The 144179-nt window shown below is 46.6% G+C and overlaps 1 protein-coding gene across 1 annotated transcript; it reads left to right on the top strand.

Moving 5' to 3' along the window:
• Positions 1-38602: 38602 nt before the first annotated feature.
• On the top strand, positions 38603-133600 carry LOC146869423 (phosphoenolpyruvate carboxykinase [GTP], mitochondrial-like). The gene is made up of 10 exons (XM_085599822.1): positions 38603-38871; positions 85380-85634; positions 102796-102980; positions 106209-106412; positions 107005-107192; positions 107418-107580; positions 107742-107960; positions 111568-111705; positions 113696-113791; positions 132820-133600. The coding sequence occupies exons 1-10, from the start codon at positions 38843-38845 to the stop codon at positions 133272-133274; spliced, it is 1932 nt and encodes a 643-aa protein (XP_085455948.1). The 5' UTR covers positions 38603-38842; the 3' UTR covers positions 133275-133600.
• The last annotated feature ends 10579 nt before the right edge of the window (positions 133601-144179 follow it).

Raw genomic sequence — 144179 nt, 5'->3', positions numbered from 1 at the left:
TAGGATGACCTCCTTAATGGTCGTATAAGGTGAACTCCCCGTGGGGTTAGCCACCTGGTAGGCGAACTGTGCCTCCCCTGATAAGAGGGGGGCCAGGAAGAAAGGCCATTTATCCTCAGGCCAACCCAAGGCCCTGGCGGCCCTTTCAAAGTTCATGAGGAAGACGTCGGGATCCTCCCCGGACACATACTTTTGTAAAGCCATCCCTGATGGGTTTGGAAGGGTCAGGGGTCGGGCCTCCCCAGGGTGTGAGACCGTAGCCACTGGGCCCACCTTCTGAAGACTCTCAATCTGGGCCGTTATGGTGTTTTGAAACTGTTCTCTATCCGCTTGGGCCGATGTCATCTGCCTCTGTACAGCCCATTCCAGCTTTTCTTGCCCCTTGATGAGGTGTTGTATGAGCGCGTCCATCTCGGTACTACAGATAGACTGTGATGGTAATCCCACTTCTGACACCAGTTGTGGCGGGGTGGTGGGAACAGACTCTACAACCAAGCCAGTGCGGTGTAACGAAGGTTTTATTTTAGACAACAGTGTTCGTTGACGTGCTATTTGTCGTCTCGTGTTCGACGCCGAGGGGAGGCTTCTGCTCCTTCGATGGGGCTCCAGATTGAGTATCTGCTGTGTAGTCCGCCTTTCGTAGCTTCGTGGCTTGCTTCCTTCTGCTGGAGGGGCTCCGGGGCGTTCGTCCCAATGAAGCAATGCAAGACAAGAAGAGACCAGGTATTAGGACACCGATCCTTTCCTTTTATCAACCGGGGCCGGGAGTGAGGGAAACCAAGTGCTACAGTGCTCGTTTGTACCGCAACTAGGTGCCTTCGTGCTCAGTGAGGGAAGGGGGGGTGTTAAGATCACTAGTATGGTGGCAATTACTTTCAAGGCGGTGGCTGCGTCTTCCTGCCCACCCAGCCCGCTACTTTCCCCCGTACCTGCTCAAGCCACGCTCCTCCCGTGGGAACGTGGCGGGGCGCCTCGTAGGATCGTTGGCCTCCTGGCTTGTCGCGGTCGTCTCCACTCCGCTCGGATCTCTGGTCTTGGCTCTCTTCTCCACGTCGCTCCTCTTCCCAACTCCTCGTCTTTCTCCACTGCAACACTCCGTCCGCCTCCAGGGAATCGCCGTCCGCCGTCTTCCGGGTTTCCTCTGTTTTTATCCCGCCCTCTACCAAGACGTCATCAGGGGGCGTGGTTTCGTCCGTGAAGTAAGCCGTCTTAAAGGAGCCCGGTCCCGACTCCGATGTCCAGTCCTGTGATGGGTAAGGATACCACGCGTCCTCTGCTGATCGTTCCAGTGGCTGCTGTAGGGGAAGAGAGGGCGGTGAATCCCACCAATTCCAGTCTGTCGAGGGGGCGCTCTCGTCCCCGTCACACAAGCGCAACAAAGAATTTTCAATTCTATTAAGGACACGGAGGCGAGGATTATCCCACCCGAGCAGTTGGAATGATGGCATTATTGTGTATTTGCTATAATGTTGTACCCACCCGATAATCCTATACATTGCCTTCAACGTCTTTGTGTATGGACGTTACGATGTCAGTTTCCATTTCAGGAGAACAGTCCAAGCAACCTTGAGGTTCTGGAGTTTTGGCATCGGCGAGGATGACACGGCTCATCAGGGAGACAACTCATCTTGGCAGTGGACAGATGACAGCGTTTCCGGAGAGGAAGTTCGAAGTTCAAGTTTGGACGCACGTCGATGGGGAAATCGGTGGTCCAGTGTTCAACGGTCAAGTTGGTGGACTGTGTTAAGAGTTTTCATGCAAAGAAAGAGGAAGTGATGTTGTGATTCGGACTTTATATACTAAAGTACTGACAGTGATTGGGGCATACTACTGGAGGGGGTTGTACTTCCGGGGTATGCTGGAGTTTAAAGTTGTTTTTATTGGCTGCTGTGTTTTGCAGTAAAGCAAAGAGAAGCATAATCCTCGCCTCCGTGTCCTTAATAGAATTGAAAATTCTTTGTCGCGCTTGCTAGACAATTTTTCATCCGTTCTCTGCTCCGACTGTAACATGATCCCGGAAGTCCCAGCGCAGCCAGAGAGGGGCAGATGCACAGTCACACCCACTTCATAAAGAGAGAGAAACTGAAACGTACCTTTACTTCCTGCATTTTTAGGTCTCGCCTGACCCAGCGCATCCGCTGGTCTGGCGAGACTTTTTGAGAGGGCTCCAAAAAGTGCTACCAGGCCAGCCTAGACCTACAGTGCATGTGCACGGCTGGGCGCGCCGCGGGTACTTTCGCATTTGATGTTTGATGTTTGATCGCGATGCGATCACTTTCGCGGCTGCACGGCCGCTTGTTTGTTTTGCTTCAGCTCGCTCGCCGTCCCTACACCACCTACCACCCGTTGCTGCGTTTCATGCTTTTGACAGCACCCATGGGATTAACGAGACAAAGCACCTTCCACATTGCGATCCTGTACACATTTATTTTTTGCAGTTTTACATAGGCGTGAGCTCGACCGAAGGTATCGGAGCGCTTTACTCGAGCGCGAGTTGCATTACAGATAGACAGATTCGTTTTAGGCACGGGTAGATTAAGTGATTTGCTCAAAATCATATAATGTTCGAGCCTCCCTCCAGACTCGAACCTGATTCTCCAGCTTTAAAGTCAGCCGTCGTAGCCATTAAGCCACACCCTCTGCATTCATTGTTAATCGAACATTTGATCGGATTGATGCACAGATGAAGACCCCTTCTCTAGGTCCAGGTAAGAACGCAGATCGACTCTCTCGTGTGTTGGGTTTGCTGTAAATGCCGCCTGATGACAACCCCTTCTTCCTAAGCAGCGCGGGCCAGTAATCAAGGCCCTCTGTGTGGCTCACGAAGACATGATGCAGGTCTTTGTGAGCCACACAGAGGGCCTTGAATGTAATTCACTTGTGAACTTGGAGCCAGTGCAGCTCTCGAATACCTGAGGAGATCGAATGAGATTTTGGGAGATTAAGAATCATTCTAGGTGCTGCATTTTGGACTGATTGAAGTTCTCTCATCAGTTTTCCCTGTAAATCCATATACAATAAGTTGCAGTAGTCACATTTTGAGAGGACTAATGCTGAAAACACGATTTTCCTGGTCTTGCAGGGAATGAAAGGGAGGATTTTCCTTATCATTCTAATGGTATGAAAGGAAGACGAGACTACCATAGATACCTGTGCTCCAAATTTGAGGTTATCATCAATAATAAAGCCCAGGTTTTTGGCTTTCATCACAGGTAAAGGTGGTGGACCTAGACTGTCAGGCCACCAGGCTGGGGACCATGCAATCAGGAATCATGAATCAAGAGCATTGGTGGAGTCCGCTGCCGAGGTTTCTTTTGAGGTGCTCTGACTCCATGTAAGGCAAACCCTCAAAGGCTGGGACAACAGTGACGGTGTCCGGACATCTTCCTCTGAGGCCCGGAGCCTCCCAGTACCTGGTGGAGGAGCAGCTTTGACATATCTCTTGCGCTGGAATTCCATCGTGCAAAAAGGTCCTTAGGCCTTTTCTGCTGGGTTGTCACGGGACCGCGGGGGCATGTGGGGGCTGCCGCAGGGCCACCGACAGGGCTACGGCCGAGTCGCTCATACAAATACAAGGGTAGATGGTACAATGGTTGGACGTGCTTTCATCAGCAGGACTCAGGTGCATGTGGGGTCTAACAGATAGTCTCTGGATGATTGGTCTTCCACGATGCCAGGAGTGCCTTGTCAGTCTCCTGATGTTTAGCAGGCGTAAGGCTACATTCTGGTGGTGAGATGCTCCGTATGTGTCTGGGGTGATGCATGTGGTAATGATGACATATTTACCATTTGACCACCTGTGGTGATGACTTGCTTGGAGTGCGGATGACTGGAGGGACTTTGTGGCCATATAACTTGTTACATCATTGGCGGGGACTTCTACTTCTTTGGCATGTGTGTTTGCGAGCAGGGATACCATCTACCTCAAGCAGACAGTGCCAGGGAACGGACGTTCACACTGGGAAGCATGTGGGAGAGATGCAGTTCGCGTTTGCTGGTGACTCACATTTGGTCCTCCCGCGGATCTGTCTTCAGGAATGTCTCTCCACCTCTGTGACTGGCTTGTGTCTGCAGATGCACTCTCCAGTAGTGGCACAAGTCCTCGGTCTTGCCACATTTCTGCATTCCTCCTGCAGACCTGCAGTTGTTGTGATCTTCTGTGTGGCAGGTCTGTCACACACCTTTCACTCCTCTTCACTTCTCCTTCATGATGTGGCATTGTGCCATACTCTTCTCCTTTCCAGTTCCCTTTCACAATGAGGCATTGTCCAATACTCTTCTCTCATCTCCTTTCCAATTCTCTTTCACGATGTGGCATCATGCCACGCTCTTCTCTTTGTCTGACCAGGCCTCTCACTGTGATGTGGTGTCCTGCCACGTGTCGCATGTTCACTTCACATGGACCTCTTGCTGGTCGCGTCCTGTTTATAGGACAGTGTATCTTCTCACACCTTGGACCTCTTGCAAGGGTAAACAACGTTTACCACGAAACTTTTTCCCTGCAGGGAATCACAACGCGGTTGTTACAACGACCGCGTTCCAACACCTTTCCTAGTGTCTGCACAGACTGGAGTTGGAATAGTAAATTATACTATTCCAACATCCAGTGCCCCCCCTCCGCAAGTCGTTGTTCCATCTTGCAGAGCAATGGTATGCGGAATCACAACGCGGTCGTTGTAACGACCACGTTGTGATTCCCTGCGGGGAAAAAGACTGTGGGATGACGACATACATTCCTTGCAAGTCCTGTCCTTTCTGTAGGACTTGACTCTTCTCTCGTCATAGACCTCTCGCAGGTCCTATCTCTTCCTCAGAGATCTTCTTGGTGCTCTGCTCTCTGGATGAAGGATCATCTTTCTGCCTTTGCTTGGGGGTGCAGTGCTTGTGCCTTACGGCTGTGCCATTGCAGCCCTTGTTCCTGTCTCAGTTTTTTGCGTACTGGGCAGGGTTGGTCACTCCGTGTGAAATTCTCATTGATGGACCAACGGTGGTCATTCGGTGCTGGGGCGGCTAGCTGGTGTGGCCTCTTTCATGCATCATTACTTCTCACTCTTCAAGGGCTCTCTTTCCAGGGCTGCTGCTCGTGCTGTCAGATTCCCAGGTGTGGCCTTCTGTGCACCTCTGAATGGTCGCCTACCAATGGAAAACAGGAGTATTCTTCAACAAGAACTATAAGATGCTGTTGATTCTCCCGAGGACCAAAGAAATCAATAGCAATTTTCTCCTACGCATGATGTGGCAATTCAAAAGGATGCTGAATGACTTCAGATGAAAGACAGTTGCATATGTGAAAAGTCTTCAATTCTTTGTTGACCCTTTCTTTGGTATACGGTAACCAGACTCGATCACGGAGAGCTCTCTTAGTGGCAACAATTCCTTAATGCTCCTCATGGGCAACATCAGTTACTTGTTGTTGGAGACTCTCTGCAGTGACAATTCATGTACCCCACAGTGAGGCCCTTTTGAGTCACTGAAAGTTTATTCTTCCATTTTTGAACTTCAAGTACTCACTGCGAGAGGTCGAGAGTGCTGGTTCTATGATTGATGAGCAATAATGTCTTTCAACTTGTCACTATCTTGGCTCGTGGTGGTGGCAGTTTGTTCTAAAGACATGGCAGCTGGTCTGCTCGATTTCAAAATAAAATTGATGGAGGCCTTCGCTGTCTTAGATAGGGTACCTGGGCACTGTAACCACACTTAAAAAAGATTAGCAAGATTTCGATCTTTCCCTGGATGATGAAGATTTGTATAGCTGTATTCTTGTAACCTCAAACCCAGACGTTCAATTCTAAAACTCAGTGAACCTCCAGGATCTGCGGACCTTCTCCTCTCCCACCCCCTTTCTCTCAGCGCCTTGAGACCCGTACCGGGTGAGTAGCTTATGCTTTATAAACACTTGATTGATTGATTGATTGATTGATTGATTGATTGATATGGGGTAATTTGACTTTGGGATTGCCTCATATCATTAACAGTGCTTGATGATCAGTCACAACTGTGAAAGGCTTTCCGTACACAAGCACTTGGAAATATCTGCCAGCCCAGACCTCTGGCAAACTTTTTTTCTCAGGTTGTGAATAAACATGTTCCATTTGTAACAGGCTTTTACTGGCACTGCTGCAATAATTCTCTGGAAGTTTGGCTGTCCGTTGTGCTATTGCTGGGATTGCACCTAACCCTACATGGCTAGATTCAACAACAACCTGTGTGTGAAGCTCAGAATCAAAATAGGCCATTTCAGTGGCACCCTCAATAGCTTGCTTGATTTTTGGGATCTCTTCTCACATTCTCGTGACCAATGAAAAGACAAACTCTTTCTCGTTAATTTTCGTATGGTGCACTGACCATGGCAAAACCTTGTATCATGTATCTAGAACAGCAATTGGCCATTCCAAGAAATGATCGTAATACCTTATGGGGGATTTGCCATAGACTATGCTTGCACTTTTGCCGGATCAAATTTAATAGCCCCATCAGAAAATAGATAGAAAATAGAAAATAGATAGCCAAAGAATTTCAAACTTTTCTTGTGAAATTCACATTCGTCAGCATTCAGAGTTAAGCCTTCATTGTTCAGCAAACAACTTACTTGCCCATGAGCTTTGTCATGCTTTTTATGTGTGGTTCCAAAAACCAAAATGTCATCACTATAGTTAACTTTGTTTACTGTAGGCTGTATGACACATCCAATGACGTCTTGGAAAGTTCTGTAGCATAGGATATACCAAACTCATTTGCTTGAGTATGCGTAGAAAAGATTGTAATGTACCAGGATTTGTCTACAAGCTCCAGTTGGTGTTATCCTTTATGTAAGCCGGGAGAGGAACTTTGGGCCATTCAATTGAGTTATCATATCAGCAATGTGCAGACTGGGATGTCTCTCCTCACTCAATGGCCTTGTTGGGCTGACGCATGTCAGCGCATAGGCGTACAGCTCCTTGCTGTTTCTTTTAGGCACTATTACAATGGGAGAAACCCATCGTGTTACACCAGTTGAGCATTCAAAGATGTCCTGTTTAAGCAACAAATTAGGTTCTTTTTCAACAGATTTTTGTAATTGAAACTCGACTAGTCTGTGTCTTTGAGCAACAGGACGAACATTCTCATTTATGTGTACCTTTACTTTCATTGCTTTGAGTTTTCCTAACCCGAGAAATAAAGAAGGAAATTGACTTAAAAAATTTCATGATGAGCTACATATTGTAGTTCACTGATATCAGTCCCATATCAGCAGCAGTGTTAAAACTCAGCAAACAGACACTTGAAGCTGTTCCTTGAAGTATATAAATAGGCGCTTGTATCAGAGTTTCCTTATGTTTTATCGTAGCTACAAACGAACCTTGACTTTTTAGGGACGTTGAAGCAGCCGACATCTGACTTGTCCCACATGTGCATGCCTTTTTGAAGTAAACATTGCACAATTGTCATTGCCACTGGAAACGGATACTGAGAAAGTCTTTGTCGATGATTTGGACAACGATCAACTTTGTCTGGTGTCTGGTGTCTGAGGTAGCGTTTGGTTGGCCATTTTGTCTTCATGCTATGATGCACTTACTTTTCTCTTCACCTTCCATGTTGTCACGAAATGGTTTGTCTTACCACAGCCAATTCATATTTGTCCAATGGCAGGACATTTACCTTTGTGTGGAAACAACAGTCCACATTTATAACATGTTTTGTTTGGTGACATCGCCTTGTGTCCCCAGCCTTATAATTTGGCTTACTTTTCATGATCATGACTGATGCATTTTAGACGCCTCCATGTCAGTTGCTTAACAATCAGCACACTCTTCAGCACCGGATGCCATGAGAACTTGTTCTAAGCTCAGAATTTCCACCAACATTGATCATCGAAAGGAATCTGTCCGACATCCTTTGATTACTCTGAGGCGGGTAGCTTCCTCATCATTAAACTCACTGAATTTGCCGTGCCTCACCAGAACATCCACTCTCTCAACAAACTCAACAAATGGTTTTGCCTAGTCTTTGGTGTTCTTGGCTGATTATGTATCTTTCATAATCCACATTTGGCACTGGATTAAATTTGATATTCAAGGCGGTTTTGATTGGATCGTATGTCATGACACCTTCTTGTGGTATCTTTTTTGTAGCACCTTTCATTCCTTCACATGCCATGTTCTTCAGATACTTTAGAATATTTTTATCGTCTTTTTCATCTATTGCATCTATGAAATATTCAAAAGTCTTTATCCATGCAGTCCATCTATTGCCGAAATTGTGTTTCTTGGCTGTATTAATGCAGCAGCCATATATACATTGGTGGTAAGTAGTGGTCTTGCAGGAACTTCTTGGGGAACTAAAGCAGGCACAGTCTCTCTAGCCCCTTATGACGTGCTGGCTTCGGGGTCCCCCATGACAACTTTTGGAGCTTGGATCTCAGCCTTTCTCTCCTTTGGAGCATTTACTTGACGGCGGTCTGTGAAATTGTTCTGGGCCCCACTGCGGCAGTTTTAGTGAGGGGGTCGCTCTTTTGGGGGAACAGCTCTATATCGGCCTGCTCTCCTTCGGAGCTCCTTGTCTTAAGGAGTTGTTCTGGACCCCTATGCGGCAGTTTTGGTGGTGCTGTGGCTTCTTCGGGCATAGCAGCTCCACAAGTACCACCCTGACCCTCCCTCTGTGGCCACTTCACAGCACGTTGTTGTCCGACGATTCGTAAGTGGTTTTCGTAAGTAGATAAGCGTTGTACTCTACTAGTCCATGAAAGCAGATAACGTTATGATATTTGGTCTGCTTTGTGCTTAAAGTCTCTTCACAAACACTTGGTTAATCTCGGCTTCATAACACATGAATTTCAATTTGATTTGTACTGAAACATTGCTGTGCGCTGCTTTCATAACATGGTTGCATCCGCCTTTAGCGTTCTTACTCCATGTAGCGTATGACATTAATTCGCGTACTGGAGCAGTACCTTTTATTTGCGGTTGTTTCCTTCAGGTACAGGCCACCAACATGTAGACTTTCTAAGTCACTTTCTTTAGCTTCCAGCGTTTTATACAGGCTGGCGTTGCGCTGAGACTCCACCGGTGCCAGGGTTGATTCTGTACTTCAACTGCAGTACACATGGCATGCACTAGTAGTTGGCTAGACCGCGGCAATCTCTTTGAAACAGAGCTTTCAGCATGCGGGCTTCGTATTCCTTATCTCGTCACCAGTTGTAGCGTCCTGCCAGCCCAGGCTCTCGCCAATAACCACGCCACATGGAGAGTAATTTTACAAGTCTTTAGTATGCTGCGTGCAAGTCAGAACGCAACATTCTAAGCCTGCCTTCAACTCATCTCTTCAACGCTTACGTCACAGACATATGGTGTAAAGTGGGAATCAAAAGAGTTCCAGCATTCTTTTATTCACAAGACACTACACGGGGGGGCTGCTCAAAGAAAGAAACAGAAACGAAGATAAACACAGAGGCTTGCTGTAAATGGTGGGGCTTTAGGACGGCCAGTAATACTTTGAATGGTCCTGGATAACAGGCTGGCATTCTCAGCCCAGCCCATGGCACATGGCAGAGGGGGGTGTGGGGGAGGGGGGGCTGAAGCCCTTTCAGCCCAATGGTTTTTGTGCACCTGTGCCTGAATTGTGCGCTAGTCAGCACACAGTGTGCCAGGGCAAGGAGAGAGCACAAATGTTCCATATCTTTGTAAATATGGAGCATTTCTGCTCTCACTTTCACACAACTGAGTGCAACAACTTTGTTTGCTCCCCGTGTAGGAAGGTGGAATCTGACTGCATGGTTGCACCCACTTTTTTCCTGGTGTTTTGCTGGTTTTCGACTTAGTCTGGGTGGGATCCTGCTATTCAGGACCCCAGTCTATCTGCTTTCCCCTTTAAATTGATTACATGTACTTTAGGTAGACTCCAGATTGGATTCTGGGGTACCCTTTTGAGTCCCTAGTATATGGTATACTATGTACCCAGGGCATAGGTACCCCAGAGGCTTAACAGGGGCTGAAGCATGTATTATGCCACCCCTGGGAAAGCATCGAAAATGACACCACAGGTCTGCTACTGCAGCCTGGGTAAGGTGGTGCATGCACCCCTTACTGAGATGTAGGTTACCTATATCTCTCCAAATCACTGCACATGTAAACCTATCAGTCACCCCTATGGCAGGCCTTAACAATCCTGAAGGCAGGGTGCTTGGTTTCATGTGAGAGAGTGCCCATGCATGAGCAGAGACCCTTTGCAGCTTTTGGAATCTCTATTCCAGGGTTGTTTGTGATGCAGCCAAACCATATACTCTTAAGTGCATTATAATCAAACGGTAAATGCTAACTTTGGAATGGTTGCATGAAAACATGTCGTGTTTTGTGTCAAACACCTTGGAATCATACCCCCACTACAGTAACTGGTGTGGGAGTATGATCCCACTCTACTAGAGGGAGAAACATGATTGCACCGGTATACCCGGTACCAGCTTAACAGAGCCCTGGCATCACAAAATGGATGCTACAGCCACAAACACGAGTCTGACCTCCTGCTGCTGGATGAAACTCCAGCAGGGGTGGCCTGGACAATAGGTTTCTTGTCACAGGGAGGTGTGACCACCTCCCAGACAGGCTTTAGTGCATTGGGGCTGGGTGGGTGCACTGCAAGAGTGCTTTGAAGTCTGCACTGGGGGCACACTTGGTGTCCATTTGCATAGTCCAGCTCAAACTGGTTGCAGGGCTACCAGCCCCTGCTCTGGCGCGAAACTGGACAAAGGAAATGGGTGTAGCCACCCCTCTTTCCTGACCCTCCCATAGGTGGGTCCCTAGAGTTTGTCCCACCCCTTCCTTGGGTATAAGATAGGAACCCCTGGCTACAGGACTTTAGATTTTCCTGGATGAAAGTCTGACACATAATCCTGGAACTTCGATGATCTACAAGGCGCTGGATGACTGAAGAATCTCCCTTGGAGTAAAGGAGTTACTAAAAAGCATCTGATCGGTTTGCATCTCCGAAGCTCCTGCCGGACTCCGAAGAATTTGCAATACAGGAGGTGGGTTCCCAGACTTCTCAGAGGCTGATCCAAGCTCCCAGCAAAGCTGAGACCCATAGCCCTCGTGGGGACCGTGCAACTGGAACCCCTGGACACCATGCACATTTGCAAGTGCATAAGCTTCTCGTTGATCCTTGAGGCCGTGATTTGTGTTACTTGTAGTCCACGCCCCGCGTAACGTTTCCACTGAAGATTATTAGCCTACACTCACCGAGTGTCCCGTGGGCTGGTATTGTGTGATTCTTCTCAAGGTCCCTTCGCGATCTCTAGTCCATCAACTGGTGGGTCCCTGTGAAGGCAACTTTAACTTTAATTGGGCTTACCTGGTTGCCCCAGATGTGCCCTGACTCTCCATCACTTGGGGAGTCACCAGGACCTTGCTGGTCTGCACCGAAGCATCTTTTCTCTTCCTGCGTGGGTTGCTGTTGCCAAGGCTTGTTGTGTTCAATCCGAGCACCGACACTACAGCACTCCATATCCTTTGTGGGACAGCTCGAATCCAGCTCCTGGTTGTCATCGACGCCTCCTGGTCCTCATGGCTGCAGAGTCAAGCTTCACGTCTTCGCACCTGAAGCACCCAACATCAGTGGGCATTCGTCTATCATGCCCCTGGTCACTGTCAAGTGACCCAGACTCTGTCCCCTCTGCTTTAAGGTTCTTCTGATCTTCGATCCAGGATTGGATCCCTCCGGACACTTCTCTTCTTCCCGACAGCAGCACTTTGTAGCAGGTCACCATTGAAAACGATGACGCGACCCGACACCATTTGACACCTATGCACCCGGCTTCCCTGGGTGAGGTAACTCGAGTACTCCAGTGCTCCTTTGGCTGTTGTCCCTAGAACCCCCTAAGTCTAAAGGGTTTTGCTCAAAGTCCACTCCTAAGGGTCCTTAAACTTTAAAATTCCAACCGTGACTTTCCCATAGAATAGTACGGGGCTCGCAGCTGTGTTCTCACACTGCACACGTCCCCCGTGGGTCTCCTGTGTCACTACCTTGGGTGGTTTCTTGGGGTCCCAGTGATTCTTCGAGCTCTAGGCACTGTGTCTAGTCAAGTCGTGGTTCTTATGCCACTTTCTTAGTATATGGTTTGGTCCGCCCCTGGGGCCCATTGTATATTGTGCTATTTACTGTCGTTTTGGAACTGTATTATAGTGTATCTTGGACTCTAATCTCATAAAGAGATTAGTAGTGAGTGTTTAGAAATAAATACATATATTTTATATAAACCTTGTGTGGTTCTCCTTTCATCTAGTTATTCAGAAGGTTATAATCTGGTAAACCAAGCTACTTTACGCTCCTTCAAGCATTAGCCTGAAGGCTGCTCTCCATAGCTACCACTAGGATAGCTTTCAACAAAGGTTGTCTTTAAACCTATCATCAATAAGAGTTGTTTGGACTGGTTCAAGGTGCCCGATATAACTAGTGGACAGCATATACCAGGCCAACTTCTCACACCTTGTGGTGCGCCAAAGTTTAATAAATATGCTTGTGGGTTTAGAAGACGTAACCATGGTACATCAATCTTGCACTCACCATCTGACTACAGCACAGGCAGTCACGGTGCTAGCTTCTAACTCACACACAGAATACGGCACCAGCACTGACAGTGCAAGGTTCTTAGTCACACAGAGTACAGCACAGGCAATCACGGTGCTAGCTTCTAGCTCACACACAGAATGCGCTACCAGCACTGACAGTGCAAGGTTCTTAGTCACACAGAGTACAGCACAGGCAGTCACGGTGCTAGCTTCTAGCTCACACACAGAATGCACTACCAGCACTGACAGTGCAAGGTTCTTAGTCACACAGAGTACATCACAGGCAGTTACGGTGTTAGCTTCTCACTCACACAGAATACGGCACCAGCACCCATGGTGCAAGCTTCTTATTCACACAGAGTACAGCACAGGCAGTCACAGTCAAGCTTCTCACTCACATACAGAATACGGCACCAGCACCAACAGTGCAAGCTTCTTAGTCACACAGAGTACATCACAGGCAATCACGGTGTTAGCTTCTCACTCACACAGAATACGGCACCAGCACCCACGGTGCAAGCTTCTTATTCACACAGAGTACAGCACAGGCAGTCACAGTCAAGCTTCTCACTCACATACAGAATACGGCACTAACAGTGCAAGCTTCTTATTCACAGAGAGTACAGCACAAGCACCCACAGTGCAATCTTCTTGTATATACAATCTGAGCAGAGCACATGCCATCAGAGTGCATGATTCTCCCTCACATAAAAGTTAAGCGCAGTAGCAGCAGAAGTTCTCACACACTGAGCAGGCACAGTGCAGTATCAAACCAGTACAGGCAGAACAAGCTACCTTCACACACAGGATGGGTACAGCAGCAGCAGTGCTCACACATGGAACAGGCACAGTGCAAGATCATACAGGTAGAACAAGCTTCCTTCGCACACATGATGGGTACAGCAGCAATGCAGACTTCCCTTATATATGGAACAGTCACAATCAGGACACAGTCATACATGACACATCTGGGAATACTCAAGAGGCAGATTTTAAAACACAAGGCATATCAAATCAGCCCCTAGCTTGAATTTGAGAAAGTGATAGCCTTGATAGGAGAAAAAAGATCCAAGATATGAAAATGTCAACTCAGAACATCTTTACATTCATAAAAGGTACACAAGGCACACACAACGACGATTTGAGTTTCCCTCATACACAGAACAGGTTAATTACAGGCAATAGCAGTTCATGCTTCCTCTACACTATAGGCAAATGAGGTGCATCACAGACAATACAACAGCAGTGCAAGCTTCCCTCCCACAGAAGAGGGAACACAGACGCCAGCAGTACAAGTCTACCTCACACAAAAGACATGCAGCACAGGCGCCAGCAGTGCAAGCTTCCCTCATTCAGAAGAGGTGCATCACAGACAACAGCACTGCAAGCTTCCCTCACACACAGAAGAGGTGCAGCACAGACAACAGCAGTGCAAGCTTCCATCACACACAAAAGAGGTTCATCACAAGCAAAAACAGTGCAAGCTTCCCTCATACAGAAGAGGTGCAACACAGACACCAGCAGTGCAAGCTTCCCCCATACCGAAGAGGTGCATCACAGACAACAGTGTAAGCTTCCTTTACACAGAGGAGGTGCAGCACAGACACCAGCAGTGCAAGCTTCCCTCATACAGAAGAGGTGCATCACAGACAACAGCAGTGCAAGCTTCCTTCACACAGAAGAGGTGCAGCACAGACAACAGTGCAAGCTTCACTCACACAAAGAAAAGAGGCGCACCACAAGCAACAGCAGTGCAAGCTTCCTTCACACAGGCAAAAGGTGGAGGGCGGCAAAAAACTAAACATGCATGCATGCGCATAATGCAGTCCCAGGGTACAGAAGGCTCCAACCCTTCAGGACTCAGTGCCCCATTTTGTCGGGGTCAATGAATATCTGTGTTGTTCGGCAGAGTCAGGGGCCCCTCATCACAATCTGCAGGGAATAGGGGCTGGGCATCATTCTCTGTCACGCTACTGAAAGGAGGCCAGAAAGCGAGAACCATGCAGATTCCGGCGATGGAGAATCTTTTTCTGTTGAACCCGCCTGTGCCCCTGGGCAGTGTGCCGACTGCGGGACACGAGAAAAGTGCTGCATATGTTCTCACATGCGTTCAGTATGTGCTGTACCATGAGCTGCAGTCTGGGGGTCGGGAAAGTGATAATGGGATACACCGTTCCACCCCTCTACCCCCTCTTCCCACCATCACTCACATTCAAAAGGCCTTACTTGAAGCACACATGCATTTTTCCACCCTAGATGGAACGAGGGCCTAAAAACACCACTAGGCCACAGCCTTACCGCGACACAGGGACTGCTGGACCAGGCCTGGCTTAGAAGCCACGTCTCAAGTTTCATGGCACTATATTCCTGTTTCTATTCATGCCTTCCTTTACAGTCCACTGTTGATGTATCGTGACGGCAGGTGTACCGTGAGTGCTGCCTCCTCTGTGCACCTTTACAGATGTTACACTGCCCTCTGCTGGTAGTGCCTGCCACTGTGAGCCTGTATTACTGTCTTCTGGCCTCCGTACTCTGGTAATGTTCACTGCAGCTGTGCTTCCCCCGTTACTGTCACCTGTCCCTGTGTTAACATTACTGTTGCCATGGGGGCCCACCAGCATTCCGGGATATTTAATGCAGATTGAAAACCATGCAGCAGAAACGTGTACATAATATATTGGCACAAAACTCAAAAAGTGACGTCCCGGTCTGTTTAATTAAAAAAAACAGACATCACTTAAAACTACAGATCTCACATGTGGGGGCCTTGTGGTGGTCTCCTGCTTGGAACAAGCTTTTGGAGATGGTTACAGAGCAAGAAAAACTGACAAGGAGTTTTTGTCCCAGGCTAAGTAAAAATACATTGAGGAGGGTAAAAGGAAGCGCTTGTGTCGTTTGAATGGCACATTAGTATTCTGTCGCATTTTGAACAAGCATTTGCAATGCATGAGGTCTCATTTACGCGAGTTTGAGCTATTGGCATTGTAAGTGACAATGCCTTTTATTTATGCTTTGGTTTTTAAAACAGAAATAAAAGGCATCGTCATTTACAATGCCAATAGCTTAAACTTGCGTAAACGCGAGACCTATTGCATTGCAAATGCTTGAGATCACATGGGGTCTTCCACCCGTTAAGTACCAAGAGTCCTGTGTGCCTGTGTTGTTATTGTACAGCTGGTACGTGGCCCGCCCCAAAAAGATTATCCTGGCATTGCTTGATATCTTGTCTACGATAAAGCTTGCTCGGTCTCTAGAATCTCGCCCCATAAAGCAGCATACTATGGGTTGGTTTGATTCTGTGTGGGTCTGTGTATCTGCCCGTGTTGGGTGTGATTGGAGGTGGTAGAGGCCAGTAGCCCTACTGTTCTCCCAAATCAAGCCCATGATAGCATAACTGAGTTAATACCCCTCAGAACAGGGCAATAACTTACATAGCCGCAACAATTGACACAGATGACTTACTTTAATACGGATTTGACAGTCCAGACGAGATAGAGAGGCACCAAAGCAGGCCTCTATTCCCCGACACCTGGATGACAGGGGGAGAGAGTGATGGTAGTAACAGGGAGGGGGCAGCATTTTTCAATTCTCGCCTAGGGCAGCAAAACACCTAGAAACGGCCCTGGCTCCGATGCATGAAGGTGACACCCCACACAGCAAGAAATCCGAGAGAGCCGGAAGCTTCAAACCAGGCACCCACCACGTTGCAGTATCGAGGACATCGAGCCCCTTCTGCCTGCCCAGCCTAGTTGAGCCCCTCCACCCCCATGTTTCTGGGATTTGTGGGGTGAGAACAGCTCTGCCATTGATTGCAGTAATTTATAATGGTATGACTCGTTTGCCACAGATGCACAGCAGTATGTATTGTTCGTGGCCGGCTCAGGATTTCTGTGATTATGCTGTGTTGATGTAAACACAGAAAGCAGTTTGCTACTTCTCTTGCTAAATTTGCACTCAGTAGATGCCTATGGGCCAGCAAGAAACCCAAAGGGTAACAAATGCTATGGAGGCAATATACAGAATCTTACGACCGAATGCATTAGCTAAGCCAGCTTGCATACACCCAAAACTGCACAGATGTGCCATATAGTTGGCTACCATTACTACGCTCACACCAACAGTACTTTCTAGAAAGATGTCACTATTGACGTCTAACAGAACATGTTGGACAGATCTCCCAGCTTACATCAAACATGGCCACGATGGCTCTCATAGATGGCTATTGTGGTAGGCATGAGAACATGCCATCAAAATGCACCACTCATATAAACACACGTTATTAGCCAAAACACACACATCTCCATCCATCACAAACATGCACACATAGATCTCCGTCTTTCCCTTTAGACACGCACACCCATATATATGTGAATGTGTGTGTGTGTGTGTGTGTGTGTATATATATATATATAATCTCTGTAACCAATTGACAGTACTCTCTGACATTAACTCTTGAAGAATAACATCAATCATACCCCTTGAGCTCAATGTGTGAGTGCCATTGCCCAGTGATGGTGAGAATTCAACTCATCTATTCTTGAAAACAAAATACAATTTTGTATTCTGTGTCCTGAAATGGTCATGGAAGGCTTAAACAGGCTGGTTATATTTTGACCTTTTCTGAGTGATGCTGAGTGGTGCTCACTTGGGAACCCCAGATCACATTATTATGGGGGATCAGTGGTATGGTGGATAAAGGCCTGTATGTGTGTGTGATGTTGTGAAGTCTGATGGCTTTTGAATGTTCATAATTTTTTTAATTTGGTAAAGTTTGCAAGATGAAAAGTTTAAGAAGTCTATATCAAAATAAAATATCCGGCTACTTTAGCACCCCTTTGTTGAAATGGAAAATACGCCCTGCTTTCATGAAGGGCTAACGCCGCTCAGTGGCAGTCCTCAGTCCCTGGAAAGGTATCAAGGGGAATACCTGTTTGCTACTGGTAAGTGCTGGTACTTTCTCAGTAAAAGTACTGCATACTGCTGATAAATCCTGGTTGTCTCCATTTCAAATTCAGTGAGTGTAGGTACTCCGTGGCTGAAAGTGCCAGCCCATGTATAGCTGGGTGTGTGTTGATTGGCATTGGGGGGTTTGCTGGGCACCTGGCTTTGCTGGAAGGGAGGCTGTGGGATGTCAGGAGGCCCTGCTGAAGGTGGAGGGGGCAGGAAAGGGCGATGGCAGATTATTAAAAGTGCGCCTCATGGTATCGCTATGTCAGGAATGTCCTTATCGCTTCCACTGAACTATGGGGTCCGGCAGGGGAGGGGGGATGAGGCGGCCTCTGAGGGCATGAAACAAGGGGGCGAGGCCTGGCTGCAGGAGCCATGCTGCATGATGAATACATTGTATATAAAGAAGCCAATTGTGATTTCCCTTCATATAAATAAGCTGCGATTCATGGCCCCTGCGTTTCTTAACAAAACTTACCACACACCCCCTCCTGCTCAGAGGTGCAACAGAAACAAAAACACGTGCGACAGGATAAAAACATGCAGTGCGCAATTGCCAGCAGATTACCGCCTTAGAAAAGCATTGCAAAAACGAGAACCATGGAATCTCACTTTATTGTAAATCACGTGGAATTCTGCAGGCACTGTGTTGTATTCAAGTGTGGGAACTCGTGGTGGGTGTGACACAGACGAAACCAGATCGAGCTCTCAAGAATGGTCAAATATTAGATATTGACACCCAAAAAATCACAGACAGACAATACGACAAAATGTAATATCCTTAAGTACCAGCACATGCTCAGAGGCAAATGAGTAACAGTGTTTGGGGTATAGGATAAAACTAGAACATTAAACAACTAATAGAAAAGAAACTTTGAGCCTTAGATAAAACAAGCATTGGCCGCGCAACGCGGGAAGCTTATAGTAATGTTAAAAAAATACAAAACGACACACTGGTGATGCGCAGCAGCATGTGAAAGTGATTGTGCTGGAAGGGAGGCAGATGGCGGCTGCGTGCGTGCGCACTCGTGTGAACGCAAGCGCTAGGCCACCAAAAGCCTGTGGCAGCACTTTGGAAACCTGTACACTAAATGTCTCGCAGAGCAGCACATGCGCTGGCTCAGCGAGACCTAAAAATTACATTCACACCCCCTGCCCCCTCCCTCATCCAAAAAACTCTTCCCGAGACACCCCCTCCTAGAAGTCTAGAGACAGCCATCTCCAGCCGGGCAACGGGGCAAGAAGCCAGCGTGAAGAGAGGGACCGGACCAGAGCGATAGAGATGAACAGAGTTTGAGTGGAGAGGGGGGTGCCAGGGTGGAAGAGGCGACCCCCGCACCAGCAGAGCAGGCAGGAGGACCAGAACCAAATTCTCGAGGAGGGAGTACGGCCCCCACTCCGCGGTGAGAGACGACTCAGAGACGCAACAAGATCTGCGTATAAATGCGGATGAGCTTGACCAAAGTCACCGAGGCTAAGAGAAGGAAAGTAAAAGGGACGACTGCAGCTGCCACTGCCACTGTCTAGTAAGATCTGCACCAATAAATACCACCGCTACCGACATTTTCTCTCCGGTGCGAAGACATCTGCAAGTCTTTCTACATTTGATCGTGACCCAGCGCAAACTCCAGGGACACGGTGGGGAGCTCCGCACTGCGGGAAGCGAGCAGCTGATGCATCGCAGTGTAGTGGAGCCGGCCGGCGGGTACAGAACTCACTGCACCGGAGTGCAGGTGGTGAGGCTCGTGGGCCGTCCTGGCGGGACTGCGGAATGACTTTGAAATTTGATCAACTGCTGCCTGCGGCTGAGCTGGAGTGCGGAGGTGGCAACGATTGCCGGTGCCATCTCAGCGGTATAAGGCGACGACGAGGTGAGTGCGGCTGGCCTAATAGCTGACCTTGGACTGGATGTGCTCCCGTTGCGCGACCGGGGCCCGTCTAATTTCTCTTGTCTGGCGGCCCCGGGGTGCGCTAACGCGGGACTGCTGCACCTTGATTTTTATTTGTGCCCCTGCCTGCCCCCTCCATCTGACAGTCGCTCTGACTTGGGCCAGCTGGTGCGCTGTGGGTGTTGGCTGCGACTGGACACGGGCAGCCCCTGGCCTCCCCCCTTGTAAATTCTGCGGGGGTGGCTTGAGGACTGTGGTGGCTCGCCGGGTCACCCTTCTTGCGTTCCGCGACCTGGGCATGGTTTCCTCTTCACATACCCACCATCCGCTTCATGCACATTGGTTGGCGGAGTTGCCTTCTTTGTGTATTCTGGGAATCCACAGGCTAGCTACTGACCCTGCGGTTGTGCACCTAAACACTGCGAGCCTTCCGCATTGTATGTGACTCTGACTCTGCCTTTTCTGTGGCGGCCACTAACTCCGTTGTTGCCCACAGAACTGTATCCTATTAGTGGTGCCCCCCCTGCTTTCTGGTGGCGACGGTGCTGTGGTACACCTGCGCAATCTTACAACAGCTGATCTTTGCCTTCGGTAGCATTGTGCCATTGGTCCCCTGTCAACCGATGCGATTGTCGTGAAGTCAGTGGCTACTACACCGCGCTAGTGGCTACGCAGTCAGTTTAATAGAGGGAATTCGAGGGTTCCAGTCCACTGCACTGACCTTTGCGGGACTAGTTATTCACCCACAAAGCCAAGGTTAACATTAGAAGTTTGTTGTTTGCGACGCCATAAACAACTGCATGGTGAGACACGTCTGTGGGGGAGCCGAGCAGAAAGAAACCATTGTTTCGGGAACTTGGGCAAGTTAGACCCTAAATAACCCCATTTGAAAGCAAGCGCCAAACGCGCACAATGGAATCTTCCACAGAGCAAGGCGCTGCTCTAGGTCCAACGGAAACTGCGGATAGCTCAGAAAAGGAATCTTACTTGAAGTACCTTCTAGTTCCACCACGGGAGACAAACTAGCCCTCTATCCCTGGCCCTGCACTTCTGGTTGCCTCCTGTCCACAATCTTATTAGATTATCCTCACTCGACCTCCGGAATATGCGCCCTCCTATTCTTATTCTTCTTCTTTGCTCTATCGCTACCCTGGTGGCCCCTTCCCTCCCTATCATGGCTGCCATTCGAATTAAGTCCGTAGTTAACTGCTTCAAAGTCATTTATCCCCCTAATCTGTCCAAAGCAGCAGCAAAACGGTTCAAGCACAACACCCTTGAACAGTTCCCCGATTCCCTCTTTGTTGATCAATTCCACAATGGGTGCCTAGAGAAGCTCAAAAATTACCTAATTTTTTTCACTCATGATATCCCTTCCCGGTCCACCAGCTACTACAATTCCTTTAACGTCTCCTCCTCCTCATCTATCCCGCATGGACAGCAGCTAAATATTTCCCCTTCCGCCAGCTTTAGTGGCTCTCTCACCATTACACTTTACAATAATGGCACTGTCATGATTCAAGCTACAGTCTCATGTCTCTCTCTCTTTGACCATCTTTTCCACTCCCTTTGTCCAACCCATACAACTATGATCTCCCTAGATTATTCCTTGAGCTCCTCTCCTTTCTCCCCCCCTGACTCCCCGATGCGCCATCAGGCCACGTTCCCGGGAGTCACAGGCCCACCCTTTATTCCCCCCTACTTCTGCGCCCTCCTCTCCCACTCTTCCCACTTCCCAATATGTTCCTCCCCCTATCCCGTCTGCCTTGCCTCCGGCACCCACTCCCCTCCCCACCCTGCACCTGCCCGAGTCTCTAACGCTTTCGCCTCCCCCCTAATCCATCCAACCTTCCCCCTTCTTAGTCCACCTGTTTTACAACCAGTTCTACCGTTCAACTTTCCTTACCTTCCCCTTTCCCTCCCCCTTTCACCCTATCCCTTTCCTCTCTTCCCCATCCCCCTTACCCCAAATTCTTCTCTTCCACCTCCCCGCTCTCCTCTCTCTTCAACCTCCCCTCCCTCTTCCTTTGCTTCCCAACCATGTCTCCCTCCCCAAATTCTTCTCTTCCACCTCCCCTCTCTCTTCAACCTCCCCTCCCTCTTCCTTTGCTTCCCAACCATGTCTCCCTCCTTGACAACTCCTTCCTCGTCTCTCCCTCTGACCTTGCAGTCCCATTCTCCCTCAGTTTCCACCTAGCCCAATCCCCCCCACTCCACCTGGCACCTGTCCCCCTTCATCCACCGTTCATAACCTACAGTTCCTGTCCAGCACCATCCTCTCTTTTCTCCCCATACTAATGGCCTTCCTGGGACCCCCTCATTCTCCCCCTGTACAGCCACCTCTCCCCTCTTCTCCACGAACCTGTGGCATTCATCTAACCCCCTGGCCTCCCCTCCCTGCTCAGCCTCTTCTCCTCTCCTATCCCCTTTCCTTTGGCCTTCATTTGACCCCCCTCCTACTCCTCAACCTTCTCCTCCTATTGTTGATCTCCACTCCTCCTCTCTGTTCAACACCAGTAATATTTTTTCTCTTCCCACCACTGTGTTTCCATACACTCCTATCGCCCACCACCTTCCCACACCTTCTACCCTTGCTCCCCAAATCCCCACCCATTCCCCTACCCCTCCGACCCTCTGCACTTCATCCCTTATCCCGTTCCCCTACCCTGCCCTGTCCTCCCACACTCCCTGCTCTCCCTCCAGTTTCCCGATCCCCCATCCCGCCCGCCCTCAATCACCCTCTGCACTTCCTCCCTTATCCCGTTCCCCTACCCTGCCCTGTCCTCCCACACTCCCTCCGCACTCCCACCCTTTTCCTTTGTGCCTCCCAACACTCCGTGCTCTGCTCTCCTCTCCCTGGAAAATAAACTTGATTCTCTCATCTCTTCTATCTCCCAGCTTGTAGCTTCTATCTCACTTTTAAGCGCCAAGATGTCCCCCTTCCCTAATATCCTCCCGAGGAGTTCCGTGCTCCCGCACCCCAATAAAGCCAACAGTCTGTCCTCTACAGGCATCTCCAACTTACTAGCCAGCTACATGTCCACCAGCATCACCCCCCCCCTCCACCATCCTCTCCTAAGAATTCTACGCAGTTCACTATTCAGACTATCTCCTCTGTCAGAACCTACCAGCCTCCCTCTTACCGGCCAAAGCCAAAGAAGCGGAGATAAAAATATCGCGCTAGCAACAACAGGGTGCTAACATGCAAAATTGCATGTTAGCACCCTTTTTCACTACGCTTCCCTTTGCATCTCTAATGAGATGCAAAGTGGCGTTCCAGAGCAAAATAATAGGAGAAATGTCGCTAAGCAAAATTTCTCCTATTATCAACCCTGTTAGAGACAAAAAAAAGCAGCGCTAACCACGGTTAACGCTGCTTTTTTACGTCTGCTAATTTTCAGACTTAGCTATGTAATCCAATGGGAGGTGGATTACATGGCTAAGTCCACCATGGGCTATCAACAAGGATATCCCTATACTTGTAGTTTTATCGCTGCATTACCAGCAATAACCTCCCAAAATGCCGCTGTCGCTGGATTTTTTTATCGCCTAGGCGATTAGCGTTGTTAATAATGCGATAACCAGGCGATATTATCCAGCGATAGCGGGCGTTAAAAAAATTAACGCTAAGCGCCCTTAGCGTTAATTTTTCCTGTTCCTTGTTAATATGCCCCTTAAAAACCCCTATCCTGTCCGCTCTTCGATGGCTTCTGATTGAGGCAAGATCCATTTACAAAACTGCTTGCATCACACATAAAACCTTACACACGTCCTCCCCTCGTTACCTGGCAAACAAGCTCTCGACCCTCTCGCAATGCGGAAAAGCTTCCGCTTGAGGCCCCCCCCCCCCCACCCCCTCCCCGTCTTCAAAAGGGAAAGATCGATGGCGCAATCCTTCTCAGGCAATGCGGTGAGAATATGGAACTCACTTCCCCCATTGCTCCGTGCTACCTCCTCTACCCGGATCTTCAAAGCTGATCTCAAATCTCTCCTCTTCCAAAGACACTTTGAGAACTAATACTTTCATTCTCAGGCCCCTCTTGGAAGTTCGCTCCTCATTGTAAAATTTTGTATTTTTTTTCCTGTACATTCCTCTCTCCTGCGTGCTTTATCTGAATTTGTGTCTATGTAACCATCATTTTTAGTCTCCTGTTTTTCTTTGTAATGTTTTATTGTGTTCCACTGTTCTTTTGTAACGTAACTGGCTCTATTGTACAGCACTACTGTTTTTCTTTGCAATGTTTTATTGTGTTCCACGGTTCTTTTGTAATGTAACTGGCTCTATTGTACAGCGCTCTGACACCTTCGGGTAATGTCCGCGCTTTATAAAAATGCGCAAATAAATAAATAAAACCAATGAGAACGAGTGTGTATGGGTCTCCTCTCCGGTCCTCTTCATCGGTTTGTGGAACGTGGGATGGAAGGTATCGAGGGCAGACATTGGACGTTACCCTGGTCCAATGAGCAGAAGAGTTTGGCAGTTTACTTTCCGGCCATGAACGCACAAGCTTTCCGGTTCCTTCATTTTTGCAGTTTTATATAGCGTGAACTCGACCCGAAGGCATCAGAGCGCTTTACACGGGCACCTGTTACGTCACAGAAGGACACCGTCCTTTTTGGTAGGCAGGGAGTGTGGGGGGGGGACAAGTGGTTTACACAGAGTCACAGGAAGCTGAACTGACGCCAATGGTATTTTTGTCCAATGAGGGCGCATCTTTGGTCAACATCGCAGGCATTTCAGGAAGTACAGATGAAAGGAGTCATGCTATTGGACGTTTTGTTGATCCAATGAGTTCACACGGTGGGTAGTTTCCTCTCTGGTCCACCGCTCCTGCCCGTGGAGAATGTCTTGGATTCATGAATTTCCCAGTTATGCGGTCGGAGATAAACGTTTGTGATTGGCTGCAGCTCTTGGCCAATGAGTGGGTTTGCTTCTTACACCTTTGCGCTGAAAATAACGAGTTTTGACACATTCAGACTCCTTATTGGTGCCAGCTATTTCATGGCATTTTATATCCAAGGAGGGCGCCTACACCGTGCTGCCCTCTCTGGTCCAGAAGCAATATTTTATTTCCACTTGAAGGATGACACGGGGCTCCGGATTGGTGGTTTTACATTTTTTGCGTAACATGATTGGCCACATCGCCCTTTAAATATGTTGGTAGGGCATTTGGATTGGGCAAGAAGGCCTCATAAAAGTGATGTTGCGCTCTTCTATATGACCTTTGCAGGTTAGTGGGCCAGGAATCCAGAAGCACTGGAGTGTGTTGGAGAGTCGAGGAGCCGAGAAGTATGAGAGGGAGAGACCGAGCCTTGCTGTGTACTTCCAATGTGAAGGCGGTATCGTCGAGAGAGCCAGGAGGCCTCCGAGACGGTGCTGCGCGGAGCTACGCTCCAGGAGGAGCGTGGCGTCAACAGGTACGGGAGCGCGTTACCGGGTGGGTGGGGAGGAAGCCTGCTGCTTAATGTCCTTCCCGTCATCCCGCCTCAACCCCGGATTCCCTGCACTATCACCCGCCTAGATTGTGTGACAGTGCACCGGTGATCCCTCGCTCCTTTTCCCCTTCACTCATTACTATTCCCAGAACCTCAAAGACGCCATATTTTTTGTCTCTCTCTTTCTCCCTAACACCAAGTGCACCAAGAAGACCTGACCCACGGGAGAGAGGATGTGCTAGGGGGAAATGTCGCTGGCCTTACAAGGAAACGGCGATAAGAAACATTTTAACAATCCGCTTTCTGCAGACCGGAGACCACAAACCCTGTTCCTAACACGGAGGAGGATAAGAAGCATTATCCCCACCAATACAGACTGGAGTACTATACAAAAAAAGTCTATCGAAAAATAAAACCTGCATTAAAACGTCCTTCTGTCTCCGCTACTCATTACCCTTCCCTACACATAACATTATGCTTTAACTTAACCACTAGTGAGAAGTGAGCAGTGTGAGCAAATGCACATCGAAGTGCGGAAAACAACGGACCGCCTGTGCCAGGGTACACAACAGAGCCCGATAGAGACCTGTTTCGAGGCCCCCTTTAAAAAACTGCCAGTGCTCAGCACCGGTGAAACCCTGCCCAATTAAAGCCCTGCCCATCACAACAAAAGTTACCGGCTTCATGGTATTTTTTAAAGTTATTTTATTACCCACATGTGAGGGATTCTTTTATGCAAAAGGTCTCACTAATTACTCATATCTTGTGGTTAAACATCTTGTGTCAATACTGCTCTATAATGTATGTGCAGAATCTCCAGTTAAAATTGTATCTTTCTTAGGGAATCCCATTTGCCATGCTCAGAATAGCAATTTGAGTGGGAAACGTGCATTTTTAATTTATATAATGGTTAAAGTGCTAAAATTGTCAGTGTAGATAATAGTGGTATGTATGGTAGGTTAATAAATGTTATAGTTTTATTAGTCAGAATTGCAGCTTCTAGCATTTTTTATTCAATGCATGAACTGTGTTTAGTTCTTGTTCCAAAGATTTGTATCTCTGGCTTGTAGAACTTAAAGGCTTGTCTGCCTTAGTTAGTCAGACAGACACCAAACTTCATCCACATTTGAGCTGTTTATTCCTTCAAACAGGGAACTCAAGTCATAGGCTTAAGTACTCCTCCACTTTCATTTGTGAAATCTCATAATGCGCTCAAATGTTCTCATGATAGAGCTGCTAAACATGTGTGAGGACTTAAGATCCAATGCCACTTCTTGTGGTCACTTTCTGTGACTTTGTGAGGCCGCCACCTGAGACTTCACTTCCTGTGATGCAACACGCTGTGATGCCACTTGTCTACTGCATACCTTGGGTAGTCCACCCCACCTCATTTTGTTTTGTTTTAAAATCTAATGAAGTCTAAAAAATTCCCATAAAACTCTTTCTGCTGCCACACATTATTGAGAGGGACCACATTCCACCTCATATTAAAATAATCTGGATCCTGCTCTAAAAAGCTAGACCGTGGGCCTGCTTCTCTCAGTGCTACCAGTCCATACCCAGTGCAAGTCGTTTGATTTCTGACATCCTATCAGGGACAGAAAGGGGAGAGGCGCGGCCAGAGAACGCCGGTGGATGGGCGGGCTAGGGGCTTGCCATGGGCGAACAAATCACATCTCTGGCTCGTCCCGGCCCCTTTCCTTTCCCGCCCTGCAGGAGGGGGCATTAATTAGACCACGGGTCAGCGGCGCCAGGACGGCTGCCCATACTAGTTTTAAACCAGTTCTTCCCAGTACCTCATGGGTGCATATACGTGAAATTGTCTGTCGTGCCACTCGCCCATGGACATGTCAGTAAATTGTAGAACAAATGATAAAAATGCGCTGCTATTTTACCAGAAAAGCTTTAATGCCGTAGAGTTAGCGCTATAAAAAAACAAGCATTTGCAATGCAATAGGTCTCGCATTTAGGAGAGTTTGAGCTACTGGCATTGTTAATGACGATGCCCTTTATTTTTGTGTTGTTTTTAAAACCGATAAATTAAAGGCATTGCCATGTACAATGCCAATAGCTTAAGCTCTCACAATTGCGTTCTGTGCCCGTGCTGTAAAGATTTATTTTAAAGCGTTATGAGAGAGCGTGTCCAGCCTGCAACAGAAGGCAGGACAAAGCTATTTGAGAAAATAGTAGGAGGCTGTAATTAAAGCCTACCGAGTAACAACACACTTAACAGGTGGTGTCCTCAGGGGAGGGTACAAAATAAGACAAAGCGGTACTAAGGGAGGGACTACAAAGCTTAGACCAATTAAAAACACACAGTTTACAGTGGACAATAACACAAGCCAATGAAAAATATGGGCACAGAGTGGGCGGAGCTTCAAGTCCATACCTGAATACAGCATGCCTCGCAGAGCAGCACATGCGCTGCCCAGGCCTTACCTAAAAAGAGTATTTGATGCCCAAATGCCTCAACTAAGAAGCTTATAGGAGCAATTGGCTCTCCAATTGCTTACAATTGACAGTACCGATTATAAACTGTAAAGAGAGGTTTATCTTGCACAGAGGCACCACATAATAAATGACCCATCATTAGTCTCCTAAGCAAGCAACATCACTGGCATCCCACCAAAAACCAACTTGAAAAGGAGAAGTTAACAAGAGGAGATCACTTCACTTCCCATCATCCATCCGCACAGGAAGTGACATCCCATCCTGCCTTCTCCTTACTTCAGGTAACTCCCCAGGGCACCCCAGGAAAGCACGGACTCAGGCAAAAGCACTGACTGTTTGTGCCAGAAACACCCTGCATCACCCAGCCCTGCATACTATAAACCCCAACACCCACATCGAGATGAAGACAAGCCAGACACTTGCATAGCATTGGCACTACACATAGACACAACCTTGTACACCCCCCACTAACTACCGCGCACACCTCTTTAATTACAGAGCACACATGCTAACTCATGCTCATTAACGATCACTCAGCATACTCCATGCACCAGACGTCGCAGACCTCATCACCTATGACAAGCTTGATACCCTCCTCATCACAAAAACATGGCTCACACCCACATCCTAGGAACCATCTCCACATAGGCTACAGCAGCCATCGTGTGGACTGTGCACAAAAGAAGAGAGAAGTCTTCACTGTCATCCGTAAATCAGCCTGGTCCTGCACCTTATGTAAGTAATACTCGACGCCAAAGGCTTCTTGGGCATACAAGAACATAATTGATGAATTCTCGGGTGGTCTCACCACCTCATCTTTCAGACACACCCGCACCACCCTCTTGGGTAACTTCACCTTCCCAGAAAACCAGAGCTCAAAAAACACAAGAGACACCCTCACCTACCTCATTGACACAGTCAACATGATGCAACCCATTGTTCAACCAATACGCTTCAAATGCCACAACTATGACCGCGTCTTCTCAACAGCACCAGCAATCTAACGCAAGCCACACATGCTCCAGACCGAACACCTCACCATCTCTATCTCCCTTCTCAGCATCTAACAACAAAACAAAGTCAACCCAGAAGAGAAAAACTAAACCTGCAGATGCTTCAAAGACTTTTCCATCGGCAACTTAATTCATGAACTCAACTCCCACCCTGCCAGCTCCACGTCCAATGCAACCACCTTCTTAGGTGTCGTCAATGCTTTTTTTGGCTCCACTGAAAACAAGCAGGTGGAAGCCAAAACTTTCAGCACCCCGATACTCTAAACACATCACCGAAAATAAACACTCCATCCGCAGGCGGGAAAGAAAATGGCAGAAAAACAGAACTCCTGATGACGTCATGAAACTGAAGTCCCACCACGCAACACGTAGACAGTTCGTCACATCAGCCAAAGCAAAGTAGTGTCCAACACCATCAATGACGCGCCCAATAGATGCAGAACACTCTTCATGACAATCGAGCATGGCCTCCACCCCCTGCCGGACCCTCCTCTTCCTCACTCCACAGAAAGATGCAGTGCAATCAACCTCTTCTTCAGTTGAAAAATACAGGATGATCTGACAGTACATCAACGAACGCCCGATTCGCCTCTTATGGCCACACCTACTCGTAGAATCCCATCATGGTCGCCCTTCAAAGCCCTGCCTCTTACAGATCTCACCGAGATACTCAACTCCGTCAAAGCTAAGAGAAGCGAAGCTGGTAGCACCTGCTAAGAACCAGCAGCGCAGCCACACATCCAGCATTCCCAGCCAGTTTAGGGGAGGTAACAAGCCTTTACAAATGTAAGAGCATGGAAGATGGGATTAGCCCCTATGATGCAGCAACACAACCAGATCAAAGAAGATAACAAGCATTTACAAATCCATAATACATCAGGGTATTCCTTTTTCGGTACTTTGGCTTTGTTGACAGCTTTACACTTGTGATATTTCCTGAGCTGTATGAAGGCGAGGAGGTGAAGTAAAACATTTACTAGCATTTAATGCTATGAATGTTTCTAATAACAGTATTCGAGAACAGATGACGTCTGTGTTATAAGATGTCTATTTACTGTGGTCAACTGTCCATTATCACTGCGCAGGGAACACTGCGCATGTAGAGACATCGGACAGCGTTTGCAAGGGAGCGGCAGGACAGACGCAGAGTACCTTTTGGGGGTTTCATTCCATAATCCCTCCTTTAATCCAGGTCATCTTAAACAATATAACTCACTAAGATTAAACCAATGGAGTCTGATTACTATTCAAGCTGGATTTGAGCTCCAGCCCCTTTACCACCTCCAGGAGTAAGTCTTGACTGTTTGCGAGGAGACCAGTTTACAGCAACAATTCTGTAATCCAAACGGAATGAAATAGTCTTATGGCGGGAGACACCAGATGAGCTCCATCACAGATGCTGCCCACTGATCATCGACTGCCACAGGACGCAAAGAAAGGGCCCACTCTCCTCGCGCCATCCTCGACATATAGGAAAATATAATTTAGAGGGTGATTAAAAACCGCCCCATGTCCCAGCACAGCGCCCAGCCTGGTCTCGGATGTTAGACCTCTTTATTAGAGCGCACGATCACCCAAGGTTTCTTGGCGCACGGTCACTCGTTCAAACCTGCAAACAGCGGGTGGTTGTGACGGCACCTCTGCTCCTGAATCTGGTGCAGGACCCCCATGCTTCAACCCCCCCCCCGTGCTGCAATCCGCCCCCCAGCCACCGACAGGCACCCCTTTTACGGTTCATGCATAGCTGCAAGAGCTGGGCACCCTGCCAGGTGCCCTGCCTGCCCCCCCCCCCCCCTGCTTGTCCTATGATGGGGCCAGGGGTGGCAACTGGCATTCTGTGGTGCCTCTGTCTGGGCAGCAGGACAGGAGACACAACTGTGGGGCAAACCTGCCAAAAGTAGGACCATTGGTCGGCCGGCTCATTGGGCATTCGTTAGGTGGTTAATATAGCGCCTGATCCAATGACAACACCAAAGTGGCATCAGGTGACCTCTGACCTCTCAAGACAATATAGAAATTGACTTTTTATTGTGAGGAAAGCACTGGAAGTAACATCAACAAAATCAGTTTTCAGTTGTGGTTGGTGTTGGCACCCAGCATGCTCTCTCTGCGACACAAAGTGTTGGGGAGTCCACGCGGTGTCGCAACACCGACTACGCGCATCGGAGGGTGGCGACAGGGCGCATCCAGCATGGAGACAGGAATGAAATGAAATGTATTGATTTATATAGGCCTCATCCAGATCCACAATATATTAAAATAATATATACAGATTTCCAGTCCCATAGTATTACAATATATCATGAAATTCTTTATAAGCAAAAAAGATTATTATTCTTATCTTGTACATCTCTAAAATAGCGGGAATAACACTTTAAAAAAGATTTAAACTTTGTAACAGGACTTTTCAATGGCAGCTGCCAAAGAATGGAACCAGCTTCCCCTGGAGCTCCGTACGTAGGTATATATGTGAGATTTCTAGAGCGCCAACCTAGTCAAAAGGCAGCAAGGGATCAATCAAACAGGATTTATAAGCGCAGCTAATCACCCGCGAGGACACCCAGGCACTGTGAACCAAGCTGCACGGGTGGCATCAGTTGAACAGACAGGTCTTGAGCCCCCTTCTGAATTCCTGAAGAGAGGGTGAGGTCCGGACATGCAGGGGGGGAAGCAAAGCGCTGTACAAGGAACTTCTCCCACAACCTTCCGCAAGAGCTGAAAACTGCTCCTTCTAATGTTTAGCAACGGGGTTTCCATTAATAAAAGTCATTTGTTATGGACTAAAGTCCACTTCAGTTTAAAAATGTTGAATATGTTGCTGCTCTCTATAGTGCCAAGAAACTCCGGGATACCAGTGCTTTAAAAACCTACCATGACATTTATGGCATTATATCAAAAACCAACACAAATCTGTTCGGTACTGTTTAGAGCACAGGAAAATGTGGGTCTTGTATGTGTGCATCATACATGTGTGTGGCTGCAGGAGAGAGCAGCGGTGCGCATGCGCAGGACACACACGTGGCATGTAGGGCGACAACACACAATAACATGTAAATAAGCCACTTTGATACTGTGAAATGTGATTAAAGTCCTAGCCTGCATTCGTTTGTAACTTGTTCCAGCAGGAGGCGCTCTGCAGCCCCTGAGCTCTGCCTTCCACCCCTGACACTGGAGTCGATGCACCAGGTACTGTCACCAGTGCCGGGGTGCATGTTTGGCAAGGAGGGTGGTGCTCTATTGCCCACAGCCCCAGTTCTTGCCCTCATCACTTGTTAAAAGCCCTTATCCTGAACTGCAGTGGTTTTTAGGTCGAGGACTACCGGTCTGCCGGAGGCAGAACCGGAAGTCGGAAGATTTAATGTTTTCTAGAGTGGCTATTTAGCCCGCCTCTCTTTTTGCTTCTCCTCCATTGGCTGGCTTCCTAAACGGAGGCCAGCCATTGGAGGAGAGAGCCGTCCCTCCAAATAGGCTCCGTCTTTTTCAGATTCGGGGGCGTGTTTCTTGCTGTTCTTTCCACTTTTTAGCCACGCCCTTTTTCGAACAGCAGGAACACGCCCCCGAATCCGAAAAAGTTTGGAAGCTCCCATCCGCCATTTTTTATCTATCCTCTGGCCGTGAGGATCTTCTTGCTGTTGCTCTCGCGCGCTGTCCGCCTGCGTCCTCCTCGCTGCCCTGCACACCGGGTTTTCAGGCTGTGCTTGTTTTTCCTCCTTTGTGCGTTTTCCCGATTGTGCGAGCCATCCGATGGACCCTGACGGCTCGAATTACGAACTTCGTAAGGATCACGCACTTTCCCGGTTCGCAGCACCTTAAAGGCTGCTCTCTTTGCTTGTTTTTTATTGACTGGGCTCTTTTTAGCACCACGGTGCAGAGCAATGTATTGTGCACGGAGCTGCAGGGACTTCGCGTGACACCAGTAGATCCATGGATAACTAAAGCATTCGCCTATTATACAACGAGGCTGCATTTTGCGAACATTTCATTTTGGAAAAAAAAGTATGTTCTGTTCAGTAATTGACTGCGCAAACACATAAGAGTTTATAACTTGGCCAAATACTCCTTCGGATACGCAAGTGAGTAGTGCTTCACACAACCAGCGATCAAAGTGCATGAAAAAAAGTACGGGAATTGTGATCCTGGGTTAATTGTGGGGAGAGAGGGGGGGGGAGAAGGGGAGAGGGCGTGGGAACAAAGTGAAAGGCCTGGCTGAAGAGAACTAAATAATCTTAATTATGTTGGTATATCACCTTTAGGTAACAGCATACAACATAACGCACACCTTAAATGAAAAATAAACGCAAGGGAAACTAGTGAGGGGGACATATGCTATTTGACGTTATGACGACGACTCTATTGATTAATGCGATCACTGCGGAGATCTGTCGGTGTAACGAGATCTGAATCCGGGTTGGTGTGGTGGGGAACAATGACTTGTGTATTTTTAGTACTACGAGGTCTACCCTGTGGCAGAAAGCCCTGTGATTACATTATTTTAAACTAGCATTGCACAGTATGAGATTGGCTGCCACAAGTGTGCAGAAGATTTAGTTTCACGATTAGAAAAGCTCTTCTAAAATATACATTTTATTAATACACAAACTGCACCTAGTCCAAACATTTTTTTAACTGTCCATTAAAAGCACACGTTGGTAACAACCTCAGCATACCTCTGAAAAAGAATTAAGCTTTGTAACCAACAAGCTTCAAAGGGCTCCACCACCGGCCCCCGAGCAGCCTTTACATTCGCAGATCAATCAGTCGCACATATTTACATTTCTTTCAGCAGGCACCCTAGCAAAAAGTCTTGTTTCTTGTTCAGGGTCGTACCTCTCTCGCGCCTTCATAACACCGGAGACTCTTCCCTCCCCCCCCCCCCCCACCACCCATTTTCACTTCCAGCTGTTTAAGCTAACTGCCCCCGGGATCGTTGTCCTTTACAAAAAGAAGGGGAGCTGTTTTTGTTAAAGGAAAAAATAAATATGGGCAAGTCCTGCCCCACAGATCCTGTCCACTTTGACCTCTGCACACAGTAGAGTGACCACATGGCACCAAAAGCCATATTTATTGCTGGTCCTGGACTCTCTTTTCACAGTGTGTATGTATACTTTGCAAGCCTTCACTTCAGGTCCTACTGAATGAGTTGCGATAACACGCCCAGAGTCGCCTTACAGTGTCGCGGAAGCATTTGAACCAGAACCCCCAACCCCCGGCCATTTTCGTATGGCAGATTGGGATGTAGCCAGCGATGATGCACATTTTGGGCAGCACAATTTCAAAGGGTTCTTTCCTCATTTGCGGAGGTCAGATCCTCATGCGAGTGAGGAAACACCCCTACAGGTGGGGAGATTCCTTTGCTCCTATGCAGTTTTACTAACACACGTGCATGTTTAAACCAACATTGTGGGAGTGCAAGCATTGTTTGGCAGCTAGTGCGCTGTATGCACACCTCTGGCGTTGCCCTTCACCCAGGAGGTGCATTGTAGAGGGCGGCGGAAGTGTGGGCGTGTGTGGGGGTCTCTGTGGTCCCTGAAATGAATTCCTTGCCTGCCGCTGCTGTCACACACTTCACTTTGGATCTGCCGCTATAGTATGAAGTCACCCCTCCTCATGGTATTGCGTCACTGCCCTCAAGGCAGACGACTTGAGTGTGCTTCTGGAACACCCATATTTCCCCAAACAATCTCACGCACCGTCACGGTCTTTGCCAGGTACACACGCAAAACAGACCAGCAGTGTCAGGTCCCTAATTTGGCCCCTGGTAACAATGGCCGTTAAATGTACAATACTAGGGTTCGATTACAAAAACACTTTGCACTGGTGCAAACACTTATGCAGCGTTTCTGGTGCTTGAGTAATATGAAACGAAGAAAACAGTATATGGGCAATCATGGTACAAACTTAATATTTCTGCTGTGCTAACATAGTAAGATTTTTTTTCTCCTATTCCAGAAGTTTCACGCAGGCCCCAGACAGCAAGGCTAAATGTCACACATCGCCTTTAAGCGAATTCTGACTTTAGAGCCAGCAGTACTGCTAAGACTTGTAATGCTTGTTTTTTTTATTGTAAGCACGGATATGCTTTCAAAGTCCTGTTGATTAAAAAACATGGCCGGTTATATGTGTCCCTGCATGGGAGCAATCCGGCAGCTATGGCCAGAGAAAGGCACCCTTAGCTTTTTTCACCATGTATTTGTTCCAGTTGGCACGTTTTGCGCAGAAACGAAAAAGTAGTATTGCAAGTTTCTCCAATAAAATGTTGGCGTCCATCTTATATGTTCTGCCACATATGACCATACAGGATTTATGGACTCTTGCGTCAATCATAGATAGTAGTCAAAATACCCATGGCAGGTGTGATGCCTTTAGCTTTACTCTGATTTTGTTGTTACCTCACAACATCCCTCTCCCTCACTACCTCACTCTTTCACTACCTCACTCTCTATCTACCTCACTCTCTATCTCACTACCTCACTCTCTAACTCACTACCTCACTTTCTCTCTGCTAATGCAATAGGTATCACATATGCAAAAAAAAAGCTAATGCCAATAGAAATGACAATGCCATTTATTTAGGGATACAAAAATGATAAAAAAATAATGAGCAATACCAATAGCTCTACCTATAATATTGCCGAGACCATTGCATTGTAAATGCTTGTTACATCCTGGTGTAAGAGAGCGCCTTTTGGCAGCTGAGTTCAGATGCACAGTACAGTGAACGAGCCTGCACAGGCACATAGAGAGGATGTGACCTAACAACCAGAGCTGACGACTTCGGAGCAGAGGATCCGGGTTCATTGGACTCTCGGCATCGGCTTAACATCCTGTGATTCTGGGCAAATCACGTATTCTCCCCCTGCCTAGCAAAAATGAATGTGTCCTGTAACTTAACTAGTGCTCATATAAAGGGCTCCGATACCTTCGGGTCAAGTTCACACTCTATAAAACTGCAAATGTAGCGCCAAGAAGCAGAGGCAGAGAGCGCTTGTCCTGCCAGCATCATACAACGTGCGTTCTTTCCAGTGTAAAAGAGAGAGGCGGGTGCACACACAGCTCATGTGCCGCAACAGCTCTCACTCAGCTGTGCACCCTTAAAATCACATGGCGGGGCTTTCGTTGCTTCTCTTTTTCAAATGCAAGCACATGGCACAAAATAAAATGAAATCAAATGCAGGTGTCTGAACTTGGCTGCTATACGCTCGCAATAAAAATGTTTACATTATAAAACATTCACTGAGGCGGCTGCTTTACTAGTGGGCTTTTTTTAATAGCAAGACTTTCACTTTACGGTACATTGTATAATTATTTAGGAAGGAGACGAGAATAAATCAACACCAAACACTCTAATCAGAAGCACTCTAATCACAGGGACCTCTGGCGTGTCACGCACGTGCCTTATTACAGCAGCTTTAAAAAAAAGACAGAAAATAAATCAACACCAAACACTCCAATCACAAGCACTCTAATCACAGGGACCTCTGGCGTGTCACGCACGTGCCTTATTACAGCAGCTTTAAAAAAAAAGACAAAGTAAATCACCATCTCACTGGCCACCAAACACAGCTGAGAATGTAAAGTGGGTGAGAGGAAAGGCAAACTGCGTAAGGATGAAAGGCAGAGCTGATGGAAAGGGAATAATGTCTTTCTAAAGATGATGGGCGGAGAGGATGAGAAGATGCGGAGAAAGGGACAGAGTGGTGGGGTGAAGAGAGGAGAACTGTTGGGGGGTGGAGGAATGATAGCGGATGTTGGATGTCTGGTAACCAATCCCCACTGAAGCACAAAACCAAGCAACATAAGCACATCGGCAAGAGCTTCTAAGCGCTTCTGGACACCGAGGAAAAAACAAGGGTTTCAAACTGTGCCCAGCATGTGTGAGGATAACGAGGCCATCAGGTTAGCCAGCTACATCCATGCCGTCAGGATAACATTTTTCTGCTGCTGGGCTTTCATTTGACAATCCCATGCATTCTGGGAGTTGAAGACATGGGTTGTTTACAAAACAAGCATCGATCTCTTATCTTTATGGGGCCATGTGTTTCTAATTAGCGTGGAGGTGCACACTGCCCCCGACCTCTCAAAGGAAAAAAATCTTGACAAAGGCAAGATTTATTTCCTTTGAGAGGTCGGGGCAGTGTGCGCCTCCACGCTAATTAGAAACACATGGCCCCGTAAAGATAACAAAGTGCTTTGCGACAGCCGCAAAGCAGACGAGCCAGTCCGGATCGGCTGGATGAAAAAGCGAAAGGGCGTCACCAAAACAACCTCATTTCCAATGGCAGGCCACCGTTTAGAATAAACGGTGACGCCAGCCAATGAAAATGAGGGGCGGGGCTTCAAGTACCCTTCTCAAGTCTACTCTCCTACAAAATCTCTCGCCCAGAGAGTAGCGCAGCAACGGCAGGCGACACCTAATAATACTAGGGCCCTATTTCATCTAAGGAGGGGTGTGCCCCATAATACTGGAAACTTTATTAGTGGCACTTTATTCAGTATCGTATTCACTGGCGGCGCTTGCTTTGCTCCAGATGCAAAAAGAACTATTGATGGACAGAATGCAGAACAATGTCATACATTCACATTCCGTCCATCAATTGTGTGTCTTTTGCTTTCTCGTCCTAAGTGCGCCAGGTATGCTCAGACGTGAGTCCTGGGCTCACTGTGCCACTGAAATCAAGCTATCCTGGCTGAAGAGGGGTGAAACCCCGAAACCGGTCCTAGGATGCTTGTTTCCGGTCCAGGGAGGACCTGGCTTGGCAGTTCGGACTGGTCTGTTCCCATGAGGCACAAGGTCAAGACCGATTTGCATATAACCAGGTCTAAACTAGGGTGGCATGGTGAGCAAACGAATGATGGATTTAACCCAGATCTCTTGACTGGGGGTGAATGTTTTGATTTGTTCTGCATTCCGTCCATCAATTGTGTGTCTTTTGCTTTCTCGCCCTAAGTGCGCCAGGTATGCTCAGACGCGAGTCCTGGGCTCACTGTGCCACTGGAGTCAAGCTATCCTGGCTGAAGAGGGGTGAAACCCTGAAACCGGTCCTAGGATGCTTGTTTCCGGTCCAGGGAGGACCTGGCTTGGCAGTTCGGGCTGGACTGTTCCCATGAGGCACAGGGTCAAGAATGATTTGCATATGGCCAGGTCTAAACTGGGGTGGCATGGTGAGCTGAATGATGGATTTAACCCAGATCTCTTGACTGGGGGTGAATGTTTTGATTTGTTCTGCATTCCGTCCATCAATTGTGTGTCTTTTGCTTTCTCGCCCTAAGTGCGCCAGGTATGCTCAGACGCGAGTCCTGGGCTCACTGTGCCACTGGAATCAAGCTATCCTGGCTGAAGAGGGGTGAAACCCCGAAACCGGTCCTAGGATGCTTGTTTCCGGTCCAGGGAGGACCTGGCTTGGCAGTTCGGGCTGGACTGTTCCCATGAGGCACAGGGTCAAGAATGATTTGCATATGGCCAGGTCTAAACTGGGGTGGCATGGTGAGCTGAATGATGGATTTAACCCAGATCTCTTGACTGGGGGTGAATGTTTTGATTTGTTCTGCATTCCGTCCATCAATTGTGTGTCTTTTGCTTTCTCGCCCTAAGTGCGCCAGGTATGCTCAGACGCGAGTCCTGGGCTCACTGTGCCACTGGAATCAAGCTATCCTGGCTGAAGAGGGGTGAAACCCCGAAACCGGTCCTAGGATGCTTGTTTCCGGTCCAGGGAGGACCTGGCTTGGCAGTTCGGGCTGGACTGTTCCCATGAGGCACAGGGTCAAGACTAATTTGCATATAGCCAGGTCTAAACTGGGGTGGCATGGTGAGCTGAATGATGGATTTAACCCAGATCTCTTGACTGGGGGTGAATGTTTTGATTTGTTCTGCATTCCGTCCATCAATTGTGTGTCTTTCGCTTTGCTCCAGATGCCAACGGACCCAGGATTGATTGGTCGACCCTCACTGTAACTGCACTGTCTTGCTTAAGTGCACGTTTTTTGTGCGACCCTCCAAAATATTAATCGTCTCTAATATACTGGGAAGGAAAACGATGTGCAGTCAAAATAAATAGAGCAAACACATACAAATCGCAAATACTGCAAACATGGCCTTGTAATACTCTGCGTTGGAACCTTGTGTTTTGCGTGTGTGTTTTGTGAGTATATCATGCCCTCTCCGGCCATTGTTCGCAGGATTCTCCCATCAAGTGTCTGCAGGCCGCATGCCCGCCTTCTCCTCCTTACATCCTCTTATTACCCCTCCTCCTCTTCCTCCTCCTCCGTCCACGCCCTCTGGTCCATAGTCCGGCCCCTACCGGTAAATACTGGACTCTGCTTCCCTCTCGCCTGGTTCCAAAGGTCCCAAGTCACCTGGGCTTCACAAATAGTCCTGTCCCCTCTCCGGGTCCCCTGACTGTCCTTCTTGAGTCTCCTGTCCCGTGAGTCCTGCTCCCCTCAGCTGTCGTTCTTTCCCAAGTCTCCAACTTCTCTGCAGTGTCTCCTGTCTCCCCCTCACCGCTCTCTCCGGCTGCAGGGTGCAGACCGGTCTGCAGAGGGCGCAAAGGGACGGTGATCGGGGGCTCGCAACATGCCCCCCTTATACGGACGGATTTTGGGGTGAGTAGCGCCATCATTTCCTTTACCCTTCTACGGGAGAGTCTCGCGGAGCTCTCAAGTTTCCCTGACGCAGCTTCGAGTTTTTTTTCCTCCCAGAACAGTATTTTTCCTTTGCATTTTGGGTCTTGTAATCCTAATAGGGTCACATGAGAGCTCTGTGTCATCAGAAGCCAAGAAGGGTCCTGTGCGTGGTGTGGGGAGGTATTAGGGTTCACCGTTCATGTGAGCAGTATAAGATACGAGGCACCCGGAGGTTAGTTCACGGACACTGACTACAGTAAACTGACAAGATGTGCAAAAGTTCGACCAGCAGCGTCCATGCCACTCGCGATGCAAATACCCCTCGCTGCTTTACCTGTGCAAGCTTTTATATTCCGCTAATTCGATCCAGTTGGTTTCAGAGACGTGAACCAAGACTGCAACTACCAGAATACACTTGATTGTAACATAAATGCCCGGATGTGGAGCCTTGTGACTGTGGTGAGATGGAGTCCTATCGCACACCTGACATGGGCGGTGTAAAGCAGCTAAGGACTGTCACGGGTCATGCTGGGAGATAGGTTGTGTAGTATGCGTTGAGGGCCCCTATCGGTGGTATACAATGGTATGCGGTTTCTATAGGTGGTATACGATGATAGTACCTGTGTTGTATTTGAAAGTATTGGGTTTCATAAGTCTAGTTTAAGGCAGCCACAATCAGCAGTATAGAAAGGTACAGGGGTCATCCTTGGTGGTATAGGCAGGAATAAGGGTTAGTTCTGTTGCTGCAGGTAGTTTATGAACAACCTATGTTAATTTGAGGAAAGTTATTGGTTGTATAGGAAAGTATTAGTTCCCCTGTACTCAGATTTAGCAGGTGTAAGGGTCTGTCTGGGCATAATGGAAAGACATGCAGGTGCCTATGGGTGGTTCTGAAAGGTGTGGGGGTATAACTGGACTGCATCGAAAGTTCTAAGGCTTCTATGGATGTGTGAGGGAGATATGACGTACTGTTTAATGGTGTGAGCGCTCCTATAGGTGTATGGATGGGATATGGAGGTAGAAAGGTCCCTCAGGGCAGGACGACAGTACATACCATCATACGAGGAACCCTTTTGATGGTGAAGGTGAGTATGAAGTTCGTGTGAGTGGAAGGTGGAATAAGGTGTAAGGATTCTTAAGGGTGGTTTGGAAAGGTATGGAGGTCTCTATTGGTGTTGAGGCTGTATAGGAAAGTATAACCAAATGGTACTAGGGTCTCTGGGGTGGGCCCATTTACGTGTCTCCAGTCGTTTATTCGAGAGAGTGAGGCTCGTTGTCTGCAGTATCAGTAGGTGAGTTAGCAAGATGGGTTTTGAAGGTGTAAGAATGTCTGTGGGGCACATGTGGGGACTCCTTGGATGTGTGGAAGTACTTGTGTTTGGTGTCAGACCCCTAGATATGAAATCTACTAGTCCATGTATTTGTATCAAAAGTGTAAGGATTCCTTGAGGTGTACCAGAATATGCATGGATCCATTTGGATAAGTCAGGAGGTGTGTGGGTTGTTGCTGTCATGTCAGATGTGAGCGCACCGGTGGTGATACCAGAGGGTGTGTGGCCCTTATGGTAGTACCCAAGGTGAAAAGATTCCTAAGGTTGAATTAAAAAAAGTTGAGGGTCACGGTGGAGATGTCTGAGGGAGCACAGGGTCCTGGTGGTAATATCAGTAGTATGAGGGCTGCAAGAGTGCCTGCGATGTTGTCAGTGTCAGGTCCTTGGGTGTGATGGAGGTGGCATGAGAGTCCATGGGGTACGGGTGAAAAAGAAGGTGCAAACGATGATGCTAGATGTGTGGAATACTGGGGTCGATATGAGGTGTGAGAGGCCCCTCATTGTGATATCAGAGGATGTGATGGTTCACGTTGGTGTTTTTGTGGTTTGTGGCCTCTAGGGGTAAAGGAGGAAATGAGAAGGTCCATGTGGAGATGTGAGATGGAGTGCGAGCCCGTGGTGGTGATCTCAGAAGGTCTGATAGTCCACGGGTTTGATAACAGGCAGCACTGGGCTCTCTGGGTGATATTATAATGTGTTCTGGTCCGCTTATTTCAGTCACATCTATAGATGCTAGGGCCTATAGAAGTGGCTTACATCTATAAGGACCCTTGGCGTCAGAAGGTGTTGGGATACAGGTGGTGTATCAGGTGTGATACCACTTTGTGGGTGGTGTCGGTCCTGTATTTGGGAATTATAATGTGTGAGGGGCCCCTCTGGTGCAGTGGGGATAGTTGTTGGTGCATAGGTTCAACAATGTGTGGGTTCTAGTGGTGGTTTCAGAAGATGGAAGGGCCTAAGAAGAGACATAGGGCACAGGAGGTGTGATCATGAGATCACATGATAAGAAAAAAATGCCTGAGGAGGGATGCTAGTAATGAAAGATGAGAATACCCATCAAGTACTAGATGCGTGTCCTGGCGGACAGGGATAAAGCGCACTGTGACATTAGACACCCCACTCCTTTGGCCAATACTCGCTGTGACTGAACAAACACTCTGCATGCGTGCACCTTACTCGATTTGGAAGGCTGATGATGTCCCCTGAGCAAATGTTGCTCTGTTATAAATAGGGCTTACAGTTTTATGGTATTTATATTGTCAATACATTTCTGTCTGTATTTTTCCATGTTTATTTTTATCATTTTGTTTGTTTATCCATATTTATTTGGGGTAAGAAAACCTATCTACGACTAGTGCACTTCTGCACTTATTCAATCAATAAAGGGCATTCTTACTTGAAAGGATGTTAGCGCTTTCAGAAGCCCTGTTTAATGCAGCTCTCCTATGCAGGGCAATGAATCATTCGGATTGTAGCACAAGTGTACGCATATCTGCAGCTGTTTAAAGGTTCAAGACACAGACCCCTTTGTACCCTCTGCCTGTCGTTATGCACAGATGAGGCATTGTTGGCAACATTAAGAATCACACAAAGAAAGATGCACTTTCCAGTTTATACAACATTTAAATAAATACAGCCAGAGAACTAGATGGTTTTCTGTCTGTTTGACTTTAAAAATCTGTAAAAATAAATAAATATATAAAATCAGCAAAGTTGAAGCCTTCGCTATAAACCTCGGCTGCAGACCTTAAAATGCTTACAGTGGCAATGGTGAATCTCTGACAGCAGGAGCACTTCCAGGAGCATCTTTCAACTCTCATTTGGAGGATCGCAGGGGTTAAGAAGGCAGTGGGACACCTCCCATTGGCTTCATTCGCCTCTGAGGTTTCTCTTTTGTATTTTGTAGTTTCCATAAATAACAGCGCGTGCACGCTCATACACTCGCCAATCATTCAGATAAGTGTGCACTGACCTGGAGAAACATATTCACGAGTTGAAGTTTTCTTAATAGCTTCCTCGGGGGTAGTAAGCGCTATATAAAATACGGGTACAAATGCAATTTTGTTTACTTAGGGCTAATAGCCCTTAAATTATTATTTAATTGAATGCAGGTATAACAGTCACTGCCTGCAGCGAAGATCTGTACGAAACCTGCAGGTCACTGTGAGTCACGGGAACCATGCAAAAAGGGCCTATTTTAGAGTGTATTATAACGAAATCCTTCGACTTTATTTGGGGGGATGGTAATGCCGCGTGTTGCAAGGTACTGAAGCAACAAGACTGTAGTATCCTTAAATGAGACTCAACCCAAATAAAGATGAAATTGCTGAGTTCTTTATTTCAGCCCCCCGCATACAGGAAAAGCACCTCCAGCGCTGACAGTCTCCGTAGCAGAACTGTCTTAAGAAAGAATCTAAGAATACAATACATTCTACAATCTAGAATAGTGTGACTCGTCTTCAAGCAACATACTACACAATCCCCCTTCTTAAAGGAAACAAAACAACCACAACAACAAAAAAAAAAAATATCTAAATAAAATCAACTACAATCAAAGATTTCTTAAGATTTTGGTTTTTTAACAATTCTACCACTAGATGTTTTTACGATGTTCTCATTACAAGATAACTATGGTGTAACAGAATCCTGAACATCATGTGAATTGTGTCACCCAGGGGAGAATTGACATCTGATGAAACCTCCGGCAAGGAAACACTTTTTGGAGAGACAATACAATCATGTGAATCCTCAAGATTAACATCAGAAGATATTCTTGGAATAGTAGAACAATCAGAAGTTACACTTTCATCATTTGAATTAGAATTATCAATATGTTGTGAGAAATCACATGTATCTAACCACCAAAAATTCTTGCATTTATTACATTCTTCTGTTTCAGAATTATATGAAACTGGTGCAAGACGACTACAATGCCAAACTTCACCATTTTGAAGTAAAGCAGTGTTGTTCATAACCTTGACTTCTAGTTTAGTTTCACTAAACTTGCTTTCGGTTTTTGAAACTCTCTTAGCATTTTTAACTCTAACCCATTGACCTCTATGTAAGTTAACCTGTTTGGTGCCATGTTTCAAATCATAATAGGTTTTGTTTTTCATCTGAGATTCTTTAATATTCTCTCTCACAATAGGTATGTCGCAAGAAACGATTCCACTTTTATTTAACCAACCAGGATTGATTTTTGAATGTGGAATTCTGCCTCTCATTAAAGAAAAAGGACTTTTACTAGTAGTACCATGGATAGTACTTCTATATGCCCAAAGGAGTTTTTTAAATTCTTCTTCTTCCCAAGATAGGTTACTTTTGTTAGCAAGTTGGATAACTCCTTTAATACTACGGTTGGCTCTCTCAACAATACCATTACCGCTTGGGTGATACAATGCTGTGAATCTCTGTTGAATCCCAGAAGCATTTAAATAGTTTTTCATTTCAAGGGATTTAAATTGTACTCCATTGTCAGATAGAATGAACTTAGGGAAACCTTCCCTTAAGAAAATATCATCTAAAAATGTTATTACCGTTTTAGTATTGATGATATCTACAACACACATTTCTAACCATCTTGAAAAAGTATCAATGAGTACCAAAATGTATTTCTGTGAACTATCTTGCCAACAAATTGGTCCCATACAGTCAATGGCAACAACTTCCCAGGGAAAATTAGGGCAACCAGGAGAAGCTAAAGGTGGATTGGATGTTTTAAGCGTTTTATCAGAAATCTCACACTTCACACATGATCTCACACATCTTTCTACATCTAAATCAATCCTAGGCCACCAATATAATTCTTTCAGACGTAGTTTGGTGCGTGTAATTCCTGAATGTCCTTCATGACATAGATCAACTATTTTATTCCTTGAGTTTTTTGGTGGGACAAATTTATCACCACGTAAAACCAATGTATCAGAAAGACTTAGTTCATTCCGAACTTCCCAAAAACCTCTCAATTCATCGTTGACAAATTTTTTATCAATTCCATTCCATCCGTGCATAATTAATTGTTTGAGGACAAGTAATATTTGATCAGAGTTCTCTGCTTCAAGTCATTCTTCTTTGCTAAAACTACTTTGAGTCCTATTTGATGATATGTGAGCTACTGAAAAATCATTCCAAGAATTCATGTCGAGCTCAACCAATGGTAAAGACATACGACTTAGAAAATCTGCAGTAAAGTTTTTGACACCAGGCATATATTGAACTTCATACATGAAGTCCTGTAGTCTCATGGATAATCTAGCAATTCTGGCTGTGGCATTGGTCAAACCATCAGTGGTCAGTAATTTAGTCAATGGTTTATGGTCGCATCGTAAGATAAATTTCCTTCCCCCAAAGAAATTTCCTAAAATGTTCTAGAGCCCATACACAAGCTAGGGTCTACAATAGAGTAACGTTCCTCAGTAGGAGTGAGAGAACGTGATGCGAAAGCAATAATTACTTCTTTGTTGTTCTCATCTAATTGTGTCAGTACGCTACCTAACCACCTGCTACTAGCATCAGTGGTGACAATGGTTTGTGCGCAAGGATCAAAACCTTGAAGACTAGGTGCTTGCGCAATGGCTGTTTTTATTTCCTCAAATGATGTTTGTCAAGAAGCACACCAAATAAACGGTGCCTTGTTTTTAAGTAGGGATCACATTACACAAGTTTTCTCTGAGAACTTGTCCACAAATTTTGAGTAAAATTCTGCAAGTCCTAAGAAAGATCTAAGATCCTTTTTCGATTTGGGTGGAGGAGCATCTTTAATGGCACTTACCAGGCTGGTTTTGGGTCTAATACCTAAGGCACTGACTTCATGACCCAGATATGTCACGTTATTTTCTGCAAATTTACATTTTGAAAGTTCAGCTGTAACTTCTTTGTCTTGTAAGATGCCCATAACTTTCCTTTTGTTCATCATTAATTTTTTTGTTAGGACCCATTATAAGAATATCATCTTGGAAGAATATTATACCTTGCATATCACCAAAAAATTCATGCATGAGCCTTTGAAATACCGCAGCTGCGGACGCTAACCCGAATGGCATGCGGCGAAACTGGTAACAACCAAAAGGAGTACAGAAAGGTGTGAGATGTTTACTCAAAGGATGTAAAGAAATTTGGTGATATGCACACGATAAATCAATCGTTGAGAACCATTTTGCACCTTTGGTTAATGAAAGCATTTCATTGATTCTCGGGAGAGGAAATTGATCAATGATTATATTTTCATTCAAATACCTTAAGTCTATGCACATGCGAATTTTCCCATTAGCGCGTCTGGCAATAACAATCGGAGAAATCCAATCAGGTGCTTCAATTGGTTCAATAACTTCTGCATCTAGTAATTTTTTTAAGTTCTGCTTTTACCTCATCTCGAACAATTAGTAGAATGTGACGTACTTTATGAATTTTGGAAATTGCATTGGGTCTGACTAAAATTTTATGTGTAAAACCCTCAAGATTCCCAATGCTGCCACTAAAAACTTTTGGAAATTCTTTTTTCTTTTTTTTTTTGACCTTTGTAAACCAACTTTATTAGTTGTTCACATAGAAATAAGAACAATTGATTAAATTAAACTGTATAGAGCAAAATAAAAATGTAAAAAGTCCAATTTTATCATAGGGTCTGTTGACCTACTAAATCAAATACATAAGACGGGTGACCAGATGCTGGAGGAATAAACCGAATACCAATTACTGAATCCAGTGTTAGGTTATAAACGTACATTTACAGGGGTGATTGCAAGCTGGTTTACCTTGGATAGCTATCAAATTTTTAACTTTTTTTTTTTTTTTTTAATTATTATTATCAAATGGTGATGCAACCATAATACATACAATACACAGACAAATCAGCATATACAAAATGCACGACCAGTCCATTTGGTGCCGGAGAGAGTGAGGACGAAAGGTGCACTGGAATGGGGTGGGGCAGGTAACCGCCCTCCGGGGGTTCCCTGGTTGGCAGATTTGGGGGGGGGGGGTGGGGAGAGTCCATGACGGGCATACTCACCCTTCCGGGGAGGGGGATACTGGTGCAAGGTGGGGGTGCGTCATACTGGATTACGATGGATGGAGGAGGTTGGAGGAGGTTGGAAGAGAAGTGAGGAAGCGAATGGGATAAGTGAGGAGGTTGCTGTGTGATGCGGGACTGAGTATTTGGAGTATGGGAGAGGATGGAAAGATGAGAGATATGTCGTTGGGGGGGTTTGTTTAATGTTTGGTTATGGTTGTTCAACCCTGTCCTAATAAATGGCCTTTTACGCTAAGAACTTGCGTGGAGTGGTTATTGCGCGACGTGCCACCGCAGCCCCAGGTTTGTACGCCTGTAGCACTCCCTCTTCTAAGGCTAGAGTGTAAACTATAGAGGGTTGGTTTCTGGAAACGCAAGCCTTAAGATGCTGACTGAGAAGTGCCATGCTATAACGATGGCCTCATTTTGGGCCTCAAATGAGCGTTTCGGTGCGACTGCTGAGTTTTTAACTGGTCACGAAGGCTGTGGGCGAGGCCCTGGGCTTCATGCCTTAAGTTCTGGGTCCACCAATGCTCATTAGGACACACCAGCACTTATGTATTGTTACAGTCAATCATATGTAGCCAATGCAGTTCTGTTGCATTCTTCGAGCGATATCCGGAAGAACCGGTCCCTGAAGTGGTACTCGCCTTTTTATGGCATCGATTCTTGGAAAACATGATCATCCTCTGCTTAGGTGAAACCTGGTAGTGTGCAACTTAGTCAGTTGTGCCAAGGACAAACTTACAAGTAACAGGGCCGAGCTTAAGGCAGAACCACAAGTTATAAGGGCAGTTCACCCCATAGATCAAGGGTGCAATGAAACTAACCAGTCACACAACACGTAATTCCCCTCGTCAGCAACGGTTTTTTAAAACGTGTTACTATTTGACAACAACCTTTTGTGTTTTTTTTTTTATAGGAGACAAACCTAATAAAACAGGTCTTATATCAGAGCGACAACACTTGCTGTTACAGCACAGGGCGGTGCATGTTTACAGATCTGCTGACAGCACCGTGGTGGGCCATGTGAACAGAATAATAACCGAGCCCGCTGTCTACAGCTTGCTCAAGCGCACAGGGAGGGTAGGACTGTCACTTAATGTAGTAGTAGTAATGCGCTGTATAAATGCTAAACAAAATACAATGTATGGGGAACCACACGCACTTATCTTTGAAAAAAGTATGCTTTTTTCCATGACTGTCTCATTTGTCTCTTGTCTTTCTGGTATTGTACACAATAAACTTACCTCTCATGGAATGACACAATTATGTGTCAAGTTACCAGAGAGCGCTTTGACATCGCCACTGAATTTCTTGGGAAAGTAAATAAATCCGATTTTTTAAATACAATTTTGGAACTTCTTTGGGGCTGAATTTCTCAATATAACATCTCGTTGGGCTATTAAAGGACGCCAATTGCATACTTCTAATTAGAAGGGTTGTGTTCCTTAAAAAAGAATTGGCTCCGCACCCTCCACTATATTACTCGCCTCAATAAGATGATCAATGTGTTGGTTGTTTATATTTAAATCGTTTTTAAACATAAATGAAAGTAAGGCTACAAATAGAACTTTGAAGACAGACTAAACGTCCTCATTTAATCACAGAGTGATTACATCAGCACACTTTATTCCAGGTCGGACCAAATATATACTTTTTTCCATCACCATATGCCCCCTCACGGGCAGCATATGGCGCCCTCCCATCCCAGTCCGGGGTGTATGGGAAGAGAAGGAAGTGGCAGCAACCAAACAGACTTGTGTGTAATCCAGTAAAAACCTAATCTGCAGAAACCTGTAACTCCAACTGCAGCCTTCGAAGACGGCGATGGCATATTAAATGTAAGGAGAGATGCTGTCGGACAACTAGGAACCCCTGCCATCCCACTGCACCCAGCAATATTAACAGGCAGACCCCACTGCTTTCATATGTGGAAAAAATGCCACTTGCCCTCAGAAACCACCTGCAGTCTCGCAGGATGCCATAGCGATTACTCCGCGCCTGTGGCAATCAAGCCTTTCTTAATTCTCTGTAGTTGATGGCGCCATCTCACGGAGGCCCTGCTGTAGTCTGAGCACTTAAGCATCCTCTCACGGGGGAAGTATATCTTCCCACCCTGTTGAAGCGCTCCCAGGATCATCTCCTTCTCTGCCGCAGTTCTCTACTCGAAAATGAGTCTTTCTTAGCACCTCCCCTTTCACTGTCTTGGTTGATGGTCCTAGGCTGTGCTGATGGTCACTTGGGAGGATACAACAGGCAAGAGAACCTGTCCGTGTCTTTTTAGGGAGGTATAGCTATGGTCTGTGCCCCTTGCAACTCTAGGAGGACTCCCTAGGTTGCTTCGAAGTTCAACTTGTTGTGCCCTGGTTCCAGGCAGCCATCTGGGGGCTGTGAGAAGTTGGCCTGGCATATGCCGTCCTCTAGTTATAGGGGACACCTTGCACCAGTCCAATTCGACTCTTATTGATGATAGGTTAAAGACAACCTTTAAAGAAAGCTATCCTAGTGGTAGCTGTGGAGAGCAGCCTTCAGGCTAAGTCTTGAAGGAGTGTTAAGCTTATTGTTTTACCATAGATAGCCTCTTGAATAACCAAATGAAAGAGTAGTCCACACAGGTGTATATATATAAAATATATGTATTTATTCTAAGCAGAATCCCACTAGTCTCTTTATGACTCTGGAGGTAAAGTTACAATTCAAACAAGCATTGATAGTTACAATAAATAGCACTGGAATCATTGGGCCCCAGGGGGGGACCAAACCATAAATTAAAAAAGTGGTATAAGAACCACGACAATTCTACAGATAATGCCTAGAGCATTGAGGGTCGCTGGCCCCTTAAGAAACCACCCAAGGTAGTGAGGATGGGGGCCCACGGGAGACGCGTGCAGTGGTATAAGCTGCTGTCGGGATCTCTATTAAACCCTATGGAGATTGTCGTGGTTGAACTTTACAAGATTAAAAACACTTCTAGCAGGAGTTCAAGTTCAGGAGCTTAGAGTTAAGCTTTTGAAGTGCCCACACCCATGAGAGTACCGAGGTACCACTGTTACCTGCACCAGGGAAGCCGGGTGCATAGGTCGTTTTCGATGTCAGGTCACGGGCTGGTTTTCAATGGGAAAACGTGTAGAACTACTGCTAGCCAAAAGCATCGTCGATGTCGTGAAGATTGAAGATGTAGATCTTGAAGAGAAGGACCTGAAAGCAGAGGGGACAGAGTCTGGGTCACGGCACAGTGACCAGGGAGCTCAGGAGAAAGATCCCTTCAATGTCGGGTGCTTCCAGGTGGAAGATGAGTATCCTGGATCAGCAGCCACGGGCTCCGGGAGGCTTCAAGGAAGGCCAGCTTCTGGAGGGCAACTGTCCCTCAAAGGATGAGGGTCGCTACGATGTTAGTGTCCGGATTGGATCCACAAAGCCTTGGCAACCGCAACCCACGCAAGAATCACAACACAGCTACTGGTGCAGACCCACGAGGTCTGAGCGAGGTCTCCAGCGAGGAGACGGAAGAGCAGGCCTGGAGCAACCAGGGGAACTCTTGGAAGTGAAGATTGACCTCCGCCAGGGTCCACCAGTCGAGAGACAAGGGACCGGGGGAGGCAGCAATTTGGCGTGCGTAAAGATGCGCCCACGGGTCGCCGGAGCGGGCTAGGGCGTCGATCTTTGGCACAGATGATGCTCTCTCTGTGTGTCCCAATCATCTCTATTCCACACATTCTAAACTCATAGTTTGATTTCAGTCCAGATTCGCCACTTTTGCTCAATTCATGACGGGCTGCTGCTTCCTGTACAGAAAAGTAATTATTGTCTCCAGCATAGTGGTTGACATAAATACATTTTTTATAAAGTTGAGTGCACACTGTTTGGGTTCGGCCACAAAAGCATTGTTTAATCGTGACTTCAAAGTCTGTTTCATTCTTAGACGACACAAACCAAATACAAGGCAGCTCCGAGGAGACACAGTACAATAGGACCTGTTGGTATTTATTATAAGGTATCAGGGCCTCGAAGTAATTCAAATAAGAAACAGTCTGTGTCCGCCCCACAAAACCATCTTGCCTCCCCCATCGCACATAGAACCACGCAGCCACTGCCATGACAGCTAGTCTCAACTCCGCAATGCCATATTATACTCTCGTTGGTGACACAGCTGGTCTCCTTTCCACCACACACCCTCAGGACTGACTTACAAAAAGATACTACTGGGGAACCCTGTCTCAGTACCACAACCTTTGATGGGCAATGCAAGCATGCACACACTCCATATTTTAGGACAACTTTGACACAACACACTTAGGAGTGGGCCTTCTGACCATACACGTGCACATACTCAGAGGTTTGACTGTAAAGACATATTAGTCTTGGCAAAAATATTCAAACCATCCCCGCACTGCAGAAGGCCGTGAACAGCACCGGGTCAAAAGGGCATAGTTGGGTCTTGCAGACCCCAAACCGAAGCCCCCTGTAAAAAGCCGGTCTGGCTGTGTGCATTTTAACACTGTGGATATCTTCGTCCTCCAGCATATTCTGGCACAGACCCACTCACCAACCCACACAGATCTGCCTCGTGCTCCTCACACTCGCAGGGAGCAGACACGCAGAACTGGGCCAGGGTGGTAACACCAAGGACCCCATTGCCGATCTCTGAAACTGTCTAATGGTGATTGGGGATGGAAGCTCTGCAGTGATGACCCGAGAAGACTGATGTTCACATGGCATATTCAACGTGCCATGCTTTTGCAGTTGGAGAGTATTTCACTGCACGGATTTATCATGCACATAGGTGTTGCTCCTAAAAACGCTTATGCAGCACTTCACTGTGCAGTGAAAATGGCTTAATAAGAGGGGTACAATTTTTATTAATGTAGCATGTACAGTGGTGCCAGGGCACACAGGCTTGGCAGGACCACCTCACCCCAACAATGGCTCTTTTTAGGTCTCTCCTCCAGAAGCTTTAGCTGTTGTCAAAGACCTGACAATAACAACACATAGTCTGCTTTGGGTCAGCCTGTTGCCTACCATTGGTTGGCTTTCTTGTCGGTATCATTTTTCTTGCTTCTCATTCAATGGCTTTCCTTCTTCATATGCTTGTTTTTTTTTTAAACCATAGCTTCTTTACCATCCTCTTAATTGGGTGGCTTGTGTTGGGGTGAGAATATGTGGGTGTGTTTCCTTGTCTGGGTGCCTGACTGCAGGTATATCGGTTAACCTGACTTCTATTTTGGTCCTAGTGTCACTCTAACCTAAGCATGGACACGGTGGCCTTGTCCTGTCACCGACAATGTGCGGTCCTGAACCTGTCCTGTGTCCAGCGTGCCCTCACAGTGAACCGTGTACTACTGTCTCTGTCCTCGGTAAAGCGCACCAAGTGGTGGTGGCAGTAAACTCGGTTTTGGAGATAAAAAATGTGACCAGACCTTTTTATCTCTGTCACTGAGAGTGAAGCTTATAGGGCCCCCTCGTTTGAAGTTACACTGTTATTGCAGTGCCCAGAATGATGCAGGGGCAGCCTCCATACAGTGAGTGAGTAGCACAAGTATAGTAGCAGGGGTCCGTGAGTGAGTAAGCCTGAGTACTGAGATCAGTGGAATCTATTTTGGATAACCGTGACTTGGTATGGCATAGGATGGACAATGAGGCAAGCTTCTCCAGACAGTGGAAATGTATTACTTGCATTCCTATAGCTGGAGGGTGAGATCCGTTGAGGAGGAATGAGACAGGAATACCTTTAGAAATTCCACGAGGACTTTTGTTGGTAAGGGACTGCTGATTAGTTCTTTCTGGGCATTGCAATGTGGTTGTTGGTAAGGATGGGACTGCAGTTTCTGTTGTGCAAGGTGAGGATGTTTCTAATTCAGGCCTGTCCCTTTTTCTATCCCTGACTACTGCTTCAATGAGCCGATGGCAGCCAGGTGCAGAAACCTCACACTTCATTGTAACTGTGTTGTGGGTGCTCCAAGTAAGAGAAGCACCATTGCTACCGGCTGTGAGACGCATCACTCCGCATAAATACTGCGTTTGGAGATTAGCCTGAGAAAGACACTTGAAAAGAGAACCACCACAGACCAACTCTGACATTGAGACGATCGGTAACATCCTCTATCTAGAAAATTTGTATAAAAGTGGGGCACAAACCACCCTATGTGGTGCCAGTTCCAAGTCTTTCAAGACCAGGAAAGGGAGTGCTCCGCAGAGTACCTGAAGGACTGCTGTGTACCATGGCTGATGTATGCTAAACAGCCAATTTCCCCCAGGTGAGGTGACATAACCTGAAGTCTTCACTTTGCTGGAGAAGCTGAGGGTCTGCCTAAGTGTCTAGAAGCCTTCCTGCCTGCTAAGAAACGGAAGGAGTTTGCCTGGTCTTGCAGAACAGTGTCCAAGAGGAGAATCCCATTGTGTCCCCAGGACTGAGCAACATCCAGAGGAAGCGGACTACCTCATAGTTAGCTAGGAGTGACCCGGTCTGTGGAGGGTCCTCCTGGTGTCTCATAACTGATTTCTGGTAGGATCTGCTTCACATATTGTACCCATATCCGCGCAGTTGTGTCTGCACCTGCTGTGTGACAATAGGCCGATCGAGACTGGAACTGCCTGTACTGGCCTGGTCGGGCTGCATCTGCTGTTGTGATTAGAATTGCCCTGTCGAGGCCTGGAGATGCGTCAGCCGACTGACTGGCCCAGTTTGGGCTAACACCATCCAATGCCATCCGGAAGCGACAACCGCCGGGCCCAAACCTGCACTCTAGCATCAGGGCCACTGCACCATGGAGATAAGCTGGACAGTCAGGCCTACAGAGGAGTGGATGCACCTGGCTACTCGACTGCCCCTGCGATTGTCTTTGCTAACCACGGGTCCTCACCTAGGGGAAAGGCTACGACATTGAGGTGAGCATAAAGAACTATTGCATTAACCACTACACCACCAGTGATAAGTCTTTCGAAAACATGACCTGTGTGCATATTTGACTTGTTGGGGTATTTGAGACTGAATCCTGAACCTGATTCATGCTACTTGTGGAGATCAGCCATCAAGGGGTCACCCAGGTTGGGATTAATATCAGGCACCACAGTTGGTGTAACACCACAAGGAAGCGTTGCAACCAGGGTCTCTGCTTGTGTACTAGGTTGGACTGGGTAGTATTTGGTTCTGCTGTGTGATACTTTAGTTATTGCTACTTCAAGTTATCAGGTTGATTTTTGAGTTCTGAGCTCATGCCCCCCACATTTCCTCCTGGAGAAACCTGTTACTCCTCGCTCTTGGGTCCCTGAGAGGTTTATACTGCACTGTGAGTCAAGTGAAGAAAGTGTTGTGCATATTCCAGTTTCCAGAGCCTTAGTAGGCCAGACCCAAGACATCCACGGCAAACTACCTCCGCCACCACAGTCGGGGCCCAGTTGCCCTTTTGCCCTGTTGCACCCTTGAACGTGGACTGACAAATTGAGTTATATTTTTGGAATGCCCATATTCAGGGAACAACTTTTACCAGCACTCCGTGTGATTACGTGTGTTCTCGCGCTCGTCTTCCTGTGCTGCTTTCCCAATGAATTACCGCTGCGCTGCTCCTTTTGCACTGATGGGCGTTTGCATATGTATGTATATTTTTTAATTTACCCCTCCAAGACTGGTGCCTACCATCTGGGAACGGTAAATTAAAAAAGTTAAAAAATATATATATATATATATATATCCCGTCATGACGCATACCTGCAGCAGCCTTTTAATTTTTTGAGGATGTGAAACTGCTTCGATAAAAATACATTGATCTGCATTGCAAAGGCGCGGCCTGTTATCTTTGTTAATGCTCGTTTAATCCTCGAACAGAATAAGAGGACTTTTTCCTTGCATTCGAGTTCGTGACAGCCTTTCTACGTCACAGCACAGGGTAGAACAAGAGGGTGGCAGTAACGGCCGAGCTTTCGAGGCTACGTTCGGGTGCCCACCTCATAACTGCACTGAAAAGCGTTGCTGCTGGCGGACATAAATTGCACTCCATAATTCATGGTCGGGAGGCGGGGCCAAGGAGGGGACAGGGGGCGGGGAGGACTCTGCCTCCAGGGGAGGGGTGGGACGGGGCGGGCTACGGGAGGGAACTCCTCGGATTAAATTCCTCGAGGAGGCGCTTCGGACCTCCACGTTTCAGCAGCCTGCGTACGTGCTGCCTTGCCTGGTTCCACATCTGGGTGAAAGTTCATGAAACAAATGTATTACACGAAGTCGAGCGATGTCTGGGGAACAGGTGGGGTTCACGCAGGGGGTGCATCAACGTGCGTGGGTGTGTGACTACTGTAATAATGTTTAGTTTAGAGGTTAGCATTGATGAGAGGCACTGACCCTGCCCATATAGAAATGCCCTTGATGAGAAATTCTCGTACCGCCCAATTAAATGTAACGTACCGGGAACCTGTGTAAAGAACAAATGTCAACGGAACATCTGGCAAGTGCTAGTATCGCCCTTTGTTGCTCGTCTCAAACGTCCTCTAATATTTGATTCTTGTTTACTAGAGCTTGCCATCGATACCTCTTGCACTTCTTGCTTGTGACCCGGCACTTTCACCCTCCACGTCCATTCTCCGGCACCCTCCCTCTCAAGTCGATCCGGCTCTTCAGGTTACTATAAATGAGAGCTGGGTTAACAGCGCCTAGGGGCTAGGAGGAGCAGGAATCGGACAATCGGAGCCCCTCCCTCTCCTGATTAACCTACAGAGGGTACAGACACCTCTGTAGGTTATAGATGTGGTATTTACTACTGTTCCTTTGAGTTACTAGAAGAGTTACTAGAATCTTATGTTTAGAATACTGTTATGTCATTTTTGATTCCATGCCTGGTCAGTTTCTGTTTGGTTCTTGCTCCCGCAACTGCGTATGCCGTGGGCTCCGTCTTGCATACTACTACTTCCTGTAATCTACAAATAAAAGAAGATTCTGGACATTATCAGCGTTTCCTGGAATTTTGGCGTTCCCCTCCTCTACATATTGGTACCAGGAGTGGGGTAATTTTTTCCACCTAATCTGTGCTGTCCTGCATCTAATTTGGAGCCCACCGGACTACCTTCTCTGAGTGCCTGGCACCCTGACGACCTCTCAGGACATAATTTTGAGGTGGGTCGAAACTTTGTCAATTTTATCATTCACGCAAGCTTTCTTATATTGGGCCGTGCACTCCTATTTCAAAAGTCGCTTGCCTGGCTCATTCTTACCGCTCCCACCTCATCGTTCCAAATTCTATGTCAGGACCGGAGGCTCCGATTATGCTTCTCATTCTTTGCTTCATTACCAACAGCAGCCAATAAAAAAACATCTTTTTTATTCCAAAACTACAAATCCCATGAATGCAATGCATCAGAATACCATACAGACTCTCAGTACATAAGGCCCAGCTGAGGCAACAACTCCTCTTTCTTTGCTGCTCCGCAGCCAGTTAAGTGCCTCTCCCTTACTGCTTTTCTTATGATTGTGGTGTATGGGTTGGATGCGCACTGTATATGATAATTAGCTTTCATATGTAGAACGCGCGCTGTTATAATTGTATTTGCTGTATTGCTGTGAGTTTCGCTCTGCTAAAGCGTTTGGCTACTTATTTATTGACGCGACGTTAACCTTCGTTGTCCCCTCCTTACCGTCACGCTGCTCGTGCAGCGGAGCGCTCGCGTCTGTGCTGATCAGCTTGGAGCGCTTCGGCCTCCCCGGCCGGGCGCTCTGTGCCCGCGGCCTGGTTCTGAGTGGAGCGGGAGTAACTGGGGGCCTGAGGACGGCGCGTCTCTACTCGCGTGCGTCCTCTTTCTCTTTTCACGGGCGGCCGTCTCCGCGCATGCGCGGCGGCCATTTTCCGATCTCTGTCTGATCGGAGTTGTTGTCAGAGCGGGAAACGCTCGTTTTTTTCAAATTCAAAGCCCGTATTTGTGCCCCGACTGACGCCCAAGGAGAAATTAAACCTCGGGCTGTACAATATATGCATAGGCTCTGCCGAGAGAGGTAGCAGGCCGTCCCTCCACTGTTTTAATCAAGTATTGTGGCATTTTTGTACCTGGCCTGCTTGGGGTTGTTCCTCTCCCCCTGATTTACTCCTCCCTTCGCACCATTGTTGTGCTATAAAGGTATACGTGTTACTAGCACCATGGCTGAATACTCTTATGAGGAGGAGTATTATGAGTCAGAACCTGCGGGTTCCTTTCAGCAAGAGCTCGTTGAAGCCTTAGATGCTGTGGTTCAGCATTCTGTCAGCTCAGCGCTGGTAAGGGCGATTGCGCCCCTGAAACGGCATTTGAATGATTATGCACGACAGCAAGGATGGCTTCCGGCTAAAAGTACCCACCCCAAGCCAACTAGTAAGAAGGCTTCTAACCCCCACTCTGAGGACTTCGCTCGGCTTTCCAGGGCCCTTGCGAATGATCACTCTTATTTGGCGCGCACTGACCAGGTTGAGTCTTCTCATGAAGACAAGGGGGATTCCTCAGCGGACGGGGAGTCTGATCTAGAGGAAAGCGCGCAGCCTGCTAAAAAGACTAGAAAGGAGCATCATACGGAGCCCACGCCACCGCCTAGACACCTGACTTTCGACCCGTCCGATATCATCCACCCCAATTCTACGGCATGGACCCCCTTGCAGGAAGTGGCGGATTACCTCCAGTCAAACCTCCGTCGCCCTTTTGAAAAGGACGTAAGGGCCCGCCTTAAGTCTGAGTGCCCCAGGCCTGACCTGGCAGCCCATGTGGCAGAAACTCCTGAGGTAGACCCGACCATGATGACCTACCTTAGGAAATACTCTAAGGACCCGAAAAAGGGCATTGACCGCGCCTGGCGGTCATGCCAGGATAAACTTCTAGATTTGTCGGGGCTGTTGGCAAAACTTCTGGAGTTGGGTCTCCAAGCGAAGGAGTCCGGGTCCCCGGTGGATCCCGATTACCTCATTGGTTGGGCGCAGCGTGCGGTGTGCTTGTTGGGCAATGCCAACTGCGCCATGTCTAGCGAAAGGCGGAGATCGATCCTCCTCAAGCTCGACCCGAAATTGGCAGAATTGTCTTCCTCGGAGGCAGTTCCAGTAGCCCAAGATCTCCTTTTCGGACAACCCTTTTTGAAAGAGCTCACCAAATTCGTGGCTACTTTCAGTGGCCTGGATAAAGCGCAGGAGTCGCTACGACGAGCCTTCCGACCGGTTTTCGCCAGGGCCGGACGAAATCGAGGGCGGTCGTCCGGCCGAGGTCATCCCCAAGGCGCCCAGCGCAGTCAACAACACAACAGAGGAGGTTACCAGGATAACTACTCCGGGAACTCCAACTTCTACCCCTCCAGACGAGCGCGGAACCGGTTCCGCAGAGGCAGGTTCGGTGGTAACCAGGGAAACCACCAGGATTCTGGATCAGCAGGTGAGACTTATCCTTTGTTCGGAGGTACAGTTGGGGGGTCGCATTCAATGTTTCCTGCATGCTTGGCAAACGCTCTCGTAGGATCCCTGGATCCTGGAAACGGTACAGGGTTACAAATTGGAAATGTCCAACACCCCCGTCCAGCGTTCCCCTCCCCCCCCCCCCCCCCCCCCATCCATTTTTCCCAACTCGATCAGAGTTTTATCACAGGCGAAATACATTCCCTTTTACAGAAGGGGGCGGTTGTCGAGTCTCAACCGCATCCTCGCGGTTTTCTAAGCAACGTGTTCCTGGTCGAGAAGAAAGGGGGCGGGTACAGGTTGGTTCTGAACCTCAAGGAATTCAATGGCTGGATCATTTACCGCCATTTCAAAATGGAGGGCGTCCATTTGCTGCGCGATATGCTGCAGGAAGGCGATTGGATGGTTCGGCTGGACCTGAAGGACACTTACCTGGCCGTGCCCATATACGCTCCTCATCGGCGCTTTCTTCAATTTCTGTGACAAGGCGTCTGTTACGAGTACGCGGTTCTTCCCTTCGGACTTTCGTCAGCACCATGGTGCTTCACGAAACTCCTTCGTCCGGTAATGGAATCACTTTGCTCGCGCGGGGTGAGGCTGATAGTCTATCTGGACGGCGTCATTATCATGGCACAGTGTCTGCATCTAGTGACAACACATCTAGAGTGGTCCATTCACCTTCTTCAGGATCTGGGCTTCATTGTGAATTCTCAGAAGTCCGTTCTGGTGCCCACGCAGTCTATAGAGTTTCTGGGCTTTCAGGTGGATTCTCGCACCTGCCAGCTTCTCCTACCCGCACCCAAGATCAGAACGATAAAGAAAGAATTGAGGTCGATTGTGAACAAGCGGACTGTGTCCTTGAGATCCATAGCCCGGGTAGTAGGCTTGTTGGCCTCCTCGATTCAGGCCATATTTCCGGGCCCCCTTCACTACCGTGCTCTCCAACGATTAAAGATTCAACATCTCCGCAAAGGCCTCAGCTATGCCGATCAGATCCCTCTTTCAGAGGAAGCGAGGTGGGAAATGTTGTGGTGGCTCGACCACATGGAATTGTGGAATGGCAGAGCCATTTTTGGGTCCAATCCGGAGGTAGTGATCGAATCGGACGCCAGTCGTTGGGGCTGGGGAGCCCGCTGCGGTCCCATCTCGACGGGGGGTCTGTGGAAATATGGATTTTTCTGATCAGTTATGTCCCCTATCTTGGACCCCAACGGTTCCATGTATGAATCACAAGTACATGTATGTTCCCTCCAGTTCCAGTTATGAAGACGCAAACACATGTGCGTCCACCGTCAACATGTCCTCTGTCAGATCCGCCATGAATAGGTCGGATATTTCATTCCTGAGTATGAAAGGCCACCGGCTTTATATGGTTCACTTATGCCATTTTTCAGTCCAGGCAAGTAGGCCCTGATTATCAAACTCTTCTTGCCTTCTGCCTCTGAAAACTCCAGTCTGAGCCTGCATCTGTGACCATGAACTTTGTCTCATTCTCTGCGCGGCTCACGAAGCCTGACATCAGCCTATTCTCTGCCAAGAACTGTATTTCACCATCGAGTTATCTGCTTCGTCCCTGCCCAATGCATTCCTGTCTAGTAGTTTAAGTAAACATTCTTCCAGCTACCGAGCAAAAGGCTCGGCTTCTCTGTCTCTATGCAAGTAATTCATAGCCCTGTTTCCATGGAAGGTTTCTGCCCCTTGCATCTCATATAGACACTTAGACGCTTGTACACGCACGCACAGGCAGTATAGAATAGATTCTGTCCGAGAGTCCTTCTTTTGTGGATAACATAGTTCTTTAAACATAGGATGTTAGATATGATTTGGGATTAGGTTGACTTGACACCCCAGACTTTTCGTCTCCACATGTAGAGCTAAATGTCAAGTCCCCTTCACCCCCTAGTTGCACGTCAATCACACGTCATGCTGCTGCGCGCGCATCTATGCCAAGTATTATCTTATAGATCCACCTATATATGACATCATAACCAATTATGTTCCTTTTTACTCCTTATTACACCCATTTTCGGTTACGCATGTGAATCGTCATTTTCCTTATCAATTGTTACGCCTACTGCATTCGCTTCATTGTAATGTATGTTCTATAAAAATCATTTCTTGTCAATAAAGTATGTACTTCACTTCCTGAACCTTCGTGGTGACGGAACTTGGAGCAACCGATTATAATCGATCATTGGAATAAAGCCCATTCCGAACCTCTAATACCACGGATTCTGCCTCTTATTTACTGAGCTATTTTATTATGTTTCTGTATCAAATTAAGTCCCGGTAATATTTTATTTACCACATGAATGGCGCCCAAACAGGGACACTTTCTCATCTCACGCGCCGGCGGTGAGTTGCAGGCCCGGTCTCCTGCCACAGCTGGACGGACAATAACGCGTACCAGCAGGATTTCCTGTATCTCCCTCCGGTCAAGCGGGGGCGACTGAGGCTGCGATCAACACCCAGACGAGGCGGTGAGAAGTGCGAAGTATCCCGACCAGAGCCTAGCTGAGAGAGCAAGATCCGAGGTATACAGAGGCCCACCAGTTTCCCGAAGTCCGAAGTCGAGTCCAGTTTCCGACGAGTCGAGTCCAGTCCAGTCCGGTTCAAGTTCAGTTCAGTTTCCGAGGCCTTCCGTTTCCGAAGCTACCCGGTGAGTACCATTACTGGGGAGGCATTTCTGACGTGCACATAGGTTGTGCCGGTCAAGACGGGTTTGGGTACACAAATCCGGTCTGCACTGTTTCAGCAGTGTATCTGTACTGTTTAGCAGTATATCTAGTATATCAAGTATATAAATTCAGAATGATTCAGTTAATGCCGAGCATTATGTTTAAGTGATTAAGTTTTCCTTAGATCGTCATCATCATCGTTGCTCAGTTAAATGTTAAATGTTAAAAGTTTTAAATACGTCCTGCATATTGTGGTATGAATGAATGTTCATTATCGTGTTTACTGTATTAAGTTTGTTCAAAATTAAGTATCAGACCAGTTCTCAATATGCCGCTCTTTTCGAAACTAAGACAGATCACTACAAGAAAAGGGGTACTCGAAGAAGCCGTTCCCATTCCTCCTAGGGACACTCCAGGGTACTTCATGTATCATAAACATGGCTTAGACGCTATATTATTTCTTGATTTATGGGTAGACTACACCAAGGAATTACCAGAAAGTCAGAGGTGGCCCGCAGCGGGGACCTGGGATGCAGAGTGCATCATGAAAGTAGAGGAAGAGTTATGGAAAAGGAAAGTCAGACAGTCACAGAAAGACGCCGTTGAGTTATGGCGTAAAGAATCTCATAGACGCACAGAAAAAGCACTCCGACAGGAAGAAAAGAATAAAGAGAGTTCAAATAAAGTTCGAGAAAATCTATTAATTGAGGAAGGTATCCGAGTGAAAACAGAACAAGTAGACAGACAAAGAAATGCCCTTATGAATGGTATGTATCCCCTTCTGGCCGAAGGATTACCTAAGGCTACTCCAGGGATACCGAAAGACTTGCCACCCCCATTATTCCCAATAAAGGTACATCCTAAGGGGCATCCTAGAACCGCAGAAGATGTTTTTCTTTCCTCATATTTAGATGACGCAGCCCCCGAATATGCTAATTCCGCCCCACATAGACCGCATACCAGGGAGGTTCAACGCCAAGACCCAGTACCAGTATCCCTACAGCAACAGATCGTGTCACAAGTTCCGGCAAGCACATCTGTTTCTGCATCGGTTCCTACAGCTACTTCTATAGCTGTGTCCACACCTATAGTTGCTGTGTCACGTTCAACGAATCCTTTCACACCCGACACCCCAGATGGGGCTACGGGAGGTGCTACCAACATTTTTTTCTACGCCACCCAGAATAAATAAACTTACCTTTCAAGAGTCAGCACATTCACGTACACCCAAACTCATAAATGCCCGTACGCTTAAGGAACTTCTTGTAGATTGTAGATATGATCCTGTGCCCGGCAAAGAGGACGAAATGACCCTGGCATCATTGCGTATCAGACGAGCCGCAGTGTATTTAGGGAAGTTACCAGGAATGACTGCGCATCTAGATAAAATATATCATTTTGTCCAAACAGGGCAAGATTCAGAATGTATTAACAGAGCTATGGAATACCAGAAAGTGGAGATACAGGGGGAACTGTTACGTTTCCTCATAAATTGTGTGATCAGAAATCAAGACCGACCGGGGGTAGACCCGGAAGCAATGCAAATTCTTACCAGATGGAGCCAGAATATATCAGAAGGTAGACATGATAAGCAAAATTGTATAATAGCCATGTGCCGAAAGATCCGTAAAGAAATAGAACGCCTGCACGAAGAAAGATTAGCGGTAGACCAGTTCGAACAAAGCGAGGACGAAGGGTCAGGACTGCCCGCAGGACAGTCAGACACCATAGCCTATGTAGGTAGAGGAAGATCTTGTAATAGTAATAGAGGCCTTATTGACCGGATACGTCCGATATGTCCAGAGAATAACAGGAATTTCCAAATACCTATAATCAATATAAGGTCTAACGAGCATTCGTTCCAAACCGCCGACAAATTACTCCGAGAACGAAGGGGTTATCATTTTCTCGATTCTATGGATGAACAAGATTTAGCTAGGTCAGCTGTCCATTGGGTGGACAGTCCCGGAAAATATAGTGATGATACAGTAGCACGCACATTTTTGAATCTCACCCCAGATGAACAGCGGTTAGCTGGGATTTATATGATTCAACAACTCCTCATACTATATCAGAGTCAGCATTCGGACCCTGGTCCCTTGCCTGACATATTGACTGAATTGCTCATGAATAGATGGAGAGGTTCAGGTACTAAATTAATTAAAGAAATTCTAGAATCAAGAAAGCAGTATATTCTTTTTGTATGTTCAGAACGTGTCTCATTGCCCATCAAGGAAAGAACCACGTATTACATGGATAGACAGAATCCTTTACGAGAAGTGCACCCAATAAAAGGCGAGGACAATGAGTTTAAACGCGTATTTGTATATACGCCCATATCGAAAATAGAATTGTTAGAAATGAAGAAAGTGGTACCCAGTCATGACAAGGATCCAGCGGGTTTTCACCGAGAAATTAAAGACATGTTACTCATGGGAGAGTATACCTATCCCGACATTATGACAATATTAAAGGTATTGATGCCTGCTGGCATTTATGAGAAACTCAGGGAAAAAGAGTGGGAGGTAGGAGACCAAAAGATAGAATGGTCAGTATTAGAAGCGGAAGAAAAGGCCCGAACTGCAGGAGCAGGACTTGGGGATAAAACTAAAGCACTACCAGGTTTATTAGTACAGGTACTGCCACGTTTATTAACTACGAAAAAGGAAGATTGGGGTACAATCTCAGCCTGTAAGCAGAAGCAAGATGAAGACACTAGTGATTACTATGCCCGATTTGAAAAATGTTTTGGTATAAATAGTGGCATAAAAGCAAGTAGCGAATCATACCCGCATCTGTTTGTAACAAAATTAGTAGAAAATGCCCTGCCCCAAGTAAAGAATAGAGTATTAAAATTCGAGAGTACCTGGCAAGGTAACACTCCATCACAAATGTTACAAATGTTACAATACCATCACAATAGAATTAGAGAGGAACAAGAACATGAACACAGGCGCATGAAAGACACGAAAATGAAAATGCTAGTTTCTCAGACAGTTCCAGCTGAAGGACATAAAAAGGGTATGACACATTCCGGTGATTCAGCAGGACCTGTAAAAGGGACATGCAATTATTGTAAAAAGCCAGGTCATTACGTACACGATTGTCCAGTTTTTAAACATAATATCGCCATAGGTAAAACACAAGAAAGACCACGGCCACCTAGACAGGATCAGAATGAACAAGGAGCTCCGCAGCATGCACAGTCCATGCCAGCTCCACCACAGTCTGTACAGTTTGTGCCAGCTGCACCAGCGCTGCCTGTCGCCGCCACACAAACCACGACACGACAACTGTACCAGACCGCACAGTACGACTATCCTGATTACCAACGATACGCATGAACCAGCCTAGAGAGGGAAGTTGACTTACCCCTTATCGAGATCCCTGTAGATCAAGAAGGACCTTATGTACATAGTGAATTATTAGGCCAAGACAGAAAATTTCTACTCGATACAGGGGCAAGTCGAACAACCATAAAACGTAGTGAAGTTCCAGGGGCACCCCTCTCAGGCTCACAGAATATTTCCCTTGGTTTTTCAGGAAAACCTATTGTTAATGAAGTATCACAGCCTCTTCCACTTACGATAGGACCTCTGACCCGAACTACAGATTTATTGCTTACTAAATCATGTCCAGAAAATCTGTTAGGAATAAAAACACTGAAAGCTCTAGGAGCCATAATATGTTGTTCTCCGGAATGAGTAAGATTGTTTTTACGTGATTTTAAAGGTCACTATGAATCTAGAGACATGGATCCCCGACTGCAGACTTTACCCACACATCTATGGGCACAAGGCCCTACTGATGTTGGTTGCATGAATATTACACCATATCGAGTCACATTAAAGGCAGGAGTGGTACTACCACGAATGCGACAATACAAGTTACCACCAGATGCTGTAGTGGCTTTGCTGCAAATCATTGACGAGCTCATTGCCCAAGGAGTAGTTGTGGAAACAGACTCCAATGTATGTAATTCACCGATAATTCCGATTCTTAAACGAACAGATCCAAAGGCCCCGCCAGTATATCGATTGGTTATTGATCTGCGCGAATTAAACAAATGCATTATGCCGCAATTTCCTGTGGTCCCTGATATCTCGTCATTATTGACAGCTATTGATTCCGAAGCAACATTCTTTACTGTAATTGATCTCAAGAATGCCTTTTTCAGCGTCCCAATAGATCCGGAAAGCCAATATTTGTTCGGATTTAGTTTAAATGGACGTAGCTTTAAATTCTCACCTGCACCTCAAGGATTTACAGAAAGTCCCAGCATTTATAGCCAAGCACTGAAACGAGAACTTGACAGTATCCACATGCCAGTTAACACTGCTCTGCTTCAATATGTCGATGATCTGCTGATCACCGCGAGAAGCGAACCGGAATGTGAAAAAGCATCACTAACAGTTTTACAATTTCTAGCCGAAAAGGGGCACAAGGTGTCCCCTTCTAAGCTGCAATTCTGTGTCCAGCGAGTTGTTTATCTTGGACACTCGCTGTCCAAGGAGGGAAGGCAGCTTACACCCGACCGCATTCAGTTAATAGCTAACATGCCAATACCCAAGACACAAAAGGAGGTACGAGCTTTCATAGGCCTCACTTCATATTGTAGGCAGTGGATCCCTCAGTATGCATTTCTAGCAAAACCACTCATTCAGTTGACAACACAGGAGGCAGCCACATCGACTGTTCTCCCTTGGACTCAGGAACATACACAAGCTTTTTGAAAGCCTAAAGAAAGCTTTATGTCAAGCACCTGTTTTAGCAACGCCATGTTACAGAAAACAGTTTACACTTTTTGTTACAGAACGCGAAGGTACTGCCTTGTCAGTACTCACACAGGAACAAGCAGGAGCACACAAACCATGTGCTTATTTTTCTAGTACATTAGATCCCGTAGCTCAGGCTTTGCCTACATGCCTAAAATCAGTGGCAGCAACAGCTTTAGCAATCAGACAAAGCGATGCCATAGTGTTAGGACATCCATTGACAGTTCAAGTACCACATGCAGTAGAGGTTCTTGTAAATAGAACGCAAACACAACACTTGACTATAGCGCGACTTACAGGGTACGAACTTACATTGTTTCAGCCACATATAGAAATCAGACGCTGTAACACATTGAATCCTGCCACACTTTTGCCAGTAACCGGAACAGACCCACTATCCCATGACTGTATTGAAGTTATTACTATAACGACGAAACCCAGACAAGACTTAACCGATGTCCCATTGTCAGATTCAGACCTGACATTGTACGTAGATGGTTCATGTATGAGAACAAATACAGGAGAGTTAGTGGCTGCTTACGCAGTCACAACAGATACTGAAGTCATTGAAACAAATCGTATAAATACTTTGTCAGCTCAAGCCGCAGAGCTCATCGCTCTGACACAAGCCTGTATCCAAGCCACGAATAAAAAAGTCAACATATACACTGATTCACGTTATGCATTCGGAGTTGTACATGACTTCGGCGTGCTGTGGCGAGAGAGAGGTTATTTAACTTCCCACGGTGCCCACATTCAGCACGGACCCCTCATTCATGCCTTATTAGATGCAATACATCTACCCACTGCAATATCAATTATGAAATGTAAGGCTCATACGAAGATTACTGATATCATTTCTCAAGGCAATGATCTAGCCGACAGAACAGCTAAACAAACTGCTCAAACTCAAACCTCCGACATGACAAAGACAATAGTCCCGATGCCGACACATTGTATGACAGTTAAAGATCCTACTCTTGACGTAATCGACATCCAGACACATGCCACACCAGATGAAATAAAGAAATGGACTGAATTAGGAGGGATCCAAACGGACCAAGGATGGATGATGAAGGAAAAGTCTGTGTGGTTCCTTCCTGATTCAATGGTCCAAGTTATAATTAACACTATACATAGTCCAGCACATCTAGGAGAAAAAGCTATGCTAGATAGCATTCAACACATTTGGTTCAATAAACATTTACGAGCAGCAGCCAAACAAAAGGTCCGTACCTGTATGATCTGTTGCCAGTTCAACCCAGGAAAAAGCGTTCCCGTAGAACAGGGTGGATTTCATCCTCCTGATCACCCTTTTGAAGTCCTCCAGATGGATTATATCCAGATGGAACGATGTCGAGGATTCAAATATGTTCTCGTAGTTGTCTGCGCTCTTTCCCGTTGGACAGAGGCATACCCGGTTTCAGATTACACTGCCCCGACTACTGCCAAACAGTTGGTTCGAGAATTCTTCCCACGATACGGTTTACCACGTGTTGTTCATTCAGATAACGGCCAGCCGTTCTCATCCGAATTAATGAAACATGTTTCACTTCTGTTAGGATATCAGTGGAAATTCCACTGTGTCCGACACCCCGAGGCAGCAGGTCTCGTAGAAAGACATAATCAGACCCTGAAAATTAGATTGTCCAAAATATGCAGGGAGAAAGGTGTCGACTGGGTAGTAGCACTACCAGTTGCACTCTTTTTCACGAGAATGGTAGCACACTCTCGAACAGGGCTATCCCCATATGAAGTGATCTTCGGCAGACCACCAAATATGTGGGGGACGCCTATGCCACGCAAAATAACTGATATTGACTGTAATATGCTGACAGATTACTTGGCTTCCTTGATGTCTGCACTACAATCTTGTCGTTCACAGGTAGCTGCAGCCTTTCCCGACAACACTGAGGTGAAACCCCTTGACGTAGTTCCGGGGGACCTCGTTCTTGTGAGGAATTTCGACCGAAAGACTCAGCTGGAGCCCAGGTGGAAGTCACCCAAGTTGGTCCTGCTGACCACAAGAACAGCCGTGAAGATTGAAGGCAGAAAAGGATGGATTCATTCGAGTCATATCAAGAAATTTCATGGACTTCCTGCAGATGTAAATAGCCCACCTCGTGTGTCTTCACCCATTGACTCAAAACTACCTTTGGCTGAGACCAACAGCCAGGAACTCTATAAACTAAAACTCAGGCCTAGACCGTCGGACGATTTGATTGTTTAAGTCCTCTCCAAGGTGAAGCGGTTGAATCTGTCTCCGACATGTATCCCTTAGACCTGAATCATGGAGAATCGCGAAAAATGTTGAAACGACAGGCGTATTGTAAATCACTGCGTAGTCACTGCATAGTGACATTATTAACATTGTTTTTCTTAAGTCTTTTAATCATTACTGCAAGTATATTGTTGCACATATATTACCCTATTGCCAGAAACGTTTACAATGTTACTGCTGAACATTCTTTTAGTGACCTACCCCCGCACGAATTGTCCTATAGACTTGCGCTGCGCAATAACACTTTCATTAGTATGTTACATCATTCCCATCAGACTAGTAATGCTACTAATTGTTGGGTGTGTGGCCGGCTCCCTCCCTATCAGAATTATGAAGGAGTCCTGCCTTTCTTCCCACATCCGTTTACACATAATGGCTCCTGTGGAGCATGGTTTAGTTTAATCAATTCCATAGACTCAGACACAGCAGTTTATCAAGACCATTGGGTATGGGGAAATCTGAACCTCGTTTTATTTAAAGTCTGTTACCCTGACAAGGAGGGTCGCCCCAAAAGAACAGGAACTGATCTAGAAAATGAAGTATATGGATTAGGTAATTTTACACCTAATCTCATGATTCTAAATGTCGAATCCGAAGTTGAACTAGTTTTACCCACCATGTCAGTATTCCCAGCGAAAGGTGAATTGTGTGTAAGAAAAGTTGGTTCGATACATATGGGCCATAGTAAATGCACTACTATAGTAGAATTCAGTGATCAAGGCAAATCTTCATTTAGAGCTTATCGCCACTCCTACTTTATATGTGGTCAGACTGCATATATGCGTCTACCTCTAGATTGGGATGGTACCTGCTACATTGCATTTCTTTTGCCACCTGTTTTCCTAGCACCTCCTGATTATTATAGAAATATTCATTTAGTACACAACAGAGAGCGGAGAGATCTCCCAATTGTCGATTATACTGAGACGGCATGGGACAAGTATGTAGATTTTAATAAAGGCATCTTTCCCTATATAGGTACTGTTACTAATAGTAAGCTGATACGTAGATTAACTAGAACCCTTGAAGCAGTAGTGAATGAAACTATTTCCGCTTTAGGCAATTTAACAGAAGAGCAGTCTGCTATGCGGATTGTTGTGCTTCAAAATCGTCTTGTCCTTGACGTCATCCTGGCTGATAGGGGCGGAGCTTGTAGGGTCATCGGATCAAGCTGCTGCGTATTCATACCAGAAAATTCGCCATCTGTATATAAAGCTATAACTCGCCTTCATAAGATTGTAAGCCAGATACACCAGAACCCAGGCACTTGGACCTGGTCCAGTTGGTTTTGGAGTACGATATCAGCCTGGGGATGGAGAGTTCTATCCTTCCTAGGTATTGGCCTTCTCATACTATTCAGTTGCTGTCTATGTCTACAATGTGGACCGGCGATCTGTGGTCTGTGTGCCACATCGTGCATTCCACCACCAAGATTTCATTCGTCACGGAAGAAGAAAGAAGAACAAATGATGTTATATGAACAGATCAATGGATTGATGAAGATTGATATCTCTTAACGGGCAAGTAGGGGACAAGGAGGGAATGTGGAAATATGGATTTTTCTGATCAGTTATGTCCCCTATCTTGGACCCCAACGGTTCCATGTATGAATCACAAGTACATGTATGTTCCCTCCAGTTCCAGTTATGAAGACGCAAACACATGTGCGTCCACCGTCAACATGTCCTCTGTCAGATCCGCCATGAATAGGTCGGATATTTCATTCCTGAGTATGAAAGGCCACCGGCTTTATATGGTTCACTTATGCCATTTTTCAGTCCAGGCAAGTAGGCCCTGATTCTGTCATCAAACTCTTCTTGCCTTCTGCCTCTGAAAACTCCAGTCTGAGCCTGCATCTGTGACCATGAACTTTGTCTCATTCTCTGCGCGGCTCACGAAGCCTGACATCAGCCTATTCTCTGCCAAGAACTGTATTTCACCTTCGAGTTATCTGCTTCGTCCCTGCCCAATGCATTCCTGTCTAGTAGTTTAAGTAAACATTCTTCCAGCTACCGAGCAAAAGGCTCGGCTTCTCTGTCTCTATGCAAGTAATTCATAGCCCTGTTTCCATGGAAGGTTTCTGCCCCTTGCATCTCATATAGACACTTAGACGCTTGTACACGCACGCACAGGCAGTATAGAATAGATTCTGTCCGAGAGTCCTTCTTTTGTGGATAACATAGTTCTTTAAACATAGGATGTTAGATATGATTTGGGATTAGGTTGACTTGACCCCCCAGACTTTTCGTCTCCACATGTAGAGCTAAATGTCAAGTCCCCTTCACCCCCTAGTTGCACGTCAATCACACGTCATGCTGCTGCGCGCGCATCTATGCCAAGTATTATCTTATAGATCCACCTATATATGACATCATAACCAATTATGTTCCTTTTTACTCCTTATTACACCCATTTTCGGTTACGCATGTGAATCGTCATTTTCCTTATCAATTGTTACGCCTACTGCATTCGCTTCATTGTAATGTATGTTCTATAAAAATCATTTCTTGTCAATAAAGTATGTACTTCACTTCCTGAACCTTCGTGGTGACGGAACTTGGAGCAACCGATTATAATCGATCATTGGAATAAAGCCCATTCCGAACCTCTAATACCACGGATTCTGCCTCTTATTTACTGAGCTATTTTATTATGTTTCTGTATCAAATTAAGTCCCGGTAATATTTTATTTACCACAGGTCGGTGGTCTCCGGAGGAACTCTCCCTTCACATCAATTGCCTGGAGTTGTTAGCGGGATCGTTCGCAATTCGCAGTCTCTCCCCGCAGAAGATGATCTGCTGCATTCTACTAAGAATGGACAACATATCAGCAGTCCGTTACGTGAACAAACTTGGGGGTACACGATCCCGCATCCTGGCGGAGATTGCCAAAGACTTTTGGCATTATTGCCTTCAGTACAATCTGACAATAGTGGCGGAATACCTCCCGGGCCGGAAGAACGAGGTGGCCGATTGGCACTCCCGGTACCTACGGGATTACAGCGATTGGAGGTTACACCCTCGAGTATTCCGGATGTTGAATCTCCTATGGGGTCCGTGTCAGTTGGACCTGTTTGCGTCACGGCTGAACAAGCAACTTCCGGATTTCTACAGCTGGCGCCCGGATCCGGAGGCGCTGGCCTCGGATGCGTTTCTTCAGACCTGGCCACCAGTCCTTTGTTTTGCCTTCCCACCGTTTGTCATGATTTCCAGGGTCCTGGCTCAGGCCAGACGCCAGCGCACAGAGATGGTGTTGGTTACACCTTTGTGGAGATACCAAGCTTGGTTTCCGATAGTTCTGGAAATGTCTTGTGCGGCACCGATTCTCCTCCCTCAGAGATGGAACCTGTTGCTGGATCCTCTCAGGGCCCCTCATCCGTTAGTGGTCTCGGGGCAGCTATCACTGGTAGCGTGGCGAGTTTCAGGGACAGATGGCAGGTCCCGGGACTTTCGACAGACGCCTCCGCTGGTGTGTTCAACGGGACGTCGATCCCACTGCAACTAATGTCACCATGGTCATGAATTTCCTGGCTTCTTTGGCGTCCTCTGGTTTTGCTTATAGGACAGTCAACAATTTTAGATCCGCTATTTCCGCTGGGCATGCTCCGTTGGAGGGCAAGCCAGTGGGAGAACACCCTCTGGTGTGCAAACTACTTAGGGGTATCCGGATGGTCAGGCCTCTGTGTCCAAAGTACTCTCTTTTGTGGGACGTTACGGTGGTACTTCGCTTTTTGGATTCTTGGCCACCTAACGAGCACCTGTCACGGAAACAGCTTTCCGCCAAACTGGCGATGTTATTATGTTTGGTCTCTTGCAAGAGAGTTTCTGATATTCGAGCTTTGGATCTCGCGGGCCGTCGGTTTTCCCCGGAAGGGGTGACTTTCACTATTTCCAGACGGACCAAAAGCAATTCCACTTCAGTGTCTTATCCGGCCTTTCCGGATAATCCCAACTTATGTGTGGTGCAATGTGTCAAAGCGTACGAGGTGAGTACATCTAGTTTCCGTTCTGACTTGCAGGGTCAACTGCTGATTGCTTTGCAGAAACCCTTTCGCCCAGTGTCCTCAGCTACTTTAGTGAGATGGGTGCGTTGGCTCATGAATGAAGCAGGCATTGATGTGTCTCAGTTTGGTGCGCATTCTGTGCGTGGCGCAATGGCATCTAAATCCTTAGGTGTAACCTTAGCTGACATCATGAATACTGCGGATTGGTCGAATGAGTCCACCTTTAAGTCATTTTATTACAAACCTATAATGGATATTGCATCAGTGGTTGGCTCGGCTTTAAACAAGCATAATCGGAGCCTCCGGTCCTGACATAGAATTAAAAATTTGCGAACATTCGTGACAAGAATTTTCAATTCTATTAAGGACAACGGAGGCGACGATTATCGCACCCAGAGTTTATATGTTATTTGAATATAGATGTAAATCAAGTTATGATGATTTTAGGTTGCATTATACTGACTGCCTTATTGCTCTCTCTTGTTCCCACCCTGTTGTTGTAGTTCTTATACCATTGTGATTGGAACATTGTCTGGGAGATTACCGTTATTATGGAATTTTTATCTTTGTTTCAGATTCCAGTGGCAAGTGAAACTTGTTTCTGTTCAGGATATCGTTGGGAATGGCTTTCCCCTTCGCGATGTGAGGCTCGCTCGCCTGTTTTGATCTTCAGAGTTTCGTTCCTCGGAGCCGAAGTTCGCCTATTGGTTTTCTAAAGTTAGTTCACATGGACAATGGTTCAAGATCTCAGTTCAAGAAGGAGTGATTTGTTCAAGTTCTGGACTTAACAGTTATCGGTCACGCAAAGAAAGAGGAGGTGTCTGCCTCAGCTGGGCTTTATGTACTGATAGTCTCTATGGTATTCTGATGCATTGCATTCATGGGATGTGTAGTTTTGGAATAAAAAAGATGTTTTTTTATTGGCTGCTGTTGGTAATAAAGCAAAGAATGAGAAGCATAATCCTCGCCTCCGTTGTCCTTAATAGAATTGAAAATTCTTGTCACGAATGTTCGCAAATTTTTAATTCCTCTGGAATTTCGTCCTCCATTTCGTTCTCCCTGTTGCTTCCTCTGACGTCGCCGAAAGGAAGTTGCCGCGGTGCATCCTGGGAGACTCCTTGATGACACACTCACAGCGGCGGCCATTTTAGGTGAGTCAGAAACTGGATTACTGCGTTGTACTTACAGCGATTGTTTGCCTCTCATTTGTGTGACGATACGAACGGTGATTTGCACACCATATGCTATTTACAACAAGTGTCTGCTTCTACCAGGTGCGATACCGCCACCGGTGATTCGCACACCACAGTCTAACAATTAAATTTTTTTCCTGCCTTCACCTTTCCATTTGGATCTTTTGTGGTGTGACACACTGTGATTCGCACACCTTTCTGTGCCTGTTTTATCAACTAATAAGTCCATATTGCATATATTATACTTCTCTTCTCGGTGGCTCACACGTTATTTTATTTATATATTTTTCTATTTCTAATTTGTGCAGTTGTAGTTTTTTCAGTGCAATTTTTTCAATTTTATTACATCCTTTGTTCATTCAGTATGGCGTCCAGCCAGGGAGTTATTCAGCCCGCACCTTTTTTGTCAAAACCAGGCAAGTCTGATTTAAAGTGGAGCGAATGGCTAAGAGATTTCGAAAATTACCTTACGGACATTGATGCTGATGGTTACTCTCCTTCGAGGAAATTAGCTTTGCTAATAAATCATCTGGGCACAGCTGGTCGCAGGGTCTTTGACAATCTATCATGCTATCCTTCTCCTACATCTGAAGATACTGTATGGAATGTTTTCATCGAAGCTAAATTACGCATGGCCAAACAGTATTCCGACTCAACAAGTGTTCTATTAGAGAGATTTACTTTCGCCATGTGCAAGCAATCTTCAGAGGAGTCTGTGGAAGATTACGTAGCAACTTTGAGGGTTCTGGCTGAGAAGTGTGAGTTTGGCCCCAATGTTGACATTCACATAAGGGACCAGTTTGTCTTCTATTGTTATTCCAAGAAGATCCAAGAGCGCCTTCTTACCTCACGTAATCCCACCTTGGCTGAAACAATTGATATTGCTAAAAGCATTGAAAGATCAATTGTTACATCTAAGGTTTTATCTGGTCATTCTAACCAAACTACACTTCTTCCTACTCAGTCCGCAATTTCTTCTAATATAAGTCTGGTTTCTGGTGACAATACTGTGTGTGCTATGAATGCTAAACAGACTTTCAACAAAAGGCCTTACAAAAATCAACCTTCAAGAGGCCAATTGGTTTGTTTTCGGTGTGGTTCTAGAAACCACATAGCAAACAATCGCAGTTGTCCAGCCTTAGGGAAAACATTTACTAAATGTCAGAAATTTGGACACTTTCAGGGTGTATGTAGGAGTGGTATGAATACTACACCATCAAGTACGGTTAAAGTTTCAAGCATTTCTTTGGACACTCCTGATTGTAGGAAGGTGGATATCTGACTATGGTTACCCCCAACTTTTTGCCTAGTGTCTAGCTGGTTTTTCAACTTAGTTGGCCTGAGATCCTGCCATTCAGGGTCTCAGGGTGTATGCTCTCTCTGTAAAATGGACTCCATGTACCCTAGGTACATACCCAATTGGTAAGGATCACCTTATTGGACCCTGTATAGTGTACCCTAGGTACCCAGGGCATAGGTGTACCCTAGGCCTCCCAGGGGCTGCAGCATGTATTATGCCACCCCTGGTCTGGCCTTCCAATCAGACACAACTGGCTGATCACTCAGCTGGGGCAAGGTCGTGTAATCACCCCTTGCTTAGATATAGTATGCCTATATCTGCCCTTATATATAGACACATGTGTACCTATCAGTCACTCCTATGGCAGGCCTTAACAATCCTGGAGGCAGAGTGCTTGGTAACATGTGAGGTGGTGCTCTAGCATGAGCTGAGCCTGTCTGCAGCTTTCGGAACCATGTCCTTATAGCTGTTCTATGATATAGCCTACCATATACTCTTAAAGTGCCTTATAATCTTAAACGGTTATGGTAACTATGGTTTGGCTTTATCAAAACATGTCGTGTAAGGTGTCTAACACTTTGGAATAATACCCCCATACCATTTCTGGTGATGAGGATATTATTCCTCCCTTCTAGAGGGAGAGACATGTTAAAATCCTACTTTGCTGTTTATCTCTAACCAAAGCCTCAGCATCACAAAATGGATGCTGCTGCCACGACACAAGTCTGACCTCCTGCTGCTGGGAGTGATCCCAGCCAGGGAGGCCTGGACAATAGGTTTCCTGCTTGGGGAGGTGCTAGCACCTCCCCAGACAGCCTTTAGTGTATTGGGGCAGGGTGGGCTGAAAGGAATGAGACATGCCTGGGGCACACAAGGTGTTCCTTGCATAGTCCAGTTCAAACCGGCGCTGGGGCACTCCAGCCCCAGCTCTGGCGCGAAACTGGACAAAGGGAAGTGGGTGTAACCACCCCCTCCCAGGTCCCACCCATAAGGCGTGACCTAGCAGGTATCCCAGCCCCCCAGATTAGTATAAGAGTGGGAGTTGGGCCTCAAGACTTTAGATTATCCTGAACCTGCAAACTTGAACAGAAACTCTGGACCTTCGACATTCGACGAAAGAAGAAGACTGAAGAATCTCCCTTGTAGCCAAGGAGTGGCTACCCTGTGCAAACAGGCACCATCAAGAGACTACCCTTTGCTTTGCGACCGTTCTACGAGGAATCGACTGCAGAGCCCGACCAGAGCCTTGACTTCCAGACTTCTCCGACCCTCATCCACATCTGCAGCAGAGCTGAGATCCGTGGAGGCGACGAGCGACGTGGGACCGGCTACCTGGGAAAAGTGGCTAGTAACTTACAGCGCAGCTTCTGAGGTACCCTCGAAGTTGTGCACCGGGGATTGAGAAGCCCCAAGCACCATCTGCATCGAAGATCAGCCCCCCACACTCCACGAGTCCTGCGTGGGGCCCTTCAGCATTTTCCTGCTTGCCGCGTCTGTCCGGTTGCTTGCCCGCTGGCTAGTGGCCTTTGTGACGACGCTCCCTGAAATCTTCTGCGCTGGTTTGGCTCCTCCAGACTGGCTCCCGCTTCTCTGCAAAGAAGAAGCACCCCAGACCTTCCTGGTCTGCACCAGAAGCAAGTCCTTTGTTCTTCGTGGGTTCCGCTTGCCAAGGCTTGGTGAGTCCTAGTCCAACTTCGACGCCGCCGACAGCAAGAGCCTTCGTGGGACAGCTCGCCTCCTGGTCCTGGTCGTCCTCGACGCTTCCGGGTCCTCCTGGCTGCAGCGACAAGCGTCACCTTCACCTGCAATCTTCACGACATCGCCTGGTTCCTTCCTGGTTCCACGTGGTCACTGGCTAGTGACCTTGACTCTGTCCCTTCTGCTTGCAGGTTCCTTCTCTTCTTGATCCCAGCCTTGGGATCCACCGGACACTCTCCCCTGACTGCCTGTCAGCATCTTTCTTCAGGCATCCATAGGAGTCGACGACGAAAACGACGCATCTTCACCCCTATGCACCCGCAGCCTGTGGGCTAGGTAACTTGGGTACTCCGGTGCTCATCAGGATAGTGACTGTCCTAGTGTCTAGTTTTCAAGTCTCAACTTCCTAGCTACTCCGGAAGTGTCCTAAATCTATCTATTTCTAAACTGTAACATTGCTATTGACTTTTACGCATTACGCGTGAGTGTTTCCACTCTGCACACGAATCCCGTGGGCCTCCCACTTCCTAACTAACGCTAGTGTAGTGTAGCCCCAGCGATTCCCTAGGCCTAGGCCTATTCTATTTCCGTGACAGTGGTTCTTATACCACTTACTTAGTATATGGTTTGCGTGGCCCCTAGGGCCTAACTGTATTACTTACCTGTGTGACTTACTGTATGCATTAATAAGACTGTGTTGTACTTACCTCTAAACTCATAAAGAGTGCTGAGGGTTGGCTTAGAATAAATACACTTTATTTTATATATATATCTGTTGTGGTGTCCTTTCATTTGGTATTCAAGGGATTATATATGGTATCACAGCTGGCTTCACATGCCATTCAGAGTTTAGCCTAAGACTGCTCTTGTCCATGCTACCACTAGGATAGCTGGTCTATAAGGTTGACTTTACAACCAATCACCATAAGGGTATTTGGACTGATATAAGGTGTACACTATAACTAGTGACATCATACATCAGGCCAACTTCTCACACTGATGTCCAAGATTGTACTTCTCAATTTGCTAATATTTTAGTTACTGTCGAAGTCTTTGAATCTTCGGACAAACCTATTAAAGGGCCATTAGTTGACATTTCCATTGATGGTAGAATTATTCTAGCCATGGCTGATTCAGGAGCTCCTGTTACTATTCTAGCAGATTGTACATTTTACAAATTTTGGCCTAATGACATGCCACATCTTATCTCTGATATCAACCCCAAAGTTTTCAGGGAACAAGACATTGATCTGCTGGGTTATTTTTTGGACAGTCTGGAGTGTCTGGGCAGATCTGTTAGGACAAAAATGTTAGTAGCCATCAAAGGAAGAGACATCATTGGTTGGAAGGACCTTGCCCTTCTAGGTATCGTCCTGGACAAGATCCTCCAATTATCTTAGGTGATTTTCCCTCAAATATTTTATCTGTCAGTCAACCAGACTCAATTGTTGAAGATTTTTAAAAATCTTTTCCAAATGTATTTAAAAATTCTGTTAGCACTATCAAAGGCTACGAACACACTATTATGTTAAAAACAATGCTGTTCCCATAGTGCATAAGGTCAGACATGTACCTCTTAGTATCAGAGATGATTTAAAGTCTCTGCTTAATGACCTCCAAACTGAAGGTATCATTTCTCCTATAGATTCATCAGAATGGATTTCTCCGGTCGTTTTACGGAAAAAAAAGACTGTGGACCTGAGACTATGTGTGGATTTAAGATCTCTCAATCAAAACATTCTTGTAGATTGCCACACCCTACCTCTCATACACGAAAGGTTAGCAAATATTGGGAAGTAAAAGTTGTTCTCCACTATTGACTTACACTCCTCCTACCTCCAAATTCAACTTTCTCCTAACTGTCTAGCACTTACTGCCTTTGTAAACCCTTTTGGGGCTTTTAAGTATCTTAGGTTACCTTTTGGCCTCGCTTCAGCCGCGAGTGTTTTTCAAAAACTCATGGACAGTTTGTTTGGTGGTTTTTCGCAAGTGCAAGCATTCCAAGATGATATATTAATTCACACAGAAACCAAGGAGAAACACCTACAAATTCTTAACAAAGTACTAACTATTTTACAAGACAGAGGCATGACTGTAAAAGCTAATAAATGTAAATTACTTGTTAATACAGTTGAATATCTGGGTCACACTATATCAAGTGAAGGCATCAAACCAACTTTTTGTAATGTAGAAGCTATACGTAATGCACCTCCTGCTTCTGACAGACGCCTTACCTTTGTTTCCTGGCCTGTGCGAATACTATGCCAGGTTCATACCTGATTACGCACAATTAGTGCAACCACTAAGGTGTCTCCTCAAGAAAGGTACTGAATTTGAATGGAATGACACTCTATGTGAGACATTTGAAAAAATAAAACTTTTAGTTATCAATGCACCTGCCATACACCCATTCGTTTCTAACGCCAGTCCTTTTGTGTCTGTGGATGCCAGTCAGAAAGGTCTTGGGGCAGTTTTTGGACAATGGTATGATGGCAAAGAAAACACCATTGCTTTTGCCTCCCGTGCCCTAACACCTACTGAATGCAACTACAGCACGATTGAACGGGAGGCTCTTGGGCAGTTCAGAAATTCTAAACATACATTTGGGGAACTCAGTGTGAGATTTTCACTGTTCACAAACCTTTGGTTTCCTTATTATCTGGCAATGGTCTGGGAAAATCCTCTGCCAGGCTGGTTAGGTTACTTTCCAAATTACAAGAATATAATCTTATTATAAAATATATTCAAAGGGGGGTAAAAACATCCGGGCTGATTGCCTTTCTCGTATTCCTCTCCCTGATTGCAGTGAAGGTGAAAATAATGTCCACAAAGATTGTGTGGTTGGTCTTATAGATGCTGTTTCCATGTGCAATGGCAACATCTCACAGGATGAATGGGCTTCTGCCATGGCACTTGATGAGACTCTCAAAAAAGTGGTGGTGTTCATTAAGAGTAAATAGCCTGCTAATAAAAATTTGAGCAACGGTGTAAAGTGCTTTGCACAAATCAGTGAATTATTGTCTTTTGAAAATGGAGTTTGCGTGAGGAATGTTTGTTTCTACCTCCCACTACCCTCAGAGAGAAGATCATCAAGATTGGCCATGAAGGCCATTTAGGTATTTCCGCTACCTATAAAAGATTAGAAGACATCTACTGGTGGCCAGGTTTAGACAGATAAGTGGCCCTTTTCATAGATAATTGCCCTAATTGTGTTGTTTCCGACAAACATTGAAAAACCAACAAGAAGCCTTTACTTCCAGTTCCATTCCCTGATTCCCCTTGAGAAAAAATTGCCTTGGACTTTTAAGGACCTTTTAATTTGTTACCCTCAGACAAAAGGTACTGTCTGGTTGCCATTGGCTACCATTCCAAAAGTAATTAAAGCTAGAGTTGCTGCAAAGCAATCACTGCAAAAGCAATCCTATGATGGGTTTTCTACATCTCTTGGCCCTGATCTCAAAACTAATGATTGGGTTTTTATCAAAAAAACCTACAAGGTTTGCAAGGGCCAATCTAAGTTCACACTACCAGTTCGGGTTATCAGGGTCACCAAACCTTCTGTCCTTTTAGAAAACAAAGGTTGGTGGAATAAGAACAATATTGTGAAACTTACTGACAATCAAGTTAGCATACTTAACAACGTTCATGGCAACAGGTCTAATGAAGATGATACTGATTTTACTTTTGGACCTGGTTTTGACATCATAAACTTTCATAATGCATCTGTTAACTCTGATTCTACTGCATTTTCTTCCCCAAGTTGCTCTAATGTTGTTTCACCTAGTACTCGTTCTTATAATTCACTAGCTATGACATCTGCACGTAATCAACGAGTTTGTAAAATGCCTGTCAAATTTCATGATTATGTATTGTATTAAAGTTTTGTATTGTATGGGGGGAGGGTATGTGGTATTTACTACTGTTCCTTTAATTTACTAAAATGTTATGTTTAGAATACTGTTATGTCATTTTTGATTCCATGCCTGGTCAGTTGCTGTTTGGTTCTTGCTCCCGCAACTGCTTATGCCGTGGGCTCCGTCCTGCATACTACTACTTCCTGTAATCTACAAATAAAAGAAGATTCTGGACATTATCAGTGTTTCCTGGAATTACTGGCGTTCTCCTTCTCTACAATAAAATAGAATATTTTAGAAGAGGAAAGTTGGAGATTTAAAAAATAGAACCGAGAGAATGTATTTCTCCTATTGACTTCTATTAAGGGCGAGGCCTCAGTCGGGGCTATGGTCATGCGTGGGACTTGTAAGTGTGCTGCTGCAACTTAGGTCGGATATCAGAAATGCACATATATATTTTGTTCTCACCTGTCAGCAGCACATAGAAAGCTCTACAGCAAGCAGAGAAAGTGTGATAAAAACATTGTGCACTGGCCTGCAGGAGCAGGTTAATGGCGGTTCATATGCTGAATCACACTAGACCAGTCCTGGTCGGCAGATGCCTGTCGAGGAATCAGGTTCTTGCATGTAGGAATCGGGAGACGGGAGAGAAGCCTTGAAATCGGTAGTCTCTTGCCTGAACCAGGAGGGTTCGCACGTATGCTGATACTAAATAAGCGTTACTCGTCAGTTAACCCCTTCTGTGCCCATGACGAGCTGGACTCGTCATGGGCCGCGGTTGCGCTGTGCCCATGACGAGTCCAGCTCGTCATGAACCCCGCCCGCTAATGCAACGCCCGGCACAGGGCGGGGAAAGGGCGTGGCACACAAGGGGTTAAAAGAAAAAGGAACCTTACAAGAAAAGCAAATTGTCGGAATGCATAGAGCCCTCAACCCCCAGCGCCTTGATGTCAACTTTCTTGGGCCCCTCATAGGCCGTTGCCGACTGCAAGTGAGAGACATTCAAGCACAAGAGGCAGCCTTGGTTGGGGACCCTTAAGTGAGTTTTACAGGGGAAGGGGTTGCAATGAGTTTACATTATGCTGCTGATTTAGGCACCACTGGTGTTGTAATGTAACGCACAGTACATAAATAAGCAAAATCACTTAAAGCCAGTATTTTTAGTCCTAATCGGTGTATACTTCATACATCATGTACAAATAGAAAGCACTTTTAAATGTGTTCTAGAGCTACATTAATGATTAATAATTAAGATAAACGAAGGCCTAAAAGCTGTTACAAATAAATGCGTACAATTTTGTTTCATGTCCTATTCAGTATCATTCAAAAAATAGAAACCCAGCTATATCATGCGAAATAACTCTCCACTGAAAAAAACATGTGAAAAAAAAGGTTTTCTTGTAAAAACCCTCACCCACCAGGTTTACCCCTTGGTAGCATGCTTCATCATCGGGTCAATCCCATTCTGCTGCAGATCGGGCCATGATGCGGCCTACGGACTACGTGGGAGCACTTTTTGATTCTACACAATGACAAAGAAGATGTTAAAAAAGGAGTGGGGGTTACTTTGTTCTTGTCCACATCTTGTTGGTTAGCGCATGCACTTCCTCTTCGTGTGTTCGTCCCTTTGGTGGAGTGTGGACCAAGTACAGAGTAATGTTCTTCCACTGCTCGCACTCAGATGGAGATACTTTTTAGTTGGTCGGCTGTTTTGTGAAAGAGCACACTGCCTTGTTGTGCGAATTCTGGGCTGGCTGTTGGTTTGTGGCCATTTTCTCTTGGGATTAACCTTTCTAGTATAAATCGCTCCAAGAGAGCTCTTATGGAACACCTTCACACACACAGATGGGGGCACTGTGTATTGGTTGGCTCTGCACAGTCACGATGCACCATAAGGATGTTTTCTAAACCAGGTAGCAGACAGTACTGCCCACGGTAACACGTCCAGTCGCTGTTTGCGCCTCCAAGCACCGGTTATTGGTATTCTAGAAGTAATCTAAACATTACAGCATTTCGCAGGTATAAGGAGTACTGCATGCCGGCCTGTGCTGGAGTGACGAATAAGCTTCCAGAGTTAAAAAAATAAAGAATTAAAACTATTACACAGTCACTGCTGCAAACAGAAGCAACACAACCATGTTCACACAAAGCGGGAGTTGATATGGTCCTTGACTAGCTATTCGTTATTGGCATTGTTTGATATGGTCTGTTATACAGAAACTGTGCAATCTGAGTACACTAAGCAACAAATGAAATGAGCCTGATGTACTCAATGAAAATTTAGTTATAATAAAGCGTGCATTCTTTAGTATTGTATTCTACAAGTCCACTTTGATTGCCAACAACCACACATTGGACTAAAGGAAATGTTTCTGCATTAAACCTTGTGTTCCACATACTATAATGTACTTTAAACAAAACCACAAAAATTATGTACTCATGTGTTGTCAACATAATTAAGGTATGGGCATAGCCACAGAGGAAAATAGGAAAACATGCCCCATTTGAGGCTATAAAAGTCTCAGACCATGAGAAGAAATTCTTAAGACTTTTTGGGAACTAGGAGAAACTTGTCTCGTGAAGAGTCTGACAGTGCAGAAAAACCATCCGCTAACTCCTCTACTAAAACAAACAACCAGTAAAGATCAGATGTGATGCAAAATGTAAATAAAATGCACGGTTTGCATGCTTGGAGGACAAACTGAGATAAGCGTGGCAAAGCAGTCCCACTTGTTAATGGCAGAAAAATCCCCAATAACCTTAATAGGGGTAAATGGAGACAATAACCAGTATTGGTAAGGCCATTAGGTCTTGCCTATGCAAACGTTAGTGGCTTTGCCTGTGTCGTATAGCCATGTTGTACAGCATCATGGCAAAAAGTAAAGTTAGAAAAACGTGCTGGCTGAGCATAGCGCTTTATTTTTAGCCATGCTGCGCAGTCACGCTGCACTACAACATGGCTACAGCAAACCCATTAGCTTTCACATAGGCGAGACCTATTGGCCTGCCAAAGCTTGTTACAAAAACCATGACAAATCCAGCATTCTAGAAGCCAAAAGGATGCAAGCCAATGTCACACCTATTGGCAATGTGTGTGTTTTTTCTTGTTGTTTAGCTTGCGTTAATAGTTGTTTAAGGCGGTGCTTGAAATGGAAAAATAGAAATGCAGGTACTCTATACAAGAGTACCTGCGTGTTTCTGAGAAGTGCCGGTACTTTCCAATTAAAAGTATTGCATTTCTTTTGAGAAGTGCCGGTACACTCTCTCTCAAAATAAAAAAAAGTGCTGGTACTCCGTACCGGACAGTACCGGCCCATTTAAAGCACTGGTTTAAGGCATACCATAGATTTAGTATGTTGTATGCTTTTTTCCCCTATTCCAGTCTCCTGTCTCGTCTTGGTTGCCCGGTGAGGTAAACAGCTTTTCAAAAGTACCTAAAAGCAGGCAAATCTGTGTGCACTGTTCTTGTTCTTTACATATCCGTCCATCAGAGTTTGGAAGACAACGTTTTTGTCTGTTGTTCGCTACTTGGGTAGGAAGTCTATCTGGTCCCTATGTAGAATATTCCTTTCCATTATGAGGTATTCTCCTGCTAGTGATGATTCAAGCATGGTCAGATATTTGTTTGGAGTAAGAGCAAGCACATCTCTAAAGGCAGAAGGAATGGGCCAGGCCACGTGTTTGGAAAGTTCCAAGTTTATACTATGGTGATGAAATGATTATTCAGTTTGTCTTTTGCGGTCATTTTGAAAACATGCGTCTAGTTAGTAATTTGTATTTAGTGGCGCCGTGGAGAATATTCTGTACATCAATAAAAGATAGATTCACATTAGAGTCTGATTTAAAATTGTATTAATTCCTTGACTGCACAGGTGCTTGCGTGGTCCTATGCCTCGCACTTTCGTACTAATATTTGTACAAACACTTGAGGGACCTTATCCTTAACCGCTGTGGCACGTGCACATCACATTTATGAATACATCATTAGAGTGTACAGCAGCCCTTTTATGCCTTTTTAATACATAGAAGCCTGCAATTACTTTATAAAAGCCAGTCTCTAATTTCCTTATTGCAGTCGAGTTGTGATGTGTCTAGAGGCCTGTAATAAATAAATGATGGACCTGATCAACTGTAATAACTTTTTCAGTGGAGTTCTGACATCATAATTGGGGCTCCCTGTTTTCCGTTTTTACTGATTTTTACAGATAAATACAGACAGAAAACTATGTATATTCCTGTGTGTATTCATTTTTAAATACAGAAAAATATGGAAAATAGGCCTGCTTGGGTGATTTTTTTTTTTTTCTACTGTCAATCATGAGTGCCAGGTCAGTAGTGTACCGATTGAGAAGTAGGGCAGATTATAAAAAAAAAGAAAATAGATTTCTTAATTAAGCTTAACTAAGGGCAGTTCTACAGTTATTTATGCTATTCTACAAGGCAAGTGTTTTCAGACCACGCTATTGCACTGTATACCGTTGAAACCATTAGGACATTGAAATGCGAGTATACATTTACAATTTAAATAAATGTGGAAAAATACTTATTGCTGCTTCATTTATACAGTGAACACAAAATAAAAATGGATAAATATAGAACAAATTAGCAAAAAATAAATGTGGATAAATACAGACGGAAATGTTGAAAAAATAAATACCATAAAACCGGGAGACCTAATCATAATGTATCCTGCCAGCAGCCAAGGTGAAAAGCAGTTAACAGCTTCATTTAAGTAACTAAAAGGAGAAATGGCTTTTCGTTCCTCTGATTTTCTTTTTCTAAAATAAAGAGTGATCAGCAAAAATTAGATTTTTGTGGCAACATGTTTATTTTTTCCACCTAGGTAACTACAGGAACAGCATAGTATATATTGCTATACGTTCTGAGCCACAGCAGATTTTCTTAATGTTAAACTGATTCTACCTTTATTTTTGCAACACACTTGTAACTACTTTTTATTGTATGTATTTTGCACTACAGAGTATACTTTTGTTCTTCATGGGTGTAAACATAATAGCTCTTTCAGATGCCAGAGCCAGTAACAAGGGTGAAGGGCGGGTCATGGAGTATGATTACAGCTGCAGTTTAAACAAGGAAACCAGGAACGCGTGTATACTTCCTCTGCTAGGTTTTTGTGAATAGAAAAAGTGATCAGCAGAAATGAGATATTTATAGCAATATGTTTATTTTTTCACACTATAGGTTATTATAGGAAAGCTACAATCTCTGGATGTTTTATGTCACTTGAGCCACAACACTTTTTAACTTGAGTTGCCTTAAACTGATTCTAATAAATAAATAAAAATATGAACTGCTTTTGTTGCATTTAATTGCAATCCAAAGATTCTGCTTTTATTCTTCTAGTCTTCAATGAACATGAAAACGCAAGTATGGCGTAACCATGTATTTTAAAGTTTAAAATATAATCTGCTGTACATTATAAGGCTATTACAAGTCACCTTGGAGTTTTATGACCCCCATAAAGAATTTTTGTTCTTTTGGTCTCGTTCCTCTAGATGGTGATGGAACTGTTGGTGACTTGCAATATCCTTATACTGTACGTCAGAGGGTACTTTATCTGATATATTATACGTTAATGGGGTAGTCAGTTGGGTAAGAAAGACATTGGCCATGCTGCTTCACTCATTTGTGTGGATGATATGCACACCTTGGTTTTCCCCCTGGCTTATCAAGAAAACCCCAAGAGGAAAAGAGAGGGAGGGGGAGGTGGGGGGGGGGTGAAGGGGTTATTCGTATTTTACTGTTGTAAGCTTTGTCTATATGTACAGAAATTAGGGGATATGGTCTGTTATTGCTTTTTGACAAAGCTTTAGAGCGGGCTGCCCTGAGTCGAACTGAAATAGTGAAAAGGCGGAATAGAATGTTTTGCCATTCTAAAAAGAAACCACGCCCTAGTCTTTGCACTGTCTGACGCGTGTTCTCTTTTCTTATAATCTCGTGTCCTCCCCCTTGCAGGATCTGTTCCCATTCGCTGAAACAATGTGCAGCGGCACAGAAGAGTCCAGGTCGCTCAGTGCATGCTCTGCGGGTCCTGAATGGGGATCTGGACCTGCTATCTGGCAGGGTGAGGGAGTTTGTGGTGAGCAGTGCCAAGCTATGCCAACCAGACAGCATCCACATATGTGATGGCACGCCAGAAGAGGAGCGCAGTGTGCTTGCACTGCTGCAGAAGGATGGCATGATCAAGAGACTGAGCAAATATGAGAACTGGTAAGAGCAGGCAGCGGGGTGGCAGGGCGTGGGTGGGCGTTTTTGTTACCTGGCACTTATATAGTGCACACTGAGCAGTTATTATTTATTTATTGTCTTTATGAGATTGAATTGCATTTGGTAGTCCAAGGACTACTTCCAAGGCATTTTAACAATTGCAAGGAGGTACTAGAAGGGAAGTGCTTTAAGGTTAGCTACTTGGCTGACACAAGAATTGAGACACTGAAAGATTCAGGAAATGCTCACTGTGAGACCCTCCACTGCAACACCATCAACTGCACAGGCACTGTGAGAATGTACTTTTTTTCATCCTGGACACTGTTAAAAAAAAAGAAACTCTTCTCTCTCCTCCAGGGTACTTGAAGATCATTTTATTTTGATGTGGAACTTATTCTAGAGTCCCATGCTGTGCATCATTTCACCATCTAAACCTGGCATCCCGAAACATTCGCTATTTATTTATTTTATTTGTTTTTGAGTGTTGAACAGGCGACACAGTAGCCTTCTTTTAGAATTTTTATCACTGTTGGGTTTTGACACATCGCTGAGAACTCTAGGTAGACGGCCACCAAAAATCAGGGGAAAGAAAAGTGGCTAGGTTTAAACCGGTTATTCAAATTAAGAATTGGCGGCAAAGCACAGAGACGTTGAGAAAAAGTACACAGATGCTGAAAACAATCGCTGAAAAACAAAGGAAAAAGGTTCTTCAAAGCCTTTAAGAAAATGCTCCCTTTCGTTTTTGCCTGAAGTGACAACATAAACTAGCACGTCTTCCAAAAGATCAGAAACCTGAAGGCCATAAGACTGGTGAGAAATGTAATTCTAAAACCTTGAAGATGCAGGAGATACCATCTTTAAAGGCTGCAGGACTATTAGTTTAAGAAGATTTGCATGTCCCAGAAGAAGCAGATGCAGGAGGATCCATGGGGGAGCAGAAAGTGTCTGCAAGAGTCTGCATCAGTAGTATGAGAAAATCTCAGAAAAAGGAATTTCCACATCAGAAACAAAATGTGCACCTACAATTCCTTAAAGTGAAAGCCACAAGAGTTGTATTTGAAGAAAGGAAACAGCCTTAGATGCTGAAATATTTGGCAGTCGAACAACCTCAAAGACCAAGGAGCCGACTGGGCCGAAGACGAGACCTCAGTGCAGATAAACCTTGGCGCTTGGCTTCAAGAGACTGAAAGAAAGGACAAGGACATCCCAAGGGAGAAAGATATACCAGAAGAAGAGGGGATCAATCGTCAACATCGAGGCGGCTTTGAGAAGAAAAATGAATGCCTGAAGCCGAAATGGCAGCGCTGCTACTGGAGAAGGCGATTGATCACAGATTATGTGCTTCAAAAATCCCCCACGCCAGGCACAGAGACAGTGGAAGAACTCCTAAAAGCAACCCCAAAACCTCTATGGGAGCTCTAGGACGGTGAGCATTCAATTGGTGAGGAAGAAAAATGTCCCCTTAAATGAGGACACACGCTGGGATGAAAAATTAATGGCAGGATGTAATAGCATATTCACCACAGGGGGAAGTAGATTCCTACCCATGAAGGCCGCCCCCCAGTGTTGATGGAACAATTTTCAGAGTGGGGGTGCTGTCATCAATGTAATATCACTGAAGGGATTTTAATGCGTCACAGAAAGATCAAGTGTAGCAAATGAGCCTAGCAAATGAGCCACGCCCATTCAGCAGCAGGTGAGGATGTGATTTGCAGCCTTGGGTGCATTTTGGAGCACACTGTCGCAAATCCATTATTAAAGCATGGGAGGTAGGACAATGCCATTTGGAGGCAGCGTATATTCCATTGAAATGGTCACTAACTTTGCACAGATATACTGATAAAACTATACAGAGCACACATGATAGATAACGTGTCGGTTTTCAGCGAGTATTTATCATTTGTGCATCACTGAGTAACATGTCTTGATTTGTTTCGATCATATGAAAACACTTTGTTTCCATCACACTTCAGAATTACAAAAAAACGTGCTTCATTTGTGCTCTTGTAACTGGTGATATATTCTGAAATATTGTACAGTTCATTGACCGGTATTTAAATTGTGTTGTGTGTTAGATAGAAATAGGCACCCAGCCTTTCCTTTCTCATTCACTGTATTCCAGGTAAGTCTATCACATAGTTCATAGATCACTTTACAAAATCCTACAAAGTTGCAGTCAGAGAAAGAAACGTAAACACCAATCTCCATATCGCTGAATTCCAGTTTGGTTATACTGGAGTTGTTGCAGCGCTCCTTGCATCCTTACTTCCAGCACCCAGCCATCACCCCCAGATGAGCGTTGCCTGTACCCTACTCTTAGGAAGAGAAAACCGGCCCTTAAGGAGTACAGCTAGCGGAAGAACAGACCGTTGGGTTTCCTACAAGAATCGCTACACCCAAAACGGAGATGAAACCAACCAATTCCTTCAAAGCATAATTCACGATGGTAAGGAAGCCATCAGTGAACCAGCCTCACTAAAGGCGGTAACTTCGAGAGGGGAAGGAATATATGGCCTTACCTCAAGACCTGTGGATACATTAGAACCCATATATATGTGTGGATTTCTTAATGGAGACAACAGCCCATAAGAGAGCCAATGTGCTCACCTTCACAACCCACCACCAGACAAACACAGCAGAAGGCTGTATGTAGTTAGGAGAACACAGACAGGGCAGCACAACTAAACAGAGAACAGTGAGCTCCACTAATCAGCTCAGCAGATGCTTTCATCAACAATGGAGAGTGAGACCTCATGCTGTATCCACCAGAAAACTATAAAAATAGGTTAAAATGGGCCACTCGAGGGAAAGACCCGATCAAATACATTCGCAAAATCATCCTTAGACATAGCAGACATTGCCAATAGATAATTGTGTATTGGAACAGTAGTGACAAAACACACAGTACTCATGATTCCAACCTTCAAACCAAAGATATAGGCCTAATTGGCCAATAGACCACATACATTGGTGGAGCAGTAGATGACTTGCTGGAGCAAACGAAGGTCACTGACTAAGCAAGAACGATGGGAGCCGCTCGATACAAGGCGTCCTTCAGAAGGGCTGCACAGTGCAATAGACAGGGACGTCTCTGTTTTTCAACCTTAACAGTTCCAGATATGCCAAGGGTCAGGAGAACAACTGGAAAATGCATGCACTCTCATGAAGAGCTCTAGGCCAAAGAAAAAACTGTTCCCTAAAAGTGAAGAGTGGAAAGACACAAGTAAATTGGCAATGCTCCAGGGGTTGGACAGACACAAAATGGACTAGGCAAGCCATCGAATACGAAGTAGACAAATAAGAGTGACAGTAAAGCCAACCAATGTTAAACAGTGGGTCGGTTTCAAGCCTCTCTGTTCTTGGGAAGCATACAATCTGTCTTTAGCAGCCAGACAGCTGTATGTTCTGGTAGGCCGACCTAGAAATTGCTGTCGTCTAAAGGTGATGTTCATATGTTGGTAGAAATGAATGAAAAAAGAATGAAATAAAAGTAGAAATATAAACAATATGTCACCATCCCTTGCGCTGAAGTGGAATGCTTTTTGGGTGGATGATCATACGTAAAAATGACATCGACTGCAGTGAAGAAAGCCAATAACAGGAGTGAGCTGATAACCACCCTATGCTCCATGTTGTGGTGGATGGAACCAAAATGCAAATACTAATTGAACAGACCAGTGGATGGAGAGGATTGACCAAAGCCCCTGTGTAAAAATTGACTTTTGGTTCTGGCTCAAAGGTACAAAAACGCACAAATCTGCTAGCTATGGTATACAATGCCCACAAAGAACGCTATATCTCAGGTTGTCCACTATACACAAAACATCCATTTTGTAATGTGCACTAGTAAAAAGGTAATCCGGCTTGAAAAAACATGGCATCTACTCCTGTGCACCAATTCCCCTGCTGTTCTGGGCACAGTGAAAAGGCCTCCTGCCCGGGTCACTGTGATGAGGCCCCTTTCTCTCCCCTGTGTGAATATATCCTACTGCTGAGCACTGTGAGAAAGACTTCTCCCAGTTACTGTGAGAAAGACTTCCAGGCACTTTAAAAGGCATCCCTCATCTTCCTTAGCATTGTATGTGCCACTCCAGGGCTCCATGGCACTTTTGAGATGATCTTATTCTCTTTTAGGCACTATGAAGATCACTCATCTCTCCATGGGCCCTATGAGAAGGTCCGCGTCCTTCAGGATACTGTGGGAATGTGTACTCTTCATACCTGGGCACTGTGAGAAGTTCCCTTTCTCCCAGATATCATGAAAAGGCTCCTTTTTATTCTCACGGGCACCGCGAGAAGGCCCACTTAATATCCTGGAAATTCACCAGTTACCGTTTACTGAGCTAACTATAAATTGCGCCCTGCTTATGACCTTACATATTACGTCGCTGATGATTTGTCAAATGACATCACTGGTGACAGCAGGGATAAGACCATAGTCACATAAAGTTAATATACATTAGGGACCTGTTAAGTAACTGAGAAGATCAGGAGGCTGAGTAGACACACGGATATTGGATGCTCTATTTATGCAGATATCTCTTATTACCGACATTTAGCCCTTTAAAAATACATCGTGGATTAAATTACTATGGCGCAGACCTCTTCTCACATTTTTAACTCTCAGGTTCCATGCCTGCATTAACAGTTCAATGCTGATTTACTTCAGACTGCTCTTTATGATTTGCTGTAAATCCAGCAGCTCATAGTTCAACAGAATGGTGTTCAGGCGTACCTCTCTTTTGCCTTGAATGCAAATTGCTAGCACTCTAGTTGTTCATTAGACCCCTGTAGTGATGCTGCAGTTGATTACTTGGGAGTTCACCAGTGGCGGTTTCTAAACCATGGCGTCGGGGCTCCGCCCCTTTACTTTAATCCCCCAGGGTCGGCCATTGTCAAAGGTAAAATACACACTTTATTTATTTATGCATTTTTATAAAGCGCGGACTTTACCCGAAGGCGTCAGAGCGCTGTACAATAGAACCAGTTACGTAACATGAGAGAAATGTTACAAAATAGAATGTACAAAAATAGCAGGACACAGAATCAAACACAGCAGGCAAGAGGAACACAATATCAAACACCGCAAGCAAGGAATGTACAAAAAAGAAATAAAAATAACAAATTTGCAATGACTAACTTTACATCTGTTTTTTGGGGGGGGGTTTAACGAAAAACTTGTACAAACGCAAATTTCTTGAGTCCGATTCGGAGGAGACTTTTGTTGCTGTGATTAGATTCTGGCACTGTGTTGTCACTGTCATGTTACACCGATGCATTCCCTTAATCTGCTGTCTGTGGGTGGGCCCAGAGTCTATAGTTTTTGCCGGGCTGAGGAGCTCACAGCCCTGAGGCTTGTGAGGTCATCAGCTCGGCAAAGAAAGTGCCTAAAGGACCAGTCTCCACCCCCTGATAACATGGGGGTAAAAATAGGCCCGGGCGTTTTAGACTAAAGCCCTGTAACACTGGGGCTACACGTCCGTCAAGGAGTGGAGAGGATGGTCACCCCACCCTTTTCCAACTCGTCATTGGGGGTGGGTCTCACCCTGTGATGAGTTGGGTATAGGGTGGGGTAGAGGCTGCAGGGAGGCGGGTTGCTCAAAAATCGAGTCTGCGCAGTTTGTCATCACTCACCGCGCAGACTCGAGTTGTATGCTTCCCGTGCGGCTGTGAACAGCAGGATTATGCAGACCAGGCCCGGCTCCAGAAATTTTTATGTGGGTGGGACAAGGGTGTATTCGGGTTTGCCACTGCGGGCCTAATTTGTCTCTTATATGTCTAGCCAGGCCTGCTTACAAGCCCTCCTTTATCTCTTCTTAGTCTTACAAGGCCTAGTAAAACGTACTCTTTTCCAAATCTTTCTCAATGTTATCACTCTCAAAAACAGTTTTTTTCCCCATTTAATGTCCCTTTGATGGGAAGAGGAGGTTTCTGAGGTGGAAGTATCAGGCAAGTGACACTTCTCGGGCCCCCTCTGTGCGATCCTTCAGGGAGAAACCCTCTTCATTACTACCTCCACCTGACCCCGGACTCTGCAGCGCACTCCCTTGCAGGCTCCCTCTGTGCAAGCCTTCAGGGAGAATCCCTCTTCATTACTACCTCCACCTGACCCCGGACTCCGCAGCGCACTCCCTTACAGGCTCCCACTGTGCAAGCCTTCAGGGAGAATCCCTCTTCATTACTACCTCCACCTGACCCCGGACTCTGCAACGCACTCCCTTGCAGGCTCCCTCTGTGCGAGCCTTCAGGGAGAATCCCTCTTCATTACTACCTCCACCTGACCCCGGACTCTGCACGCACTCCCTTACAGGCTTGATTATCCACTACTCCTCTCCAGTGCACCTTATCTCACAGCTGTCCTTGGGCCCCAGCCCCATATCAGCCACCATCCGGTTCCAATTTCATTCTTCCTGGGAAAAAACACTAGTAAAATCACCTTCAAACTTGAAACTTTGAATATAGCAGTAAATGTAATTAACATGTACTTTAAAGTATGTTCCACAATAGCCCTAATGACCCTACTGTTAATTAATTAACCAAAAACAGAAAGGCCATGACCGGGCCGGCTTTAGTGCTGATGCGAAAAAAAAATTTGGCGCCGCACCAATAACCTCTTTCTCGGTAGATACCTTTACTACCACCTTCCAACAGTGCCCCTCATCCCTCCATGGCCCCCCCTATTGACCTCCTCCTCGGATTCCCTCACTGCGACCCTCCAACAGTGTCCCTCATCTCTCTGTAGCCCCTCCCCCTCATGACCTCCTCCTCAGACTCCCTCACTACCACCCTCTACCGGTGCCTCTCATCTCTCCATAGCCCCTCCCCCACCCTCCCCATGACCTCCTCCTCGGATTCCCTCACTACCACCCTCCACCAGTGCCCCTCATCTCTCCGTTGCCCCTTTCTCATATGCATTTCATTTGTTGTGTAGTGCTACTCATATCAGTGTAGGGTGTCACAGTACTTTACATCACGCACACGTTCTGCAGAGAAAATAAGTAATTCTACTGGGAATGTCACATAAGGCAATGAGGATTACAAGTGTAGGAATCGCGTCATCCATGCTGGTGGGCAATACATTTTACGAGGATTTGGTCTGGAGAAGAACAAACTCAGGATTTAAAGAGTCCTCCAGTGGTTGGGGGTTGACCTTACTGATAAAAATGTATAACTGCCCAAACTCTTTTTAGCAGCATTAGAATAATGAAAGACGGTGGACGTTCTAACTATATCACAACACAAAAAAGCCAAAGTTTGTATGCAGCTCTTTGATGACAGTTCATAGGTCACTTTCCTATGTTAGGATTGCAACTTCTGAACTGCGAGTAACACAGGGATCTCTGTGACAAAGGCACTAACCCACTGAGCTATCCACATAAAATACAGTTTATCTGCATTTAAAAACTACCAACAGACAAATGATTGCTCTCCAGCAGGATCATAAATCACCATTTATCTAAACATTTGTTATTGTTGTACATGGGTGGCAGATTCACTGTGAAGGCCAGGGCTCATGTTTGGTGGGCCAGGCTCATGTTTGGGTGCCCACCCTCTAGAATCGGGCCTGATGCAGGCACCATGTTGTGAGCTCCAGCTTCAGTGTCTCTATGTTACTGGGCCTGCACTGGTAGCCAGGAGCTGAGGAGCAGACAAGGTGGTGCGCACTGCAGGTTCGTGTCAGCCTCGCCTAGACGCTTGAGCTTCCCCGACAATTGAAGGCCCCGATGGTTCCCTAGTGCACCCCCAACTTTGCTTGTGGGCCATGGCACAAAGAGGGGTAAGCTAAAAAAAAAGCTTCGCGAGTATTTTCTTAATTTGAACAGCACGCAAGTTGCTCTTTTTGGGTTAATGTCAACTTGAATTAATCCAGTTTTCCGTTTTGTGCTACGAACAATAAAAATACCCAATCTCTCATCCAGGTCTATCTAAACAGGGCCTCAAATCTTTGGAAAAAAGGTGTTAAGGTTACAATAATTAATCGTACTCTTTTTGTTGACACTGGGTGGATGAAAGGTTGAGTCAGCCATGCTGCATTTGAAGAAACTCACAGGCCTGCCGTAAGAGCATTAACCTACTGAGCTAGCACGCCACCTCTCTAGGTCACGGAAAAACACTGCGCCCTTTCAGAGGCAATGGCCTTTCAAGAAACAGCCCTGTTTGCACATTGAGCAGAGCACGCCAGCACCTGTCAGAAAACACCCCAAATCAATTCACCACCCTGCACCTCTGAAAACGAGTGAAGAGGAAAAGTCATGAAGGATTATGTAAAGCAAAGTTGCAATAGGGGCAAAGGATCTTAACTCATTCTATGTGGAGCGCTTTATGCTACACAACTGGGAACGTATTGGTCCAAGCACTGGGGCGCTAGATTCACTGTAATTCAGTACAGCAATAGTACAAACCATGTTGCTCTGAATGTGTTACTCTAGAGTCTTTATTGCGCGAATTACTTGCTAGACGAACTCTCCCAGTATTTGTTTTCAGCTGTAATGAAATGAGCTCATGGACTGCGAGGTGCAAACCCTCTGCCCTCTCCGTAAAAGACGAGGCAGTGGAGGTGGGAGGTCAGGGGGGCCTCTGCCTCGCACCGAGATGACACTGGCTGCAAATCAGCTCCTATTCAAGAGCAGTTGTTGGGCAATGCGGCAGGGCATTGTATGCGGTAAAGGTGTTCACGCGAGCCATATGCTTAATGACACACAATACGGCGGCTCTGTCGTCTACCGTGCCCGCTGGACTCATGAGTGTCCGTTTTTGGCTATGAGGAAAACTACCCGCATCATCTCCTGTGCTACAGAAAATTCATGTGGCTTCTGCTCTGAGGGTGCGCGGTCTATCCTCGCCCGGCTGCCCCCACAAATAGACTCCGTCCAGACACCGAGATCATGCAGAGCCCAGGGATACCAGCAGACCCTGCAGCTCCCAGATGACCCTCATTTTATTTTTGATGCTCGGACTCTGTTAAATTTGATTCTAACTTTAAGTCTAATAATGATCAATTCGTCCCTGCAAGTACGACTCGCCTAATATTAATCCAGTGCAGTGGTCTAAGATTTCATTGCCAATCGCTGTATCAGTATGCCAGAGAAATTCAATGTATGATGTAGGCTCCTCCACGTAGGGGCACACTGTTTATGAAGTCTGCGCCAGTCTGCAGCCCCGCCACAGCATCTCTCAATAAATGAATGTGTTGCAGGACAGAAGTTGCACATGATTTCCATCACACACCACACAGTTTCTATAAATGCGATTTAAGAGAAGCAGCCATGTGTTTTCGGTGTTCCTGCTGGCAAGGAAACAGAACTATTAATTCTCTACATGTACCGATATTATACCATATTGCATTCAAGTTTTCTTAATCACTTAATGCATTTTAACCTTTATTTTTCTGTGTGGCTTACAGTTTTAAATCGCACAAAATGAACTCCACAATGCAAATTTAAGAAATATGGTGCCCCATAATTGATCGGTTAGCCACATTCTTTGCTGGCTATGCAGATGAAACAGTGAGAAATGCAATTCATTGAAAAGATTTGCATGGGAAATGGCGCCCGGCCTCCCAAAAAATGCTGACCCCCCTAAAGTGAACCCCAAAGCTGCCTCCCCCTCATCCCTTCCCCTCCCGTGTGCAGTCCAGCCTCTCCACTCTCAAACTTCACCAGCCGCCACTGGAGTTAACTGACACACTGCTGCTGGTGTTGGAAGTGCATGTTTCACTCTGCATGTCAGAATGTTTTACTAAAATGGACGAGGAAGATATTTAAGACCACACAGAGATTGTGATCTAATTTTAGCTGTCTAGAGCACAGACCATAATTACTATAACAAAAATAAACTTTTTTTTTAAATTTACTGCTGTATTCTCTAGTTTTGATTCCATCAAGATGGAGCTCAGGTGTGCCACACTTTTCTCCTAAATACAGAATGTTAGCACTCTTGTTGCTCATTTAAACTTTGTGGTAAAGCTGCAGTTGACCACAACAGAGTTTACTGACAGACTGGTGTTGAAATAGCATGCTCCAGTCTGCGCGTCCGAATATTTTACTGAAATAGATACGGAACCTTTGAGAACGCCTAGAAAATCTGTCCTTTCCTCATTTTAGCTTTCTAGCACTGTAGCCACCATTTCTATGACAAAAAAGAACACCCCATAATTTTGTTAATTTTTAAAGGAAATTCTTTAGGTTTTCCAGCTTGAATTCCTTGAAGATGGCTTAAAGTGTGCTATGGTTTTGTCATACATAGAAATGTTACTGCTCTAGTTGTTCAATAGAACCCCTTGGAAAGATTCGCAGAACGCAGGGGAAAGAACTGACAGGCGGCTGCTGAAAGTATATGTTTTACTCCGAACATCAAACTTTGTACTCAGATGGCTAAGGAAGATAGTGTGTGAATATAGAAAATGTGTTGCCTCCTGGAGCACCTTCCATAATCTCTATGAGAAAATCATAAGAGAAAACACTTTTTTTTCAAACATGGTTCATCAAATCTCAGCAGGTCAGCGTTTTTCTCATGATAAAATCACTGTAGAACACACCACAAATCTTAAAATGAGTATGGTACACTCAACAGATTTATATTCGAACTAAAAGCCGTTATCGCCCTTTATATGTGCTCCTTTTTATGACCCTCAAAACCTGGCATTTACTACAGTGCATTTCAAAAGGGAACATGCCCACATCACCCATAATGACCGCCACAGCATCTTGTCCATGTTGTGGCTAGCCAGTCATAGGGAAGGGGCCTCTCTGGAGAGTCCCTCCCCCACATGCCTATTGGTGTCCGGTTGAACTCACCCTGCCTGCCTCTTATATGTTTTTAGGTCTCGGCTGATCCAGCGCTTGCGCTGATCTGGCCGAGACATTTTGTATACAGGCTTTTCAAAGTGCTGCCGTGGCCTAAAGCTCCAGTGCACGTGAATGTGCACGCGCGCAGCGCCATGTGTCTTCATGTGTCTTTCCTCCGTAGCACGCGATCGTAATCTCGATCACTTTCACTTGTGTATGTTAATGCTTTTGTTATCGCGGCTGCGTCTGCTTCACTTTCGCGGCGCCGCCCATACTTGTTGTTGTACTACTTGATATCAGGCTAGTCATGCTGGAAATGAGCAGTGAAAGGTTTTCTATGTCGCCAATAGTTTCCCTATGATGTCGCATCTCCTGTACCCTACTGATCTTAGACACGGGTGCAAAGAGGTGGAACAATGGCGTTTCAGCTAGCAACAGTCTACGGAGCTGGTCTGTGCTGCGGCATCACAGCGGCACAGAGCTGGCCTTTGTTAATGCTGCTGAGATAGCATCAGAGCCTGCACTGAGAAACAGTAAGCGCAGGAGCCCAAGGATGTTCTCGTGAACTCGTAGCCAGAGCTTCCTAACACCAGGAACACCAAATACTGGGGCCACGTGGTCTTCATTCCGCCATAAGCACTTTATTCCAGCACCCTACTCTTTCTGCCTCTTCACGCCACTTTTGAGGGTTCTTTTTCCTCTTTCGCCCTTGTCGTTGTTTTCCTATTTTTCTGTTCCTCCGTTTTTCGTCTTTCTTAATTGACTGGCTCATTTTCTTTTTTTTGTATAAAAAGACAGCCCGTGCCTGCCACGGCGCAAATTATGCTCTGTCCTTGCATCCAAGACCTAGAATGGATCGAGTGGACAGTGTGTTCTTAACGAATGCTTCACTTGCTTTTTATGTTACCTTGAACAAAGAGGTAAACCGAATTAAAGAGAAAAGTTTCATTTCCACAAAGTGCCGTCCTTTTGGCACAGACCTGGCAATGAAATAACACGTGTCTGTAAAGCAAAAAAGACCCTCCTGCTGGTGTCCGTTTTTCTAATATCAGTTGCTATGACAGCATATTGGGGCTGCTTAAACACTCTGCTAATGCGACGATTGTGTGTTCTAAACCCACAACTACGACATCTCCATATTGTATTATCCCTTAGATTGCATTTAATCTACTCCCCAAAATCTCCCAAACCGAATCCATTCACTTTCGGCTTTTGATTGAAAAAAACAGAAAGGATTCCTTGAATTACGCATACTTTTTTTTTCTTTTGTAAAGGCTGCCTCTTCTTTTCTCATTGTTATTTTCTAATACATAAAAAAGCGGCAAACATCACCCTATTCACCAAAACATTCACTCTGTTGTCCTGTTCACACCACAGTGTGTTTTTTAAATATTTGTTGTCAAATCTCAACTTTATAAAAATATTTTTGCCTGTAAATTTAATTTGGTAATGGTGGCACTCTTGACCCACAAGTCTCCTTTTTTCGTGGGCACCATTCACATAGTAAACCACAAAGCAATTCTCCACATATTAAAAAAAAAATGAATTTAACTCATGCTGCAGCTGGAACTCAAGAGAAGCCCTACACTGAGATAATTAGTATGGATAATAAAAGTAAACAAAATAATACAGTTGTCTGTACAGAACTATTTGAACAAGCAAGAATCAAATTTCAAGACTAAAAATTAATTTTGAAAAAGATTCCTTTAAAAAACGCAGGAATAGAAATTGTACACAATTATAACAAATAATAAATGTATGATTTGACTGTGGGATTCTAAAATGGGGCTTGTCAATAAAAGCGTAGTGCATAGGAATAGGACTCTAAGAAAAAAGATAAGTTGTAGAAAAATTACTGAAATGTTCGTATAGAGCATGGACGTCATTTAAGGGTCACTAGCGTTGACATCTGTGATCTGGCTTACGCTTGCTACCCCTGACAATGCTCTTGCAACCCATGGCCTCAGAGTTTGAAAAGGCAGCACCAGTCACTGAGGAGTTGGACACTTTGGCAGCAGAAATACATTCAAAAATAAACTTGGGATGAATTCATTTCTTTCCCGTTTATGTAAAAAAATATAATAAAATGCAAAATAAAAAAAACGAAAGCCCTCGAGGGTGCTGCTGGCTGGGGACAGGGTACAGTTGAAACCTGTTACTATTTCATCTTGTCAATCAGCAATGTGCCACCTAGCAACATGCACGCCAAGGCTTTGCAGGACCCGTGCTCCCCTAAGCACTGTGAATGTTTGTGCTGCAGGCTAGGGATTTTTATGATTTTCTACACTGGTCTCTAGTGGAAAAGGTATGGATTAGAAGGACTTGTAGCTTCATCAGTTTTCCTGGGTTTCCAGTTTTGCTGGACCCTAGAAGTGATTGTGGGCCTGTGAGCTGTCCTTCCAAAAGTTCAAGAATGCAGCATTTTTCAACCTACTAACTGTCCAGCCCTGAAAACACTCAGCATTTTCTTTTTCCTTTTTTCATTTGCAATAGTGTTCCTTTATATTGCCTCCTTTGGTACTTTATGGGTGCCATACATTCCCTATGCTTATTTGTGATATTTTCCGTTTGCTTACGTGAGGTTTTAATGCCCTCTATGCAGCCCATTGACATTATGAGGCAATGGAGTCCCAAATTATCTTGTGTGCACTTTCTGTGGTAAAATTAGTATTCCATTTTAACTTTTTAATATACGTCAATACTGTCATTAGGACCAGTTTGTCAGAATGATATGATGCACCTTCTGTTCTGTCATTGGGGTCAAATGATGTGACGCCCATGACAGAACACCTACTCTTTTTGTCAATCACGTCCAGGGTATAGAGACGTACCTTTTGTGAAATTAAGGCAGGATACCCCTCTCAATTGCTAACTAATTCTATTTTGGCGTGAACGCAAATCATGCCCTTTTCTGAACAACTTCCAGCAATGACCTCAATGGACCAGATATGTGTGTGTACATTTCTTCTAGTTCATGTATGCCTCCAGTGCTCAATCAACATGTATTCCTTTTTTACTCTCAAAGGTTAGTGTGTAGACTTATATAACTCGATTGTGTTACTGCACATAGGCTTTATCTTTATCACAATTTTAGAACAGCTGTCTGAGATATTTTTATCTCACTAGTGGGCATAACTAAGCTTTGCTATCAGCAGATCTCAGAGAAACAAGCAAACGTTAGTTGGTAATACGCATCATACGTGTGCTTCAGGAGAAACCAAGGCATAGGCAGGTTTGACTCAGGATGGTTTTGCCAGCGGTGAATCATCCCACTCACATTGGAGCAGGATTCCGATCTCTGCCTATTTGGATCAAAAAGGTTGCCCATAGCACTATACTTGAGGTCGTACCAAACAATGGAGGGTCTTGCATAGGAGCAACCAATGCATTGGACAGCACTACAAAGAGTGGTCATGACCAATAGTACATATCTGTCCCCCAAGCTGTGATCACTTCCACAAATGCTTTCCATACTATGGGAAAACAGGTAGCATAAGACTTCATTGTTCTTGAAGCAATTAATTTGACACACATGCCAATAGGAGAGGCATTTCTGCTCCTGATGATGAAGTGGTTAGCTAAGCAAGTGATGCATAGGCAAATGCACTACATTAGAAAGTAGGGAAGAGTCAAAATCTCTTAAATTAGTGCTAAAGAGGTAGAGTCCTTTTTCGTTGGCCTGATCTGTTGCCTCGGTTTCTAGAGTAGAATATGGTTAAAAATGGCAATTGATTAATAGAAGGGCATATCTGCCAAAGTTTGGCCACTCTTTCAGCTCAGTATGGAGCCCTATCTTCCCATAGATTTGCATTGATGTTCTGTGTACCCGAATCGTATGAAAAACAAGCATTGACATAGCCAATAGGTCTCGCCTTTGGGACCTTACAAGTGTTTAGTTATCCAGCACAATATTCTTGGTGCAACAACATCAAGTGTTGCAGGGCTAAACACTTATAAGGTCCCAAAGGCGAGACCTATTGGCTATGCCAATGCTTGTTTCATTTGTTTTCAGGATGCAGGGACCATGTTCCAGAGTCCTGTAATGGCTGCCATAGCTTATTGCTCAGGTTGTGGCCAGCCAGTCATGGGGAAGGGGCCTCTCTGGAGAGTCCCTCCCCCACATGCCTATTGGTGTCCGGTTGAACTCACCCTGCCTGCCTCTTATATGTTTTTTCATTTGTTTTCAGGATGCAGGGACCATGTTCCAGAGTCCTCTCATGGCTGCCATAGCTTATTGCTCAGGTTGTGGCCAGCCAGTCATGGGGAAGGGGCCTCTCTGGAGAGTCCCTCCCCCACATGCCTATTGGTGTCCGGTTGAACTCACCCTGCCTGCCTCTTATATGTTTTTTCATTTGTTTTCAGGATGCAGGGACCATGTTCCAGAGTCCTCTCATGGCTGCCATAGCTTATTGCTCAGGTTGTGGCCAGCCAGTCATGGGGAATGGGCCTCTCTGGAGAGTCCCTCCCCCACATGCATATTGGTGTCCGGTTGAACTCACCCTGCCTGCCTCTTATATGTTTTTTCATTTGTTTTCAGGATGCAGGGACCATGTTCCAGAGTCCTGTATTGGCTGCCATAGCTTATTGCTCAGGTTGTGGCCAGCCAGTCATGGGGAAGGGGCCTCTCTGGAGAGTCCCTCCCCCACATGCCTATTGGTGTCCGGTTGAACTCACCCTGCCTGCCTCTTATATGTTTTTTCATTTGTTTTCAGGATGCAGGGACCATGTTCCAGAGTCCTGTAATGGCTGCCATAGCTTATTGCTCAGGTTGTGGCCAGCCAGTCATAGGGAAGGGGCCTCTTTGGAGAGTCCCTCCCCCACATGCCTATTGGTGTCCGGTTGAACTCACCCTGCCTGCCTCTTATATGTTTTTTCATTTGTTTTCAGGATGCAGGGACCATGTCCCAGAGTCCTGTATTGGCTGCCATAGCTTATTGCTCAGGTTGTGGCCAGCCAGTCATGGGGAAGGGGCCTCTTTGGAGAGTCCCTCCCCCACATGCCTATTGGTGTCCGGTTGAACTCACCCTGCCTGCCTCTTATATGTTTTTTCATTTGTTTTCAGGATGCAGGGACCATGTTCCAGAGTCCTGTAATGGCTGCCATAGCTTATTGCTCAGCTTGTGGCCAGCCAGTCATAGGGAAGGGGCCTCTTTGGAGAGTCCCTCCCCCACATGCCTATTGGTGTCCGGTTGAACTCACCCTGCCTGCCTCTTATATGTTTTTTCATTTGTTTTCAGGATGCAGGGACCATGTTCCAGAGTCCTGTAATGGCTGCCATAGCTTATTGCTCAGGTTGTGGCTAGCCAGTCATAGGGAAGGGGCCTCTTTGGAGAGTCCCTCCCCCACATGCCTATTGGTGTCCGGTTGAACTCACCCTGCCTGCCTCTTATATGTTTTTTCATTTGTTTTCAGGATGCAGGGACCATGTCCCAGAGTCCTGTATTGGCTGCCATAGCTTATTGCTCAGGTTGTGGCCAGCCAGTCATAGGGAAGGGGCCTCTTTGGAGAGTCCCTCCCCCACATGCCTATTGGTGTCAGGTTGAACTCACCCTGCCTGCCTCTTATATGTTTTTTCATTTGTTTTCAGGATGCAGGGACCATGTTCCAGAGTCCTGTAATGGCTGCCATAGCTTATTGCTCAGGTTGTGGCCAGCCAGTCATAGGGAAGGGGCCTCTCTGGAGAGTCCCTCCCCCACATGCCTATTGGTGTCCGGTTGAACTCACCCTGCCTGCCTCTTATATGTTTTTTCATTTGTTTTCAGGATGCAGGGACCATGTTCCAGAGTCCTGTAATGGCTGCCATAGCTTATTGCTCAGGTTGTGGCCAGCCAGTCATGGGGAAGGGGCCTCTTTGGAGAGTCCCTCCCCCACATGCCTATTGGTGTCCGGTTGAACTCACCCTGCCTGCCTCTTATATGTTTTTTCATTTGTTTTCAGGATGCAGGGACCATGTTCCAGAGTCCTGTAATGGCTGCCATAGCTTATTGCTCAGGTTGTGGCCAGCCAGTCATAGGGAAGGGGCCTCTCTGGAGAGTCCCTCCCCCACATGCCTATTGGTGTCAGGTTGAACTCACCCTGCCTGCCTCTTATATGTTTTTTCATTTGTTTTCAGGATGCAGGGACCATGTTCCAGAGTCCTGTAATGGCTGCCATAGCTTATTGCTCAGGTTGTGGCCAGCCAATCAGGATTGAGTAGTCCTCTTTAAGGTGGCCATTCAGAGCCTATCTGGACACCTACCCTTGTAACACATAAGTAAACTGCTCTTCTGGTAGCCGACACACCACGTCCACTGTTCTTCATTTCTATTGGGGTTAAAGTCATTATTTGGGGAGTATCTTTTATATTAATCATGCCGGCATTGTTGCTCTTCTTGTAGCTGGCTGACCAGGACGGATCCTAAGGATGTGGCACGGGTGGAATCAAAGACTGTGATTGTGACCGAAAATCAGCGGGACACTGTGCCCATTCCTGTTGGTGGTGCCAAGGGTCAGCTGGGCAACTGGATGTCTCCTGAGGACTTTGAGCGGGCGGCTGCTGCACGGTTCCCAGGGTGCATGAAGGGTAAGTTGGATGTGAGAGGAACCTACTTTTTTCCCCCTGCTTTCTGACAGCTGTCTATTTTTGGTAGCAAGTTTCCCTTCCCTCATTCTAAAAGTGCTCTTTCGATCCTTCCCCTATTAGAATGCCCTCTCCATCCCTTATTCTAACACTCTTTCTCTTACCCCTTGTCTTAATGACTTTCTTTCTATCTCACGCCATTGGAAAATGGATGTTTGAATCCTTAATAACTTTCCCCTTTTGACTAATCCCTACCAAAGTTGGCAATGACAATAATTTAGAATACATCTAAGTGCGTGACGACTTTCATGCAGATTAGTCAAAAAATTCAGAAGTTTCAAAGGGGGGTGGGGGGGAGGGGGGCAAAATCATTTTTCACTCGTGCTGTTGACTTAGGGCAGGGTCAGTTGGATCGCCAGGTGGAAGCACCATCTCAACCTGTGAGTTTCAGACCACATTTGTTTTATGGTATAGCCACTTTTTGAAATATTAGTCAACCTTAACTTCCTTCTAACACCAATTTGTTTAGAGGATAATATATATATATATTGAGTGGAAAACAGCCAAAGGTTAAATTCAAGTTATAGTTAGCCTTGGTAATAAGACCTTAAAATGTGTTTTAAAAAACACCTCTGAAATTCATTGAAAAAATCACATTTAAAGTGCAGTTATGATTCTAAAACCTAAACACAAATTACTGAAAATGGCCAGTTATGGTTAGGTGAACTAACTTACAAAATTATGCACTGGTAACCATAGCTTTCCTTTTTTAACCTTTGGTTTTTCAGTGAATTTCAGTTTTTTGAAATGGTCTGAAACTGCTCCTTGCCCCCAATCTTCTATTGACAGCCAATCCCTGCTGCAGACGCCCTGCTCAGTGAGGGCTGGCACATAGGGCTAAGGCCTGGCATGTGGCCAAACCCACTATGGGAAGCCAATTCCTGCTTCACATGGGGCCTTCGACAGTACCTCTGGGGGGTGGGGGTAGCACTGGCCACAGACATGGGTTGGGATCAGGGTCTGGCTGTTTGCTAGTTCCTTCGCCAACCTACTGCAGGCTGCCAACCGCGGCCTTCAGCATGTGCATCATTGTTGACCGCAGGGCCTAGTTGCAAACCTCGTGTGTGGCCACCTCCAGCTGCATCATTCATTTTTCTTTTTTTCATTTGAGGATTTTGCAAACCTTTGGACTCTGGGAGGCTCTAGAATTCACAAATCCAGCACATGATTTCTGAGTCTCACCATGTTTAAAATATATATATATATATATCCATTTTTTTGATGGGGTTCCTTTGGGGGCCCTCACGTGCTTTAGGGTAGCTTCACCCTGTTGCCGTATGTATTTTTTTTTTTCTTTGCTTGGTGCTCCGTGTTGGGTAATAGCAGCGACAACACAATAACAATAATAATAATAATTCTTTTTATTCTTCTTCTTTTTCTCTCTCTCTCTCTCTCTCTCTCTCTCTCTCTCTCTCTCTCTCTCTCTCTCTCTCTCTCTCCTTTCTCTCTCTCTCTCTCTCTCTCTCTCTCTCTCTCTCTCTCCTTTCTCTCTCTCCTTCTCTCTCTCTCTCTCCTTCTCTCTCTCTCTCTCTCCTTCTCTCTCTTCTCTCTCTTCTCTCTCTCTCTCTCTCTTTCTTCTCTCTCTTTCTTCTCTCTCTCTCTTCTCTCTCTTCTCTCCCCCCCCCCCCGCCCATGGATTTCTGAATGCGTGGAGGGTTCGTAAATTAATGATTGATATCTCTAAAATTTTACCTCTTCAAGTCTAGACTGGAACACTTTTTAAACTCTAATTTCTCAAACTACTGACCGGGTTTACACCACACTAAACAGATGCACTTACTCCCTTGAGTAAAGTTCCATTTGCATGGCAAGTTTGGTGTAATTCTGTTTATCCGTGTGTCCTGTACCTAGGGGAGTTAAAATTCGAAATATCAGTTTTAGTTTTGGCCCTCAATAAACAGATCTGCACCCAGCTTGTCATAAAGAACCAACGTGGAATACATTTAAGCCCAGATTTGTTGACTGATGTCAGATTCATTAAGAAAGCAAAACATGCCTTTAACCGGAAACCCTTACCTAATCCTAACTACAGGCACTAACCTCTATAACATATGGACACACCACTGAAGTACCCGAACTACATGTACTCCAGGCACCACAAGTCACCAAGGAGTATCATGGTGACAGTGGGATTCCAGAGTCCCTTGCTGTAGTATCTCAGTAATGCGTATGATATGCCATTTCACTCCTTCAATTCAGACCGTTTAAATAAAGAAAGGTATGCAAGCTTTATGGGCACCGCCGTTGTATAGTTCTGACCACTCACTAATGGAGAACAACATACGAGGTCCACCCATTTTCTACCATAAAAAGCTGCAGCAGAATGACAGCCACAGGGGTTTGTTGTTGTGGAGCTCCTTCTTCATGTTTACCTGACACATGTTCTCTGACCGACATACATCTCCCTTGTTTCAATGCTTCTCTAACCCACTCCCTTTGTGTATTTATTTATAAAAAAGGCGCGTTTTCTGATCTTATCCATACCCAGCCATTTTACAGGCTTGGAGTGCCCCATAGATTATGCACACACACAATAAGAACCCGGAGTAGTTCCAGGTTTTAGGTGGAGTGCAGCTCCTTCATATGGAACACTCTCACACTACTCACCTCAAATGCCTTTTTTCCCAGCAGAGTTTGTAAGCATAAGAGTAGCATAGTGCCATCTACGCCGAGCTTGAACATTGACGGTCTTTTGCCATTTTTGCAGGAAAGTCTTTAAGCATAGAGTTAGTTGGTGCCATCCACGTTGAGCTGAAAAATGGCAAAAGCCTTTTACCACTCCACATCCTGCCCATCATCTCACTTTGTTATTGAGGGAGGACAGGAAAAGCGATGTGCCAGTGGTGCTTGTGGATTAAAAGTGATGCCTCTAGTAACCTATCATTAAATGCTGCATACTACATATGATATCATTTGCTTTTTCCAAGCGAATTATGAAATTAGAACAAATTCGTTGTAATAAGAACATCTGTGACCGTCGATCGTAGGGAGATTATTTTCTCTCGAGTTTACCTCTGACTCCCTTATGTTTTCCTTCCATTTTTAATAACACCCTACTTTTTAATCTTTCTTTTTCTCACACCAGTGAAACGCTGTCTCCAATCTACCTGATTATAACTTTCTCCCCATGTATGGTAATGCTCCTTGCATTGTATCATGTCTGCCCCATAGGTCGCACCATGTATGTGATTCCGTACAGCATGGGTCCTATTGGATCTCCCCTCTCTAAGATCGGAGTCCAGGTCACAGACTCGCCATACGTCGTTGCCAGTATGAAAATAATGACACGGATGGGGTCCCGTGTGCTGGACACTCTTGGGGATGAGGAGTTTGTGAAGTGCCTACACTCCGTGGGACGACCCCTGCCATTGCGAGGTAACTAAGTAGCTTCATAGCCATCTGAGATGGAGCTCCAGTCCGGAGAGCCAGAGGTCCACTAAGAAGTGGTAGCGTATCTCCCATCTGTCCAACGTAGCGTTTTCCTTGATATGTTGAGTTAGGTTTTTTCCTGATTATGGTCAGAAGAAGCAGTGTGGCTTGTTGTGTAGTTTTGGGGAGAGCAGTGGATTATCAAGAAACTGGCTGTGTGAAGTGTTACACGACTGTGGGGGCTGTGGAGTATTGTGTCGCTTGGACGGTATTTGAGTGTCTTGTTTAGTATTACAGGGTGTGGAGTGGCCAATGGGAGTGTTGTATTGAATGGTTGGTTGGGAATGGCTGGAGGGTGGAATAAGTTGTATCCCATAGCTGGGTGGAGACATTTGCTTGCGACTGGTATTGGAGTGTCTCCAGAGTGGGGGTTCAAGGGGACAAGTTTGAAGAGTTCCACCACTGACCAGCATCGCTGGGGAGGAGTTTCTTTAGTGTGAACAAGCGCTCGTATGGGGGTTTGAGGGCATGACATTTCAGCCTGGTCAGACTGTACTTTTGACATTCATGTGTATGGGTCCCCTTGCCTCCTACAAAGCACCGCTTACCAATGGCTGGCCTTGTAATCCCGAGAACACCCTGATTGCCCACGTGCCAGATCGGAGGGAGATCTTCTCCTTTGGCAGCGGTTACGGCGGCAACTCTCTGCTCGGCAAGAAATGCTTCGCACTGCGCATTGCATCGCGCATTGCCAAAGATGAGGGATGGCTGGCTGAGCACATGTTGGTAAGTACAGCACAAATGTGCGAGGGGGAAAAGGGCCAGAGAAGGGAGGCATGGGAGATGGCCATAGGATGCTCAAGGCTAAGCGATGATTGGTTAATCACGCGCTAGTGAGCAGAGTAAAACTGCAGAGTAAGACCGATGGGAAGAATGACTGGCAGAGCTGGGCATAGAGAGCTGGACTGGCTTCATATTTTCATAAATGTCTTTCTCACCAACTTCTTCCAGATTTTAGGAATCACGAATCCCCAGGGACGGAAGAAGTACATTGCAGCAGCTTTCCCCAGTGCCTGCGGGAAAACCAACCTGGCCATGATGAGCCCCTCCCTGCCTGGCTGGAAAGTGGAGTGTGTTGGTGATGACATTGCGTGGATGAAGTTTGACGCTGAAGGTGACCATCCTTCCTGCAAGCGGCTCTCTTCTGCTAGCTTCATGTGTGAAACCTCCTCTCACTTCTCTCGCTCGACTCACTCGTTCGACACATCTGCATTTCCTTCCCTGATGCTCCCCCTTTCATCTCCCCCTAACCCTTTGCTTCCGTCTCCTCTGCAGGGCGCCTCCGAGCCATCAACCCTGAAAATGGCTTCTTTGGCGTAGCGCCAGGTACCTCCATGAAGACTAATCCCAATGCCATGAGGACCATGCAGAAGAACACCATCTTCACCAATGTGGCAGAGACCAGTGAAGGTGGCGTCTACTGGGAGGGCATCGACGAGCCTCTGCCTTCCGGGGCTACGGTCGTGTCCTGGCTTGGCAAGCCATGGAAGCAGGGTGAGTGCCTTTGAGGGGAGCAATGGAGGATTCCCTTTAGTAACCATATCATGGCTATGCCCCCTGACTTGTGGCCCTTTTAGTCTTTGTTACAATGCAATCAGGCATACCCAAATCCTGACTGCCTAGCAGGGCTATAGCGCACAGACCCGGTGGTCCGTCAAGCATGTCCCCATCACCTTTTGTATCCGAGGCAAGAGGGAACTGTGAGATCCATCAAGGAAATAGAAATGGTCTGTCAGGTGTGCTCTTATGGCGCACACACAGAAAGCCTGTCCGTTTTATGCGGTATGACAGATGCAGCGAAGACCCATTGACCATTCCGCATTGCACAGTGTTACAATGAGACAACATGACACCATGTTTAGTCCTTGATGTAGACATTCCCTGTGAGCTGCTTGTCACAAGTTACAATTCTGACCAGGCTAACTTAGTTTTCCCGCCTTCCATTATTCATGAAATAAGATGAGCACTGGAAGGAATGCAATCTGTTCGCTGTGTTCACTCCTGTCCTGTGGACATCCACAGTGGGTGCTCTAACCTGCTAATTCGGCACAGCCACATTTGGCATGTTCCAAGGACAGACTTTTTATATTTCCAAAGTGCTATCACTGTCACTCTGGCAAGAGAGCTATCTCTGCACAGCTTGCACAGGGACAGATATGGCTAGTACGAGTCAAAGATATATTCGCCCCACCTGCTTCTAAGACATATCCTTTTTAGTTTAATGTTTCCCTAATGGCCTTTACTGAATGATGTGTCTCCACCTATATCAAAAGTACTGTGGCTGTTAATTTGTAAACGTTGATTTAGTAAACTGTATCAAAAACATATTTACAGCATGGAGGTAATCTATGCTGAAATGCTCAGACCAAGTTTAAAGTTAAATCCCAAACACCAATTATCCCTGTAGCAGTTATGATACAGAAAACAACATTTTCTTGGGCTTCACTGAAGTGCTGTGACTCCTGGGCCAGATGTATACTTGGGTGCTGAGATTTGTGATGCTCGGGGAGCTGAACTGTGAGGGTCAGTGGTAGAGTTGGGAGGCATGGAGAACTGGGTTCGAGGCACATCGAGAGAGGGAGTAAACCCTGTGATAGTTATGACACCAGAAACTAGTGGATAATGCAGGGTAAGAAGGGACATGGGTTCCATTTTCAGGTCTCGTCTGATCCAGCGCTTTAGCGCTGCTCTCGCGAGAGCTTTTGTTAAAGGGGGATCTGGAAGTGCAGACTAGTGCTTTTCAGTCCTCCAAATACAGTGCATGTGCGCGGGGCGCGCGCACCATTTGTCAGCCTGTCTGATCTCTTTCGCGGGCGCTTTGATGTTCTCAGTGAGCCGCGCGGCCACTGAGAACATCAAAGCGGCCGCTAAAGTGCTCACCATTTGCCACCCCCTCCCTTATCCCACTTCCTGCTTGTTTTTTTGGGCTTACAGTCTCCATGCCCTCTGGCTCCTTCGTGCTGCTTTACCCTTCCCTCTGCTTGTGCTTCCTATCTCCTCCCACTCCTGCTGTTCTTTCTTTTTTTTAAAACTCATTTTACTAAGCGCCAACGCGAACTGAAGGTATCGGAGCGCTTTACATGAGCACCAGTTGCATTACAGATGGACGCATTCATTTTCATGGATGTACAGCCAGTAGGTGTGCAGGAGCGGGGATCTCATAGCAGCGGTTCTCAGAATACTGTACAGTCAGTACAGTGAGGCTCAGTTCTGCAAGCCTCGCGCCCTGTCGCTCATCTTGCTGCCAGCCTTTCTTGGAGGGTGGCCTTCAGGCTCACACACCTCGCACCTAGCCACAAACCACAGAGGTCGAGCATCCTTTGAACTGGTCTCTAATTAAAGAAATGACCTAGAAACCAAAGGCATTTCACAAGTCATCGCGCCGCAGACCATGCGCACGTAGAGTACTGTCAGCACACGGCTCCCAAGCCAGGAACTTTATTATGAGATCCGCCTTATATTAGAATGATTCAATTCAGACCTCTCCGTTTCGGACCGGGGGAATGTTTTAGCGATTTAGCAGGCAGACAGACGTTTGCATTTCTTCAATAAAACGAGAGCGAAATGGGCTTAGACTCATTAAACTAGGGAGGTCCGCCCCTTAACAAGAAAATCCATGCTTTAAATGGACAGTTATTAGGTAGCTGCACTTTTTAATTTGAAAGGCACAGTTCCGTATTTTTAACTAGCAAACTTTTAATGATAGCGTATCTGCACTTCTGCGTTGCAACCAGGTATCCTGGGAGTCAGAGTACCTGCACTTTAATGTTTAATTTTTAATCAATGACTGAATTGATGACGTGTATGCCCAGGTGTGCCACACTTGTTGTGTTGACACCAAAAGCTCCGGGGGGACAATGCAACCAGTATTCAAGCATTAAAAAAATTAAATGCATAAAATGTTAGACAAGTAGCAGGAGACAAAATATGCAAAATGGCCGTGATGCAAACAAAATGAAAACGTGAGAATGACATCTATCCAGGAAACGATGCATGGCTGTAGAGGGAGTTTTGTTATGATTTGACTGATTTATACGTTTTTTCAACGCACAATACATATAAGGGTCTCTTGGCGGGGGCTTCGTACTTCCTTGAAATAACATTTCAAAGGAGCCAGAATTACCGGGTTTTCTCTAAAACATATCAAAGCAGTCCGGTTCGAGGTTTAGTGCTTCAGTGAACGCTGAACCTCATTTGCCAGATAATCACCGATTGCGAGTAACCCTTCTAAGAAAGGGAAATTACAGGATCCTATTGCACAAGCCATCTGTGTTGTCAGGTTTCGCCGGCACAGCGCTTGCGCAGTACCCATGGCAAAACAGCCGGTTTATGTGTGCAGGTCCGTCATGCTCCTTTTCCGAGAAAGACCTAAATAAGCAAATTTGTGTAAATGCATGTAGTCTGTGTGGACCTGGGGAACTGGGTTCGAGCCTCGGTAACGACGCTGAACATCCTGTGATTCTAGGCAAATCACTTAATCTCCCTGTGCCTAACAAAAAAATGAATGTGTGTCCTCATTTAACGTAACCGGTGCTATGTAAAGCGCTCTGATACCCGATTGGATTTGGGTCAAGTTTGCGCTATATAAAACTCTGCTAAAAAAAAAAAAAAAAAAAAAAAAGCTCCTTTCAGGGGGAGTTCCTTGGACTGTCAGATCCAAGCTGCACTCTAAAGGATCATTTGTTACACGCCCTCATCCACTCTCCCTGTCACCGAGCCACCTTTCACACTCCTGGGCGACATGAAACTTTAGCAGACACCGTGGACCGCACAACATCTAAAAAATTAACACGCATTGGCATAGCCGATAGGTCTCGTTTTTGGGACCTTTGTAAGTATTTAGTTATGCAGCACAATATCCTTGGTGCAACACCAACTGTTGCATGGCTAAACACTTATAAGGTCCCAAATGCGAGACCTATTGGCTATGCCAATGCTTGTTGGTCATGGAGACCATTCTACTTGCAAGGTGGAGGGGGCGGAGTGTTATCGTCACATAGTCTCAGGGATGCTTAATGTCTTCTTCTCCCCCACCCCCTTTTTTTTAATACATTTTTGTTTATTTATATTAACCCTCAATCTGTTCCCTTCTGTTTTCCAGGTGACAAGGAGCCATGTGCCCACCCAAACTCCCGTTTCTGTGCTCCCGCAGGGCAATGCCCCATCATGGATGAAGCCTGGGAGTCGCCAGAAGGAGTGCCCATTGAAGCAATCATCTTTGGGGGCCGGAGACCCAAAGGTAAGTCCAGTTAGTGGTATACATGAGAGAGGGGGGCTAGTGATGCCATCAGCTGCTGATGAAAGGTGATGGAGCACTGCTTGTGGAGGAGGTAGGGTGATCTTTATCAGTGAAATAGTACATTTCATAGGGTTTTCCCCATCTTGCTTCATATACGCATGGTGGGTATTTGATGCCCATAGGCATTCACCATTGCTGATAACCCGAAATACATGAAAGTTGTTGAGAAATATATAGCCACCATTGCTAACACCAGGCTTGGAATTTTATTGATCTTAGCCTTTTTTTTTCCTTTTTCCTTGTTTGTACTCTGGGCCTGAGGCTTCACTGCCTGTTTTTAAAATTTTTATTTTACAGAGTTTTATATAGCCCGAACTTGACCCGAATCGGGTATCGAAGCACTCTACATGAGCACCAATTGCATTACATTTTTGTTAGGCAAAGGGAGATTAAGTGATTCGCCCAGAATCACAGGATGTTCAGCGTCATTGCCGAGACTCGAACCCAGTTCCCCAGATTCAAGGTCGACCGCCCTAGCCGTTAGGCCAACTCCTCTCCCCTGGAAACTTTCACCTCCATTTATACCCCAGGCCTTGGGATTTACTGCTCCTAGGTCTTCACCTCCATTACGATCTTCCTCGGGTGTTTATAGAAGATAGTTTTCACCTCCAGTGTTTCTTTTCAGTGCATACTATTATTCAATAAAATGCGGGGTCATGGCGTTTTTTAAATGTCTATTAAAATCTTAGAGGGTATATTCTGCCTATTGCTTTTCCCATCATTTATATCACCATTATACATCCTTCGGGATTAGAATGCACAGCCCACAGCATTTCAGCTCCATTATTACCACCCAGGAGTGGTAGTAGCGGCTCCTGGTGGGAGTGCTGCGGAGCGGTGAGGCGGGGCGGAGGGGGTAGAAAACCACAGAATACGGCCGAACGGAGGTAAGTACATTAATAAATAAATAAAACAAATCACATTGCGCACGCCGCAACGCCAAATGTGCGTAATGTAATTAGTTTTATCTATTTATGTACTTACCTCAATTTGGCCGTATTCCGTGGTTTACTACCCCCTACCCTGCCCCTCCCCCGTCCCGCCTCACCGCCCCGCAGCACTCCCACCAGGAGCCACTACTGAGGAGTGGGAATTTATTACCTGTAGACAGTCACCACAATTATTAGCCCGCAGGGCTGGTTATTTAATATCCACAGCCATTCACCCATACATAGCTCCATGGGGGCAGGTATTTACTGCTCATAGCCTCTCTCATCACTTGGCTCTCACTCTCAATACTTGGCTGTTTACTTCAGTAGCTTTTCCCCTCAGTGAATACCCATGTGGGGTGGATCTTTACTTCCCACATGCAAGCCCCACCCCCATATCTTTGCCCACGATCTTCCAATTATGGTTTTATAAATGGGATTTGTGGTGATCTGGTTATCTTGAGGCGCACCACTTATTTAACATGGCCCTCCCTCCATTGTCTCTGTCTCCCATGTCACATCGCACATGAATCAGGTTATGACCTCATCATCTAAACTGCAGAAGTAATCTTTCCATTATTTGTATTCCAAGTCATGTTGTGGGTCCCCTTACCTTGCTGCTTAAAATGATCCCTGTGAATCTCGGGGAAGTCCACCCTGGAGCCTCAGGGCCTGTTGAATCTTGCTTTTGGAAATGCCTTAAGTAGTGAAAACACCTGGGGCACTATTTGGGTATCTGGGAAACATTCAGCAGGTCCCATGATCAGTTTCAGTCTGTGATGACTTCATCTTGTTCTGCACATGCTTGAAACTCAATGTAGCCCGGTGATTAAACGCAGCATATCTGACAGTGCCATTTTTATTGTGGGGCAGTAGCTGCGAGGTTTGCTGTGAGGTACCACTTAAAGGTCACCGCCTAACTCTCAGGCCTCCCGCCTTACCCCTTAAAACCCCATCAGTTTCTTTACGGTGTTGTGACCTCTGCCATCTTTCACTTCTAGGAGTGCCTTTGGTGTACGAGTCGTTCAGCTGGCGTCACGGGGTGTTTGTCGGTGCCGCTATGCGATCAGAGTCCACGGCAGCAGCTGAACATAAAGGTAAGACCTGTGCCAAACCCAATCTGCATGTGACAGCTGTGGGAATGCCTCCATCGACTTGTTTGGCAGAAGCATGGGGAGAGTCACCCAACATGGGGCCTTTGAGAAGTGGATGCCAAGTGTTAAGTGCCTTTCAAGGTTAGAGGTATGCCAGCCCACTCATTGTGGTCTGAAAGTAGCTTGGCAGAGACCTTACCCAGTGAGGTCTGAGATGCATGATCCTTGCCCATCATGGCTTCACTGTGAGTAGTAGGGTCTGCCTATTATTGTGTAAAAAAAAAAAAAAAAAGTAGATCAGCAGCGTTAACCTAAGATGGGGTGTGTATGTGTTTGACCTCTACGTAACCTGACATGTGTAAGGGCTGTATAGTAGTTACATCCATTACTGGACATGAGCTAGGTCTCTAGATGAGGGACGTACAAGAGGCTGTTGGGCATTTTCAGCATGGTAGGCATACAATCCGTTTTAGAGATGCAGTCGCTCTACAAAGTGGTGGGATTGAATGGTGAAAGGCCAAACCCTTGAGATGCCATGGCTAAAGATAAACCCTTCTGAGGTCATGAGCCTGCAATTCAGGGGTTACTTGCCTGTGTAACCTGTAACGACTGTCTGACTGTTAGGATTTCACCAGGCCCTTGCTCCTCATGATGCATGAACTACAGACCACTAGGGTCTATAGAGGCGATGCAACAAACAGTTTAGTATAAACGCTCTCTATTGTCTTTCTCACTGTAGTTTGTCATTTGTACACTTTTTTCTCTCTATTTTCCAAAACTTTACACATATCTAGATTAAGGACAAGATTTTGATTGTGGCTTACATATTACTCCCTTTGAGCTAACAAATGCTACCGACCTATAGAGGCAGCACTAGGCAGAAACTCATTGACCAGTACGGAGAACATAGGACTACTTTATTTCATCATGTCAGACTCAACTTTTTAACCTTGGCGAAGGTAGCAAAAAAGTTATAAATAAACTACTGTTTATCTCCAGGTGATCCTCAGTCACCTCTTACAAGCCCTTTTTACATATCGCCTAGGCAACCCATCCACTAAGCGCTCCATCTTTCAAGCCTGTTGGGACTTGCTCAACGAGGAGCAGGACCAGAGGATGAAGCACTCATTCTTGGTGGGTGAGGGTCCTTGTTATCTAAAAGTAAGACCTCCATGAATTTAGGTAGAACACAATTTTCTGCACTACACCCCAAGGGAATTTACACTGCGTTGTTTAGTTATTGTATCTGGCAGGATGTATGGTGGATCAATTACATTCCTCTCCCACCCCCTTTCTGAGTGTTTGAATAAAGATAAACCCAGCCTCATCCTGAAGCAAGGTAAAATGGATACATTTGCGAAGTTAGATGGCATAGCACCGATGGACCCCGGGTTTGGCTGTGTCACAACAATGCAGGCGCAAGCCACCTTGACTCATCAGTCTCTGCAGAATTCATTCAGTGATGATCCAGTTCTCATGCTCATCTCCATAGATCAATATTAGGGAAGTGGGCATGGGTGTGGTGCTCCCCCACCAGGATCTAAGAATACAGTGAATCAAGTCAATGAAGCTCTGGACTGAATATCCAAACTTGAAGTGGTTAAGGAGGTGCAAGCCAACAAGTCTGTATCTTCTAAATAGATGAAGTAGAGGATGCAGCGGGACGAGCCTGCCACATCAGTCTAAAATGCGTGGGCTTCGCAGAGGGTGTGAAGGGCAATCATCCCGAAGCCTTCCTAGAGCCAGTGGCGTACTCTCTCAGATGGTTGGTGTTCTTGTTTTGAGGTAGAGCCTGATCATTGATCCAAAAGCCTCCTGCAGAGATCACAGTGGGGTAAACTTCAATTGAGTGATATAACCCATTAATAACAGACATGGCACACTAGACTCCAATGGAGGACTTTGTTGCAGCTGCTTTGTGACAGCATGTAGCTTACAGTTCGAGGCATGTGGGCTGCTGAATTCATATCTGTGCATAGATCGCCACCTAGTGTTGGGTCCGGATGTTTGCACGTTGTTGTCCTGGAAGAGTCTTCGAGGTATCCTGGGATAGGTGACTCCTCCCCTGGACTACAGTGCGCATGGGCATCCCCTCCATCCTCAGATTGTTTTTTTCCGCCATTGGGTTCGGATGTGCTATCTTAGCTCAAGTTAGGAAAAACGTTATCGAGGCCAAAAGGCCTTTAGTTCGTGTCGGTACTGTTTTTCTCGATCTGTTTCGATACTCCTTTGTTAGTTTAACAACTTTCAGCACCGACTTTTCGCTTCTTACCTGCCCATCGACGACATCGACGATGGAATCGAGGACACCGTTCAAAAGATGTCCGGTATGCAATGCGAAATATCCCCACATCGACGTCCATCCGGTGTGCAACAAATGCCTTTCGCCGGATCACGACGAATCGACATGCATGGCCTGTGCCCGGTTCCGTTCCAAGAAGACTCTACGGAATCGACGAGCGGCAAGACTCGAAGCGCAGCACGCGGCACCGGCCCCGGCAGACATCTTCAACGCCGAGACCGAAGATGTCGAAGAATTGGAGATCCTACCCTCTAGTCCCGTTTCCGAACATGACTCCGGATCGAACGACGTCGACGAATCACTCTTTCGCAGAGATGAAGATGACACCGAGGTAGGAGACTACGATGAGGCCTTAGGGGCCGAAGAGAGTAGCTCCAATGATGAGCAAGGCCTACCCGTTAAGACTGAAGAGAGCCCAGTGCCACAGTCTATGGCTCCGGTCGAGGGATCGCCTTCGGGCCTTACCCGAGACCTATCCCGCAGTTCTTCGGCCCCGCCCTCGGGCCCGGCCTCGGATGTTCAGCGGCAGCCATTATTACCTAAACCGGCTGGTTTCCCTTCTTCCAAACCGAAACCGAACGCTGCACTAGTTCAATCGAAACCGAAACCAAAAGTGGCGCTGGTCGGATCGAGGCCTTCCACACCTTCGACGCCAGCGAAGCGCGTCGGCACCGAGCGCACCAAGCCAGACTTCGGTGCCGAACTTGAAGCGGCCGACGTCGGAGTCGGCATACGGAAAAAGGCCTTCGGTGTCAACAAACCTGATCGGTTCCCGGCGTCGACGCCATCGACTCCGACACCAAAGGTCACACTGCCGGCTGCGTCTCACATCCCTTCCACGGCAACACCGAAGCCTCATGCATCGAAGACGTCGACGGCCATTCCCGCCCCTCGACTCGATGACCCGCAGGCGCTGAAAAAGTCGACGACCGCCTCGACAGACCTGGTCGGCACAAAAGCCTCAAAGACGCTCCAAGTCCGACCTGGTGCAGCACAAAGCAGCAAAACCAAAACGGTCCTCCAGGACACGTCGGGCTCCGGCCCAATAAAAGCCCCAGCAGCCTCTTCGGTGCCAGCCAACATTACTTTTGGCCTGCCTCCGTCCACGATCCCAAAAATATTCCAACTCGGGACACGGGTCGCCCACACCACAACTACACCTCCTGAGGCATCTCCGTCACATGTCATCGACGCCATCACCGGCAGGATGATTATCCACGAACGGAGGATAACTTCGGAGCCACCTTTGGACCCTTTCCGGATCCCGCTAAAAAGGAAGCTGCCTGTGGACTCGGAACCTCTCCTAAGCGAATCTTGCCACTCGCCCTACCAGAATCCACAATCATACTCTCCCACACACTCCGACACGGATGTGTTGGGGGATTACATGGATGACCAAGTCCCCTACCATGGAGACATAGACCCTGATTACCAACAGGACCCTGATCAAACTTGGGGCGACCCTGTAGATCCAGGTGCACCTCTAGATGCACAGGACCCACAACTCTATGGGGCGAAAACATCTCCCACAGAGGACACTGCAGCGTTCAACGCTCTTATCGAACGTGCCGCAAATAATCATGGAGTGCAGCTTCACTCTGACACCATCGAGGACGACTTTCTTATGGACACCTTTGCATCCTCAGAAAGACATGTGAAAACTCTGCCCATGTTGAAAGGGGTCCTCAAACCAGCCAAGGACATCTTCAAAGAACCCACCAGGGCACGAGTGATAAACCCCAGGATCGATAAGAAATACAGATCGGCGCCTGGGGACCCTACTTACATCAGAGGCCAATTACCACTAGACTCCATTGTCGTGGCGAATGCTCGCAAGAGGGCACACTCGCAGACGACAGGTGACGCTCCTTCCCCGGACAAAGAGTCCAAGGTGCTAGAGACCTCCGGCAAGCGAGTTGCCGCCCAGGCTGCCAACATATGGCGCATAGCCAACACTCAAGCGCTCCTCGCTCGCTACGATAGAGCGCACTATGACACATTGGAACAACTACTCCAACATCTCCCTGACCAGTACAAAGAAGGTGCAGAAATTCTTATCAGAGAGGGACAGCTACTCACAAATGCTTCCATCAAGTGTGCACTAGATGCCGCAGACACGGCTGCCAGGGCCATTAACACAAGCGTCATGCTGCGACGACATGCCTGGTTGCGAATCTCCGGATTCAAACCGGAGGTGCAAAATAATATACTCAACCAGCCTGTCAACCCCGACTATTTATTCGGACCGGAGGTTGACACCACCCTTGAGAAAATAAAAAAGGACACGGACACCGCAAAGTCCATGGGGGCTCTCCAGACTCAGTCCTTTCGGAGCAGCTCCTTTCATCTCCCCAGAAATAGAGGAGCAGGTAGAGGACAGGGGTCACAGCAGACATACAACAAGGGCAATACACAAACCACCTACGATAAAAACACCCGGGGTGGATATCGTGGCTCCAGTACAAAGGGAAGAGGACGCGGCTACGGCAACACCAGGTCCTCCCCCAAGAACAAGCAGTGACGCCCTCTCCCTTCCTCCCGACCACATAACACCTGTCGGGGGAAGGCTACAAAGGTTCCTGTCCACGTGGAACTCCATCACCACGGACAGGTGGGTCAAAGATATTGTCAAACACGGTTACTGTCTAGAGCTAACCTCCACTCCACCCACAATTCCTCCAAGAAACCGTCCTATGTCCTCAGAGCACTTAACGCTCTTACAGCAGGAGGTGCAAAGCATGCTTCTGTAGTAGGGGATCTCTGTGTATAGTCATAATCTATGAATAATCCCCGCCCATGTGCGGGGACCCCGGAGCAATCAAAAATATCTCTTAAGCTGTCCCGCATTTGCAAACCTGCAAAGACACTTAAGAGACAGACAAAATAATACAGCCTAATCACCACAAGGCTGCACTGGCCAGCACTTCCTCTGAAGTGAACACAAAAGCCAAAATAAAGTTGAAATGTCATTTTTATTCACATTTGACATGTTCCTTTATTATCACACACTCCCTTCACCAAAATCCCTTTAAACAATAGAGAGGAAGGGGTGGACAGACAAGCCCTATAGGCTGTCATTATGTGTCTGCTAAAGGGATACCGTGCCTTTAAGAAACTATCCAGAGACCCCCGGTATCCCAGGATGCACAGCCAACACAAGTTACTTTCAGTTCTTTTTTCCGGCTCCTGCTAGCAGGACCCTGGAGCTTGAGCTCTACCCTTTTGGGTGGTTTAATTGATTAAAATCGGATTTTTTGGATTAAAAGTGGTTTCATTCGACGTCTAAAGCCTGTGTCTACTACTGCCTGCAATCTGGAGCAGTTTTGGCCCACTCTCGGCATGGCTTTATTCGATAAATGCCCTGAGTGTGGGAGGAAGAAGGCTAAGACGGACCCACATGAGGTGTGTATCCTCTGCTTGTCGCCCTCACATGTCCCAGCTGCCTGTGACATCTGCAGCACCTTTTCGAAAAGGACCCTGAGGGACCAGGAGAAGACTCGCCTTCAGGGACAGGAGAAGCAGAGGACCGGTGAGACTTCAGGGCATGGAGGGTCCCATTCCTCCTCCTCCGCCCATGCTTCAGCCCCTGGAGGGACCTCCGGGCAGAAAAAGGAGCAGAAACGACACCTACCGGCTGGTAGGTCGCGTTCGACGTCGAAGGCGACGACGTCGACGGCGAGAGAGAAGGCACTGGTATGTTCGCCGTCGATCCAGGGCTCTGGGTCGCGGCAGCCTCGGCGTTCGATGTCGAGGGAGGGGCCGGCGAGACCCGGGACCGGGTCGCCGTCGCAGGTGTCACGGTCGACGTCGACAACACATCGACGTCGTACCGAGCCCCATGGACGGCACTCGCCGCCGTCTACCCACGGCTCGACGCTGACTGAGTCGACGCCGAGATCCCGGCGCCCGCCGTCGAGGCGGAGGCGGTCGACGCCGAGACGCAGGTCGACGTCGAGACACCAACGATCGACGTCGAGATACCAACGATCGACGTCGAGACATCAACGATCGACGTCGAGATACCAACGATCGACGTCAAGATCGCAGCAGTCGACGCCGAGGCACCGGCGGTCGACGTCGAGACGCCAGAAGTCGACGTCGAGGAGACAGTCGACGTCGAGGCAGACACCCCGGCGACGGCGATCAAGGCGGGGCTCCACTCCGAGGAGGCATGGGTCGACGTCGAGGAGACTTGGTTCGACGACGAGAGGACGATCGACTGCGGGGCGGCACTCGTCGTCGAGGGCGAAGAGACGCCGTTCGAGGTCAAGGTACAGTTCGACGTCCCAGACATCGGGGAATACGTCCTCGGTGATTACGATCTCCAGTCGGGGATCGGGGAGGCGCGGACGTTCGCCTTCGGTGGCTTCCCCGCGGGACAGGCCCGCCAAGAAGAGGAGAGTGGCCGCGAGCCCGGACAATGATGATGGGGGCTCTCCGGCTAGAAGTGATGGGGCTTCAGACCATCTGACCCCGCTGCGTACCCAGCGGCCTCCTTTGCCTCCGGTGCCCGACCTTCCACCGGCACCTCCACCGGTGCCTGCACTGCCTCCTCCTCCTCAGCCTCCTCCTCTTCCTCCGCCTCCTCTTCCTCCTCCTCCACCTCCTCCGCTGCCTCTGCCCGTGCCTCAGCTGCCTGCCTCACCACCGCAGCCACCGCCTCCTCCCCCGAGGGTCCCTCACCGGCAGAGATCTCGCTCTCGCCCTCGCAGGCGATCACGGAGTAGGCGCAGATCCTCCACTCGCTCTGGACATGGTCGACGGAGGTATCGGTCCCGTTCCAGAGGGTCGAGGGGCACGTACTCTCCGGGGGCTGGCAAGTATTCGCCCTCGCTGTCAGAGACGCCTCCTACCCGCGTCTCTCCAGTGGATGACATTGCCACGTTCCAGGAGGTGTTGCTGAGAGGGGCTGCGAAGTTGGGGATATCAGTGACTACCCCTATTCCCACTACGTCTGTGATTTTTGAGACTTTGCATAAAGTACATCTGTCGCGCCCCCTCCTCCCGCTGGTCCCAGGACTGGAGGAACCTGCGATGGAGGTGTTCTTAACGCCGGCTGTGGTGAAGCCGGCGCCCTCGAGACTGTCAAAGAAGTACAGGGCCCCTGACTCGGATCCGGCGTTCCTCAGAGTGGACCCCCCACCGGATTCTGTTATCGTGGCGGCGGCTCGTAAGCAACACTCTACGACGCCTTCCTCCACGGCTCCCCCGGATAAGGAGAGTCGCAAAATGGACTCCTTGGGGAGGAGGATGTGCTCCACGTCGGCTACTACAATGAAGGCCGCTAGCGCCTCCGCTCTGTTGGGGCGCTATGACAGGTCTCTTTGGGACTCCCTGCAACAGTTCGCGGCCTCCCTGCCCAGAGACAAGAGGGAGGATTTTCAAGAGGTGCTGAACGAGGGCATGATGGTCTCTAATCAGATCATCAGTGCGGCGGGGGACGTGTCGTTGCTGGCGGCCCATGGGTACTGCCACGGCATACATATGAGGAGGCATTCCTGGCTGCGGCTGACTCCGCTCAAGCCGGAAGCGCAGCAGAAGATCGCCAATCTACCATTCTCTGGCACGACGTTATTCGGGTCGCATGCGGATGACGAGATGGCCCGCATGAAGGCTGAGGCGGAGACTCTGAAGGCGGTGGGGCTGGAGCGGCCTAAGGAGCAGAGGAGGTCCTTCCGTTCCTCGGGCAGGCGCTACACCAAGCAGAGGGGCCAAGGGCGTCAGTCGGGCCCCCAGCAACAGCCCCAGCAACAGCAGCAGTACCAGAGGCAGCCCTTTCAGAAGCGCCAGAGGGGCAGAGGCCAGCATCAGTCCTCGGCGGGGAACAAAGGCCCGTCCGGGTCGAAGCCCTGAAAAGTTACTTCCCCCTCATCCGTTACCCGCTCCGGTGGGGGGGAAGTATTCAACACTACCTGGCAGAGTGGAGGACAATAACACAGGACATATTGTTTGCAATGGCTACTGTCTTCGTTTCACCAGTTCGCCTCCACAGATTCCACCAGTGCGCTCCCTTTACATGGTGCGGGAGCTCCAGCGGGAGGCGGACGTTCTATTAAAAAAGAAGGCGATAGAAGCTGTTCCTTTGAGGCAAAAAGGAAAAGGTCTCTACTCACGGTTCTTTCTCGTAAGAAAAAAAGACAAGAACGAGTTCAGGCCTATTCTGGATCTGCGTCAAGCAAACAGGTGGATCCGCCGAGAAAAGTTCCGTATGTTGTCCCTGCATCAGATTTACCCTCAGTTGCATCGAGGAGACTGGCTGTGCGCCATAGATCTGCAGGACGCTTACTTTCATGTGCCGATCGCACCGAAGCATCGCAAGTTCCTGAGGTTTCTGGTAGGCAACAACCATTACCAGTATTCCGTACTCCCGTTTGGCCTGAAGTCTGCGCCACGGACGTTCTCCAAGTGCATGGCAGTGGTCGCGGCACACCTGCGGAAGACCAAGGTGTTTGTGTACCCTTACCTGGACGACTGGTTGATCAAAGCGTCCACTTATCAGGAAGCCCAGTGCCATTTCAACAGGACGGCGGCTTTGCTTCACCGTCTGGGGCTGCATATCAACATGACGAAGTCAGTGCCGATCCCTGTGCAGTGTCTCCAGTACTTGGGGGCTTCAGTCAATACCTTGATCGCAAGCGTGTGTCCTTCGGAGGAGAGACGCTTATCGATCCGTGGGAAGGCTCTGCATCTCATCTCAGCCCGCTCTCCTACGGTGAGGACGGTGTCTTCATTACTGGGGTCGATGGCTTCTTGCATCTTCCTCACCCCCAATGCACGTCTGCATAGGAGGCCCCTGCAGGAATGTCTGGAGGATCAATGGGACCAGAGGAGGGGGCGTTGGGAGGACAAGATCCAGTTGTCTCAGCACGCTCGGCAGTCTCTGAAATGGTGGTGTTCCCCAGAGAATGTCTGCAAGGGGACCCCTTTTCACAAGGACATTCCGGCCCAGACCATAGTGACCGATGCGCCTCTCCAGGGCTGGGGAGCGCATTCGGGCCCTCTTCAGATTCAGGGGATACGGTCGCAGATGGAGACGACCTACCATATCAACTTTTTGGAACTCAGAGCAGTACACTTGGCCTTGAAGGCGTTCCATCCCTCCTTCAGGACGTCCTCCCTGCTGGTTCAGACGGACAATACTACGACCATGTATTACCTCAACAAGCAGGGGGGCTCCCGGTCACGCACCCTGTCTCGGGAGGCACAGGCGATCTGGAACTGGCTGGTGGCCAGGAATCTGACGATCACGGCGACCCACCTGCCGGGAGTGCAGAATGCCCAAGCAGACGCGCTCAGCAGACTCGTTCAAGAGAACCACGAGTGGGTGCTAAACGACGACGTGCTAAGAGACGTCTTCGCAGAATGGGGCACTCCGGATATAGATCTGTTCGCCACGGCAGAAAACAGCAAATGCCGCGACTTCGCGTCCAGGTACTACCAGCCAGGGACGCTGGGGAATGTACTATGGATCAGCTGGTCCAACAGCTTTCTCTACGCCTTTCCACCCATTCCCCTGATTCCGGCGGTGCTGATCAAGCTGTCGCAATCCAGAGCCAGAATGATCCTGATTGCTCCGGAGTGGCCGAGACAATGGTGGTTCACCGACCTTCTTCACCGGTCTGTTCTGCCACACCGGCGCCTGCCGTGCCGGCCGGACCTCCTCACGAAGTTCGGAGGGCAGATGTTTCACCCCAATCTCTCGTCCTTGAGTTTGGCAGCATGGCTCCTAAGCTAGTGCAGTATGGACACTTGAACCTGCCTCAGGACTGTATGGAGATCTTAAAAGAGGCTAAGAGACCGTCTACGAGGACCTCCTACGCCTATAAGTAGAAGAGATTCTGCTTATGGTGCAAGGCGAAGGACTTTGACCCTACATCCTGTAAAGACGTTATTTTGCCTTATCTGCTGCAGTTAGCTCAGTCTGGGCTTAATTTCCAATCTATTAAGGTTCATCTCGCAGCTCTGACTGCGTATAGGAAGGGCCCTTCTCAAACCTCATTTTTTCAAATCCCTGTGATTAAGGATTTTTTGGAGGGTTTGCGTAAGGTGTTTCTCCCTGTTAGAAGGCCTTCTCCACCTTGGGAATTGAATGTGGTGTTATCTAGATTGATGAGGGAGCCTTTTGAACCTATCCATAAGGCTTCGCTGCAGCATTTGTCTTGGAAGGCGGCCTTCCTTGTAGCCATTACATCGGCCAGGAGGGTGAGTGAGATTCAGGCTCTGTGTTGCCAAGAGCCGTATACTGTTTTCCATGCTTCTAAAGTAGTGATGCGTACCCATCCTAAATTTTTGCCTAAGGTGATATCAGATTTCCATGTGAATCAGATGATAACTTTGCCTACGTTTTTTCAGCATCCCTCCTCTCCGGCGGAGAGGTCTCTGCATTCACTTGATGTGCGTAGGGTGTTGAAATTCTACCTGGATAAGACAAAAGATATCCGCAGGTCGGATCAACTGTTTGTTAATTATGGTTCGGTAAGAACTGGTTTAGCTACCTCAAAGCAGTCCATTTCCAGATGGATTGTTTCCTGTATTCAGCTTTGTTACCAAAAAGCTAATAAAACATTAGGGGGTAAGCCTACAGCACATTCGACTAGAGGAAAGGCGGCTACCACCGCTTTGCTTAGGAATGTTCCCATTGCTGACATTTGTAAGGCTGCCACCTGGAAGTCAGTCCATACGTTTACAAAGCATTACTGCCTGGACTCTGATGCTAGGGCAGATGCGCAGGTTGGACAGGCTTCGCTAAGGAATTTGTTTGCACAGTGATTTGTTGGTGGTTGGTCTTACTCCACCGCTTCTTGTTGGTTTGGATGGGCTTGCCATTCTATTCATAGATTATGACTATACACAGAGATCCCCTACTACAGAAGGAGTAGTTTCTTACCTGTAACTCCAGTTCTGTAGTAGGGGTATCTCTGTTATAGTCATAAGCGACCCTCCCTCCTCCCCGGTGGAGTAACCTGACGGTATCAGGCCTGTTGTTATACACCTTCAAAAAGAACTGAAAGTAACTTGTGTTGGCTGTGCATCCTGGGATACCGGGGGTCTCTGGAGAGTTTCTTAAAGGCACGGTATCCCTTTAGCAGACACATAATGACAGCCTATAGGGCTTGTCTGTCCACCCCTTCCTCTCTATTGTTTAAAGGGATTTTGGTGAAGGGAGTGAGTGATAATAAAGGAACATGTCAAATGTGAATAAAAATGACATTTCAACTTTATTTTGGCTTTTGTGTTCACTTCAGAGGAAGTGCTGGCCAGTGCAGCCTTGTGGTGATTAGGCTGTATTATTTTGTCTGTCTCTTAAGTGTCTTTGCAGGTTTGCAAATGCGGGACAGCTTAAGAGATATTTTTGATTGCTCCGGGGTCCCCGCACATGGGCGGGGATTATTCATAGATTATGACTATAACAGAGATACCCCTACTACAGAACTGGAGTTACAGGTAAGAAACTACTCCTTCTAAAAGGCGCAATAGAGGTCGTACCCGTCCACGAGCAAGGTACGGGGGTGTACTCCCTGTACTTTTTAATACCGAAGAAGGACGGGTCACTCAGACCTATATTAGACCTGAGACCCCTAAACAGATACATTCTTTCCGAGCATTTTCACATGCTCACTCTCCAGCAAGTCCTCCCGCTGCTCAAGCAGGGAGACTTTCTAGCCACACTGGACCTCAAGGATGCGTATTTCCACATACCCATTCACCCATCACACAAAAAATACCTCAGGTTCACTGTTCAAGGACAGCACTACCAATTCAGAGTCCTTCCCTTCGGCGTGACAACGGCACCAAGGGTGTTTACAAAGTGCCTAGCTACTGTGGCGGCACATCTACGGAGGCAGCACATACACGTCTACCCTTACCTGGACGACTGGCTCGTTCAAGCGAAGTCAGCCCAGCAATGTGCCAGCCACATGTCCCGCACCATTCACCTCCTTCACAGTCTGGGGTTCTCACTAAATTACCCAAAATCCCATCTCCAGCCCGCACACGTACAACAGTACCTAGGTGCGACTATAGACACTCTGGCGGCCACAGCTCAGCCAAATTTAGTGAGGATCAACAGCATGCAAATGCTGATCTCCATGTTCAAACCCCAACACTCACTTCCAGCACGAGTGTTCATGCAGTTGATAGGCATGATGGCCTCCTGCATTTTCATAGTCCCACACGCGAGATTACATATGCGCCCGCTTCAGGAGTGCTTAGCACGTCAGTGGAATCAGGCTCAAGGACAGTTGAAAGACCTAGTGTTGGTGAGCGGTCGGGCATACAACTCTCTGCATTGGTGGAATCCTCAAAACCTTTGCAAGGGCCGACCGTTCCAAGAGCCTGTTCCACAAATAGTACTGACAGCGGACGCGTCTCTCCAGGGATGGGGAGCTCATGTACTCCACTACACAGTGCAGGGACTATGGACGACACAACAGAAGAAGATGCACATCAACCTTCTGGAACTGATGGCAATCTTCCTGGCCATGAAGACATTCAAAGTACATCTATGCAACAAAGTCGTGTTGATCCGGACGGACAACATGACTGCCATGTACTACATACAGAAGCAGGGAGGAACACACTCTCCACAGTTGTCTCATCTGGCTCAGAGCATGTGGAAGTGGGCCATTCAGAGGAACATGTTCCTCATTGCAGAGCACCTCCAGGGCAAGGACAACCAGATGGCGGATCTGCTCAGCAGACACAGCCACCAGATGCACGAGTGGGAGTTACACCCATCAGTACTCCAACCGTACTTCCAGCAGTGGGGTCATCCAGAGATAGACCTCTTCGCCACAAGCGAAAACGCAAAATGCCAAAGCTTTGCCGCCAGGTTCCCACATGCGCAGTCGCAGGGCAATGCGATATGGATGAACTGGTCCGGCAGATTTGCGTACGCTTTTCCCCCAGCGCCGTTGATACCGCTGGTGGCTCGCAAACTCAGACAACACTCCCTGACACTCGTCCTAGTTGCTCCTACGTGGGCACGCCAGCCATGGTACACCACCTTCCTCGAACTTTCCGTGGTGCCGCATCAAAGGCTGCGGATCAAACCCGCGCATTTGACGCAGAACCATGGAGAAATTCAGCACCCAGATCCGCAACAGCTGAACCTGGTAATCTGGCTCCTGAAGTCCTAGAGTTTGGCTACCTCAACCTGCCACCTGACTGTATGGACATCATCAAGGAGGTCAGGAGACCCACTACAAGAGCTTGCTATGCAGCCAAATGGAAAAGGTTCGTCATTTATTGCAGTAATAATGACATTAACCCTCTGGACGCATCCATCCAAAACATAATTTGTTACCTCTTACACCTATACCGATGCAATCTGGCGTACACCTCTATACGTGTCCATTTGACCGCAATCTCAGCCTATCTGCAAACCAGGCAGCACCTCTCACTATTCAGAGTGCCTGCCATCAAAGCATTCTTTGAAGGACTCAAACGAGTCATTCCACCAAGCCACCCACCAGCTCCAATGTGGAACCTCAACCTGGTCCTCACACGCCTGATGGGTCCACCCTTTGAACCTCTACACTCATGCGAGATTCAATTCCTCACCTGGAAAGTAGCTTTCCTGGTAGCAATCACTTCTTTAAGAAGGGTTAGTGAACTCCAGGCACTAACAGTTCAAGAGCCATTTATACAGGTTCACGCCAACAGGGTCGTACTACGTACCAACCCCAAATTCATGCCCAAGGTAATCTCGCAGTTCCACATGAATCAAACTATTGAACTGCCCGTTTTCTTCCAAAACCCACAAACTGTCGCGGAACGAGCACTCCACACACTAGACGTAAGGAGGGCCCTCATGTACTACATCGACAGGACTAAACCCTTTAGGAAGACAAAACAACTCTTCGTTGCCTTTGCCCCACACCACAAGGGTAACGCCATCTCCAAAGCAGGGATAGCCAGATGGATAGTTAAGTGTATTCAAATTTGTTATCAAAAGGCAAAACGCACATTAACTATTCCCCCACGAGCCCACTCAACACGTAAGTTAGGGGCCTCCATGGCTTTTCTAGGAAATATTCCCCTGCATGATATATGTAGAGCAGCCACCTGGTCCACCACACACACATTTACCAAACACTATTGTGTAGATGTGCAATCAAAACAGCAGGCAGCTGTAGGACAGGCTGTTCTCAAAACCCTTTTTCAGACCGCTGCAGCTGGCACTGGTAGCCGCCGCTAATAGAGGGCACTGCTATACATTCTATGCACAGATATGAATTCAGCAGCCCACATGCCTCGAACTGAATATGCTACTTACCAGTATGCATCTGTTCTTGGCATGTAGGGCTGCTGACATTCATATCGCCCTCCCTCCTCCCCGGCGCCTGTAGCAGCTGCAGCTCTCAGAATTACTGTAAGCATGGTCATCACTTTTCTGTATCTACTTCATCACTGCCACAATGGCGAAAAACAATCTGAGGATGGAGGGGATGCCCATGCGCACTGTAGTCCAGGGGAGGAGTCACCTATCCCAGGATACCTCGAAGACTCTTCCAGGACAACAACGTGCAAACATCCGGACCCAACACTAGGCGGCGATCTATGCACAGATAGGAATGTCAGCAGCCCTACATGCCAAGAACAGATGCATACTGGTAAGTAGCATATTCATTATGCATGGCAGCACTGCCATGCCTACAACCAATAATACACCTTTTTTTCAAGAGTGCATAGATCCATTTCTAAGTTCTATTTTTTAATTTTTTTTTATCGAATGTGAGAATGGTAACCGAGGTAGACATTTTAGCCACAGGGCTCTCAAAGTACACCCCAATTGGCTAAAGACTAGACGGAGGGGAGGCAAGGCTCAGCAAACCAACATGTAACGACTTAATGCTTGGGGTTAAAAAAACACTAGTCTTAGCAACACTCGTTTTAGGATGGCCCTACAAAAAGAAACCGAGAAATGCCATTGACTTAACAAAGGTTCCATTGATTCCCCAGCAATATTATGGAAAGCATTTTAATCCGTAGTGAGAGGCAGGGCTGTAGACTACATCTTGAAAATAAAACATGGCAAGCAGGAGGAAATCTGTGCTGCAGAGTTGGTACTCCTTAACGTGGAGGGACTATACAGAAAGCAACGCCACTGAGATGCTCCTGCTTGAGATTAAGAATGGCAAATTGCAGTATCGACAGCTTCTCACAGAAGAGGCCAAAATCTGTGGTTATTGCCCAAAGCCAGTTTTACGACCAAGATGATAAAACTGTAAACTTATTCTACGGACTGGGGACTAAAAAGGAAAATATACACCATTTCGTATACACCTGAAATACGGAAGGGCAGAGAGTAACAGACCCAGCAGCAACCGGAGCACTGAGTTCTAGCAGGGAGGGCGCTCTCAAATAGTGTTACCCTGAGGCCTCCGTAGCAGATCTTTAACTGAAGAGCCTCACTGACATGACGAGCGACCCCATTGACTACCCCATTACCGAGGAAAAAGGTGACTGGCGCTATTGGGCAAATGTCCTCATAGAAAGCCCTGGGAACTAATGGATTCTCCGTAGAATTACTAAAGTTACACTCCAGCACACTGGACCATATCTATTGACCACGCACACAGCTGCAAGGGAATTGGGTGAGATACCGCAAGACTCCATTGAGGTGGACATAACCACAGTGCGTAAACCTGAGTGTCCAGTCAACTGCTGCGACAATTTCATTTATGTTGAAGCTATAATATATGTGATGTCACAAAAGTCAATGTATATCACGACTAACAGCACTATAACCATGGCCTGGTACTAGCAGTCCTTCAGATAGACTTTGACAAGACTTTAATAATCTGAAATGGGAGCACATTTTTGCCCTCCTATGACTGAATCCAGGCCAGGTCTTCCTTGCATACCATAGCTGCATTGTGGCTGAGACTAGCACTGAGCTTAACCGCCAACCAGATACATTTAGCACCTGTGACAGGAATGGATCAAATTAGAGACCATGCAAAGTGCATGGTCTCTGGTTTGATCCGCTCCTGTTATGATTGCTTAGAGAAGTGAGGGTACCATTTTTATCAGGAGAAGTGTGGAAACGCATGGTGATAGGAACTTGTGGAACACTACATATTCCGGAAGTTTCTCTCAAAGAAATGTCAGGGAAATAGGTGATTTTACCCAAATTTTGGGGTTTCCATGGCATTCTGAGTAAGAAAACTTAGTGGGAGCCATGCAAGTCGCGCTAACCTGGACTCCATTGGGTGTTTAGTTTTCAGAAATGTCTAAATTCAGAACGGTTTCCTGGTTGTTGGCTGACCCAGAGTCCGAATAGTGCTGCCATTCAGCATGGCAAGTGACGGGAAATTGGGATTGAGCTCAATTGTGAAAACCATATGCCAAAACTACGCCTAAAAGAATGCAGATTTCCTTTTGCTTGCCATGGGAATGCTCTGGTCCTCATGGGGGATCAAATAATGTTAGGGGTATATGATGTCAAGACAGCCCCCATCCCATTATTTCTTTAAGAAATATCCCTGGCATCAGTGTGCTTTCTGCCAGCTCCCGGGAAAGATTCGGGGCAAATTCTCCAGTCGTCCCCCGGAAAGGGGGACACAAAGACTTCTGGGTAGTCTCCTGGGTTGGAGGCTCATAAGGATGCCAGGGCTTACTGCGGGTAACTCCCGCCTCCAGTTACCACCAGACTTCAGGGTGGGGGAGTTCTGCCCCCAATGGGGCCAGTAGGGTATAAACTACTGGGCCCTTTCTGGCATGTCCTGATTCTTGGGCGAACCGGCCCGAACTCTTCTCTTTTGACAGGGGGTCTATGGAATAGTCAAGCTGGCAGATTGGAACTGACCTGGTATTGTAAATCGGTCTTTGACGAGGATCCAGGCATGGCAGATTTTATGGCATACTACCAAGCGTTTTACTTAGCGGTCATGACTGACTGTATGTTTGTTACCGTGGAATACTCTGAGCGAGCTTTGGGTGATGAATGGAATAACACCTATACATGACATCTGTGGGGGCTGGGTGGGGTAGGTGTCAGCAGTGATGATCTACCAGCCACTAAGATAGTACTGGTAAGAAGGAGAGACACCTTGCATGCCCTGGGGTGGACAAATAAGCTAACAAGAGAAACCCATCCCTGTGCAGGGATACTCCCAACATAGTGTTGCAGCTGTTGAGGGTTTCCAGGGCTGGGGTGTGCTTGACATCTTTATAATAGGGATTGTGGTCAATTGTAAGTCTACAAATTCATTCACAACCGTGAGGAAGGAGTTTGGACTTTTATAGCCCCAGTTCTTCTGCTGCTTACAGCTCCGCCATGCACTAACACTCTACCAAACCATTCTTGAGGAATCCCCCAATCCACCCATTAGTGGTGAAACTCACCATGTCTAAACTCACAGATAAAAAGATAATGTGAATGTTTAAAGCAGTGGTGATGCATACGCCAGGCACCTTCTCCGTACTAATAGAGGCATAGGAGGCTTACGTTGGTCCCTTGGATGTAGTGGAGCGGCTTACTGCACTGATGGCCCCTAGCCCAATAGCCATATCGTCAGCCTACAAGCTTATGCAATTTAAATATTCACGCCATGCATACTTCACAAGAATAAGACTCTGGAATATTGGTAGATACTCTCTCGCAACAAACCCCCTCGCCCCTCCCACCCCATCTCCCCCCGCCCAACATGTATGAAATGTCAGCGAATGGTGACTTTCATTAGGGGCTTCTGGGATGCAGTGCTGGAGTTACTGACAGCATATTAGGGCACCGAGCAGTCCTCAAGCCCCAGCCCCCCTTGTGCTACTAAACGGTCTAGATTAAATGGATTTAAACAGATGTTGCCTTACTTTTAGGGACCTAGACTTGAAAGACGCTAAAAGGGAGACTGATCGGCACAGGAGGGAGGCGGAAGCTCTAAGCCTGCTTAAGCAGGGATAGACAGGTGCAGAAAGCTAGACAAAACAATAAATGAGGCTCAGAGCCACCCACAGAAGCACAGCAAATGGTGGGAAACGAACAATATCGAGATGCCTCCAACTAATGCACTCCATTGTGTTTATAAATGTAGTGATTGTTCTTGCTATGTTGCACTTTGTTATATCCAGTTTTATATGCTGTGTATCTAATGTCTGCTCTCTGTGTCTATGGTGTCTGTGAGGTGATGTAGAACCCTGGTGTGCAGTAGATGCCACCAATCAGACGGAGGAGCTCAGAATGGCTAGGCCTGAGCTGATGCCAACATGCTTCTGGTGGGGTGCTATTAAATATAACTTCCCTCAATAAATCAACTTAATGCTACAATTGCTTTGGACTTCTTTACTTAATAACCTACTTCAATCCACTTTTACGTACGGATAGGACTAATGTGCTTGGTACTCGCAAATGGGGGGATGTCACTGTTCCATGCCCCCTGGCATTTTCTTCTCCTGTTGATTGGTACATGAATAGCTAGTAAAACAGTTTATTAAACAATGAAGTCTAAGAACTTTGTAACAGCGCCCCTAAGGAGTCTCGGAGTGGCCCACTCAGAATGGTGTTTTTGAGATATATGGTAGCAAAGCCACCATGTTATCATTAGGAGAGACACACCGGATGCAGTGTCTTTGAGAGCTTTTTCCTAGTTGGGGTCTGTGAAAGCCACAACTCAAACGGTCTCTAAGAACTATGTGAGTCTGACCCAACATGGTGTCTATAAGGACTTGGCAACGTTACCCAAAATATACAGCTGTTTACCGTCTTCCCTTCTTTCTTGTCTCCCAGGGAAAGTCATCATGCATGACCCCTTCGCCATGCGCCCATTCTTTGGATACAACTTTGGCCACTACTTATCACACTGGCTGAGCATGCAGAACCGTCCATCTGTCCACCTTCCCAAGATCTTCCACGTCAACTGGTTCAGAAAGGACTCCGAAAACAACTTCCTGTGGCCCGGCTTTGGGGAGAACTCGCGAGTCCTGGACTGGATCTTCCGACGTGTGGATGGTGAACCTGGTGCCCGGGTTACACCCATTGGTTATGTGCCTGCAGAAGGAGCACTGGACTTGCAAGGGCTGCCCCCAATTGATACAAATGAGCTCTTCTCCCTACCCAAGGGATTCTGGGAGCAGGAGGTAGGCGAGGTCAGGCACTACCTGACTGAACAGGTGAACCAATACTTGCCTGGTGAGGTAGTTAGTGAGCTGGACGCGCTGGAGGAACGGGTGAAGAAGATGTGAGTGTCTGAAGGAAGAAGGTGCAAGTCTTTACTGCCTGGCTGCTCTGTTAGTGAGGGAGTAATGGTTACACTCCTACAAGGGGTGAAACTGTGAAACATTCCATTGTTTACATGATTTTTTAAGGACAAAAATCTGATTATTTTTCAGGGAAGACACTCTTCATCATGAACCATAGACAGCTTTCTGTGGGGAGGAAGGGGAGGGAAATAGGGATTGGGTTTGGTCTTTTCGGTGTTTTTTGCCTTTTAACTCTCTTTGTACAGAAATAAATTGAGGGAAGTGTGTTTTCTGTACTTGTTGAAAAAAAATAAAGAACTATGCTGTGAGTTTGGATTACTAGACTCAAGTCTGTTTGCGAAAAATGTTGGAGGTTTGTTCTTCTGTCCTATTGCAATAACTGGTCACTAAGGAAAATCAGTGTGGCTCATTCATTTAGCAAGGTATCCAAGAGACTAAGGTTATGTTGCACTCCAGTTGAATAACCACATTACTATATTTAGGAGTTTAACTCTTTGGGAGCACCCACATTGACAATTAATAAACTCCAAGTCCAGTCAGAACAGCTACTTTTGTAAATACAATATTTCCTATTTACAGGGAGGTTTAATAAGCCAGCTGAAATTCATTTATAGACAAAAACAAAGAAAGGCAATAGGTTCTGATTCCCAGATACGATCCAAGACTTCTGTACAGCGACTGATCACCCGGGGGCTAGATCTAGGCTGACCCTGGTTTCCCCTACGGGAACTGGGCAGGGAAGGTGTAGGCTCGTTACACTTGCTGTCCTAAATTGTACTGCATCCCTGCAGTTAGGTTTTGGGGATTCTGGCCTGACAAGTCCTTGTGTCTCTGGTCGGATTGTTGCAGCGCGGAAACCTGCGTAACGGGAATCAAGGCAAAACCCGTACCGAATAGCATCCCTTTATCACAGACCAGACATCACGTTAACACATTCACTCATTCAATCACTGGTGGGGCCCATAACACCAACATTCACACTTCACATCTTACTGTGAAGAAACAGGCTGAATTATGCTGTCGGCGCAGGGTACGCCCGAAATCTTCTGAGTTCGCCTTCTAAATGTACAGAGACACGGAACACTCTGTTGCCATAGGAACTTCAATTTATTAGCTGCAGCTAGGTACAGTTGTCCTAGAAGTACATCAGTGGTAGGTTCTCAGGAGACTGCCACTTCAATCCGTGGCTCACAGTCTTTTATAGTGCTTGAATCCCCTAAAGCAACAACCCCCTCAATGTGCAATAAAAACGAACAAATCATCCACTAGCAAACATTCTTTGTACAAGATACAGGATAATAGGTAATAGAAATTCCTTCCCTAGGGTCGTGTTCTCTACCTGACCCTATAGGCCAGGTGGCATGAGCATTCCTAAGTTAAATTAATTTACAACAGGACGTGTTTGCGTGTTGCAGGTGGTGATTCGTTAAACAATTGGAGAGGCAGAGAAAGATCACCAAGGGTCAATAGATGGTTATCACGGGAATTAGTTGCTTCGAGCCGGGTCTCAGAATGTACTTTGCTCAGAGAGACAGGAAAAGGTCGTTTAACATGTTACAGTACAGAGTATGAAAGAAACGCTACGAAGGTTGTCTGTGCCTGAGTGAGGGCAACATCGCAATGGTGTCAATACGCAAGATGGAGCCGTAATCAAATTTCCTCAACTGGTCTGCACTTACAGGAGAGATAAATGTTCCAAGCGCAGACATGGAAAGAATACCTTATGACCTATGGAGAGAGATTTATTCACACATCTATACACTAATATTCTTATATCTACAAACCTTAAACCTAAACATTAAGATACTCCTCCCACGTGATCAATGGATCATTTAGTTGGATTGGAGTGATGATTTATTCCCGCTAAAACATACTCAAAGATCCTGATCTATCTCTTCTCAATAAACGACCAAACACATTTTCTTGTTAATCAATATTTTTGTTTATCTAATTAATGCAAGAATTTAGTTCCATCTAATACATTTATTAATCATTACGCAAATCACAGAACACCATATTTACCTAATCTGGCTATCAGTCATCCTCTAAGTCATCAAATTTGGTCGTCAATTAGTCAGAATTCGAAAGTTCTTCATGCAGCACGCTACAGTCCCAAAGATTGGGTCAAGGACCAGAGATGTGCAAGCATCGATCAGTGCCCATAGATTTTAGGTAGTCCTCAGTTCATCAAGAAATTGGGCAGCAATTCAGTCTGTCAAAGATTCAGGAACGCAGCCGTCATGTAGAGTCACCGTCGTCTCCGTCAGTAAAGTACGGGAGCAGTAGAGATAGAGATGACCTCTCTATTCTAACGTCACTTTTATAATGAAAGTAAGGTCTAAAAGATACATTTTATAAAATTTGGGCTCATCCCATTGGTTGGTTTGGATCGTCTGGTGAGGTTTCACACAGTTCAGGAGGTTATGTCATTAGACATGATCCATCCGGTTCCTTGCATTAGTCCTTTGTTTGAATACTTGGCGAGCATCCCATCGTGACCTTGCTTGGGCACAGCAAGTCTAGGGTCATGCCGAGGCCATTGGTACATGTGGTGGCGCAGGCGCACTTCGCCCGAAACCTCGTGGAATGGTGGCCATCGCGTCGAGTCAGTCAGGCAGCCATCTTGGTTTTAGGCCCAAAGGACAACTTAAGCGAAACAAACACAAAAACTAATTAAAACATAGAAATAACGAATAAAATGTTAAACCCTCACTAATTCCTCTGTGTGCTTGTATTTATCTAGCGTATGGCGACATTTAAAGCGTTCATATTCACACATTGATGTCATCTGGTGCAACATATGATAACGTCACAAAAGCAACATATATCATGCGATATTCTATTTTTCTAGTATTAGTATGCGTACGTATGTTAATTACAAATTATTTTAGCCATGCAAAATGCAAATCCCACGTGTATTTCGTACATTAGTAATGTTGATTAAACTTCATGCAAACACATTAATAATATTACAATTAATAGATTATTCTAATTAGTATAAACATGCAGAATAGGGGGGTATACAAAATTGTGTACTACCCGCTCCATTAGGATCACTCTAGATGTCTCCATGTAGACTTCACCTATCTGGATTTCTCTCTTCCTCTCTTGGTGAGGGACCTGCTCTTCATCTCTTACTGGAATTTCACCATACTCTTCTTTAGCCGCACTTTTGGTAGAAATGAAGCATGGTCTTGCCCTGTAGTATGAAACGGCTCCAGCATCCCCATGAATATGCTCGTTGGGCCGAGGAACGGTCTCCTCACAATCCTGACACTAACCTGTTTGTGGCTTCTAAATAGGACCAGATTCATCATACTCCAGAGGCAGTGGCAGGAACTAGAGGCAGCCAAACTTCAAGTTTCCTTGAAAGGTTAAATACTCCGTCGTACAGTATGGAACTGGTTTGGCAAATGAGAATTGTGGCTGCCCCCTGCTACTATCATGACTATTAGAGTGTCGGGGCAGAGATCCAGGGGAAGAAGCATGCAGGCTTTTGCATCCACAGAGGGAAAAGACAGCCAATCTACAAGAGAATTAGCATTTTTTGCAGTCTACCACACACTCCCATGGACATGATTCCACATATACTCCATGTGTGTGTGTATGCGCAAAAAAACCTTGACTGTGAGGAAGGGCCACAAAGGACACCGGGTCTGAGATGCTGCTCAGGTTTTACAAGGGAAAGACCAGTGGGTCCACTCCAATCCACAGGTAAAGCTGGCTCTGCCACAATAGTATGTCACTGCCAACTACCAGTCTCGTCGTAGGCCGGTGTCCGTGAGGGGTAGGGGTTGTGGAGTATTCCCCCTTAAATATGGGTGGGGATTTATTTTGGTTACACCCCAATTAAACATCCTTCTGGAAGTCTATCAGCATCTCTTTGTGATGTCGCTGTGCTCCACGGGAAAGTCTAACCTTTGCAGGTATGTCTAATACCAGAGTGAGCAAGTATCTCGAAAGATCTCGTGATGTCGCCTCAGATGAAGCACAAGTTCTATGAGGAATCAGGTAAAATCGACAAAAGGGTGACAGTTTGCAAATCCCCAGCCACATAATACACTCAGACGCGTCTTACAGAGATCGTGAGTACATCTCTCTCCTTTCAAATTTCAAGTAAAGTGGAACCCAGCCGAGCAACTTCTTCAGATCAAAATGTTGGAACTAAAAGCAATGTCTAGCAATGACGATGTTTCAAACAAAAGTATAAATGAAAAAATACTCTTTCACACAGATATGACAAGCAAGTACCCTGCAGGTCTCTACACAAAGCAAAACATGTATTTGTTTCTTTTGCTCCTGCACACCTCGGTCAACCTATTTCCAAGGCTACACAACCCACGAGAGGGAAAATTTGGAAGCGAGATATGAAAAATATCAGTTCCAACGTACTCTCAAGCTCCATCCCTAACAGCTTGCTCCCCCTTGAAGGATCATCCGATGCTCATAGCCTGACCAATCACTACTTCCACTCCATGAGCACGTTTCTAGACAAAGTAGCTCCCCTTCAACTGAAAAGAATCACCAAAAAAGACTCAAAACCGTGGTATGACGGCAGGTTAAATGAAGACAGAAGATCTCTCGAATTAATCGAACGACGGTGGAGATCTATCCCATCCGCTGACCACCTCAAGGCTCTAAGAACCACGAGAAATGCCTATTTTAGAAAGGTCAGACGATGTAAAGCGGACTTCTTCAGCACTCAAACCTAGCTAAGAACCGACCCAAAAAACTATTCGAATTAATCAAAGCGCAAACTAAGGATGCACCATCCCCCCTCCGCCAGGATAATCCAGACATAAGACCCAATTGCGAGGATTTTTCTGCATTCTTTACTAGGACGACGGAAACATAAAGACGGACCTGCTCAACGACTTAATAACTCTCACGGACACTCAAACAGTCCCTCCAATTACCACACCACTAGCCCGAACCTCCAGTTCTTCAAAATTCGACCTCAAACAACGCATCATGGTCCTCCTTCAACTTTTACAGTAAAGAATCCATTAAAAAAATCTGATGGCCTTGAATCCCTCCAACCACTTCACAGACCCTCTCCCCGCAAATTACCTAAAAGACTTAATACCATTTGTACTACTTCTAATACCATTTGTACTACTTCTGTTGACCAAGATCATAAACATATCCCTCCGTTAAGGAACCATCCCAGATATCCTTAAAGCAGGACATGTATCCCCTATCTTAAAGAAGCCATCGGCCAACCCATCGGACTTAAACAACTATCGCCCAATATTCAACATCCCCACTCTGGCCAAACTCCTAGAAAAATGTGTTCATACACAGTTGGGCAACCATATAGTCCATTTCAACCTGCTCAACCAATACCAATCTGGATTCCGGGCAGAGCACAGTACAGAATGAGCCATGACACTCATAATAGACGACGCACTAAAAATCCTTGACCAAAACGAAACTCGTTTACTAATCTTGCATGACCTATCTTCGGCCTTTGACACAGTCAAACACGACAACTTGCTAGACCTCTTGAAACACAGAATGGGTTTATCCGGCTCTGTACTTACCTGGCTCACCTCCTTCCTCCAAAACAGATCACAAAGATTCAAGGTCAACAATTCCTTATCCAATCCCGTGCCAGTAACTTTAGGAGTACCGCAAGGATCATGCCTCTCACCCACTCTTTTCAACCTCTATATGGAACCACTCACCGAACTCTTCAGCGCATCTAAGGTCCACTATCACATCTACGCAGATGATACGCAACTCTACTTAAAGATCCATTCACTTGGGGACATCAAATCTCTCAATTCAACGCTGGAAAAAACTCAATCCTGGCTGGCCGAAAACCATCTGAAACTAAACGCCCTCAAAAATGAATTCCTCTAATCGCCCCCACTCAACCATTCTTCCATCATTCTTGACTGGCTGAATCACCTAACAGCACTCAAAGGTCAACCACTCATTGTCGGTTCAGCAAAATCACTGGGAGTAACGCTGGACAGAAACCTAAACATGCAGAAACATATCAGTGCCTCTACAAAAGGAGCACATTTTCAAATAAACACCTTAAGAAAACAGAAACCCTTTTTGCCCGCAAATGACTTCAAACAGGCTGTGCAAGCCTTAGTAATCCCAAGAGTAGAATATGGATGTGTCGCCCTTTGCGGTCTTCCCAGATCAACGACTGCCCCGCTAAGAGCCACAATCAACACAGCGGCTACACTGATCACAGACTCCAAAAGAAACTGTCATATCTCCCCGGACCTTAGAGTTCTCAATTGGCTACCATTCGAGGCGAGATTTCATCTATAAATCGCTTGTATGACACACAAGGCCCTACACCACAATACCCGAAGTTATCTATCACAAAAACTGTCACTCTCATGTGGTAACAGATCCACCAGAAGCTCCAAGAATCTTCTTTTGAAACCGCAAAGATTTGCCAAGAAAAAAACATAAAACCAATCCTTCTCAGGAATGGCCCCTAGGATCTGGAATGCCCTACCCCCAGAAACGAGACAGAACCCCTCTACTGCCTCTTTCAAAAAAGAAGTGAAATCGATTCTCATGGCTAAGTTTACGTGAAACATTTCATTTCCGGATTTTTAGTGACTACTTTGTATTGGATCTATCACACCAACTCTTGAACTATATTCTCAGGGATATTATGTTTCTAAAAAATTTGTATATAACCTTGTAATGAATGTATATTTTTTTCCCCCTAGTGGTAGCTACTTCTATGTATTAGACTCAATCATAGATTCTCTACTATATTTGTATCTGCTCCTGACATCTTGCAGGTAAAGCGCTCCGATACCCGCAAGGTTCTTGTTTGTGGTTGGAGGACGTTGTCTAGGGATGGGTAGTGGAACACCTGTATAACGTGGTGATAGGTCGGTTTTTAGCAGGGGTTATTATGTTTGGTATTTCCTGGGTTGGGTGTTGGGTGTATACCCTGGGCTGGTGGTAGGTAGGGTAGAGTTATGAGCACAGCCTGCGGTGACGAAAGATAGGGAGTTGGCGGGGTCACCTGAGTGTAATGCAGTCCTTAGCTGGGCAGCTGCGCTGCAATCTGTGACAGATCAGAGTCCGTTACATTCAGACAACCTTCTGTTGCCCCCTCCGTGGAGCTGCTGAATAATGAATATCTTCTCCTCGGGAGGGGGCGCGGGCGACGCGCTTCTAGGTGAAGAAAAAGGAATGGGCCAAACCCTCGGGGGACATTCCCGGACATCTGCCCCTCGCTACAGCAGGAACATGGAGCGGGGGAGGGGAGAGCCGAGGCGGGGCGGGTGCTGTTGCTGCAGTCACTAGAGAAAATGAGCAGGAAGACTTGGGCAGGACAGTGACAGGAGAAGTGGGTGAGGAGGCGGGGAAGAGAAAGGGACATGAAGGCAGCAGGAAGTAAAATAAACTGAAGAAGAGGGGCGGAAGAGGCAACTGAGTAGAAGAGAGAAGGGGGAATGAAGGGGTAGAGAAAAGGACAGCAGAGGGAATGCAGCGAGGGAGACGGGGCAGAAAAGTGGGCACGAGAAGATGGAGTGCGGGAAGGGGAGAGACGTCAAAGAGACCAGTGAAGTGGGGCAGAGGCAGGAGAGAGTGGGAAAGGGTGTGAGGAGAAGGGACAGTATAGGAAGCGAGGCTACGGAAAGAGCGGGGCAGCACAGCGAGTGACCTGCTGGGGTAACAACAGGACTCAGGAGGGTGGCGAAAGAGTGTCAGGTGAGGGAAAGAGTGGCAAAGTAGAGCGGCAGACGAGGGAGTGCGAAACTGAGCGATCGGATCGGGGGATGAAAAGGTTGGAGAGAGGATAGAGAAAGCGAGACTGTGAAGGAGGGAGAAAAGTTAGGAGAGGCAGTGAGAAAGGGGAGATAAATAATAAGGAGCAGCGAGGTAGTGACTGTAAGGGGGAGGACAGCGCACAGAAAGTGAAGGATGAAGGCGCGGAGAGAAGAGATGGAAAGGAGCTAACTGTAAACTGAAACTAACAAAAGGAAGTCTCTGACTAGATAAACAAGCACAAGCCCCGCGGAGCGTGGCGCGCGCGCTTGGCGGGGGAGCTTGATGACAGTTAATAGTTAACTGTAAACTGAAACTAACAAAAGGAAGTCTCTCACTGGATACACAAGCACAAGCCCGGCGGAGTGTGGCGCGTACGCTTGGCGGGGGAGCGCATTCCAGGCGGGGGAGCGGACCCTTTGAAGTGCTCCCAAAAGCGGAGTGCATGGCGGCACGATGCGCATGATTGTGCGTGTGCTAGCCATGCAATCCGCTTTTGGGAGCACTTTGAAAAGCCCTTTTATAATAGTCTCGCTTTGCGATCGCTTACGCGATAGTAAGGCGAGACCTAAAAATGGAGAAACACCAACAGGTTCACATACATGCCAACGTTTCAGAAGAGCAAAGCGGGAGATTTTTAAGAAAAAATCGGGAGAAAGGAGCCTTGAATCGGGTTACTGTCATGTATGGGCTTTGGAAGTGTGCTGCTGCAGGACTGGACATTTGAAACGCAAATGCACGTTTTTTTCGTACCTTACAGAAGCATGGAGCGCAATGGCAGGCAGAGAGAGGGTGATGCAAGTGTTGTGCACTGGCCTGGCAGTGCATAGCCCCCCCCCCCCCCCCCTCGTGTGTGGCAGCCCGGGCTGAAACAGCTTCCCGGGCACACACACAGCCACCCCCCCCTCCCCCCCCAGTACTTCACAGGTCTTTAAAAGACCGTTCGCTTGGTAATGAGGCTTTGTTGGTTTTTCACCCCTTCTAGAGCCCCTGCATCGAAACTCTGACTATAGCTGGAAGAATTAGCACCTTACACAATACCAGGCCCGGTCAGCTGAAACCCCGAGGAATCTGGTTTCGTTTCGGGGTGCTTGAATCGGGAGGCGGGAGACTAGTCTTGAAATCGGCAGTCTCCCGCCTGAATCGGGAGGCTTGGCATGTCTGGGTTCAGTTTAAGCATTAGAACACAATCGCGGAAGCAAGCACTCGCACAGAACGACTCAGATTACTGACGTCTTCAGCATGTGACCTGGAACCAAAAGGAGAAAAGATTCACCGATTCTGTTTCGACTGCGAAAGATAACACCAGCATGGAACAGCGTCCCACCACAAGCAGAAATTGGCGAGAGATAATCCCAGTAATGGGAGACTATCTGCACAGCAAGCACAGAGTGGCAGAGTACACTACAAAACGAGGGGTGCTGGCTCGAACTCGAAGCAATACTAGAGGAATCTTTCCCAAACCAAAGTAGGTGTCCTGCGAGCCAAGAGTGATGGCACCTGCCCCATTGAAGTAGTATTTTCCACACAAACTGTAGTCAAGTAGTCTGTGGCTGCACCTTTTCCCCCAAACATGTAGTTACTAAACTTTTACATATTTGTCCAAGGCTTTGTTTTAGAAGGCAACCGAAAAAGCCAGCCCAACTGGTCGGGGCAGGGGGGAGACGGCTGGACCCACACATCCTCAGCTAAGACCCTGGATACTGGGCAACTTCAAGTATAACACAGAAACGTGTGAAGTGGGAGATCCTACTTTAGTGAAGGGAAACTGGACTGGCAGGGAAGAAAATGTTTCTGCAGCCCCGGGACAGGGAACAAGAGAACAAAGCCACGCAGTCTGTCACGTCCACAGGGAGATAATGGTAGAGGGCAGCAGGGGAACCAACGTTTTGTTCAGATTTGAACCATGTCCTATAATCCCATTCTCCTTGCCACGGTCTCCTGTTCTCACTCGCACACACGCCAGGCACGCTTTAAATCCCGCACCATGGGAGGAACGCGAAGACAGTAGTGTTGGCCAGGGCTGGACTGAGAACCAAAACCGGCCCTGGCAAAGTGCTCGGCCGCCCCCCTGGGGTTTGGGGGGCGGCCGAGCTCTTTGCCAGGGTCAGTTTCGGCCGATTTTGTTACAGAGCCGATATTGCAGCTATGCTGCAAAAACGTCCCTGTAACAAAATCGGCCCCCCAGAGGCCCAAAACTGGCCCCCACCCTGGCGGCCTACCGGGGGAAAGCCCGGTGCCCGCCACGGCCAGTCCAGCCAGCCGGCCTAAATTTACAGGATACTGGATGATGCTTCAAGCCAGAAGAACAGGTTTACAACAACGATGCCCCCCTCAATGAGTATGGCGGACATCGACCGACTGATCGCTGAAGGCTGCTTACAGGGTGCAGCAGCCCCCCTCGAGTACCGGCGAGGTAAGCTTGCCTGGTTCGCCTACGGGGCAGCCTCAGTTCTACCATCGAAGGTCAGAACAGAAGGTGGAGGAGGTACCCAAGAGCACTCGAAGGCTGCCAAGTCCAATGGAGTAGGGGGGAGGGGTGGGGCACGTCGGAAAACAATTGAACAGGGCCGGGGAGCACAACTTTTAAAAGCCGTGCTAGAACTTCTTTCTCTACAACCTCTGACGTTTGTGGAGTTGCACCGAGCCCACTGCACGCGCTCTCTCTCCTTAGTTACACTGCCTGTCACAACATGACGAGTCCTTTCTCAAACAAACGCCAGGTTTGTTTGTTTTTCCCAAAACGGCCTTTCACCTTTTAGCTCATGAAAGCCCCGTGGCTTGGCCTAGTAGATCCTGTGTGTAAGTAGGTGTCGTCCACTCCGACTCCCTATTGGCCACTGCAAGACATTATCTTCAGCTCCCTATTCTATAAACAGGCCACCGCTATCTCGGAATCCGTAGAATCACCCTGTTGATTCCATATAGACCTCCCGTGAGACTCGGTAAACGTTCTGGGCAATAAACAATAGCCCACATCATGCCCGGCTCTAGGAATTTTTATTTAGGTGGGCCAAGGGTGCATTTGGGTGGGCCACTGCGGGCTCGATTTGTCGCATATATGTCTGGGCAGGCCTGCTTCAGGGCCCTCCTTAATCTCGTCTTAGTCTTACAAGGCCCAGTGTTTTT

The sequence above is a fragment of the Triturus cristatus genome, chromosome 1_1 (assembly GCF_964204655.1).
Source record: "Triturus cristatus chromosome 1_1, aTriCri1.1, whole genome shotgun sequence".
NCBI lineage: Eukaryota > Metazoa > Chordata > Amphibia > Caudata > Salamandridae > Triturus > Triturus cristatus.
Note: the sequence above shows the minus strand (reverse complement) of the source record. Positions and strands in the feature narration are given on the sequence as shown.

Bases quoted from the DNA above. Each gene is read 5' to 3' on its own strand.
- LOC146869423 (XM_085599822.1), top strand. From the start codon at position 38,843: ATGCCCCCCTTATACGGACGGATTTTGGG. The intron at 38,872-85,379 runs GTGAGTAGCGCC...TCCCCCTTGCAG, and splicing joins TTATACGGACGGATTTTGGG to GATCTGTTCCCATTCGCTGA. The intron at 107,193-107,417 runs GTAAGTACAGCA...AACTTCTTCCAG, and splicing joins GGCTGGCTGAGCACATGTTG to ATTTTAGGAATCACGAATCC.